This window comes from Hippopotamus amphibius, chromosome X (assembly GCF_030028045.1).
Source record: "Hippopotamus amphibius kiboko isolate mHipAmp2 chromosome X, mHipAmp2.hap2, whole genome shotgun sequence".
In the NCBI taxonomy this organism is placed as follows: Eukaryota; Metazoa; Chordata; class Mammalia; order Artiodactyla; family Hippopotamidae; genus Hippopotamus; species Hippopotamus amphibius.
The window spans coordinates 48,328,497-48,472,675 of NC_080203.1; the positions used below are offsets into that span (position 1 = coordinate 48,328,497).

The window sequence follows — 144,179 nt, forward strand, 5'->3', positions numbered from 1 at the left end:
AGGGTAGTGCCCCCCTCTCCAAGTAATTTTCACCTGGAACCTGTGAATGTGACCTTATTTGGAAACAGGGTTTTTTAGACATAATCAAGTTAAGATGAAGTCATACTGGATTAAGATGGTCTCCGATTCCAACAGCTGATGTGCTTATAAGGAGAAGGAGGTTTGGAGACACAGAGACATAGAGACCAAAGGGAAGAAGAACATGTGATGGCAGAGGTAGAGACTGGAGTGATGCAGCTACAAGACAAAGAACTTGAAGGATTGCCAAAAACCAGCAGAAGGTAGAAGAGAAGCATGGAGTAGATTCTTCCCTAGAGCCTTCAGAGGGAGCATGGTTCTGCCGACACCTTGATTTCAGACTTTTAGCCTCCTGAACTGTGAGAGATAAATTTCTGTTGTTTTAAGCCCTAGCCTGTGGTTAATTTGTTACAGCTTCCCTAGGAAACTTAATAAGCCAGGGTTGCATAGATGGTGAATAGCAGGTCCATGGACGTGGTTAGGCTTTTCTGAACTCTAATGCAGTTTTTCCAGGACACGTCAATACCTCCCTATGAGTTCCTCTTCTCCATCCACTCTCACTATCCTCAGTAAAAATAAGTTAGGGAAACCATTATCTTTGGGATTTATGGCATTTTGTGTTTTAAGGTGTCGTAATTATGGGAAGGTAGGTAACAGATTTGAATTTTAAGAGGACAGCATTATAATAGATGCTGTCCAGAGGCAAAACTTGCTATATTGGGCAATCCATGTTGTGTAGAGAACATGTTCCTCTTCTCTGGTTTCCCCCACCGAGACTTTCTCAGAACAGAGCTGTAATGAGCACTATCTATCTCTGCTGCTAACCTATGATACAATTATGATGGTGATGATAAACACTTATTAAGCACCCACAGTGCGACGTGTTACTTGCTCAAAGCTCATAAAACCCCTGGTCCTCACTGTCATGGTGTTTATCATAGTATTGGCACAGTGTGGGAGTTGGCATTTTGTAGTCAGTTAATGTTTTGCGTTGATCTGCTTGGACAACAGACCGCAATCCTTCACACTTCCAAATTCTTTTGTGAGTTCTTCTGCTGTCTCAGGCCCCCATAAGTACACTGTGCTTGGAGACCATAAAAATTACAGATTCTGGAAAAGTTGGAATTGCCATAATCATCAAAATACTTTGAGCCCACTTTTCTCACCAATTTATTGATCACCATTTTATTGATGAAGAAACTGAGAAGTGGGCAGATTAAGTGACATTCCCAGGAGTAGTGGGCTGAATGGTCCTCTTTCCCTCAAATTCATGTCTACCTGGAACCTGTGAATGTGACCTTATTTGGAAATAGGGTGTTTACAGATGTAATCAAGTTACGATGAGGTCATACCAGATTAGGTATGTTGCTTTGGGTGTTGTTCTGAATTATTGGAGTTTTATAGGTTTCATTGATTCTAGATTTCCTTGTTATGGCTCATGTAATCTAGCAGCAGTTATGTTATGAGGAGCAGCTGGTGATGGTCTCAGAACCACATATCTTAGAGTTGGAAGGGACCTCAAGATAGCACGGTGAGCCACCTGCTTTAGGATGACTAAGCTATCATTGTTTCTATTTTACAGATGAAATAATTGAAGAGAATTTCAGTGACCTGATAAAGATAGCATATTTGGTTAGTAGCAGATAATATCCAACATTTTTGAGTACTTTATATGTGTCAGGCATTGTGCTAAGTATTTTATGTGCACAATCATTTAATTTCCACAGTAATCTTATGAGGTATCTCATTTTAAAGAGGAGAAAACTGAGACACAGAAAGATTAAGTAATTTGACCAGGGAAGTACTGCTGGTAAGTATCAGAATCAGGTATCTGAATATACATGGTGTGGGTACCACTGTGACCCCAGAAAATCTGATTTCAGAGCCTATGCATTTAATCATCATGTTATATTGTTCAATGGTTAGAGTGAGAGTCAGGTCCTCTTGCCTTGGCGGTTTAGTGAAGTGGCTCCCAACCATTGTGCGGGGTCTATGAATCTGTATATACTTCAAGCATTATCTGTAGACTAAAAAAATGTGATCATTGAATGTTTTTAAATTAATATTGATCTTGTTTAGATATACTGTACGTTCATTTAAAAGCATTATTGAATTAAGAATGGCTTCTTGTCATGATTCATTTTATTAAATCAGTGACTACTAAAAGAACAGTCCTGTTTTGGGGGAGTCGGAAATATTTTGATCTGGGAAGGAGTCCTTATATTCATGAAGAAGATTGTAAACCTCGGTACAGTAGAAAGAGAGTTCAATTTGGAGTCAGGTGGACCTGGGTTTGAGCCTTGCTTCTGTTTACCTCCTGACTGAGTGACCCTGGGCAAGTCCTTTAACTATCTTAGCTTCATTTTCCTTATCTGTAAAGTGATATTCTATAAATTATCTCATAATGTTGTTGGGAGTCTCAGCTGCAACAGTGTATGTGAAAGTCTTTTATAAAGGGTAGAGTTCTCTAGGTATATAGGAGATCATTATTATTCCTCTATGATACTCAAGGGATCAAGTTTGGTCCTGGATACGTCCTTATGTTCACTTTTCCTGTGGTCTTTCTGTATACCTTTTAATTTTTTAAACTTTTGTCACTATTGTAATACTAAGCTGGGGAACAGGTCAATTTCCAAGAAAATAATATCCACCCCTGGCATGAGCTAACTCCACTTTTTAGTCATGCCTGGAATAGCATCCTTTGTGAGATGAAAATTTTACGTGGCAGAGAGGAAAAAGAAGATGACATTCCAGCTCTTCTGTGGGTTTGACTTCACGCTTCTTCTTTGAGTAGGTCAAAGTTATTCTGGGATACCCTACATCATTTTTTCTAGGCTGAGAACTAGGATTGGAAGAGTAGAGCCCAGCCAAAGAGAGGGGAAAGACTTTTGTCTCTTTCTCCCATGTCTCTCCTTTCTTAGCTTTATAATCTCTTTTGGGGGCACTATTTATTGAAGCATAATTCCAAAAGAACAGACCAGATCTGTATCTGGCCTTTCTAAAAGCCAGAGTGACATGAAAACATTTTCCGGTCTACTGAGTACAGATGCCATTGTGAAGTGGCCAGCCAAGGGCTGCTGGTGAATCCAAGATTCAGTTACAGCCATGAATCTATTTTAGTATGACTTGGTCACTCCTGTGACTTCCTGTTTCCCCTTTAAGCCTAGTCATTTGTAGCTGCTGAGATGCTCTGAGGCTTAGCATGAAAAGGTTTGCCTCAGTTTCTGGAGCTAGAGCTGTGTTGCCACTACCTGGAGTTGAGGGGGACTTCAACAGCAATTCTCCTTACCTCACTCCCAGCAGCCAGTCATCTATAGACATAATATTCAATCTGCTCTCTTGTCTGGGAAAAAAAATCCTTTTCTCTGGAAGATTCCTGATTTTTCGGAGGTGCTTGCTTATGGAATGGGGTTTGGTTTCTAAACTATTGAATGAAATTTACAAGGTTGGAAGTAACGAATCTTTAAACAAGCTTCTTATACTGTTCACCAGCCACAGCTATCCATTACGATGAATGAAACAGTGCATTAGTAACCTAGGTCTGACCAATGCTAGGGCATGATTAATCTTGTGGCCCAACTGCACTTCAACTCTTTTTGTTAACCTCTTGCCTGAGGACATATAGGTATCAAGAGAGACTGAGTGACTCCTTGTCAATTACACGAGGAGCCCACAGTCAGTGCTTTATAAGAACTGGGAAGTATGGAAAAGCTAGTTGGCTGCCCTATCTTCTTACCATCAACCTATACTGAGAGCCTTGCCACTTATCTCCTTGGTTCCATCTGCACTGCTATTTGGGTGCTACCATAGTCCATCCTCCTGACAGACTTCAGTTGTGAATCTTGGCAGAAGGTAAAGATGAACTTAAGTGTTTGATTTGCTAAATTTTTGTTGTCAAGAAGAGAGGAGGGGTTACCTTTTTACTGATAGGTTAAACCTAGTGCAAGATGGGGAGGTCTTATACAAAGGAGTCATCTTCTGAATTTTGGAGTTGGTCCACATGTCAGGCCTAAATCAACTGCTTGGATAGCACCAAGGGAACTGTCATTTGCTGGATCTGCTCTCAAAGTCAGACTTGCTTTATGTTCACATGGAAGAGGTTGGTTGTTAGTATTGGTCATCTGGCTGCTCTTAGACACATTTAATTTTCGCTATGCCAAGGGAAGACTTAAAGAAAGATGTCATAGGTTTGGAACACACCCTACTTCTGGTGCAGTCATGAGCTCTGACAGAGCTGGAAATTGTGGGAGTACACAGGAGAGTTCCAGGACCCTCTGTCCCCAAGAGTATGCAAAGCATAGCAATACATGGTTTTACAGATATACTATCAGGGTTCCCAGAATTAATAATTTTCATTTCTACCACTAGGTCTTATACTAACCTCTGCCTCCTGGCCTTTTCCTTATACTGTGTAATCTTTTGACAAAATTCTTACTGCTTTTATTGAAACTTTCCTGGTCTAATCGCTAGCAAATATCTTGAAGGATATCAAGTTTGTTCAACAGGTCATCTCTTGGCATTTTGTGAATTCTTATCAATGTAGGCCGCCTTAGTTGGTGTTTAGATCTCATATTAAATGTTACTTTTGCAGAGAGGTCTTTCCACACCCTCTGTTTTAAAGTTAATTTCTCCAACCTTCTCTTTAGTACAGGAAGAAAACATGCTCTAGAGACAGACAGATCCATTCCTTGGCTCTGCCCACCACTAGATATGTTATCCAAGGCAAGTTACTTGGCCTCTCTGCATCTCAGTTTCCTAGTAAAGTAGGCATAATAATAGTACATACTGCATAGGGTTGTCAGTGAGGATTAGCTATGGTACGTAAAGCATTTAGAACAGTGCCTGGCTATCATTATCATCCTCAATATCATTTCAGTCCATGTTTGTGTGTTTGTGTCTTTCATATCACTTATTATAACTTTAAATGGTTGTAGGTGTCAGTTTGTCTTGTTCATTCTCCATTCCCCAGTGCCAAGTAAATTACTGATAATTTAAGGAATATTTTTAAATAACTCAAATATCTCTTTCCTCCAAGATGTTATTATCATAAAATCTATTTATAACAAGAAGACCCCCGGATCTCAATCAATGGAACATTTTATTTCAAGGAACATTTGCTACAAACAAAATGCCAGGGTAACACATCCCAGTCTTCTCTGTCAGCCTCTTCCTTTTTATTACTGCCTTTGCCTTCTCCAGCTATTTACAACTAGATCCACTAATGAGACGCACCTCTAGGTCCAGGCCCAGAGCCCGCTTCAATCATTTGAACCATAACTAAGGCAACATGATTGAGGATTTAGTCTAGGGTTTGGAAATTTTGAAGGTACACACAATGAAATAATTTCAATGTACCGTGCAAACTGTAAAGACCCCTTTATACCCTAGCATGAAGTGTATTAGAGATGTACCCTAGATGTCTGTGTAGCCCCCAAGTCATAGATTCTACTCACTGTACCTTCTGTCACAGCCAGATCTCCTGGAACCAGCTAAAGACTCCACCTGTGCCTTTTAGCTGGAATCATCTGCTGATGGATGTATGTCATCCTCTTCTTCCCTGAAATATTTTTGGACTTCATGAATTTCTTGGACACAATGCCTTAGACATCCATCTGCCATTGCTGATACCAGCCTCCTCTGACTTATAATACCTCTGGTCTCAGTGTTGTCACCCATTCTCAGCCTGGACCCTGAGCTCTCTCTAGTTATACTGCCTTGTTATATGTTGTAATGGAATTTTAAGAATTTTTGTGTAAGAATTAGTGAGTTAACCTAAAATGCGGGTAAACTAGAGGAAGGAAGAAGAAGCCAACCTGATTTATTTCCAAGTGAAACACAAATCATATAAATGATATTTAGTTACTACCACATTCAGAAGCCTTTGATGACTCCACTGGCCTCCAGTATAAGGTTCTAATTCTTCATTCTAGCAATCAAGGCCCTGCACAATAGCCTCTATCTACCTTTATAATCTCAACTCCCATTACTCTGCTATACAAAGCTTCTGTGAGATCCTTGAGGGCAGAGGCTTTCTCTCCTTTACTAGTAGCCTGGCACTCTAAATTGTATCTAGCACATTGTGGTGCTCAGTACATATAACAGCTAAAAATTACTGAGTTCTTTACTCTGTGCTAGGCATGTAAAACATGAAGTACTTTACAGATATCACACCACTTTACAGGCATCGTCTCAAGTAATCCCCCCGACTTTATGAAATAGATAGTACTAATTTGCCCAAGGTCACCCAGCTAGGGAAATGGTAGAACGAGGACTTGAACCCCGATCTCTTTAGCCCCAGAGTTTGTGCCATTAATAACTACACCATATCACTTCAATGGTGTCTGTAGAATAAACGCTTGAGCCAAACTATACTTTTAGTTGTTTGCTTACCACAACGAATTTACTGCAGCTTATGTGCCTTTGCACACACCCGTTCCCTCACCTGAAAGAATTTCCCAGAGCTTCTAGGTCTTTAGCCACTCCTTTGGACTTAGATTATTTCAATGCTGAGTACTGCTGTTTGGATACCTGATAAATACTTCCTTGTATTTGTAGTTCTACTTTTATGATACATATAGCTAGACCCTAAGCCCTTGGAGGGGAGTATTCACATCTTACACTGTTACGTATTGTCAGTCTTAAGCATCAAGTGTAGGAACTTAGATCTATTAAGTAATATTTCTTGTTGGTTATATCTTAAATGGGGGTGAAAAAAATAAATTGAAGTAAGGTTCATGATGAAGTACAGTTGGCAAGAGACCTATATTATATAAGGATGTATCAAAACATGAAAGTCCTTTCATGTGCAAATATTAGTTACTGGAATGAGAAAGTGAAGGAACAGGGAAGAAATAGTTAAGTAGTCATCATCATAACCATCATCCTTACAAGTAAATCTGCTTCAGAGGTTGAATTATCCTGTTATGTCTACCATCTGTCTTAGACCAATCTATGGAAACTTTCAGAAATCAGAAATTAGTTGCTTAGGCTGGACATAATAATTTTGCATTTATGGAGTAATTTACATTTATAAAACTGCTTTACAATAATTACAGTGTTCACAGGAGATCAAACACGACTGAACAGGAAACCTGGGAAGGCCTTCAAAGGCTTCCTGATGACCAGGGACTGCCTATGGTAGGAAATCTTTGGTTAAAGTCTATGCAGATCTCTTTTTCTCAAGAGAGGATCAGATTTCATTGATCTCCATGTTCCAAAGCTGTTCATGAACCCTGCTGTTCTGGATGTGTGACAGCTATTTATTTCTCAGGGAAAAGGGAGCTAAATTAAGCATCTTTATTTTACTCTCCTTGGCTAGAAAAATGTAATGCTATATTGGAACAGGTTAATGGTCCACTAAGTAATATTCAGAGCCCCAAGTTATAAAGGAAGAGAGGCCCATGCATGACTCTTCTCTAATATATAAGAAAATATGTGAAATTCAGAGTTGTGAATTTCTTTCTGACTCTTGTAGGTGATTACATCTGCTGGGGTTTTAATCTGGTGATTTCACAGACTGTGAGATCAAGTATGGTACTCCATTTATATATATATATATATATAGAGAGAGAGAGAGAGAGAGAGAGAGAGATAACTTTCTATTCTCTTTACATTAGGAAGAAAGGTCTGTTGAAGACATCTTCATATACACTGACATTGAACAGAGAAACTCTATCTAAATTTTTTTTCCCCCGGACAACCCTGATTTCTGCTATGGAGCATGCAATTTGATTACCTTGCTGGTGTTCACTTATATTGCATGACTAACAAAATTATTAATAGCTATAAAATTATTCAGGTCCTTAAAGATGCAGTCACTCTGCTTCTTTCAATGGTCTCTCACAGCAGCAAATTCTAAGCTGATAAGAAGTTGCACACCAATTTTAATTTTAAATGTATTTTCCATTAATTTAATTGAGCCCACTCTCGCTCTTCGGCAATGGCACCAAGAATCAGAAGGGCTCTCCTGTCTCTCACACCACACCTCCATGGATGGAAGAAGTCAGACCCAGATGTTCTCACTTCTCATCTTTAGGCTGAGCCTGTCTTTTTCACTTTATGGTTTCTTTCTGAATGACCCTGCTCTTGACCCTGGGCATGCAATCTGAGAGCTGCGTGGGGGTGGAGTGTGGGGAGGATGTTCTGGAGCTCAGCAGATGGATCCCAAGAGCACAATGGCTTACCAGCCCTCCTGTGATTGTTGCCAAAACGCCTTCCTGTTTTCAAAAGTGTCTCGCCCCCTGCTCCTTTGTTTTGCTGTGCTAGAAGACTGCAGTTCTGATTTTGCTAGGGACCAAAATCCGCTGTTTCAAGGAAATGCAGCTGCTTGCTTTGGTGGGTGACTTGAGAGAGGGAAATTTTCTACCCTCCCTCCCCAACCTCCTTGATACCCCACCCCCACATGAACTCCACTGGCTGGCTCATCATCTTGCGAAGCATTGATTTTAGAAGCTGACTATTTGCTTTTGATTGTTTGGCTGGGGCTGCAACGAAGTCATTGATGGATCTCATTTTGAGCTATCATCCTGTCCACTCTTTTCGGTCAGCCTTCTAGAACTGATTGCCTCTTCCCCCAAATGAAACTGCACAGCCAGACAGCAAGGCTTTCTTAAGTTCCACTGTTTCCCAGGGCAGAGAACACACAGCGCTGCCTGGGCCTCAAGCTGGGCCAGCTCCCCTCTAAGACCGTTAGTTCTCTTACCAGCCTGTCATTAGGCGCAAGACTTAATTTGATCACTGCTGCCTAGGCTGGTATCCCTGAGTGGATATTGCCTGGTACTGATGTCATTGCATTTTGCTGAAAGGGACCAGACACACTCAGCCCAGCTGGTTTCTCCTGTGATACAGGACACCCTCTTTTGCTACCCTTCCCAAGTCCCAGCTTTTGGAAGAAAGGTCATTGCTTCTCTCTGGTCATTCTGGCCCCAGCTGCAGGCAACAGACACAAATTAATATGCTTTCCCTCCCCAAGTCCAGTGCACCAATATGCAAACTCTTGGACCTCAAATCGGGATGCTTTCCCAGCTGGCAAGCCATTGTTTTCTTCTCATTCAAAAAAGGTTCATAATTTCTCTGCTGCTAAAATGATTTTTCTGTCACTTCTGCTCTATCTGTCCCCTTTATGGTGCTCTCTCTGCCTCCTTCTGGGATCTCCCTCTTTCAGTTTACTCTCCACTGACCCAGGGCTTGTCAACCTGAACAGATATTATACATTGTGCTGTTAGTAGCATACGTGACATGCCTTTGGTACTTACATTGCTAGCCTAGGTAATGTAACTGCACCTGTCAAACTGGTAGTTCTTCATGTTTATTAGTTTTCTTCCTTTCCTTCTCAAGTTGACATTAAACCAACTAATAAGTTTCCTAGTTCAGTGACAAGTCAGTCAGTGGAGCAGCTGGAACTCACAGGGAGCTACACAAGGCCTCTCTTGAGTTCTGGGAGAAGCTTTGGAGGAACCAAGAGCAAACCTAGGCCTAGCCTGGTCACCTAGGGTGAAAGAGTGTACAACAAGTTGGGGGTCCTCACTGAAATCATCTTTTGCCCAACATATCTAGAAAAGCCCAGGAAGTTGGCTCATCAGATTGACTTTTGTGTTCCTCTTTTCATCAGCTCTTTGGCTATTATTGTCTATTTGAACTTAAAGCAAAGGGGTGCTGTAGCATGGCATTCACACACACCCCATCTCCATCACTGTATATCTCCAAGTCTTGAAAGATCTGATTTGTTTTTTCCAGTCCTGTGGACATCTCCAAAAAGAACCCAGCCTCCTATAAAACCAGGCAACTATATATATATATATATATATATATATATATATATATTTTTTTTTTTTTTTTTTAATTTAGAAAGCTGATCTTCAAGGCCCATCCTGTAAGGCTGATATTTTGGTCAAGTGTCTTTCAGCACCATCAACCATTCCTTTCAATGATATTTCTGCCTCTTTTCCTGCACCACTTGAACCACTCCAGAAATAGCAGAAGAGACTTTGAGAGAAGTCTAGGCTGGGAGTCAAAAGCCAAGCCTGTGTCTGGTATAGGGATCCCTAGGATCCATTTACTAGGTTGCAGTACTACAATGTGGGGGTAGCAGTGCAAAAAAAAAATGGCTTGACCTAAAAGAGCATCCCTAGTCTGTACATTTTCAGTTATCTCCTCTTTTTAGCCTTCAGTTTATATTTCAGTTGGTTTTTGAGGTCTCTTATTTGGTGATTTTTTTTCCAAGTTGTCAAGAAAGCATTTCTTCTGGTGGTAGTGGGGGTGTGGAATGTCACTCTTACCCTCCTCCTTGGGTTGAGAGAAACAGTAGTGGGAAGGCTGGGCATGATTTGATCAGAGTGCCTTTGAAGGGAGAGCTTTCTGTTTTCAAAAGTGCTGGTGTTGGGGAACAATAACAGTTGGTATGAGTTTGCACCTAGGAAAATAGCATTTGGGATCCACTTGGAGAGAATTCACATGAAAAGGTTCAAGCAATAATGCCGCGAGCCCAAATGGTGCTGTCAAAACATCACAGGTAGTCACTGCAGGGTAGTGCAGAAGGTGTTAGAGAGCAGTGTCATTTATTGAAATGTATCTGCTGATATAGCTTTTGCTAATTAAATGGTCCCCACGATGTGTGTTTATGTAGGGACCAGTTATGAGTTTTGTAGCAGCAGGGGTTCATCCCGTGGGAAGTGCCACTCCTAATGAGAAGGGATAAACATGGAAAGGACTTGGGCATAATCTGTTCAGGGATGCTGGCCTCATCAAAATGGGAAGACTTGGAGTGACTAATAGCTTTTCTGTCTCTTTTTCACCACTGTTCCCTACCTCTCTTGTGTTTCTTGGAAAAGGCAAGCATCAGGGTCATGATGAACAATTTCAGCAAGTAAGGAACACTTTCTCTACTCTGTTTTTCCTGCTATAGCTCGCTGCTGTCACTATTATCCTTTGTCACAGGGTGAGAATGAGGGTGAGGCTTGGGAGGAAGAGAGAGGAAAAAGTGCAAGGGACTCAAAGACTTTTCTTGGCCCCCTTCCCTTGTCTTCCTGGCACTTCAGAAGGGTCATAAACAGCATCCAGGATGGTGGAAATGCACCCCACCCCTGCCCAGCAGGCCTACATCCCTGACTACTGCTCTTAAGGCCTTTCCTTGTGATGCCTGGGAGAGTGTGTGTGTGTGTGTGTGTGTGTGTGTGTGTGTGTATGCGCTTAGGAGGGGTTAACTAGAAACTGGGCAGTCACTTTGGGCAGAAGGGACAGAATTTCAGGAAGCTGTCAACATGATATACCTCATCTTAGTTCTAGCAAAATCTATAGTTCATAGAATTACATGCTGCTATTAAATTAATCAACTGAATATAAAACATCACAAGGGCAAGGACCATCTTTAAAAAAAAATTCTCAGTCCCTAACACAATGCTGGGCACACAGCCAACACTTGTTGATTTCACAAGGGAAGTGGTTGAGTTTTGTGTAATGAGGTCATCTTGGCAAATCATTGAACTGCAACTCTGCTTCCACATCTGCAAAGTCTTTTTACCTCCCAGGGATATTGTAAAGATTAAATAAGAAGATGACTTTAATAATGACACTTTGCAGTTTTGTGCTGTTTCCTCCACTTTCATTCTTTTATTCTCTCTACTCTAGGCATTGTAACCTAAGTAAGGAGATTAGATATGCAGGCTGGAAAAGTTTGACTTTGGTGATTTTTTAAATCAAGGTTTTCTTTCTAAGAAAACCTCATCAGGCAGCTGGTCAAATTGGTTGAGTAGAATGGGGTGTCCATGAGAGGCAACAAAAGCAAAGCTAGACAATGGTCCACTTTTCTGCAGCAAGGGCATTGGGGGATGGAGGCGAGAAAGTGAGAATGGAGTTATTTGAAGGCTAATCTCTTTGAAGCTTGAAGCAAACATTTTAAAAACACATCTCAGAAAGCTCCCTTAAGCCTGTCAGTTCTACAGTCCTCATACGCTGGTATTTTAGTTTCTACCATCAATTTTAACCTTTTTGAACAAAACCTTTTTACCTTATTCTTGTCAATGTTGGGACATAAAGAATTATTCTCATATACCAGCTTAATTTAAATGTAAGGATTTCCCCACTTTGGTCTTCTTCCATTGCCATTCAGCATTATTTTAGTGGCATGGCTGAAATTTTAAAGACAAAAAAAATCTCATTACCAATTTGGTTCCGGCCTCCAGTGACCCAAAGAGCTGCCTTGGTCCAGAGAGCTGGCCTGGGCTGCACAGCACTGTAGTTGATGGGGGGGCGGGCGGGGGGGAGCTAGTGTTTCTCAGCAAAGGTTTGGATCAAAAATACTGAGGATGGTCACTAGATGTCCCTCTTGTGTCTCTAAAGAGGCTGAGGAGGTGGGGCTCCCTTCAGGATTGAAGTAAAGGGAAACTAAGACTGAGAGAACTTTCTTTTAGTTTTTATTATCTACACCCAGAACGGTTTTATTCATTTAATTAATAAATTCCTGATCATGAAGGTGTTTTAGGCTACTCACTTAGTCATTAACATTGTTGGAGTACAATGATCAAGTGTGTCTATTAGCAAACATTGGTGAAGTATGATAAAGTGCGTCTATTAGCAAAAAATACATTCCGAGGGCAAACGGAGGCGGCATTAGGATTATCTGTAGAAGTCGATTGCGGGGGATGGAAGAACTATTTTTTGGAGTGGAGGTGTCACTATCACTTTGAGCTTGGGGGTGATGGGAAGGAAGGAAAGCAGAGGCACACGCTCTTGCCTCCCTCCACACCTGGCTTCCATAAAAGCGGTTTAGTAGAGCTGGGAGTACTTAGGGTGATCTACTTGAAAAAGAGGAGCGCATTGAGTGTGAACAGGGAGCAGGACCCAGGAAACCCCGTGTGATCTCTTTAGCGAAGAGCGAGTTTGTCTTTGCAAATGCAGAGCAGGTCTTTACAATGTGATTGCAGTTACAAAGGTAATGACATTGTATTTGAATTCTCCTACTTATCTTTAAAAGACAGCAGAATATAGACATTCTATTAGCACTCCCCAAGGTAAGAGGTCCTCAGCCCTCTTATCTTGTTGTGTGCATCTTTTCAGATGCCACGGCAATGTTAATCATTTTACCTGAGTAATTCTTCCATTTCTCGTTACCTAGGGGATTGTTAATGGCCGAGACTGCTTCTCAGACTCTTTGCTCCCGCTCAATCAAGCCGTGGAGGCGCCAGTTTACTTTTATTGATCAGCGGGTTCCTGACAGCCTTCGCCACAAGGAAGCAGCACCATCCTTTTTTTAACTTAAAGGGGAACGGATCGCCTTAAAGTTTACAGCTAAAAGCTTCTAAGCATAGCATGCAAACATTTTAGCATGCTGCTAATTGTCCTGTTTAAATAGTCCAAGCAATATTTTAGAAAGCTGCCAAACGCCGAATTCATATCCCGTGATCTGATAGCAAACCCATTTCAAATGCCTTTTTAGGCCTTTTTAATTAGACCAAGATGCACTTCATTCCCACTGGCTGACATCAAAGGTAAATAACTGTGATAAATCAAACGGACCCCTTCTCTTTACGGAGCCCGTGAGGTGCGCCCGCGCGTTGCCTGCCATGTCGTCACTCTTCTCCAGCAGGGTCTGCAGAAAACCGGGCGGGGGTTTTCCTCGCGGGGCTCCCTCGAGTCACAACTCTGCTGTTCACCTGCACCACTAAGTGACCAAATTAAATGATACTCATTGCAGATGCTTCGATTTTCTCCTAGATGTTCTGGGCTGAGTTGCATCCTAATATGAAAGAGTGAAACGACCCCCATGCGGAAAGCGGATCAAGCTCTCCGCGTCCTCCACTTGGTCTCAGATGCATGTTCAGGGGGGTCTCAACCTCACTCTCGAAATAATTCCTTTCTGTAGGAGGAAGCTGTCTTCCCCCTGCCAAGGTAAAGGCTGCTAAACTAGCTCCTTTTGGAAGGAGAAATATTTTTTAAAAGCAGCTGGATTGCTCTTGCAAGAAGATGGCAGTTTTGAGAAAACCTATTATGTGTTCAAATGCCTTTTCCCCTTTTCTTGTTTAATGTTTTTTAAAGGGCAAAAGTGAGTCTCCTGTTAAGCACACAGGCTCTGGCCAGTGTCGCTGGGCTAATTATGAGTTTGCTCACCCAAGACTCCCAAATATCCGAGACGACTCACTCAGAAGGGAGGTTTACTCCTCTAAGAATTGTGAATTCAGAAGCCGGTCCCCTCCACCCCTAATCTATGATGAAACAAACACTCCAACTTGTTCAGCGAAGTGCTTTTGATTCTTCCTGCCAGTGACCTTAATTAAGAGACTCAGAACGGAGCGGGGAGGAGTCCCCCTCTGTCCCCAGGGGGCCTTCTGTCCAGAAGGCAAGCCGAGTTTGATATCAGCCCCAGCCACAACGGCCTCCCGCTTCTTAGCACTGGCAGACGTCAGCCACTGTCGCCACTACCGCCCGAGCGAAGCTGGCAGCCCCCTGGGATCGAAGCCCCGCAAGAAGGCTAGGGCGCCCCGCACACCGGCGCCGGCTCCAGCTGCCGGCGACCTACGTGGACTGCGCGCCAGCTCCGCAGCTCCCGCTGGGCTCCGGGCTCTCCCGGCTTGGCGCGGCGCGGCGGCGTCCGTTCCACCCGCTCTTCTCAAACGTACAGTTTATTTATAGGGAGCTAAATTCTCCAACGGGGTGGGGCGTGGGGCAACGAAATGTGTTCAGCCCTCTCGGTGGCTCAGTCCCTGAGCCACAGATCCCATCTGATTAACAAGCAACAGACAAGAGCTAACTGAACCGGGTCAGAATCACTGCTTGGGCCGGGGGTGGAGAAGGGATCGCAGTGCTGCATCTGTCGGGGAAGGAGGTATAGGGGTGACGGTCCGGGAGGATGGCTGTCATGGTTCTTAGCTGAAGTGAAGAGTCACCAACCAAGAGCCAGATGAATGACCACCTCTGGGGCGGTTTCTCCTTCCCATTCTTCCTTCCACTACGCGAGAAGGAGAAGAGAGAAAGAGAAAATGACAGACAAACCCAGGGCGAAGAGACAAAGAGGGAGGGGGGAGGGGCGAACAAGAATATGAATATGAATATTATATTCAAGATATAAAGATATGTGAGGGAGGTAAACACGCCGAGAGGATCAAATCCTCATCTTTCCTGCAATCTCTACAAACACGAGAGGCGCGCAGTTCCTGGGGAGGCTCAGCTGCAGCGCTAGCACGCCCCTCTCCTGGCTCCACCCTGCCTTCTTGCCCGCGTTGGGCCTGCCCGCCTGGCCTCCCCAGACTCCTGCTGCGGCTCCCCGGGCCGGGGTACCACTTAGTCCCGCCAGTGTGTAAATTTCCGGCTGGCCCCGCCCCGCCCCGCCCCGCCCCGCCCCCCTCCCTTGCATTGGCCCCGCCCCAAGCCCCGAGCCCGCTGGGCTGCACGCTGATTGGCCAACGCCTGGCGTAGCCGGGCTCGGCAGCTCGGGCTCTCTCCGGCTCTCTCCAGACTCCGCTGCCAGTAGTTTGCGGCATCGGCAGGAGCAGCAGCGGCAGTAGCGGCGGCGGCGGGCGCAGTGGGTAGACGGACGAGCGGGCAAAGACGGCAGCACGGCTCCAGCGCACCATGCCCCGCTTGCCCGGGGGACACTGGCACCCGCGTCCCTAGCCTGGCACGGGCCCTTGGCGCGCTGCGCTCCGCGGCATTCTGGCTGAGCAGATTCATCGGAGATCGGAAACCTCCCACCCCTGCTCATTCACACTCCCCACTCACACTCCCCACACCACACACTCACTCTTCCTTTCTCTCACACATTCACACACAGCCCGAGACAGAAAGAGCGAGATAGACCTTCCAAGTGCTCCAGCGCCCGGGAGGTAGTGAGCCCAACGCAGCGCGGCCAGCGCCTCTCCAGGAGGATGGAATCAAGACGCTCCCGCAAGTAAACTTTGGTGGAGACAGAACCGTCGACCGTGGCAGCTGCTGAGGCGTACTCCAACGACATGCGACTGAGCTAGGAGGGCTTCCTCCCGCGGCGGCGGCGGCAGCGGCGGCGGCGGCCCTCGGAGCGACACCCCAGCCCAGACGGAGGGAGGAAGAGAAGCCCTTGGTACCGCGGCGGCGGCCCGCCTCTCCAGGCCGGTACTGTTGTCGCTTTCCCTCCCCTCCTCCCCATTCCCCGCCCCCCGGGCCATTGGAAAGACTCGGACTTTTATTTTCTTGGACAAATTGCCATCGGCCCGTTTTCACAAACTTGACGTGGAGGCTCGGGCTGCGCTGGTAACTTTGATTTTCGAGACGCAAACGCCCGCAGTCGAACTGCTCTGTGGGGGTGACTCCGTGCCCACCTCCAATCCTGGACACACGCGCCCCTCAAGCCTTCTGAAGCCAACCACAGTGCAAGGGAGCGCGCTCTCGCCTAGGCAGCCTCTCTCCCCTCCCCCCTTCTTCTGCCGGCCCAGGGACCGCCATCCCGCTCAACCGGATACTCAGGCGGCTGCGGCGCTTGACAGCAACTCAAACTCCCTTCTGCGACCCCCCTTTCTCCCCAACAGGCCTCGAAAAGGCCAGCGTGGCACCCCCGGACCCCGGAGGGTGCGTTCCAGGCGGGTCCTGTCTCCGCAGTGAGCCGGGAGCACTGGGGGGAGGTCTTTGCGCATGCCAGGTGCACAGACAACGCGCTCGCCAGCCCCAGTGCCGGTGCGCCGCGGCGGGCCGGGCAGTGCCTGAGAGGCTGTACCCCCACTGCTCTCCCTGCCTTCTCAAGTGCGATCGGGACTCAGCAGCGCGTCGACCCGGCCGCTCAGACGCCGTCCGACCCGCAGCCCTGCGCCGCTGCGGCCAGTCGCGCCCGGCTAACTTTGAAGGGGGAAAACTGAGTAGCCGGGCTGGAGGGAGGGGGCTCGGGGCCGCGCGGCGCTGCCTCGCCCCCCCGGAGCCCCCGGGCCCCCCGCGAGCCCCCGCCCGGTCCGCCGCAACCTCAGCATTGGAGCTGGCGCGGGTGTCCCCCCCGCGCCGCCGGGCCGCCCTGGGCGGGACTCCTCCCGCGGCCTCCGGGGCCCCGGGGCGCGCGCAACAGGCGGCCCGAGTCGTCGGGAAGCTGGAGCGCCGGCGGCGTCGGTCTCGGAGGGGTGTGGAGAGGCGAGGCCAGGCAGAGCCCCGCGCAGCCATGGAGTCGCTCCTGCTGCCGGTGCTGCTGCTGTTGGCTGTACTGTGGACACAGGCGGCCGCCCTCATTAACCTCAAGTACTCGATAGAAGAGGAGCAGCGCGCCGGGACGGTGATCGCCAACGTGGCCAAGGACGCGCGAGAGGCGGGCTTCGCACTGGACCCGCGGCAGGCCTCTGCCTTTCGTGTGGTGTCCAACTCGGCCCCGCACTTGGTGGACATCAACCCCAGCTCGGGCCTGTTGGTCACCAAGCAGAAGATCGACCGTGACCTGTTGTGCCGCCAGAGCCTCAAGTGCATCATCTCGCTCGAGGTCATGTCCAGCTCAATGGAGATCTGCGTGATTAAGGTGGAGATCAAGGACCTGAATGATAACGCGCCCAGCTTCCCGGTGGCACAGATTGAGCTGGAGATCTCAGAGGCAGCCAGTCCCGGCACGCGCATCCCGCTGGACAGCGCCTATGACCCGGACTCGGGCAGCTTTGGCGTGCAGACGTATGAGCTGACGCCTAACGAGCTATTCGGCCTGGAGATCAAGACGCGCGGCGATGGTTCACGCTTTGCCGAACTCGTGGTGGAAAAGAGTCTGGACCGGGAGACGCAGTCGCACTACAGCTTTCGCATCACTGCGCTCGACGGCGGCGACCCGCCGCACCTGGGCACTGTTGGCCTTAGCATCAAGGTGACCGACTCCAATGACAACAACCCTGTGTTTAGCGAGTCCACCTATTCTGTGACCGTGCCAGAGAACTCACCTCCCAACACGCCCGTCATCCGTCTCAACGCCAGCGACCCAGACGAAGGCACTAATGGCCAGGTGGTCTACTCCTTCTATGGCTACGTCAATGACCGCAATCGAGAGCTCTTCCAGATCGACCCGCACAGCGGCCTGATCACGGTTACCGGTGCCCTAGACTATGAAGAGGGCCACGTGTACGAACTGGATGTGCAGGCCAAGGACCTGGGGCCCAACTCCATCCCGGCACACTGCAAAGTCACCGTGAGCGTTCTGGACACCAATGACAACCCGCCGGTCATCAACCTGCTGTCGGTCAACAGCGAGCTGGTGGAGGTGAGCGAGACCTCCCCCCCGGGCTACGTGATTGCACTGGTGCGGGTGTCTGATCGAGACTCCGGCCTCAATGGGCGCGTGCAGTGCCGTTTGCTGGGCAACGTCCCTTTTAGGCTGCAGGAATACGAAAGCTTCTCCACTATCCTGGTGGATGGACGGCTGGACCGTGAGCAGCACGACCAGTACAACCTCACGATCCAGGCACGCGACGGCGGCGTGCCCATGCTACAGAGTTCCAAGTCCTTTACCGTGCGCATCACCGACGAGAACGACAACCACCCGCACTTCTCTAAGCCCTACTACCAGGTCATTGTGCAGGAGAACAACACGCCCGGTGCCTATCTGCTCTCTGTGTTGGCCCGAGACCCCGACCTGGGTCTCAATGGCAGTGTTTCCTACCAGATCGTGCCGTCGCAGGTGCGGGACATGCCTATCTTCACCTATGTCTCCATCAACCCCAACTCGGGTGACATCTATGCGCTGCGATCGTTCAACCACGAGCAGACCAAGGCATTTGAATTCAAGGTGCTGGCCAAGGACGGCGGCCTGCCCTCGCTGCAGAGCAACACCACAGTTCGGGTCATCATCCTCGACGTCAATGACAATACCCCAGTCATCACCGCCCCACCCCTGATCAATGGCACCGCCGAAGTCTACATACCCCGCAACTCGGGCATAGGCTACCTGGTGACCGTTGTCAAAGCAGACGACTATGATGAGGGCGAGAATGGCCGGGTCACCTATGACATGACGGAGGGCGACCGTGGCTTCTTTGAAATAGACCAGGTCAATGGCGAGGTCAGAACCACTCGCACCTTCAGCGAGAGCTCCAAGGCTTCCTACGAGCTTATTGTGGTGGCCCACGACCACGGCAAGACCTCTCTCTCCGCCTCTGCGCTTATCCTAATCTACCTGTCCCCTGCTCTTGATGCCCAAGAGTCAATGGGCTCGGTGAACTTGTCCTTGATTTTCATTATCGCCCTGGGCTCCATTGCTGGCATCCTCTTTGTCACTATGATCTTCGTGGCGATCAAGTGCAAGAGAGACAACAAAGAGATCCGGACCTACAACTGCAGGTAGAGCCAACTTTCTTTTTTTCCTCCTTTGTCTTGAGTGAATAAGGTGTATCTGTATCTGTGTGAAAATCCCAGTGCTTTTGTTTCGTGTTTAAATGCATGCGCCCTACTTATAGCGCTGCTTTTTTGGAGGGGGGGAAAGTTTGTGTTAGCCCAAGTTGATCAATTCTTTTGATCTGACAATTTGCTGGAAGACAATCATTTAGTGTTCGAATGGATTTTGTCACATAATGATGATGAGTAGGAAAGCAATTATCATTTTAAAATTTGCACAGCTGTCTCCATGAAGTTATGGCAGAAAAAAAATTAATATGAGAGAGAGAGGGGGAGAGAGAGAGAGAGAAAGAGAGATGATTTTTAGCAGAACCTTGAAGTACCACAACTTGATTTTGGGGCTGTAGTGTTTTGGGGATAGGTACTGAAAGGAAAGGGAGTGCTGGCAGCTGCCCTGTCCTGTTGTAGAGAGAAACTCTGAAGAGAGCCTGTGAGTGGGAGTCTAAGGTAGGAAACAGAGTTGGGGGAAGAGAAAACAGGAGTGTGTGGGGAGGCAGGTGATTAGAGTTTTCTAGTGTGTTCTTGGCTTATTTTGTATCCAGTCCCCAAACATCTGGCTATGTGAAGTGAAATTCTACCGGTCATCTATATGTTTTCAAATATCTGGTTGTTGGGTAGAGACCAAACATCCCAGCGAGGGACAAGACTTTTGCATCCAGATGTTTCACTAAAAATAGCAATCTTCTGGAGTTGATAGTTCTTTCCTCTAATGTGAAACTCTGCTGTGGCACTAGGAGCTGGCCTCTACCAGTGGATGTCACTATGGGCTATTGTGATACAGTTTCCCTTGAAATGAGTACAAGATATGTGTGTGGTATGCATGGGAGAGAGAGAGGTGGGGGAGGGAGGAAAGGATGGGGGGAAGGAAAGGTTGGGGGGAGGAAGGGAGGGAGGGGGGAGAGAGAGAGAGCGAGAACAGAAATGTGGAAACTGGAATGACACATAGTAATTTTTTTAAAAAAGGTTTCCTGATAAGCACTTTGGAGGGTCTTGCTGAAGCCCTTCCTTACAATATCCAATTTAGGATAATACACATAATTTTTTTCCAGCAGTGTCTCATCGAAACGGTTGAAAAAAAAGTTGTTTCTTTAGTTTGCTGAAAATGAATGATTGCTGCTATTTCCAACCAAGGTGTGTGTGTGCTTTCAACACACCTACATATCCAGTGTGTCTTTTGTGCCATCTGTGCTTGCATGTTAATCAGTCAAAATGTGTTCCTGTAGGTCCGATTAGTATTTGACACCAACTAAAATGCACACTTCTGTGAATCAGAGCCCCCTGAATATGTAACAGCCATGCAATTATTGTTTCCCTTTTACTATTCTCTGCATTACACAAGTTAGTAGACAAATGCTAACCACACATGAATATCAATCAGGTGCCATAAAAGAGCAGCTGCAATGCCTCATAAATGCTTTAATCCTGTTACTAGTGAAATGGCCGTGACTTTTCTTTCCTTCAGCTCCTAGTCATTTCAGATGGGAGAAATGGAAATTAATATTGCTCTTACCTTTGAAACCTGTGACTGCCAGTGGCAATTTTTATAGGAGAAAAATGAGGGGTCTATAAAATTTTATTTATATGGGGATGATAGAGGGGACTCTTCTTAAGCCATTTCCTCAGCATAAAGTAAATGCATAAGACCCTTTCCTTGATGAAAAAGAAATCAGCTTGAAATAAAGATATTGAAGGCTTTGCCACCTCTTGGTGATGTATGACTTGAAGTGAGAGCTCTTTCTGAGAGCTTGCCAGGGAGATCATTAAACAGGGAGGAGAGCATTTGAATTGAAAAGGAAAAAAAAAAAGCAAATCTCAGTGCTCTCCAACTTCACTTATATGTGTATTTTGTAAAGAGCTCTGTTTCCTGCACTGGTTTGGGATTAATGAAGTACAGTTTAGTTAAATAATTGGTCAATACAGAAAGGGCTGCGCAATGAATGCCTCAGCTGAATAATTGGATGGGGCATTGCCAAACTTACCCATCGTGGGTAAACAAAATGATTAGAACTTCCCATTGATTCTAAAGAGATTAGAAAAGAAAATCAACCCCAGTCCTGGGGTCTTTGGGATTTTATCTGCTCCCAAGCCCCGGTAGCATCAGCTTGCCCTCACTGCAAGTCTGCCTGAGCATAGAGCGAAAGGGTGAGGGGAACGCAACTGCGCAGCTCTAGGAAGATCCCGGGGACAGAGCAAGAATGTGCCTCTGGAGATATGCAATCTCCTGGTCTGCTCAGACTTTTTAGAAGCCTAAAGTTTAAGAGCTTGTCTTTCCGTGTATTAAGCAGAGGTTTCTTGTTCTCAGCCTCTGCAGAGCCTCTTCCTGAAATGCATTCATTTATGAGACTTGTGAGATGATCTGCACTTGCTGCTTGAATTGGGCTCCCTTTTTGTATTCAGACAATTAGCTTTGTCGAGGGAGAATACAGGCACAGTCTTTCCCCTTGTAAAGATCAACCTGTATTATTTATTAACCCTATTGTTTTCCTGATTATTGCTCAGAAATGGAATTTCCAGACAATAAGCTGAATCATTATGTGCAAAGTAATAAATGACTGAGAATCTGGCTACATTTAAATGTATTTCTTTTGACAAGTCTCTTAATGCTTGGTGTCTTTGGTGCACATTGCTGGGTCTGTGTCAGTGTTAATTAAATTGAGCTCTTTATGTTCCAGTTGCAGCACAGCTGCTTGTAGGTACACCTGAATGGAGAAGGATACTGAATGCACTAACCTTTAAATTCCTTTGCAGTAATTGTTTAATCATCACTTGTCTCCTCGGCTGTTTTATAAAAGGACAAAACAGCAAGTGTCTGAATTGCATCTCGGTTTCTCCCATTAGCGAGGAGCAAGACAAAAAGGCTGAGGAGAAAGTGAGCCTAAGGGGAAAGAGGTAAAAAGGCTTTTCCCCTCATTCAAATGGGTTTGGCTATCAGATTTCCTGAGGAGAGGTGGGGGGTGGGGTGGCGAATAGGAGGGAGCAGGGTTAGGGCAGGGGGAAGGAGGGTGTGAAGGAGAGGAGCTGAGGATTTGTCAAAGGATGGGGTCTGATCTGCTCCAGGTCAAAACTGATCAGGTCAGTCATCAAGGAACCTGGTTGGGGGTGTTCGTCACACGGCAATTGCCTGGAGGAACTGGAAAGGGGATTATTTTTAATTTCTTTCTATCTCCTCTTCTGTTAAGTTAGGGCTCGCTTCTTATTTCACCCAGGAGTTCCTTTGGGTTCCAAAGAAGCTCCAGATTTGAGCATTTTCATGCTTTCTCTCCCATAGGCTCAACTTTCCCCATCCCCACACCCTTGTTAAATGGCCATTCACAATGAGAAATTCCAAATCCAAAGTATAGAAACTTTTCTTTGGGGGGGAGGGGTTAGTGGGAGGTTACTATGTTTAATATAAAAACTTTATGGCCCTCAGCTTGTTTTCGCATGTAAAAAGCACAGGGAGAAACCCGATGATGTAATGCACCAGAATAAGAAGCTGGAGTGGGAGATGGGGTGCAACCCTCTGGGGTGCTTAATATTTATTAATCAATGCATGGTTTGGGAGGCCGTTAGCGATACATGCTGCCTTTTCTGTCACATAGAATCGCTGAGTACTCCTATGGGCATCAAAAGAAATCAAGCAAGAAGAAAAAAATCAGTAAGAATGACATCCGCCTGGTACCCCGGGATGTGGAGGAGACAGACAAGATGAATGTTGTCAGTTGCTCCTCCCTGACTTCGTCCCTCAACTATTTCGACTACCACCAGCAGACCCTTCCTCTGGGCTGCCGCCGCTCTGAGAGCACTTTCCTGAATGTGGAGAACCAGAATACCCGCAATACCAGCGCCAACCACATCTACCATCACTCTTTCAACAGCCAGGGCCCCCAGCAACCAGATCTGATCATCAACGGGGTGCCTCTGCCTGAGGTGAGTGCAGCTAAGTGGCTCTATGAGGTCCTCCTAGGCCTCTTTCCCATGCTGCTTGCTGGATCCCATCAGCCTCTGTAGTGGCACATTCCCTGGCAGGGGTGGGGAGAACTTCTCTGCTTAAGGCCATTTCCACAGTCAGGGTTGGTACCAGCGCTTCTTGGGGCAAAGGGTAACCCAACATATTGGTCCTTTATAGGGGTGGATGTTGGGAGTGGAAGTTCAAAGTCTGAGCCTTTGAAATACCTGTATGGTATTCTGGTAATATGGATTGTACCACCTGTTGCAAATATGGTACGCTTGCCAGCCTGTTGTACCCGTACAACAAAGTGGCTGATTAAGAATCAACAAGTAGTCTTAAAGATGGGTGAACCCTAGAATGCTTGGGGGCCAGTTTCCTAGTGTGAGAGTGATTCAGCCTCCTGAAGCCCCCTTTTGCTTTTTCTTTGGTCATATACGTGCTTTGCAGAGACTATAAATGGACTGATTAAAGGGAGGCAAACAAAAAAATAAAAAAGCCACATTGCTATTTCTTAATAGTTCTTATGGTGACATTTGACAAATAAGGAGGTTGAAACTGTCACTAATAATGAAAATTTCAGGAATTAACTATGTATTTAAGTTAGCTCTGTTTCTCTTTACCAGGAATGAATGTTTTCAAGTGGAAGCATTTTTTTAGACACTATGTGGTCTAGTGTTTGCTGGCTATTGAAATATTTCAGGGTAGTAGGGTAGTAATGTGGATGATGGTGGGCTGGTGGCTGGGTGGAAGGCTATAAATAACAGTTCTTAAGTTAATTTCATTTTTCCTTGAATTGCTTAAGTCCCTCTTTGGTTGGAAATTTGATGCACTGGGAGGCATATGCCCTCTTCCATGCCACAAATGAAAGAAATGCTACATACTTGGAGAGTACTTCACAACCATTGTCTCCTTTGATCCTTACAATCAGGTATCTTGATAGGTTGTCCTTTAGTAGATGATGAAATGGAGATCCAGAGATGCTAAGGGACTTGTTCAGACTCACAGAGCAGGGATATCGAGAGAGAGAGAGAGAGAGAGAGAGAGAGAGAGAGAGAGAGAGAGAGAGGAAAGACTAGATTGCAGGGCTCTATAACTCTGGCAAGTGCTGTTTCAGCGACACCTTCCTGCCTCAGAAATAATTCAACCTAACATACCTGGGCTGGGATGCATATAAAATGGCCTCATAATATTTATATTCAATTTCATAGGGTAAAGGGCTTTAGGACCAATTTTATCCACTGCTCCTCCTAGTTCCGGAAAAATATTTCTCATCGGAATTAATGGGGCCAAAAAGCAAAGCTTTTAATAAGAAACTGATGATCTTCTAGCAACAGAAACACCAATATTGTCAGTCTATAAATCTATAAATAAGGATTTATTGAAAATCCAGTATTATGCTAGGTAGGCTCAGTTACAATTATGAATGTCAGTGAATACTACTAGGGACTAGACCATAGACTTTCTGGAGGGCTACTTGTGGACCACCAAGAGTTCAGCAACAAAAAGGGAGAGGTAGTGCTATGTAGTGGAATCAGATAGACCATGATTTTTGAATCTGGGGGACATGTCATGCTGTGGAATCCTCTGAGTCTCTGTTTCCTCATCTATAAAATGGGTACATCTGTCATGCACAGTCAGTCCAAGGAATAATATATTATGTAATATAAGAGGTCTGACACATAGGTGCCCCCTGAATCATAGATCTCTTCACTAGACAGTAATTGGAGACTGACTATTGTAATGGCCTGCATACCTGAGTGTGACTCCCTGGGCATTTATAACCAAAGAGGAATTTAGGCTAGTTCTGTATAGAAAAGACCTGCAAAGTGTTGCAGTTAGAGTATTCATATTGGACTTTTAAACAACGGAGGTAAAAGATGCCAAGGTTGTGGGTTAGGTGCTGACTGCTCTTGGTTGTGGAGATGGACAAAAGAATTGAATCCTGAGGGCTTGGTGACTATTTATGCAATCAATTCAAGGTACTAGAAAAATGTAAGCCCTGGTGTCTATGGGATGCTTTGAGGGGGCAAGAGATATATGACTATGTCTGCATGGTTTACCTAAGATCTTGGTATTCTTTCTGAGATTCTCCTATGGACAGAATGAAACAAACTATTGCTTTAGTTATTTAGAAAAGTCATTGGAAGTCTGAATTCTGATCCTATCTCTGACTCACAAAACCAGAGGCTCTCTTATTTAACAAAGTCATATAGATCTAGTATCTAGGGCTAGTCAGGGCGAAGACAGCATATACTAGGCACAATGAAGTTAAGTGTGTGCTTCTAATATGCAGACCTGGACAGTTCAACTGACAAACCCATTCAGAAAGGGGAGAGACCCACTCACGGCAGAGCACAAATCAGGCCATTTAAACCTGCATCTGTCACAAAGTCTTGCATGGGGAAAATGACACTTCTTTTCTTCCCATACCATGTCCCTTGAACATGGACTAGGTAGAATGCTTATGTATAGTGAAATCTATAGAACAGCAGGGATGATTGATTCATACATTCAACTAATATTTGTTGAGTGTCTATTCTTTGTAAGGTTCTGCTGTAGGCTCTGGTGTTAGAGAAATGAAAAAGATGTTCTCTGATCTCAAAGAATGCACAGTCTAACGGGGGAGATAAGCAAATAGGCGATTTGCAGTATGGAGTGATAAATGCTACTATCAGGTACAATGGGATATTCTCCATACTAGGCTAATAATATCCTAATGTGTTTCCTACCTTTTCTTTTTTATTTTTCCTAATTAATTAATTAATTAATTAATTAATATGTCCAATAAACCAGCAATTATTAAGCAATTATAACACAGAGTGGTAAGTGCTACAATGTGATACATATAAGATTTTGTGGAAATTTCTGTATTAAATCTTATGTTGTGTACATTTTTCTCTATTATTATTTCATTAAACCATTCTTTTATTTGTTCATTAACTCAACCCAGGAGCATTTATTGCACACTTAGAACATGCCAGACACTGTATAACTTGCCGAGGATACAAAAATAAAACACTTGATCCTTGACCCCAGGGAGCTTACAGGGAGACAGACAAGTAAACAGGTCATTTCAATTCAGGAGAACATCTTTCCTGAGCACATGTTACATTCTTACTCGCCAGGCTGGGGCCAAAGGTCGCTACACATTGGGTTCCTTTGCTGGCCTAACTTGTGACAAACTCACTCCCTCATTAGCTGCAGAGTCAGTTACAGAGCTTACTGGCAATGGCATTATAGAGTGAGAACTGCTTCCCTCACAGTGGTCCATCACACTTTGAAGTTTATCACTATGGCATTAAATCAAATCTGTAAGCATTTGTTTGAGTGTCCACTATGTGCTCAACTGTATGGCGGGTACCATGGGGATCCCAAATAAATATAAGATGTAGCATCTGCCCTCAGAGTTCATAGTCTAATTGGGGAGCTAAGATCACTCACATGATTTCCCTGTAAGCAACACAAAAGCATTTCTAACTTCAAGTCATTGTACAGCCTCCTTAGTACTTTCCTGCTCCTTCTTCCCTGGCAGCGCTGCCATCATTTATTTATAGATTTACTGTTGAGCTCTCAAGGTTTGGTGCTGATGTGGGGGTAACTTTTGCGTCCGTGTGCAGGCCTAGCCACATCTGAACATTGTTGGCTCTAGAAACTGAAGGGAACGTGACTTTAAATGTAGTTAGGTAGGAAAAGGCAAAGGGAATGGTGCCCCGAAACATTCAATATTCAAAAACTAAAGTTAAAAAATGTCTCACCAAAGAGACTGGATGTTTGGCCATTTCACCCCTCCTAAAGGCAGGAAGAGGTCCCACTCAGGTCTCTATTACCAGCAGAGGAAATGAGTTGCGTTGGAACACAGCCTTTAGAATTACAGAGAGCATCCTGCCTGGAATTCTTTATCTTCATTTACCTGTCCTCTGATATTGGTCAGGAAATCAGCTGTGTGGATTTTGTGGTTTTGTACACAAATTTGAGGAGGGAACATGGAGGACGCTTTTGCTGTTTACTGAAGACTTTTGTAGAATTAGCAATGTCAAGTATCTTTTAAACATTTTAAATTGAAGGTGAGATTTGCATTCTTTGGCATCCTGGTTTATTTGGTCCATAGGCTTAGTGTATATGTAAGTGAATATGTATGTGTGTGTATGTGTGTGTATGTTATGGTGTATGGGGTGGGGGAGAGTGAAGAGAGGGGAAAGGAGGTTGAAAAATAGAGAATGGAGAAGAGAGAAAGATAGTAGTTTTGTTAGTTTGCTAAGATTTTCCTAAAATTATTCTAGTTTTTTTTAGAGACCTCTGTAGGACAAATAAGTTTCCTTCAAATCTTATGGAATGGAGGCATGCCTCCTGGGTGCCTCTGTATGCTACAAAGTATTACTCCTTTGTATATCAGCATTCCTGCATTACCCTTTTTGTCACCCAGGCCATGGTCATTGTTGGAAGAAGAAAATGAAACTCATTTCTTCTGCTGGTAATGGAGACTTGGGTGGGACCTCTTCCTGCCTTCAGGAGGGGTGAAATGGCCAAACATCCAGTCTCTTTGGTGAGACATTTTTTTAATTTGAGTTTTTTTAATATTGAATGTTTCGGAGCTGACAATTCTAAGAGAGTGATAGTGGGCAAGAGCTTCCAGAATTCTAGTCATAGGGTGCATAGGGATTTAATTTTGGTTTCAAACTCCGTCTTGAGCTCTTTCTATTTTTCCTCCTTTCACTGTAGCATCTTTGATACGAGACATCCTTAGGGTGTGTGCATGGTCTGCTATGGTCACTCATGGAGCAGTTTCATAAGTAGCAGTGTGGTAGCAGTGGATGAGTTTGCAGGACAAGGATGTGTGTGGCAGACCAAATTGAATGCTTCCAATTATCCTACCGAAAGTCTCAATGCGTGTTATCTTAGCACAAATAATGAAACTAAAACATCAGTTAGACTTTGAAGAAAAATAAGAAAGAAATAGCTCAGCATGCTTTGGACCCTAAGAAGAGTTTTAAAGTTAGGGATTTGCAGTGATTTGAGTGAAACTCTGAGCTAAGGAGCTAGAAAAGCAGCCACAAACTTATCAGATGTCAGATTCAGAAGTCACTGGAAAATTAATAGGTATGATGAGGCTGGTTTGGATAGCAAGGTAATGACACAAATCACCATCTCCAATTAAAACAAACCAAAAAACCCTTCAGCAAGCAACTTTATTGTACTTTACTTGTTTTGACAGGGTCTTGGAACCATCTGAGTCTTATCCCTAAGGGTCAGAAGTACCCCTCAAGCTGCAGAAGGAAGCAATGGGAAACAGTGCAGCCCACATCTTTTCAAGGCTCACTCCAGTTTTCTTAAAAAATCAAAGGCTCCACTTTTACTGAGAGACACTCTAGGGCCACCTGTTGCCTATGTTGCATCTTATTGGCCTGTTTCACATCTAGTCCAGGCAGTGCGTTTCCCAGCGGGGATCTGCTTGCAAGATGTGTTCCAGAATAAACTGTTCCTCTGTCGTCTCCACGCAACTGCTGCAGAACTGAGTTAGTTTACATTAGTATTTGCTAATTTATTATTATCATTCCTTATTGGCAATTAACTGGTTACCTTAGAGATCACCTCTCTCCCCATACACCTTCACTAAAGTTGAGCTCAGCCAGAGCGCTTACTAATGATCCCGAGATTTCTCTCCCTAAGGGACTGGAGGCAGGACATTTTCCATAGAGGGCTCTGAGGCTTTGGAATTCCTCTTACCTGAGGACCACTTGTTTTGGGTCCCAGTGGCCCCACCTGGTTTTTCTCTGTCAGATTTATAAGGTGGGAGGAGCTGCAGACATCTCCCTCCCTGTCCTGGCCCTAGTCTTTGCTGTGGCTTGGTATACTGTGCCCTGAGGCTGAAGCTATGGGGTTGGGGGATTGCTTGTTAGGAACTGGAAGACTGAAAGAGGATGAAGTCACCTCCTGGCAAAGCTGGAGTCTTTCAATTATGGTGCTGCAGTGGATCTGAGGCATCTGCTTGGAGTTTGAGATGATGACCTCTCTGCATGTGTATCTCAGCTTCTAGGGCTTAGGGGAGGCCAAGCTTGGCTGGACCATGTGTCTCAGATATGGGTAAATGAAACCATTTGTACAAGAGGCCTGTGTGTGAGAGGCAGGAGGCTGGCTCTGGAGTGGCCATTTTCCCCCACTGAGAGGAGGCTTGATTTCTTGATGTGTGACTGGCTGGCCTTTAATGTGAGGCTCATTTACTTGGAACAATTGAGAGGCTTGAAGTGAAAGTCCCAGAGGATCAGTTGTTTGTAGAGGGAAATGCTCTTCAAGTTACATTTCCTCTTTGGCTGTTGTGTAGTTACGAGTGGTTTTTGTGTGGGCTGCCTGGTGAGGGTCACTCTACTTCCAGTGGGTGTACCCAGGCTGCTAGCCCTCCCTGTGTACCGCCAGGGAACCAGGAGGAAAGTACTGCAGCCTGAAGCTGGAGAACAGCTCTGCCAGCTCTAGGAACTTGGGATCCCATGAGGAAATCTCATTTGCTCCCATTCAGCATCATTCAGGGTTTTGCTTCAGCATATTGGTTAGGATCACACAGTGCCACAGAACTCCTGGAAGAGGGACCAGCATTTCTACTCTATAATCATGAAAACTGAGTTGCAGAGAAGGCAAATGACTCGCCCAGGCACACATCATTTGGGGCCAAACTGGACTCCATTTTACTTGATAGCAGTTCTTCTGTTGCAGTTTCCAAGCACTTTCTGTCTTGTAACAGAAAACTTGATTGGATTCCACAGGAAAACCTGTGGCTATACCTTTGGCCGGTAGTTGTGTTCCTGAAAGGTTGTGCAGCAGGAAAGTGTTTGTTTTGTAAATTAGACCCCATGTTAACCACAGTGGTGGCATTCCATATAGAAACCCTGTGGTGGATTCTTTCATAAAGGAAAGAGCCCTTGTGTAATGTGAATAATCAACTCCTTACCAATTTCCTTTGTAAGTCTGGATTTTTCACCTATCTTGTTTGCTTAAAGTGCAATTCCTCATATTAGCAAGATTTATAAAGCTTTTGAAAGGTGGGCTAATTCATTATTCCCCTGACTTCTCACTGTTTAGCCTTTTTGGTTGAATCTCAAAAAATGTAATTATGTAATATCTAAAATACATGGTGTCCAGAGAAGACAGATAATATTGCTCAGATTTAACAAATGTTAACATTTCATATTTGCTCCAGATTTTAAAAAAATTAAGTAAAAGTTTACAGCTATCCTCTTCCCATCCTCTTCCTCTGCCTCTATCCATTCTTTGTAAGTCTGTTGCTGGAAGAGCAGGGAAGCCCATCAGGAATGTTTTTGGTGCTTTTTGTCTTAGCCTCTTGAGCTCGCTTCTGAAAGAGATGGATCTCATTTTGCGGCCTCAGGTCCTGAAAGCTCCCCAAGTCAATATGGGTTTCCTGGATTGAGTAGAGCCTGGGAATTACTTTGGAAAATGAAAAGGCTCTCTTAAACTTCCTTTAAATTCAGCCTTTGGGGAGGGAGAAAATTACTTTTGGGAAAGAAAATAAAGGAGAGTGAGAGTTAGACAGATTGACAGACAGACAGGTGTCGGGGCAGCTATCTCGAGTTTTGAGCAGACTATTTGGGATTGAAGTGGGCAAGAAGCTTGGTGTGAAGCCTGCATTCTCCTTGAGCTCAGTGTTCATGGACTGGCACCAGGGCTTCTTTATGTCAGATGCTTAAGTACTGCCTTGATGTGCATAGCCTTCAGATGCTCCATTAAGTCTCTGAATGCCAGGGTGGCTAGTTTTCAGCTTCTCCCACCAGGCCCCATCTGGCTGCTGTTCTGTGGCAAGCTGCTCTCCCTCACTGCCACCAGCGCTGGTCTTGGCAGTGTCTGCTTTCTGGATTATTTTTGCTCCTAAATTTGATTTCCAGAGCATGAAGGGCACTTCGTTTCAGATTGTGTAGTTTGCTCTTCTGAACAAAATGGATTTCATGTGTAAGCTGGTGGGAAGATAAGTTCATTCCAAAGGCCAGACTGTCCCTTTAGGGGAGTGTGTGTGTGTGTGTGTGTGTGTGTGTGTGTGTGTGTGTTAGAGAGAGAGAGAGAGAGATTGAGAGAGAGAGAGAGAGAGAGCACGAGCGAGCATATCTACTTGTCTTACCCACTTATTCTGCCTCTGAGGTGATGGAGACTTTATGAGCTGGCCTGATTGTACACGTCTGTGACCTTAGGTTCTCAGAGGCCCCCTCAGCACTCTTTGACACTCTGCTGGTTATCTCCCTGAGGAAATGCTTGTAAGCCTCATCACAGCAGGGTGTGATCCCCCAAATGTGAGGCCAGGGCACCCCAATTCAATATAGCCAGGGACTATTTTTAATTGAGGGACTCTTTTCCAGGGACTATTTTTAATTGAGAGCTCTGAGTAGGAAGCAGCCAAATAATCATTGCTGTGCATACAACCTAGCTTAAGAAAACTTTATAGGGAATCTCAATTCCCTGGAAATTATTTCTGAGGCTCAGTTTCTCTTTTTGACTTTTTTGGGCATAATTCTTTTTGAAGTCTTCCTTTTTAATTCACTTGGCTCAGTGAAATCTGGTTTGGGCTGCCTATGTGTACAGGTACTTTGCTATCAAACCATATCTTTTCTAAGTGAGATATATGGGTTGGGAGACTAGATCAGACTGCATTCATAGGGACTGACTTAACCTTTAAGCAACTATTTTTTTTATAACTAAAAATGCCTGTAATCTAGCATTCATATTTGAAACTTGACATGCTTGAGGGATGCAGGGCTCTGGAAATGCAGGGACAGGCAGAGGCATCTGGATATAAGTAATGTTGAACGACTTGTTGGAAGACCGATTCCCTTCTCTGTGCTGCCAGGCACAGAGGCCAAGGTGAGGACATAGGAATGCTGCACTCAGAAGACTGGCATTGACTCTGATCTTGCCGTCCTGGTCATTTCTTTAATTAGCACATTTCCATTTTCTCAAGTATAGACTTTTGAGTGATGGAGTATGCTAATGGCAACATTTGTTCCTAAGAGCTTAGGGGAGAGAACATGATGGCATTAGTATTAAATAATGGCTTTTTCTTAGTGAGATTTTGCCTGATTTTTTAATTGCAAAACAATTTATGGTAGTTATGGCTCTTTAGAAACAAATCTCAAATGCTACATATGAAACACCAATTTTCTGTGTGGCTTGTGAGCCTGCTAATGGGATGTTTGTCCTTACACCTCTAGGTCATTCTTTCTAAATTTGCCTCTACTGGTAATTCTTTAGAAACGGAAAAAGGTGTGTGCTTTGTTACGGCAAGAAATACAATAAGGAAATGCTTGAAATGAAAAGAAAGTTAAACTGCTTTTGCACAAACTGTATGTTATGTAGTGGCCTGATACAGCAAAATCTTATAAAACTGCTAAAGCTTGGTGTTTGCACATCTGATCACCTAGTGCCCTCAAGAAGTGATCATGGAAGGTGGAGAAAAAATCCGGAATTGCAGAGGTTTTGTGGCTGTGCATGGTGTCATATTTGGAGTCAAATATGTGTGTGACACTTGCAATACCTTGCTTTCCTCACCCTTTGAGCCTAGCAAGTTCCATTGGGACAGTTATCCCTAATGTGTATGTCACCCCTAGTCACTGTATTCCCAAAGAGAATCTAGATATAAATCTGTACTTCTGGGACAGGGGAGGAGGAGATCACTAGCAAAACAGGTGAAACAGAACTAAAAACCTCATGAAAGAGGAGCTTTAGTTTATTGAAATCTATTATTACTAAGGAAACCAGACACCAAGGCATTTTAGAATCCTGAAAAATCCAAGCAGATGCCAAATGGCACCAATCCTGGAACAAACAATATAAGGAGATTGGGTCAGGGGATCTCCAAGTTCTCTTGCAGCTCTGAGTGTAATTTGAATTTTGCAGCATTCATATAACTGACTGCATCAAGGTTTGAATCCGTGTGATGACAACGGCTGCTCCATAGGTGGTATTGAGACTAAGGGATTTAGCTATGACAGGTGACACAATAGATACGGCCCTTTAGCTTTTACATGAGGGCAAGATATTCTGTGTCTAATGTGAGTTGTATGTACCTCAAAACTCAGTAGCCTCCCTATTCAAATGGGTCTCCTTGTCCAATGTGAGTTCTGTCATAAAAGCAGCAATGAGTGCACTAACCTTGCTTCAGTTGGTCTGCACTTGTTCTAGGGATGTGTAGGAGATACACTTCTCTTGCCTGGCCAGCTAGACCTTTCAGAAGAACACAAATTCACTTAAGTATAAATTATGTTGATTATCACGCTACCGAAAAATTCACAGAGCTGTAAGTCACCAAGACCTCCTTTGTAAGTCAGGTATTCTAGAGAACTGTTTTGTATATCATGATAAATTATCTAACCTTTCATACTGTCCAAGGCCAACATTATGGAAATAAGCAGCTTTTTATTCCATTCTAAGGTCAGTCTAACTAAATTATGCAACTTCTAATGCAATTGCTTGAAGCTTCTACTTTGAAAGTTTTCTCATTTTAATACCTTGCAACAGAGATAAATATTTTTTAGCTACTATTCATGCTTAACATTATATTTCCCTGATTGTCAATTCTTTATGTGACATTTGTTGGCCTGAGAGGCAGTTCACCATGGCTTTGCTCATTTTGCTCTTTGCTATAGATAATCAGCAAAGAGCCAGAATTCAGTAAAAACATGTATTTTTGTTGTTGTTGTTATTTTTAATTTCAGGCCATAGGAGGCTCACTGAGCCCTACGGAATCAATATATATGGTGCACTTGGGGTTTTGCTTGAGAGTCAAAAATGAGGTAGATTTTCTTTTAAAACAGATTTGATTCCAGAATTATTAAACTCAATGTATGTTAGAAGCTGGCAGATTGCATTCAGCAGGATTTGGGGCACTATCTGTAACAAAGCAATCTATTTCTTTCAGAGAGTAAACTGCTATTTCAGGGGAAGGAGAGGTCAGTAGGGGAGCTTTTGGGAAGCTCTGTTTTACTTTTAAGCCCCTTAAAGAATATTTTTCATGGGCTCCTTGAAGGCAGGGCCAATTTTGTGTAATTCTTTCTGTACAGTGTCAGGTGTTATTATGTTTTGTTACTCATGAGTTTATACAGTTTCTACAGTGGTTATTGTGCCCTGATCTTAAAGGGTATTCATTTATTCTAGGTAAAGCCTGGCCCTCTATGTGGATTGCTTCCAGACTTTAGTGAATGGACTTACTGTTTAGTTAGTTAGACTTTTTAAAAAAATATTTTGGCTTGAAAATACTCACCCATTCATCCATCCACCAAATATTTGTAGATTATCCTTTATTGACCAGCCTGTACTCAACCCTGAGGGATATAGAGGAAGTATAAGCAGTGCCTACTCTCATAGCTTATATTGTCATTGAGGAGACAAAATGAGAAGTTAAACACATTTTAAAAAAATCAATGGGGAAAGTAAGGATTATTTACTAAGTGGTGCCATGTAATTGATTAACAATTTAAAAAAATTTTATTTCCCACTATATGTCAAAACACATTCCACATGGCTTAAAGAGTTAAAACTTTAAGATGAAAATTCAAATATGCAATTATTAAAAGAAAACAAAAAAATACCCATCTAATCTTGAAATTGAAAAGGACTTCAGAAGCGTAGAAGCAGTGGAAATGAACACAAAGAAAAATACCAGCAGCTCTGGCTACGTAAAATTTAGAAATGTCTGTCTGTCCCAAAATATCAAAAGCTAAGTAAAAAAATAAATCATAAGCCAGGAAAATATTTTCAATTTATATAGCAAAGAACCTATACTTATTATTTCCACAAATATTTATAGAGTGCTTACTGTGTGCTTGTCACTATTCAAAGTGCTGGGGATACAATGTTGAACAAAGCAAAGTCCCTGTCCCCATTGAGTTTATATTTTTATGGGTATAAACAATAAACAAATAAATATATGTTAGGTGGTGATATGGGGAAAAATAAGGAAGGGTAAAGGGCACATGGTCTGCCAGGAATGAAGCTTCTTTAGGAAGGTCAGGGAGACATCTTGGATAAGGGGACATTTAAGCAATGCCCTTAAAATATAAAGAGCTCTTGCAAATCAATAAGACAAATACTACAATATAAAAATTATGCAAAGCACACAGATAGGTAATTCATAAAGGAGCTGTACAAATGACCAGCAGATATGAAAATATTTCAATCTTAATAACCAGATAATAGCAATGGAATGCCATTGTTAACTTTTAATTATGAATACTATATATACTTATTAAAAAGTCAAGCAGTACAGGAGTGTATAAAATATAATTGAAGTCTCCACAACTCTCTTCTCATCCATCCATTACCTCAGGGGAACCACAGACAATAATTTGATGTGCAAGATGTCATTTTTTACTTATCAAATTAGGAAACATTAAAAAGATTATACTCAGCATTGGCAAGAGTGTGGTTGTCATACAGGGAGTATAATTGATAGAATTGAAATTAATAAAATCTTTCTTGGGGTACAACTTGTCAATATTTAAAAGTCCTTAAGTATGTAGTGTTTCTTCTTCTGGAACTTATCCTAAGGAAATAACTTGAGACTTAGAAATTTATGTTAATCTCAGCATAGTTTATAGAAATAAAATATAGGAAATATTCTAAATATCAATATGTGAATGACTGAATATATCATGGTACATATATTGCTAAAATACTATGAAGCCATTAAAATAATATTTTAAAGAACATTTAGTGACACAGGAAAATGCTCATGTTATACATTAATTGAAAAAAATCAGTAAAGAAAACATCATGTATAGATTGATTCCAATTGTTTAAAAATACATTTGCAGAGAAAATACACTGGAAGGTAAATCACCAAAGTGTTAATAGTTATCTCAGGTTCAGGAAATCAGGTGATTTTTACTTTTTTTTACTTGTTAAATACACTTTTTTAATTTCCCAGTTTTTCTACATTGAACATATATTATCTTTGACATCGGAAAGCAATTACTTAAAAAAGTTAACTACTATACTACGCAGTACATATTAACGAACAAAGAGGTGACATAAACACGATTGTGAGTTATTATGAGGAGGGACAGATCAATTATGCTCTTCAATTTTATCTTTCAGTCAGATTATACCTTCTGAATTTTTCTTCTTTTTCCTTTTTAGGAGGGCTCTCTCAGATGATAACTGGTATGAAGGTTTATGTTTAAAAATAACCCTTTTCTTTACAGTTTACCTTTTAAGTGTGAGAAATAACGTTATGAAGAATATTTTTTCTTCCTTCATTCTTCTTGCCCATATGTATACTCTTGCAAAAGTAGATTTATTTCACCAGTGTTAGACATCTGGTTCACAAATTTTATTTTTAGAATAAGAGATTTTGAAATAGTAACATTTAACTTTAATCTGTACAGAGTTTTAATATTATAAAAATGATGTAGGCTTTTTCTAAGGGCCAGTTTTGGCAAAATATATTTTTCACTGCCCTTTTCAGGACCAAATAGGCAATTCGAGGGAGAACTTTTTTATACTCCTCAATATTTGATTCCATGTTTGGGCTTCTTGGCTCTGAGGCATAGGATGGCCCTGACAATTTGGAACAATGAAAAGGAGGGAGTTAATGAGCTGGCGGTCATTGAGATACTCAAAATTTCAAATTCAGCTTTGACTAAACGCAGTGGTTTTTTTTCCCCCCAAAATGGGATAAGTTCAATTCTTTTTAAGAAAGGCACATTTATTTGAATGCCTCCCCATCTAGTAGCCTAATTTTAAGCAGCATAAATACAACAAATCCCAGTATCCATTGGGACACCTTTTAAATGATGGCTGGGTAAACTTCTTACGTTCTAAGTACTGCGCTAAAATGTAAAATGACAATTCAGTGGCCCTGTGTAGATATCAGAACTATTTAGATATTGTAAAGAAAATTCTCATTACAAACAAACAGATGCTTCCCACCCCCTTCCCCCATAGCTAGTAGATGAGAATGTCATCTGTACAATGTCACCCTGATTGTAGATGAAGTGTTTGCCTGCTACGGGAAAACATCTGTGGCCTAATTCTGTAGTCTGTCCCTTGGATAAATGGAGACTATGGACTTCAGTGGGACCGTATTTCTTATATGTGCAGTCATTTAACTAGATGAGTTTCTATTTGAATTATGTTTTTCATGTTATAACATGGAGTATTCAATAGAAATAAATAGCTGTTTCTTTTTTTGTGTGTGTGGTCACAGGAAGAAGGGACTAAAAATTAAGGGCAACTAAAGGAAACACCATTACCTTCCTCCCAGCCCCCCTCTTTTCTGTCATATATCTTTAATGAAAAATCCTCATTTAAAGGAATATTGAGAATGCTTGAAACTTGATTATGAAGCAACTTAAAAAAGGTTCACATTTCCCCTTCATATGGCTTAAAGATGAGATTGTTTGGATTAGAAAAGAATTCCCAGGAAATTAAAGTATTTAATTGATTTTAAGCCAGGATATGAAAGAAGTTAATGTGATAAAGCAGAGTGTTCTGACTGAAAAAATAAAATGTAATACTATGTAAATTCATATCACCACTACAGTGAGTATAAATTTCCAGAAGGTGATAAGAAGATTGAAAGCAAGGAATTTTGTTTACTAAATTCTGATCCTGTTGGCAGTTGCTGATCAGTGGGGTTTGGTACTGGCTCTGAAGAAGGTCCCACTAAACACATGCTGCTGCCTGATATGTGTGTGAAGTTCTGATTCTGAACTTGCCTATGGGCCGTGGATAGGTCTAAAGACCTTGAAGTTCTCCCTACCCTCCACTTTCCAAGGCTGTCGTTGCCTAGGGCCCAAGAACAGAATTGATTAGACTTTGTGGCTGAGAAGTTCTTGTTTACCATTGCCATTATGAGGGAGATTGAGCCACCTACGGAGAGATAGACACAGAAAAGCCCCCTGCAACAAATGGTAATCTCATGAGTTAGTATCTTTAAAGACACATCTGTTAATGTCCTGAGTGAATGTAGTACACTATCTGACTTTCACTTGACAATTATTAAGAAACCTGTTGCTTTCTGGGTCCTAGGGTCTTTTGTTTGTTTTTGTTTTTGGCCACACCACAGGGTTTGCAGGATCTTAGTTCCCAGCTAGGGGTTGAACCCATGTCCCCGCAGTGGAAGCACAGAGTCCTAACCACTGGACCACCAGGGAATTACCCATAGTGTCTTTTTTTATTATTGTTCTTATTGGTTACTTGTTTAAATCATCTCTAGATTACTTATAATACCTCATACAAGTAAATGCTATGTAAATAGATGCAAACATGTGGCAAATTCAAGGTTTGGTTTTTGGAAATTTCTGGAATTTTTTTTCAAATATTTTTCATCTGTGGTTGGTCAAATCTGCATATATATATCACATTTTCCAATACTCTTATAAATTCATTTTTCATTACATTTTAAATTCATTAGGAATTTATTGTGGCATCTGGTTGGAGGTGACTGTAAAAAATTATTTTTCTAGATGTTAGTTGGTTGACTTTGTATCATTTATTGTTTATTTCTCCTCCTTCCCCACTGCTTTTTGGTGCTTGTTAAAAACATCATATATTAAGTTTTTATATATACTAGGAACTTACCTGAGTTGTTCATTTTTTTCCCATTGATCTGTTTGTCTACTTTTGTACTAATACCACACTGATTTAATCACTGACACTTTATGATAGATTTTGATAAGTAGTAGGATTTGTTTCTCCTTATTCTTTATCTTTAAAAAAAAGCTGTTAGTTTTTCTATATTTTTTCAGACAAACTTTGGAATCATGTTAAGTTTAAAATGATTACGTTGGGATTTTGATTGGAAATATGCCAATTGATAAATAAATTTAGGAAGAATTGACCTGTATATAATGTTTAGTATCTTTTTATAGGAACATGATATCTTTCCATTTAGCCACGTTTCATTCTGTTGTCATCTTTGAATTTATATAGTTCTCCTTACATTTCTTGTTAACCTTATTTCCAGCTGTTTTATAGTTTTGTTGTTATTTTGAGTGGGCTCTTTTCCCCATTATAGTTTCTAATTGGAAAGCTGGTAGAGTATGTAGGAGAGCTCTTGACATTTGTAGCTATATTTTGTATCTAGCTTTTTTTTCCCTTTAGACATGGTTTTCACTTGGGTGAAAAGTTCCTTTTTGGGAGACAAAAAAGGCAGGGCTTGGACTTATACATCTAGGCATAGAATAGGCAGGATAGTGGTAAGAGCTTGGATTCTGGATGAGACTATTAGAACTCTAACTATGCTAGTCTTTAGCCAGTGACTTTAAGGGAAGTTACTCTCTGAGCCTCAGCTTCCTCATTTGAAAATGAGAATAATACAACCTACTTCATAGATTCTTGTGAGCACGTAATGTGAGTATTCAAGTACCTGGCACATAGTAAGCCTTCCATGAATATTAAGTAGCTATTATTATTATCATCAGCTCTTTATGCCTAAGAAGACTTCTAATTTGTACCTCTCTATCTGGAAGGAGGCAATCAGATTCTCATGTCCTTACTGTAGAGGGCAACACAATCCAATTTTGAAATTAAGGAAAACTTCCATTTGCCTCTATTTAATTATTAGAAATAAATTCCACCCCAGCACACTTTTTTTTTTTGCTTTTAGTTACATGAAGTCCCTTTTATATGACTATATTTAGTTTTTTCATTAGTGGCTCTTTCAAGGTTTCTCATTGCTCTTTACTATGAGGCTCATCTCTAGTTCAACTGTGAAGTTGGAGGAGATCCTACATGTATCAGATGTGCTGGCAGGAGAGCAAAAAGCCCTTCTCTGATGTTATCTCCTTGTATTTTCTTTCCAGAGTCAGTGGATATCAATTTAGGCCTTAATCTGGCATTTTTCAACCTTTCTCCTGCATGCCTCTGTGCTGGGCATCTCCATTAGCTAGGAAGCTCTGGAGATGGCAATTTCATGGACCACTAGCTTGGGGTTGTGACCTGCACTTCAATAAATACTGCCCCAAGCCTTTCTTCTCCTGTAACCGCTGCTTCCACAGACCTGGGCTCTGTCTCAGGGCCACTGCTTTTTCTTCCGTCTTTCATGCAAGTGACTTACACATGAATTTTAAATAGCCAGTTCATGGTGAGGAACTCTTGAGCTTACGGTTCCCTGGACTGTGCTCTGTGCCAGATGTGCCTTCCTTCCACCCAGGAAACCAGTTCCTAGTTTCTCTTATTGAGGGATATTTTATACTCTTTTCTCAGTTTTGGGGAAGGAATATAGGGGCTTAGGACAGGGGCTCCAATTCCACTTTGGTCACTTGGGGACCATTTTATACTTTTGGAAATTTTAGGGAAATGCCAGAAGGTTGGTGGGGGGAGGTGGGAAGGGAGAACAAAGCTTGATTCTCTATTATAATATTTAACGTGAATGAAAAGTGTGAACCCTGACAAACATGGCTTTACTCTGAGTGAATATATTTAACCTGAATAAAAAGTGTGAACCATGGCAAGCATGGTCTCACTCACTCATTGCTGCCAACAAAACAATCAGTAGCTGGGTGCCACTACTTCCTAATGAGGTTGTACATAGCCTTGATGCACTAGTTTGCTTTTTTAAATGACTAGATATTGTTCCCCATAGAGTCAGCAGTTGAGTACCAATCACTTTCTGTTTAAGTACAGGCTGATCTTTTTTCTTTTTTTTTTCCTTTTTAGCTTACAGAGTTGTAATCTGTGTGCGTACAATTAAAATGATATCCACATACAGCTCAGTTGTTTCCTTCGAATTTGTAGTGGCTTTTGTGCGTAGGGAAGGTTGTTGCTTTGCTGTAAACCACAGACCCAGAGTAAACCTCAGCTGTGCTGTAGCTATTTTGGACGACAAGTTTCTAGTTGCTTGTGTGTAATTGCCCATATTACATCATCCTAACCATTGTGAAATGTGCAAAATACAAAGCTTATCTAATGATTCATTTCAGGTGTATAGTTCTTTTTAATGTAATTTTAGAAGCAGTTCCCAGCACAAAACAGATTCCCCCCTTGCTCTTGCTTTCTTGTTGAGGTGGAAGATAATTTAGTGATTGATAACAATGTAGCAGAGAGAAGTGTATCATATGCATTGTGCTCTATAACCTCCTCAGTCTACCTATAACATTCTATGGGATGTAGTTTCTCTTGGTGCAAGAACCAAGGGGAGAAAAATTTCCTCCACATCAAATAAGTATTAACCCCAAATGAAATTTAATTTCCCTATCGCTGAAAGGCAGAGGAAAAAAAAATCTGCTTTCAAGACCACAAGAAGCTTGGATACAAATCACTCACTGGTTTTACCAGGGTTTCAGTTTGTCAGATTATGCTGTCTTTTGTGATGGGAAATGTATGCCATAGAGAAGACTTTAAATGTTTCTGTTGGTGGATTGCATTAACCCATCTTTCAGTCAGGTAGGTGAAATTCCACTAAGCTAAGACCTTCTGGCATTTTCTTACCAATGTTAAACATTTGCAGACTAGGTAATAGGTCGTGTTTACTCATCGATTAGTAGGAAGGGGGGTTTTAAAATAATAACATTTATCTTTGGCCATGGATTTTATATACTGCATACAAAGTATAGTTTGGTAAAAGGCCTTATGGATAATATTTCAAAGTGGAAAAAAAAAAGATTTCTTAGAACCTAAAGGTCAGAAATAGATCAAATGATTCTAGGCCTTTTTATTGCTGAGTAATGGACTTTGTAAATACTGTATGTGACTATCAGATCAAATGAGAATACATAGAGTTCAATATTAATTGGTTCAGCATCAGCTGATGGCCTGTTTGCAAGGATACAATGAAATTATGTTATCAATATGTTTTATCGATTCCTTGGTTTGCAAAATTAAATAAACATAGCATAAGCACTTGGAGTGGTAAGTTGTAGCAGGGAACAGGATTTTGATTTGAAATTTGAAAACAGAATTAAAGGTGATTGAAGCAGAAAGCAGGCTGTGGCATAAGATTTCTGCCAGCATTTCTCGATGTAACTAAGTATATCTGGGTGTTTGGGAGGAATAAGAACCAAAGAACAAAGATTTTGGGGGAAGTATTCCAAAATGCTTTTAAAGGCTTATGTCAATATTAGAAAATCCTTTTCTTGAATAGTTTAGATTGCTTTGCTATGGATATATTCATTTATTTTATTCTATACATTTTCCCCTCAGTGTTTTCTTAGTGTTCTAGATACTGGTTAAAGAATGGTGACCAAAACTCACATAGTCCCTGACTTTGTGGAGTAGGGAGACAAAAACCCCAGTGTAAAATTTTAGTTCTATGAAAGAAAGATCATGTTATCATGAAAGAAAATGGGAGAACCTGACCTAGTTTGGGGGATTGAGAAGTCGTATTTGAGTTGTCACTTGAAGGGTGAACAAGAGTTGGTGATGCAAAAAGGTGTAGAGATGGGGTGATGGTTGAAAGCTGAGAAAAGGAGTAGCTTGTATGAAGATCCTGAGGTGGGAAAGAGCTTGGTGCAGCCGGAGTGAGAGGGCCAGGGGAATCAGAGCAGGTGGGTGAGTGGGAAAACATCACATGCTGTGGCTGGTGAGGTGTGGATGTGGAATGAAACCCTCAGCTTAATTTCAGGGAGCTGTTCTCCCCCCCCCCCCCACCAAGGTGGTTTGAATCTGACTGCTGACGTCTTGAATCCCACACGTAGCCATTGGTTCAAAAAGTGAAAAGGGGCTGAGGCAGGAGGGTGGTGCACAGAGTCTACTGTGAATTCCTCAGAAAACAAATTCATTTCAGAAAAGCTGCCATGGAAAGGATCGATTTTAAAGAAAGAAGCAGCCTGCAGCCAGCTTCAGATGGATGGTTTGTGGTTCAAGCCCATTCTGCTTGGTGGCATTTTGTGTTCATGCTGCATCCACACACGTCAGTGAGTGGTGTACTGATGAGCTCTGTGAGATGGTGTTTGTGGCACACGCCAGGCTTATCTAGTTACATTTATGACATGGAATCAGTAGTGTCAAGGCATTATTTATGATTTTATCTTCTTTCTAGGCTGCTGTTGATAGAGAAGGCAAGGAATTCCTCCTTTTCATCTTCCCTCTGGATAAATAGACAGCAGGCCCCGGAGAAGAAAGAACTCTTTCTTTCTGTGTCTCTGCTTCTTTTTCTTTCTTCCCTTTCTGTTCCAACTTCTTTTTCCTGTGAAGTTCTGCCTGATAGTCAGCAGAGGGCGCACAAATGCACTAAAATCCAGCCTTTATTCCTCTGGCCACAGTAATTTCATTTTCTTTATCTCTTCATCTTTACATTCCTCAGAGATAAGGATGCATCTTGGCCTTTTCTCTTTGTACTGTTTCCATAAAGGTTAACCATTCCCCACCTCTTTTGTAAAGGTGTGAAAAAGCTACTGTCTAGATTAAAAAAAAAAGGAAGAGAGAGAGAAAACAGGATTGTATTCCTGAGATCTGGGAGCAAACCGTGTGTGTGTGTGTGTGTGTGTGTGTGTGTGTGTGTGTGTGTGTGTGTGAGAGAGAGAGAGAGAGAGAGAGAGAGACTGTGACAGAGCTCAGAGTTGCTGGTACCCTCCGTGACTCATTTGGGAAGGACTCATTTTGCCAATAGCAAGGCAGAAAATCTGGGCTCCTCTTCTTTGCTTTCCCTGGGCTGTTGTCCTCATAGCAGCTGCCCTGCTTCCTGACATGTCCTAATAATGAGGATGATGTGGCCAAGGGGAGATTCATCTTCTTCCCCAATATGACTTCTTCATTGAATTTGCTCTTTGCTGAAGTCCAAAGAGGATTGTCTCCTTTTAACTATGTGCTCTGTTCACTCTGCCCAAGGTCAGAGAATCCAGCTGGAGCCTGTCTGCCTCCAACATCACTAGCCGTAGAAAGCGAGCCACATATGTCTGTGACAGGTCTGTGCGTGATGTGTGAGAGGCAGAGGAGAACTAGTTTAAGCTCCTCCAAAGACGTCTTGGCATGGCAGTGCTGACAAAGGTGGAGACTTGTTTGTGTCAATGACATAATTGGAGAAGACATCCAGAGCCCAGCTGCAGGGAGTGAGGAGGTGTGCAGCTTAGTACCGGCTTCTGACAAAAGCCCACGCACTTCACATTCGTCTGCCCCTAGTGCCAATCTCCTTCTGATGTCTTAACCTGACTTTTGTTCTGCTTTGCTCAAATGATTCTGGTGCCACAAAGAATTGCTTGGTCGGGGGTAGTTATACTGGCTAACACATTGATACAAGTGCAGGGCGCTTTATAACTAACTAGTCTTGTAATAACTCCACACTAGGAATGAACAAGGTTTAGTTTAGCATATTCTGCCATAAAGTATCAGGCAGTTATAGCTTTCTCATAAATAATAGTGATAGCCCCAAAAGGCCATTTTTCATGTAAATTTCCTGACTGTTAGCGAGTTTGGAAAAAAGCTGTGTTGAAGAACAGGTTATTTAAAAAGCCGAATGATTTCCCAATAAAATGCTTTTCAGTTTTTCCCTTTGGGGCTCTGGGCTGCCCCCCTTGTCTCCAAGATCCATGTGGGCAGGTTGTGTGTTAGCTTGCGAGCCCAGTAGAAGTATTCTTCCTTTCTATGCCAGCAAAACACTAATACTCCAAACACAAAAGGCATTTAACAAAGTAACTGTTTCTGATGGAGCCAGTGGCGCTGCCAGCTTGCTCTCTCTTAGATGGCTTCTGTACAATGGGAGCAAGATTGGGAGTCGGGCCCAGGCTACTCCTTGGTTTGTGTGGTGTAAATGAACAACTTAAAAAAAGTGTTTGTATAGTCAGGGTCATTCCTGCCCTTTCTCAATAGATTTGAAATCCTGGGTTGAATACTTATCCGGCTTGGTTTTGTGTCTTTGGAACAAGGGAAACTTCCAGTGACCAGTTTGGTTAATCACTAATGCTTATTCCCTCTTCCCTACTATTCCGTGTTGGGTTTCCTTCTACTCCAGTACATTGGATTTCCAATCACATCAAACCCTATTAGGCTGCCATCCATTCATAGTAGATTAGATTCCCTTACACCTCACTTCCCAGCAGGATTTTCCTCTCTTCAATGTGGAGAGTATTAGGTTCCGTTACATGGGTTGCTGCTTGTTAAGTTGTGTTCGGTGCTGTGTAGTATTGAATCCTCTTTCCCATCAGCAGTCACTGGGTTGTTAATTACACACTTGCAGATTCACTTCTCTTGCACGTTCTCTAATGTACAACTCTCCACGAGCTCTGACCGCACACTTCAGCGCTTCAGGCAGCCCTATTTGCTCACAGGTTCGGTTCAATTCAGCTGTGTGGTATTGAACACCCATGCATCAGAGTCTGCGCTAGAGACTGCAGAGTTTACAAAGTGGGGAATAATCCTTGCCTTCAAGGAGGTAACAGTCTACTGGGTGGGGATAGGACAGAGCAGTGCATAAGATGAAGAACTATGTGCGTGAAGAGTAAGTGTTGGTTTTACCACTTCCTAGTAACAGTTTATATTTGGCATAATTAAAACACCTTAGAAGGCAACTTGTTACTTATAATGCCATTATTGTCACCACTCTGTTCCATAATGAAAAAAAATTATGAAGCACAATTGAGTGAAAAATGGATATTTTACCAGGTTCTACTGCAGGTATTGGCAGAATTACGATAAAACTCTGGGGTCTCTTAACACACTCAATCCTGCTTTCATTTGTGCCTATTGTGATATTAGAACTCATGTGATTCTAAGATATACCCATCAGGCATAGAGTAATCAAAATTCACATGTTACTCTCTAACAGGCCTTGATATTACGTACAGACTAGGGTCTGTGTTTTTTTCTTTTGACAACAAAATATATACAAATTTATTCATCCCTGGAAGGGAGGGAATCAAAAGGAATGGAAAATGGAGTCAGTTATGGTTTTCCGCAAGCAGCAGCAAGGGGACAGGTGTTACCAATTGTGATCTTAATGCTCAAGAGTCTCACCCTGGTGGCAAAGTCACAATCTGTGTCCCACATTAGTGTAAATATTACCTAATTCCTTCTTCATATAGCTCCTCATTCCTTGAACAGTCACCACATGCCAGGCACGGTTCCAGGTGCTTCATTGTAGCATCTTAGTAACTGCTCACCATAAATGAACCTTCTCCACATTTGCTGTTGATAAAAAAATCCAAGTTTACTGGCAACAAAGGCATGTGTTTTGTATTTCTTTCTGCCAACTCAACCAGAGCACTTCATTAATGCCAAATTTCTAATTTGATGTGAGCAGTACTTATAGCACAGTCTGAAGCCTGAAATGACAAATAGCAATCTCAAAAGAAATGTAGTTTAGAAAAAGACCTAGCTAATAAAAACAATTATTTGATATAGGAATGAAATAAAACCCAAAACTTTGGTCTACTTTTTTTTTCTTTGACACCAAAATATTGTGCCATTTAAAAAAAAAAATCCCTGGAAGAGAGGGAACCAAAAAGAAGGCAGAGTGGAAAGAGGTGGCAGGACCAATGTTTTTGCAATTGACTCAATCTTTTCTAACCAGTCAAATTTATAGTGCATCTAAAACCCAGAGTATGATATCTGTATTTCCTATTCTAATTGTGGAGTGTAAAGATGTTTTACTGGTATGGAAAAGTGACAGCGACCTTCAGAACTGTTTTTTCAAAGATGTGTTACTCTTCAAACATGTGGACCATAACATTGTTTCATTAGAATAACAAAACATTGATCTTTCAGCTGAAATGCCCTAGCTCCTTTCTTGACCAAGGTCATCACCAATTGTCAAGGGGCCTTTTCTTTTCTAAGGTTTGTCCTTATTGCATAGGGCTTAACATGCTCATATGGACGCACATTTGATTATCCCTGAACACTGTTCCTAAGCCTTTACTGAGCTCCTACTATGTGTAATGCAGCATCCTCCTACCCTCTCAAACACTCTTACCAGGGTATGTACTTCCATAAGTCAACTATTTCATATTTCATCCCCTTTTGAATCCAGGACTGTGACCATCAGAGAAACAGTCGGTTACGGTGTACCCTGCTATTCCTTGGACAGGACTTAATTCATAGTACAGTTGCCACATTCCCCCTGTTGCTCCTTTTTAGCGATAAAGACTATAGAGTCAGTTACTGCCTCAAATATGGCCACCCCCTTCCACATTAATAGCATAATGGTGAACATTCTGTACATTGCCTGTGACTCACATAATCACCATGCAAAATGCATCATTCATAAATTGTTTAGTGCGACCTTTTGCACAGTAGCACTAATTATTATTATCACAGAAGCCCAGTAAACTAGACTGGTAATTATCAGGGATTTATTTGAATGGACAGCTAAGCTATTCTTGGCAAGTTAGTCAAAGCAGTTGTCATGACAGCCATACAAATATGTCTTATGAATTGGGTTAATTAGGGTAATTAATAACTGTTATTTGGCCCCCTTTTCCCAAGGTATTGCCTATGCATTATCAAAAGGGGAGAGGTAAAATTAAAAAAAAAAAAGTTTGTATCCCTCTTCTAAGAAAGCTACTTTTTAAATCAATGTAAACCACCCAGCTTCCAAAGGTGGCTCCCCTAGAGAAACCCTGATTTTATGGAATCTTCTCCTACTTTTGGAGGTTTCAGAGCCAGCAAGCACAAGCCACACTGAAAAAAATGTAGTTAAAAAGAAGAGCTAAATCATCAGTTCCCTGAGGCTGCTGCTTTCCTTTTAGTCACCCGTGAGAGCCCCCAAGGGACCGTCCCTCTGGCTTCCACTTCTGGCAGAGCCCTGCTTTGTTTTTTGTTTGTTTTTTTTTTCATCTAGAACTTTCCCGCCTTGCTCTCTAGCCTGTTCATTGTATTAGTTTTCTTTTCTTATTTTTCCGTCACAAGGAAGTTGTGAGTTTTCCTCACCTGGGTTTCTGCCCCTCTGAGGTTTTCCAAGTTTTAATTTTGTTGGAGGCCTTTTTTAATTTAATGCCCTGGGGATTATCTAACATTGCCTGGTGGTGGTTTTGCTCTTTTTTCAAAGAAAGGAAAGGGGGCTAGCTCTGAAGAGCTTTCTCTTTCTCTTCCCTGGAAAAGTAAGGGGAAAAGTCTGAGTTTCTTCTCCCTGCATCTCAGCATATTAAGTTGTTTTCCTTATTATAGTGCAAAGAAAAGACAAAGGGACAGGTTAAAAATGAAACCTGTTTTCTCCAATGAGATCATCCTTTCAGAGGATACCATTGTTTACAAAAAGAATTCAAGACTTTTTATAGCGCTTTTGAATAGCAAATCGATTTCCCCCTGTTTCTTCTATAAAGCAAGGAGAAAGGATCCAAGGAGGGAGGGGAACTGAGGACATTAATTGGACACTCTGAATCTATATCAGTTCCTGGGCTTGATCCTTTCTTATATTAACTAACGATTGTCACAACAGCCTTATGAGACTGGAAACAGTATTATCCTATTTCTACAGATGAAGAAACTGAAGTATTTAAAGGTTAAATAATTTTCCTGAGGTCACACATAATCAGGACTTGAACCCAAGTCTGTCTGATCCAGAGTCCTTTCTTCCACACCAGCTGGCCCAGTTTTCCAGAAAAGCGAGAGGCTTCTAGTAGTTCTGGTACAAATTCCAGATGCCTATTCACACTTCAAACTCCGCTTGACTCAAAATACCCATACTTTCTTGCTTCTCTGCCTCTTTGGCAATTGAGACTTCTAGGTCAGGGGCCAGCATTCTGACTGACCCATAAAATTTGAGTTTGGGGACAATTCTAGGAAAAACTTTTACTAGAGGGCATTAGGCTAATACTTTAGAAATGATCACAGCACTTTCTTCCCATGTCACACTGGAATTTTATGATCAGGAAAAGGCAGTTTCCTTCTCTATTTTACATACGGTTGCCCTGTTAGGGAAAAGGCGTTGTGTTGACTGAAGTGGCTTGGTGATGCTTGGAGGCCACACAGGACACAGGGGAAATGAGGCAGGTGGGGTCCTCTAGTAAAACAGGACCATGTTCTGACATCTTAGGAAGCTGAAAACTGACAAAGGGGGGGCTAGTGGAGGCCCATTTCTCTTGTGTGCCCTTACAAAATTTAGAGTATCACACATTTAGTATTTAATTTTTTTTGTATGTGTAGCCATTTGCCTAGTCCGTAAAGAACATTAATTCATTCAACAAAAAGAGTGGTGAACAAAACAGATAAGAATTCCTAACATCATGGAGTTTACATTCTAGTAGGGGGAAAGAAATAATAAACAAAATAAATACGTTAAACATAGGGATTGTGAGTATTGGAGAAATTTTGCAAATTTAAATAGGATGGTTAGGTAAGGCTTCAGTGAAACCTATTTTATTCCTTCTCACTTCACACACACACTCTTCTTCAGCTAGGTCCATAGTTCATTCATTCATTAGTATCTATTCTACCTACTACCTTTTTATGCCTACGTGGGACACACATTTAAGAACGAAATAGGTATTTCTCCTACCCTTATGGAGCTCAGAGTATAGTACAGGAGACAGTAAAAAATGGTTAACAGATAATTACTTGCAATCATGATAAGTGTGATGGAAAGCATGGAGGCCAGGACACAGCTACCGACTCTAGGAGGCTAAAGGCCACAGACAGACCACTGAACATTTGGTACCACTGGATTATAGTAGCAAGGACCATGATGACATGATTACAAGGCAGCAAGTCTCATTTGGTTTTGGTTGTGTCTAGGGATCCATGAATTTGTGATTTCAAATGTGTGATTGCCATAATTGCATATAGATACCTTGAGCCTCCAACCCAGCTAATCACTGGTATTTGATTTTAAACACACACACACACATATATATGACTGTATTCTTCTGGAAAACTAATTAATGACTGTTTGATGTGGTGAATTTGTGGGGCTGCTAGAAAAACTGACTTAAAAGGAGGGAAAGCTTTAATGAAGTAATGGCTGATTTTCAGAGCAGAGTGCCTATTTGTTTTTTCTTCTTTCATTGTGCCTGCAAAGATTCAAAACCCCCTAAAATGAAAGATTGTAGGATAAAATGCATCCTTTTTATTTTTAAACCATGGAGAGCAAAGTATTTTAATGAGGAAATGTATTATTTTATTCTCCTATGAATCAAGAGCTAATAGCCTGGAACTGGTACTTTGGCTCCCTAAAAAGTCCAACAAGACAAGCCAATTACGGACTCTGAAACATTTTTATTTTTAGTTCCTTGTAATAGCGATTCATTCTCTGCTATGGTACATTAACTGGGAAACAAGTTGAAATGAGAGCTTGGGCACCTCTAGAATAATTGACTATATTTACCAAATTCTTAATAGTGCAGAGAGGCTAGTGGGTGGGGAATAGAAGAGCAAAAGAAGAGGTGAGGGGAATGTATGTCCAGGAGAGCATGACTTTTAATAAAGTCATGACTTTCGAATTGACATCTGTGGAATATAGTTTAGCTAACTTTTTTTTCTTTCCATTTATTAAGTAGACAACAATTTGGTTACTTATGCTGATTTCTGCCTTTATGTGCTATGTGGTGTTACCGTTTTTTTTTTTAATGTTCCCTGTATTGTTGGTGCAATTCTTTTTTTAAAATATTTATTTATTTATTTATTTGGCTGCACTGGGTTTTACTGGCGACACGCAGAATCTTCGTTGCTACGTGCAAGATCTTCGTTTGCGGCATGCGGGATCTTTAGTTGTGGCATGCGGGATCTAGTTCCCTGATGAGGGATTGAACCCGGGTCCCCTGCATTGGGAGCATGGAGTCTTAGCCACTGGACCACCAGGGAAGTCCCCAGTTCACTTTTTAAAAATTGAAGCATTGTTGATTTACAATGTTGTGTTAGTTTTAGGTGTACAGCAAAGTCATTCAGTTATACATATACACATACATATATAATATATATATTCTTTTTCAGATTCTTTTCCCTTATAGGTTACAAAATATTGAGTAGAGTTCCCTGTGCTATACAGTAGGTCCTTGTTGGTTATCTAATATTTTATATATAGTAGTGTGTATATGTGAATCCCAAACTTCTAATTTATCCCTCTCCCCCTTCCCCTTTGGTAACCATAAGTTTGTTTTCGATGTCTGTGAGTCTGTTTCTGTTTTGTAAATAAATTGATTTGTATCACATTTGAGATTCCACATATAAGCAATATCATATGATATTTGTCTTTCTCTGTCTGGCTTACTTCACTTAGTATGATCATCTCTAGGTCCATGTGGTGTTGCTTTGGTGAGCAGGAGTAATTAGCTGTTTATAAGTGAAGTGTGCAGCTATGATATTCTCAATACCACCATCTCTGGCAGTCTCCAGTTGTCCTCGTATCTGAGCGCATTGGTAACACTATTAGCTGGGCTGTTCGCTTTCCTTTTCAGGAGAATTTCTTTTGTTCGGGCATTCTGTTACTTTCCCTTTAGGTCTACTCTTCCTTCAGTGGCTCTGCTTGTCTTTCTAAAAGTTCCAGCTCAATGTCAATCTGGTGTGGGACCGGTAATGCCAAAATGGAAGGAGTCTTCAGGATGGATAGAAATGTTATGAGGGAAGCAAGTTGAGGTTAAGTGGATTGCTGAAACAAATAGGATTTTAGGCCTCATTAATGAAGAATAGTTTCCCGATTACGGGAAGGATTAGCCCCTCTGAACTCTGCTGCTCAGATTACATCTGGAGTATTATATTCAATTCTGCATGCCTTATTTTAAGTAGGACACTGACAGACTAGAGTAAGCTCCAAAGAAGGTTAAGAAACTGGTAAAGGGCCTGGAGACCATGTCATTTGTGGAACATTTCTATTGCTTCATTATGATAAAGTCAAAAAGTTAGCTGCATGAAGCCATCATTGTTATTGATCTGCACTGGGAAAATGTGTTGAAATGAAGATACTGAAACCAAAATGTCACAAAAGCATAAAACATTCTTCTTCCTAATGTTTGGATTTTGAGTTAGTTACTTTGAGTAAAAATATATACTGTGTGAACCCAGCACTAGCTAATTGACCAGCACAACAGCTGGTACATACTCAGCCTGGAAGATCAGTTTTCAGGTATAAGGCCAAAACCTGATGGTCATTGGGTGATCATTTCCCTTCCCCTTGTAGAGTGCTATATTTAATCTTCTCATCATTAAAAGACACCACTGGCAGAGGCAAAGTCCTAGAAAAGATGGATTGATGGCTAGTATGGTGTCTTCCATATTCTCGACATCTTTTGCAGCTTTGTAGTGGTGTGCTTTTAGTGGAGTTAGGAAGGAGTTAACATCTTGGAATAATGAATGTTGCTTATTTTCCTCTTAGGGATATTGAGAAGGCGGGCATGTAATGGGAAATTTTGAGATTTTTCTGGTTTATAGGCTCTTTTTCTAAAAAGCACTTCTAATCATCATTGTCGTCATTCTGAATGACAGAAAAAATATTAACTTATGAAAATAAACGTTCAAAAGGCAAATTTTATGAAATGGTTGACCTCCATAGGATCCTCATTATTTTTAGAATGTGTATTTATTAATTTATTAATTGATAAATTAATTCATTGTCTATCTTCCCATGCTGTATTTATTTTTTTAAAGCACAGGGGAGAAAACTTGTGAGGGAGGAGATAAAAGTAATCTTTGTTTGCTCAGAAACATGAGGTGTACATGGTTGGCTTAAGCCCGTAGTAGACAGAAAGGGTCTGGCTTGATAGTCACCCAGGCCCTGGTTTCTAGGAAGAGAAGACACGGAAACATCATTCTCAGAGCAGAGACGGTGTTTGTGAACAAGCCAAGAATTCCCTTGTTTCTTCTTGTGACCTTCCCTCACTTTGAGGTACAGGATGGGATCAGGCCTCCAGGGATGGCACTCAGTTAGCAGCACCTGGAAGGCAGGAAGGTGATCCAAAAACTTTCAGCTTCTTCTGGAAAAAAGGCACAACGTCAGGCAATCAAAAGAGGAAGGGAACAAACATAAAATCCACATCCTTAGATTCCATAAAAGGAGAAAGGAAAGTGCTCACGCTGCTCCCCACCAAATGTGCAAGTTTTATGGTAATCTCTTTTTGTAGGGCTGAGAGCAAGTGGGTCAGCCATGCGAGGAAACTGAAGGTCTCCACCTATAAGCTGCTGTAGGAAAGAGTTCCATCTTCTTTCTTACCTCTGACAAGTGGATTAGGGCAACTTTTAAGAGACTATCCAAGTTACGGTCGACTTGTCTCAGGACTCATCTTTATGCAAAGGCTGCAAAAAAGAATTTGAAAGTCATGAACATCTGACCACTGGAGAAAACCTTCCTGGTTCAAAAATGTCTCTGTGGTTTAATTAGCTACCCTTTCGGACATTGATTTTTCAAGCACTTGTACTGAATGTAACTTGTATTCCAAACTTAGCAGAAGAACCAACCCAAATCCAGTTGGATTTGTGGCTGTAGGGAAGTTGCTTGATTTTATTAAGCATGGCTTGTGTTCTCTCTCTCTCAAACCTGACACTCATACATAGCTTGGAAAATCAAGAATTATAGCTAGAGAGAAGCAAACTCTTCCCCCCAAACAAATGATTTCCCTAGTTCCATCCCCTGCCTTAGATCACATATGTCTGAAGGCAGTTCTGATGGCAGGTGTCACCAAAGGGAACCTTCTCCGTTGCTCTCTCCTCTGTGCTCCCACATGTATATACCCTTGTCATAGCACTTACAACATGGCATTATAATTCTCTCTTTATTTATCTGTCCCCAACACTAGAAATGTGGACTCCTTGAGGGCAGGAATGGAATCCGATTAATCTCCATACCCTTAGCATCTATTATGGGGCCTGGCACATTTTAGTAGTATTTATTGAATTGAATTAAATTATTTCAGGCCTGAGCTGGGTATTGCTTCCATTTGTTCTAAACAGGCAGTCAAGGACAGCCAGGGAGCATGAGGTAACCCTTTTCAATTGTGGGGAGGGCTCTGAATGATCCCTTTTTGCTTTTCCCTCTATCCCCCCTCCCCCATTACTCCCCTCTACCATTTTTCACTGCTGGTTGCTTACAGTTTGTGCAAAGAAAGATCTTAAACATAGTGCAGGATTTTCTGTGACTTTTATGTCTTTTGACCTGGGGCTGATGGCTTTGTCATTTTACTCAGCCTTTATATAGTACAGTCAAATCTGATTCATTGAGACTAACTTGGGGGAAGGCCAGTTGGAATTATAGATAGAAAAGAAATGCAATTTTATTACTTTCAAGTTCATAGAGTAATAAGAAGTAGACTAACAAAGCCCTTGCCAGGAAGTTTTGCCAAGTAGAAGTCTTTGGATCTACTTTAATGAATAAATAAGAATGATGTGCAATTAACATATTTATTGTTTGTAAATTGCTTCTAAAGTGCTTAAAAACAATTTATTCTCTTAAGTAGTTTAAACACTTCCCTTGTAATCTTGTTTACACTACAATTTGCCCAGCAAACCTTTTTCAAAATAGATACAGCAGCCTAGCTCTATCAGAATGATCACCAAATATGAATCAGTGACATCTGAACTACAAAGGTATGACTCCAACACGGTGGAGCAAGTAAGCCTGAGAAGGATGCTTTGAGGAAGTGGGCAGAGCAGATTGCTCCTTTCCTGCTTAGTTGTTAGTCATAGAGGGAGAGCTTCAGTCCTACGTAGAGAAGAGCAAAGCTCCCTCACCAGGAAGCAACACTTGCTATCAGTCTAGCCACTGCCCCCCCCCCCCCACCCCCAGTGGTCTAATGCCAATTTCCACTGAGGCAGTAAAAATGAACAAATTTACCTTTTCAAGAATTTCAGTATGATCAAACAATCCCCAATGGGCAAAACTAATAGAAGATACTGTATTTTGATTGCAGTTTATCTCTAGCAATTATAGATGAGCAATTTAAGTGGCAACAAAGCAAGTCATTTGCTAGAATGAGGCTGTATTTCACTGAGCTTTATCATTCGACTTTCTTTGGATCACTCAGCTAAAGACAGGCTGTTTCCTTGGGTGGATCATACATCCTCTTTCTGCAGTATCCTGAGGAACGATTACTTTTCTTAATGATAGAATATTGACAAGAAATGATTTACAGACATCATTTGCACTAAATTTTACTTTTCCCTGCCTTGAGAAATTCTGTTGACGGAATTTACAGCATTAGGTTTTACACTTTGGGGACTCCTTAGAAGAAATAACAGGAAGGAGAGTGATGAGCCCTGGCCTGGATGCTGAAAGAGATGAGTTCTAAACTTATGTCTGGGTTTCTAATAGCCATCTGTGATGCTTTGAGGGTGGTGGTGAGGTTCCCTGGGCCCATTACCTTGTCTTAAAAATATTGACTCTGTGTGTGTGTGTGTGTGCACGTGCATGTGTGTGTGTGAGAGAGACAGAAAGAGAGAGAGAAAGAGACAGAGACAAAGAGAGAGAGAGACAGTGATAGAAGAGACACATAAAGAGATTAGATACTCTTTAAGATCTTTTTTGAGCTTTAATGCTCTCTGGGTATTTGATTCTGTGATGGTCATGAGACCAAAAGGGAATTTTTCAAAGCCTAGGGCATACCATGGTCAGACTGCACTAATGATTTCAAGAACCTTTGCAAATGAGCACATTTGGCAGAAAAGCAACTGAATGCTCAATCATGATCTGAAGAAATAATTAATATTGCATAAAATGATGTATTTTTTTGTAATTTATGAAAGATAGAACTCAGAAGAGACTATACATTGAAAGCAAGCCCAGTGTTGGTCAGCTGGGTTTCTATTTCTTACTGTCTATAAAGTTAGACTGGGTGAAATGTCCCCTGGTCTGGGAAGCAAGAGCCTTAGGTTCTTGCTCTGATTCTGCCAAAAATTGGCTATTGATCTTAGATTCAAAAACTCTCTGGGCCTCAGTTTTTCCATGTGTTAAAAAGGGAAAATAATACCTTGCCTATATACTTCTTAAGACTGTTGTGGTTATTGGAGAAGAGCATAGGGCAAGGCTGTGTGAAAAACGGTTGCCATACTGAAACAAGGTGCCATTTAAGAAAATAATTTTTTAAATTGGGCCACTGAGACACACGGCCCTACAGGTGTTTCTCACTGTATTAGATTGTAAAAACCTCCTTTAAAGGTGTAGATTGTATCATGTTCAACATGATGTGTGTTATACACTGTCATCTTAATGTTAATAAACATGGCATTCTTATTTTTAAAATTCACAAGTGATTCTTTGGGTGAATGAAAGAGTTGGGTTTACAGGGATGGGGAGACAAGGGTAGTTTTAACTTAAGCCAGTCCTGCCTACAATCTAAATTCTTGAGAAATGTTGAAACAAATACAAGTCTAGGAAGCACAGTAGCCTTTCTTAAAAGAGCTTTGCAAATCCTTACATTTCTTCTATGAAAGAGACAAATGAGTTCTTCTTATCTGATGGTCGGGTCTAACATCAGTTGTTAGCTAATTGACAAACAGTGGGTGAGTACCTGCTCTGTACCAGGAATGGTGACAGGCACTGAAGCTACACACACTAAAGAGGTGATCCTTGCCTTTAAGGAGTTTCCAGTCTCGTGGGGCTGACATATAGGTAATACAATGTTACATGCTGTGACAGAGGTAAGTCTACTCCTTGTAGTTCCTTAGGTCACCAAGGGCATCACATTTCACAAGTGGAGAGTCCTGAGTCACAGGCCAACAGTATCTAAGCCAGCACTGTTCAACAGAACTTTATGGGATGATGGAAATATTCTATATCTATGCTGTCTAATATGCTAGCCACTAGCTGCATTTGCCTATTGAGTACTTGAAAGATGGCTATTGTGATTGAGGAACTAAAAATTTAACTTGAGTTTGGCTACTTTAAATTTAAATAACTATACATGTCTATGCTATTGGACAGCACAGCTCTAAGGAATGGTAGAATGAGCCCATAGTAGGCCTCAGGATGGTTCCTGAGTTGAACTCTCTCATTGCTTGGCACCTTAGAAGGCCCTGGTCAAGCTGCTCTAGCTCTTTAACCATATTTTTCTATCCACACACTACACTAGGTTTTGAATGGCTCCTTGCCAGCTGATAGCTCTGAATTATGCATGCTAATGAGCTTTACTTAACCCTGGAATGAGGTTTTCTTTCTTTCTCTTTCTTACTTTCTTTCTTTCTTTCTTTCTTTCTTTCTTTCTTTCTTTCTTTCTTTCTTTCTTTCTTTCTTTCTTTCTTTCTTTCTTCCTTTCTTCCTTTCTTCCTTTCTTTTTCTTTCTCTCTCTCTCTCTTTCTTCCTTCCTTCCTTTCTTTCTTTCTTTCTTTCTTTCTTTCTTTCTTTCTTTCTTTCTTTCTTCCTTTCTTAAGAGTTTCTGTGACAGTTCAATCATAACAGAGGAAGCAAATGAGGCGAAGGAAAACTAGTTTATAAAGGATTTTAAAGTGGCTCAAATCTTGCCTTTCACATAATTTCAGATGGTATGAGGTCATTTCAACTCTCTTTAAACTGAGTTTTCTTTCTCTCTCCACACACGCGTGTGCACACACACACACACACACTCCAGCTAAGGTGTTGAATCAGCAATTAGAGAACTTGGGTCCATATATATACACATTTATCTCTCATGCCAGAAAGCAAGACTGTTCACTACATTATTTCTTTTTCTTATAGTACAGATCGGGAGAGAATGAGATAAAATATCCTAGTAGGAAACCTCAGAAAAAAAACTATGCATGATGTTCAATGGAAATTTAGTTGGAAATAGAAACGGGTATTCAAGAGAAATCAAGTTTATTACCTGGTAATCAGATGATCTGTCATTTGTCTGGCAGTTCACTTTTAGAAAGCACCTGCATATTTAATATTTTATTTGATCCTAATAACAACTCTGTGAGATAGTTAGGACAGGTGCTATTTCCATTTTATAGATTAGGAAATTGTGGGTCAGAGAGGTTCAGTGATTTCTGCAAGGTCACACAGCTAGTAAGAACTTTCTCTAATTTTACCTTGAAGGCTCTGTATTTGGAGGGTTTCTAGAACTTCCCTTTGAATTGTCTGTGATCTTTTCTAAGCTTATAACAACCTGTAGAAACAATCACCAGGGTGACTTATAGCCCTAACTGAAGTTGTGTCTACCAGGAACAAGCATTTTTTAATATGGAGACACGAAAACACAATCCTCTTTCCCTCACAAAAATTATATGTAATCTGTGTGTATCTCTGTGTGTGTTATGAATGAAGGTAAGAATGCCCACACCTGTTTGTACTGGTTGAACCCCAAACAAAATCGTTCTTTGTTATCAAGTAGATACAAGTATTGGGCAGACCAGGATGAGGAGTGAGTGTGCTAGTTTCTTTGAGAGAAAGGTGTGTATATACATAAAAGTGAATGGAGAAAGAGCTATCTAAGAATATTTGAAAGACTGGCCAGGAGAAAGCTGGGAAAGGAACGTAGAAGTTACTTGTACAGGTTGCAGGGTAGGACTGTCAGGCACGGTACAGTGTTACGTTTCTGATAGCATTAAGTTTTTTCTTTAACAGTTAAGTTCGGAATTGTGCTTGGTTCTTGCTGCTGGGAGTCTGATGGGAGAGGGAGGATGAGGTGTTCCCCCTCATTATTTCTTAATCTTCCTGCAGGAGGAAATTGCTCTGGTTGTGTTCACCGCCCTTGAACCTGTCATGTTTAAGCAGGCTAGGGTATTTTTTTTCTCCCAAATAGTACATCCAGTCAGCCAGTCCTAATTACTTCTATTTCATTGCATTTCCCAGAATCCTAATGAGGTGTGGCCTAGTGGTGAGAGCGCAGGACCTGCAGTAAGAAATCTTGAATTCTAGTTGCAGATGTGACACTGCTCCTCTCTAGCAGAGAGCAAGTCTCTTAACCTGTTTTGTCCTGCTGTTAATGGGGTTAATAATATTTATTTAGCTTATAGTAGCAGGAGGATTAACTAATTAATGTTGGTTAAAAGGGAAAAAAAGAAAAAAGGACAAGTTTTTGTGTATCGTGTTCATTTCCAAATGCTAATTCTTTTAGGGTGATATTGACAGGAGGCACCTGCTCCATTGCACTCATCAAGCACCTCCTGGAAGTCTTGCTGGCTGGATGCAAAGCAACATTCTGTGCCATAAGCTCTGTAGAAAATGTAGCTACCTTCAGGCCCAGTTTCCAACTTGAGTGTCTGTTTTCTGCCCATCTAAGAATATTCCTCTATCTTATGGTTTCTCTGAGGTTAAGTACATTTTTTTCTCTCTCCTGAAATCCTTTTTAAACATTCTGAAATTCTTTGTGATAAAAGGTTCAATACACATGCAACGTGCTTTAGTAACTGTTGTTCTGTTGGTGCATTGCATAACTGCATCACAGATTTCTAATACTCTTAACAATTTCAAACCGCTAATAATATTGGCCACTTTTCAAGGTGTAATTATGGATTTACTGTGCGTGGTTGCCAGCTCTCTTATGTCAGATAGTAGCCTTTAGATTAATCTCAGTTTACCAAATCAGGTCATATTCCAGCCTGCCCTTACCACCCCCACCCCAGCATAAAACGAGAAGTTCTGTTAGGATTTGGGAGGACAGGTAGCGATTTTGAGAGAATGAGTAAACATTTCCATTGCTTCCTTGAATCAATCCTCTTCCTCTTGCTTCTCATTTATGCTTCATGAAGTGATGCTGAAGTGTAAGCTCTGTCTTGCCTCCAACACTGATTTGCTGCGATGCTTAACTCACTAGAAATTGGAGGCTACTCTGGATTTCCTTCAGTGCCTAATAATTTCAACAGAACCAAATGCCCTTTATTTAAACTCCAGTCATAATTAGAGGGTTGCCAATGTTAAGTAACCAATGGAGTCTGATTTTGAGAAACGTTTATTGTGCCTCATTAAATTCGAAATTCATACTTAAAAAGATCAGAAATAAACAATCTGTTTATATTTTGGTGACAGTAAATATAAGTGGATGCTGTGTGTGTACATCCTTGCCTCTACACATCCCAGTGAACTGAGACACCCCTGTGTTTGCCATGGTGATAATCAAAATAGTTACACCAAAAGAGAACTATGGAGGATTTCATTGACCACAAACAAGAAAATGATCTATTGAATTGCATGTAATTAGAAAACATCAATATTAGAAGCTAACACATTCACTGTTTCTGATTGTATATAACTCGGTTGTTTTTTTGTCGTCATGATCACATATTATAGGCTTGAGCAACAAGCCAGTAGAAGGGAAATGAGTTTAGAATGATATGCCAAAGTCTGTTACTCCTTCACTCTTAAAAATAAGCTTGTGGAGGCAACTGGGTTTTAAGCGATGTGTAATATAAATAACGAGATTGGGGCTGGAACTGGATTTGGGGGTATTGTTTTGGCCCACAGGCACAGTGCCACCCTCCACTTTCCCTCCAAATATTTTGAAAGTTTGGCTTGCTCAATAGAAATTGTACTCTGCAGGCAGTCAGGGCTCCGTAGCCGCTAAGTAGTAGAGAATTGAGACCAATAATATAGAATTTAACAGAAATGGACCAGCCCAGAGTGCTAGACCTTCTATAACCCAGAAGGGCTCAAAGATAGGCTGGATTCAGGAGACTTCATACTGTGGATCCCTGGGCCATTGCTTGTGGGAGGTCTTATGTTGGTTTCCTATTGTCAGTTGGACCAGCTTTACCAAATCATAGCTTCTGAAATTAAAGCTACCCTGTAAGCCATCACTAGTTATCTTAGGTCACCTGGTAAAGATGGTTGTAAATGCCTCTAAAGGACACTTGAATTGGTCGCCAAGGTTGCAGGGATGAAAGTGGCTCATTCCTGGATCCTTTGGGTTATGTGACTGGGTCTGCAGTTAGTGTGTGCCAAATTTTTCTTTTGTCTATCTGCTACACTATACTCTCCTGACCCACTCATGGAAAGTAACCAATAAAGTCATTCAGAGAAAAATAGGTATAAAGCAGGCTAATCACTTCCCTGATGTTACCATCTTGTGTTTGCTTTCCATCTCAGTAGTAGGTAATGCCAACAACAGTGTTCCTGGGGATTTTTCTTGTTGTCCTTGTTTTTGCGGCTTCTTCTAGCTGAGTCAGTATTTAATGTGGCTGTAGCATTTAACCTGTATGTTTGTTTTCTTGGCTGTTTAAGTGGGGGAATAACAGTTGGCACCTGCTTGTAAAGTACTTTAATATTTGGGGATGAAAGGCACTCTGAGCCTGCAAAATAGCTTTAATGTGTTGTAGTTACATATTTGGGGATGGAGATTGGACTCTAGGGTTTGTTCCATTGGCACATGTGGTTGATAGCTATTTACTTCTCAGGTTGAATTTTGTTTCTGTGGGATGAGATAGAATGACTCATGTGATTGGGTTAGTCATTTTATTTACTCTTAAACTACTTATATCCACACCGAAGTCTTGTTGATTTTGTATTCCTGTGTAGAATAGGTATTAACTGGTTCCTCAGAGCTTTTTATAAGCAGATATTATTTTAAACTGAACTGTGCCCCGCAAAGGACTTAGAAAAGGGTCCCAGAGCCTTATTCAGAAGTCTTTTCTTAGCTATATAATGGGATGGTGCTTAGCCTGGTCATTCAGTAGGCTCTTTGCCTCTGAATTGCATGGATTCCTGCAGAAAGCTGCTAGGTTTCTCAAGGAGGCCTTTGTGGTAAAATTTGCACTGGGTTGCTCTTCTGAAGCCACAACTTTGACCCAATAAAAGATGAGGGTGGAGAAAAGTGCTTTCCCTAAGCTGCCTTTGTCACCTCTATGTAGTCTGACCACATCAATGGTGCCAGTGAAATTTTAGCAGTGATGATGAAAGGCCACCAGGAGGGGAACTCTTTCAACCTGACTTGGATGTTAACTAAATGGCCTGTGTTTCCCACTGGTAGCCATGTCCTGAAAGCCATTGGAAGCCTAAAGTTCTCTTCCACATGCAGGAAAGTAGCTGTCATGCTGTCAATCTGTGGCTCAGAGGTCTACAGATAAGGCAAAGCCTTATCTTATCACAGAAATTTTACCTATGGTGGTTTGGAAACACTATCATGTGTCACTACTGCCATTCCCAGCGATACGGCAGGACTGATGGATGATGGGCAGGAAGCACCTAACTGTGGCATCTTATCCTTGGCAGTGATATCCAGACTACTGTGTATTTATAAGGTCATAGTTGGGAGTGAGGACAGAGAACAAACTGTAACTACAGAAGACAGTGGGGCAGAATGGATGTTTTCTGAAGAAATAAGACCACCTTGGCCTAATAGAATTGGTCAACTGCTTTAACTGCAATAAGAAGCTTCATTCTAAACCTCTTCCATCTCTTCTCTGGTCTTTCATTGATGGATTCATTACATGAGTGCTTGCCAAATGTCCAGCATTGTGGCAGTGAGACTTCAAATGAAAGCTTCCAGTCTAGTTGGAGGATGAACTGACATGCTACAGTAAAGTAATTATAGAACCTGAGGAAATGCATAACTACATCAGACAGTCTGTACACTAAGTGCTGAGAACATGCTAAGCTACATGGAATGATCAGGGGTATAGATGTATTAGAAATGAGGGAAATAAGATATGAGGGAAGTAGAAGACTTGTGTCGGATGACTGCTCAGCTAAAGATTTAATGTAGATTTAGTGCTAAACGTAACAGAGGACCACTGAACAGGTTCTTTGAAGCCTTGAAAAGAGAAATGCTGTGATGAAAATAGTTCATGAGGAAGATTATCCACATAGTATTTTGCAAAATGGGCTAGAGCAAAAGGCAGATGGAGATGAAGTAGTGGCACAAGGTGATGAAAGCTGTGGAAGTGGAGCCAAAAGGACATGCACAGATGCTATTTCTAAGAACTTTATAAGTTTTATAACTTGTTTGATAGGAGAGGGAGGTGGTTTGTATTTGTGATGTGGGTTTGTATGGGTAACAAATATAAAGGCCAAATCCTCCTATGTGCGTCCCCTACTATCATCAGGCCATTAGGATGCTACTTAGTTCCATAGAGTTGCAGTGTAATTCTCAAAGTTGTATTCCATAGCCTGTGCACAAGTATATGCATGTATCTGCGGGTATGTGCCTCTGTGTGTGTGTGTGTGTGTGTGTGTTTCCTGTTTTTCTGAATGGCTGACATTTTAACCAACCCCAGCAAGAGGTCTATCAATTTGTGACCTCCTTGCCGGTATAGCCTTTACCTTTTTTTTCATCCTCAGGCTTTGGTGCATGTTTTTTGAGTGGACGAATGAATGAATGAATAAATGAATGAATGAACAAGAGCCATTTAGTTTTAGAATCCTAGAATTTAGGGGGCTTGAAGGGAACGTTGGCATTATTTGGGTTATTCTCTTCATTTCCTAGATAGATAAATTAAAGCTTCAAGAGGGATCAAGTGATTTATTCAAGGCCATCAATGAATCAGTGACAAACATGAGGAGGGAATTCAGGTCACCCCACTACACCACATTGCTTACTGTAGTCAAACTGCGTGTGTGTGTATGTGTGCGTGCATGAGAATTAGTGCTGGTGTGTAAGTATGTAGGCATGGCTAGAGGAAGCTTACTTAGCTTGTTTTCCAGTTCAGGGTAAATATGAGCTTTCTAGTGATGGCAACTCTGGGGATGGTGCCTTTTATTCCATCTTCACTAATTCCTCCTCCAGCTTTTGCTGTCTGGATGGATGAGTCTTTGAATATACATTCTAGCTGGAGGCATGTTGGCTTTATTTTTATATAGAATTTACATTTTCATTTTTATGTGTTGAGGATAGTAAGGAGGAAAAAGCTATTTGTCAATTCATTTTCTAAAAACGTCTTTGTGAGGAGATGCCATTGGAACATCTAAAGCAGCAATCGCTTTTAGAAAAAGATTATGTCTTATCATTATTGATCATAGACACAATTATTATTATTAGACATCAGCAGTTAAAAAAAGAAACGGCATTTAAAAATCATTTTGCTGTGCATCTGTTTTGGGGTTCCAGTTTTCCTCTTTGTATTGATAAAATGACTGAGTGAAATATTTTTTAAAAATTAGTTAGCAGATTGCAGTTTGATGGGACTTTTAAAGTGTAATTTAAAATGGCTGTTCATTTTCAAACAAAAACCTTAAGGTTTGATGAATCTCTGTTTTCATTGCAGCATCTGTAACCTTTTTTAACTTTGTAGCATGACCTGGGGATTTGTGCTGCCGGGCAAACGATTCTAGTCCTGGATATCTGTATTTATTGGGCTTCTTTCTCCTTATGGCTGAAGTCTCTGCTGGTGATAAATGTGGTGCTGAGAGAGTCACAGTCACTATTCCAGAGACTAGGGCAACTCAGTGAACTGTGAAAGTAATGCAAAATGACAATTAAAGTAGGGCATTCTAGTACCTTGGGGTCCTGACAAAGTGGAAGTATTTGACTTCTGATGTGCCAGACTCATTAACATAATAACATACCACCCACCCCAAAGTCTCTCTAGAAACCTCCTATATCCAGAAAGGAGCTGAGAATAAAAAGTAGTTAGCAAAGAAGGCTCCTGAGCAGGTAAAAAAACAAACAACAAACCCAAAACAGTATGCAAAAGTCCCTATAGTAAAGATCATGTCATTTCCCTCTTAGAAAAACATCTCAGCTTTCTACCCAGAACTTGTCTCCTTTTCTAGACTATGCTAACAAATGTAATTATATAGTTTCCAAGAGCACAGCAGAGTGGAAATATCGAACTTGAAATGGAAGAGGAGCTGCTTTTGATATACTAATAGCACTGAGAAGTAACAATATTGAGTGTTTTATAGCAAATTGGTGGGAAACATTAAAAATTAAAGGCAAGAACTCAAAAAACAATGCTTTGGAGTTAGTGAGTGTATAGGCAAAACCTGAAGGGTACAGTGATTTATGTTTAGAGAGATACTTCTGAGGAACCAATAAGCAACTGTGTGATAACTTTCAAAAAGAAAGCAGAATGGGTAGGATTTTAAATGAAAGTTTTAGTCCTTAGAGGAGAAAGCACTAAGCTATCTAAAAAACTCTGCTATCCAGAAGTATTTATTCTTTAGGTTTTCAGAAAATTAAGATTTTATTAAACATAAACAAAGTGAGAAGTTTGTTCTCAGTGACTCCTAGGCTAAGGAATTCTAATTAGAGAAAGGATTTGGGAGAAATATACTAAGTGATAGGAAAGTGACTATTATTTACCACTGAGACTGAAAATAAAAGTTTGCTCTAGACCCATTTTTTTTAATGTCAAAATTTAGGTTTTTCAGAAACAAATGTTCTTGTCTCTTTGCTGTGTTCCTGTGTTAACTTGGCTGTCTCATTAGAGATGGGGACATTTCCTAGTGAAATTAATGTGACATTTAGAGAAAATTTCCCCTCTCAAATGTTTCACGTTATTTGCCATTTAGAACACTTAGAGAGGGGATTGGAATAATGTCAAGCAAATTTTGATTAAATAAGGCTAACCAGGAGCCAATATATTCATGCAAAAAAGAAAAGCTCTTTTATTATTTCTTAAAAAGTGTTATTTCTGTTGTCATTCTTTATCCTCTATTGAGATGACCTTGGATGATAATATGACAAAAGAGATGCCATCTTCTAAACAGCTGGGCTTTCCTTAGAAAACACAGCACATCAGGTCAAAGCCTGTGGCGGGTCTTTTGCTCAGGACAGTTCTCCACTCTGGATATCTGTTAGAATTACCTGAGAAGCTTTCAAAAAAACACCGATGGCTGGGCCCCACTCCATGCCAATTACCTCAGAATCTCTTAGAGTGGGACTTTCGCAACAGTGTTAAAAAAAAATTCCCTAGTTGATTCTAATGTGCAGTTAGGGCTGAGAACAGACTTAAGACATGCAAACTATTCATTAAGAGAAGATTATTTCCTTCTTCAGGGTGGTCTGAGTCTCATTCTTTGCTCTACCTGAAGTGTGAAAAAAATTTACTCTTTCAATGCACAGGAGTTGGGTTTGAGCACACACCTTGAATCAGTAGGAGCAAGAACACTTGGTGTTAGTATACCCTGACCCATAAAAGACCATCTGTGGCCAGTTGACTCAGTTGTTTGGGCTGTAGTTCTAATGAGGCCAGAAGAGTGTATCCTATCCAATTAGAATAATTCTGTTGCATAGGTTGTTTCCATAACTCTAACCAAGCTGCATCACAAAGAGACCTGAGACTGAGGCAAAAGACAATGGATGACTCAGCACAGCTCCATCCACTGTGGGAAAATCAGTTCGAGGAACCTGCCCCATGAGTAGTGCTACTGATTGCATGAGGATGCAGCATGGGCCATCTGTCCATGGTTTGTGCTGGTTTGGGGAATGGAATATTTACATTTGAAGGCTAGGGCCCATGAGAATGAGGGGAGGGGGTTACTCTTTCAGAGTAAGAGAAAGGAGAAAGAAAGACAGGAAGGTGATAAGCTTCAATAATATGCTCCTACCTACAGTGGCAGATCACGCCTGGCATATTTGCTCAGGTTAACCCATCTGTATATCACAACAAGGGAAAGAGAATTGTTGAGGTTTCCATAAGCAAGCCTTCTAGACCTGTGTCCTCTTTTAACTCAGTGCCTGTGAGTGGGAATCCTCAAGGTGAGATATATTATTCTATTAGGACCAAGAAGTAGTACAGTCACCAGGGATAAATTTGTATGGTTTTGCTTATTTGCCCAGAGTTTTAGCACCATGCCTAGAGGTCACGTCTCCACAGGGCTCCATATTTGATGCACAGTGCACACAGATTGGACACCCTCACACCCTCATCTGCAAGGCTATGTAAAATGTTGTACTTGAAAACTGGCTTTTTTAACATGACAATATCTTGGGATGTTGCTCGTGCTTTCCCTGCAAAGCCAGTATCTTCTTTTCTTTTACATCTGTGTCTCTATCGATTAACTTTCTTGAAAAAATGATTCAGGAAGTTTGGAGGCTGAGATGGAATATATGCACGTTACTCTTTTATTGCCCAAATAGGGTCAAGTTCCAGATCCTACTCAGGGATCCAGGTTCTGTAGAAAGCAGAGGATAAGGGTTTCCACCATCCCCGCCATGAGTCATGATGAATGCACTTGAAATTCTCCTTTGAATTTATGTTCTATTATGCCTATTTTATAGAGGAGGAAAATGAGACACATAGAAATTAAGTAATTTGCCCAAGGTTGCACAAACTAATAATTAAACTCCTGTGTACTTAATCAATTCCCTGTTTTATGTGAATAGAATGCTTTTTTTTGGGGGGGGCAGTTAGGAGACTTCCACTTATTAAATTATATATTGTACTGAATATCATAGAAGAGCACATTTACCCAACACCATTTTTGCATTTTATATTGGTATAAAAATTAATTCAAGAAGTGCCTGTTGGTTGACTGACTGATAGAAAACCTCTTCCAGCATTGTATTCCCAATGCACCTTCAAGTTTGTTTCCTCCTCCCCTAATTATGTTTGCAACAATTTCAGCCTCCATTTTCTTACAAGCAAATTAGGAATGAACTGACCCTTTTGATTTTCACTCTCCCAATCCATTCCTTCCAATAGCACCAAAACTTACTTGTGGTTTTCATTAAAGGGGATTTTATCTTCTAGATAAATGCAGTGTGAGTGGATATTATACAGCTCATCTTCAAATAAGGGGCATGTAGAGGGCATGGGCATGCCTGAGTAAGTACAGGACAGTGATGGGATTTAGTTTTCTTCTCCATACATTCTTCTTTCTCTCACCTACTCGCCACCCCCATCCCCACCTACTCTAGAAACTTGGGGTCCCTATCCTGACTGTTGGCTGTTTGGTGCTCATGTGGTAGTTAGATCTGCTATCACCTGCCCTGTTTTCCCCTCTACTAAACTCTGAACTCCTTGAAACCTAAAACTGCGTCTAAGAGCCTAGCACAGTTAATGTGTGACACGTAGTCATCGGAAAGGAATCTACTATTTTGTTAGCTCAATAGCTATTGTGTTTCCTTTCCCAGGCACTTTCAGTTGAAGTGATTTCAGAAGGCCCTAAGGAATGGTGAGAATGGTGAGAATTTCTGGTAGACTGGCAGGAGAGTGGATGAGATGTGTTTGGGCATTTTTCAGTTTATACAGTGGTTCAGCGAGAGTAGTACTTTAGTGTTGGAGTAAAGATCCACTTTACTAGGACTTTCAGTCAGCTTCACTGTTGACTTTTCCCTGTGTTCCCCCTTCTAAGGCTGCCCCTCTTCAATCCACCCCCAACCTCTGGATGCTCATCAGCTGTTTTCCCATCTCTTTCATCTGGCAGGTACTCTGCATTTGCTTTTGTAAAACCATTGCTCAGGCAGTCTGCTGTAACCAGATTAGACAGTGGTGTTTTAATGATAGGAGCTGAGACAGGCGTTTGCTTGCAAACTTCATGTTTCACATGAAAGGCTTTGGCACCCCCTGTGGACTGCCCTTCACCCCGTTTTAGGCATAATACTTGTTGGCCTTTATATCTGTGATAAAACGAAGGCCTTCCTGTATAACAAGTACTGAGCAAAATGTCTTAAAGGGAAGTGCAGAGTTTAAATCCACAGTGGGGGATTACCTTGCTTGCATTTCCATATCTATGGAATAAATATTTTAACATGTTAATTATCTACTACTAATAAAAATACCTTTGAACTTCCAGTCAATTTGATGGACACAGAATTGTGTCCACTGGGGAATGGGAAGCAATTAGTTTCTGTAAAGATTTTGGGTCATGCTGTATCTTCTCTAAGTGGTTGCATGGTCAGTAGCCAGGCATATTCTAGGGGATGTTTGTGTCAAGTTCATCTTCTTCTGCCTGGGAGAGCTGCCTCCACAGAGCCTCCAGGGCCCCAAGGAGGTGGCAGGCATTCGTCAGGCTGTTGCCCCACTGTGGCCTTGGTTTCTGATTCATTCATTGCCTCTTGCCCAGTAGAAAATTCCTCCTAAGTAGGACAGTTTGGCTCTTTTCATGAATCATCTCTGTAACCTTTTTAATCTTTTTTTTTCCCCCACTGCAGACTGAAAACTATTCTTTTGACTCCAACTACGTGAATAGCCGAGCCCATTTAATCAAAAGGTATGTTGGTTTGCTTGCCTATTTCTACAACTAAGCTTGATTTAATATAAAAAGCCAAACGATTAAATATTTTTAATGATGCCCTTTTCAGATTTTGAAATGAAAATGCCTATCTGCTTATTGTAGAAAATTAGGAAAATTCAGAAAAGCATTAAAAAAAACTAAATAAAACTCACTGGTAATTCTGCTACCCAAAATCACTGTTGGCATTTATCATGTTTCTTTACATAACTGTATACAGAAATAATTAACAAAGTAAAGTTGGGGTCATATTAAAATACAGTTTTATGTGATGATTTAGAAATCTAACATTAAAATTTTCTCCTATGGAACTTCTAGTGAATTTCAAGATGTCTGTTATTTTGACAACTTTGAAATCATTTTAAGGCTGTTTTAATGATGGATAAACTAATTCTTATCTTTAAAAATCTTTATAGATGAGAGAGGGAAAGAAAAGATATTTGCCTAATTCAATAAATCTTAAAATAGAAGTATTTCAAATGAAGCATTCAAAGTTGAGATTTGTGTGAATGGTTGGTCATAACTCAGTTATCCATGGAGCCACAATGTATGCGAATACAGAGCCAAATACTGTCAAGGAAAATTGCATCTGTGCGGTGGGCACCGTGGTGCCCAAGGCAGATAAGGCAAGGGGTTCAGGGAGTCTTCTAAGTAGAGAACTTATGCAGAAAAACTGGTACTGACCATTCAGATGATGCCTTTATTACTGTTTGATGCAAATATCCTCTTCAGTGGTCCAGTGGTTATTCTGCAGCTAAAATTGAACTCTGTGTGTGATTGTTAAAATAATAAAAATGAAGTAGAGAAGCAAGCAGGGTATGTTAGAGCTGCGGTTGAGAAGATATGAAAATTCTATTATTTTGCTGGCTCTAATCCCATAAATTCATATCACCAGAAGGGTAGGATTTGAGGAATAAACTAGTTTGTTGTAAAACAACTTTAATTCAGATCTAATTTAATTCACGATGCTGCAGTAACCGCTGAAAACATGCTAGATTTATTTGTATCGGTCTGGAATCGCTTGTGACCTTAAGTGACGATCGTTAATTATCTGAAAATGGATAGCCCAGTATTAACAGCCATAGCATTGTTTGGAATTTTCTGAGGGGTTGGGAGGAATCTGTTTTGAATATTTTCTTGGCCCATGGAATACAAACAAAAGGTGAAGAAAAAGTTGTCTGTCTGATTTATTAGGAGGGAAAAAGCCCTCTTTTTGTGCACTTATTAGAGTAACTGCAGCAGAAATTTGCTTTTTTTTTTCCTACTTCTGAATTGTTATTTCAAAGCTCCTTTATTAAAATTTCTGGTAAAAACAGTGACTTACCTTATCCTCACAGATCCCTTGGGCTAGCGCTGGGTACCTGGGAATTCTACGACCAGGTTAAAATCATAGCATGAGCCTGATTTTCATAGCATGGCAGAAAGCTAAGACTCCTGGGGACCCTCGCCGTCTTAGGTCAGACCTGAATATCCAATGCACAAGGCAAACTGATGAGATGAAAACTTATGTTCGAACAGTTATCTTTTGAGACACATGAATTTCCACAGCAGCTTTGGGACTCACTAGAACTTCTGATTTTGTTTAATTACTTTATATGTTTTTGTTTACACGCACATACACACAAAAGGCACTACCTGGACTTAGGCTCTCAGTGGAAAAATCTCCTGATGTTGCCTGAAATCAAAGACAGTAGCTTTTTACCAGGGACAACCTTGATTAAGAGGAAACATCTGAAAGCTCAGGGACACACACATTTTTGCCAGGTTCTGTTTTTGGAACCCTAAGGGCTTTAGAAAACCACAAAGGCCTTGGAATTTATAGGAAAGACACAGGGAATCTTGTGTGCTATGCTTTTTTGGGGGACTAATGATTTTAAATGTAAAATGTTTGGAAAATGTTAAGAGAGTAATGACTAACATCAGGTGATAAAACCACACAAACCATGTTCAAAGAGTTCACAGTGATGTTTGAAAGGCTTTTCACTGTATGTGGTTTCTTGAGGATCCATTTACGTGCAAGGAAAAAGCTCCTGGCCGGGAAATTCCGAATCTGATTATCAGCTTTAATTTTATTATCAAGTCCTTGTTTCTTTAAATGCCAATCCAATTTCAGGCCAACTTTGAAAACTTCTTTTCTTATCCATTTTTTCTTCCTCTATTCACTTTCTGCTCATCCAAAGATGCTTCTTGGACCATTCTTTTTGGCATTCTCCAGCAGTTGTTAACACTGTCTCACACGCAGGCTTCTTTTTCTGTCTTTCATCTGTCTTCCTTGGGTAAACCAATGGAAAACCAGAGGGCAAGGGGGGTCTCCTAGCACAAATCAAGGTTGAGAAGGGCAAAGAGTAGATCCAGAAGGGTGATGGAAGATATATGGCACATTCCCCCATAATCTTCTGCACTGAGTAATCTAGATATATTTCTGTAGTTTTTTTTTTTTTTCAGAACATCACCTGTAGCCTGCACGTATACTTGAGGCTTATGCCAGAGTCTAGATTAACAAGCCAAGACAGTTCTGAATTTTTTCTGGATGAGTTCCTTCCTGCTATGTTTGTTTCCTTGCTGTCATCTCAGAGCAAGGAAAGCCAGCAGTGGTACTTTGCCCCTGCTGCAACACTGTCTTTCCTCATGCCGGTTTTCTGTGCTGCTGTCTGATACCTGCTCCTACAGTGCTTTTTGAGCAATATCAAGCAGTGCATGCGGCTGTAGTGCAAAGAAAATAAAACAGGAAATGAATATGATACTGAAGCAGTGTGGGTAAAAAATGAGCATTGGCTCCTAAACTATGCATAGTGCTATCCTTTTCCACCCAAATTGTCCTGGGGTTTTGCAGTACCTGGTATGGTGCCTTGTCTATAACAAATGCCAGTACGTGTTTATCGAAGGAATGGGTGAAAGAAGTTGGAAAAAAAAAAGCCTCAGCATTTTTCTGTTGAAAACTAGCATTAAATGTTCCTTTAAGCCAGCAATTTCTGGCCTTTTATGTGCTTTAGAATCACCTGGGAGACTTGTTAAATGCAGAGTCTCTAGCTCCACCCCTAGAGAATCTCTAGTGTTCATGGGTTCCCAAGGTGATTGTGATACAGGTGGTCCAGGAACCACTCTGGGATCTTCCTTATGTTTCTTAAATATAGTTATCTTACTGTTTTGACTTTCACTCCTTTCTCATTCTCCGAAGGTATTTCCTGGGTATGTGGTGTGACCTACTAGGAAGATATTATCTGTTTCCTTTCAGAGTTTTCTGTCTTTTGGAAAGATTTCTAATATTTTAAAGGGTAAATATGGGTCAGAATGTTGTTAATGTTCATCCATCAATAATTTTCTGAGTAACTACTATGTGCAGAACCTTGCTCTAAGTTTTTTCTAACAAACTTGTCCCCCTGTTGGCCACCAGAGAAAGTAAAAGAAACATTTGTATTTACAATACCATTGCAAAAAGAACCCTAATTTATTGTACACAAAAGTTGGTTTACAAGTCTTTCATCTCCCAAGAGGTACACAGGTAGTAAAGCAAGTGAAATCAGCATTTTTTATGCCTGGCATATAAATTGTTATTTGTTTTGGGTGAGTGGCCATTTACCAGGCTGTTTTACAATTTGCAGCATCTTGCTTACTGTCTTAAACTGCCTTACAGAAATCCATTCATTAAGCCACTAAATGTCCTTACAGGATGAGAGTAAGTGGTACTTAGTTTGTCTGATGGGCAAACTGATCTTTAAACAAGTTAACTATTCTAAGGTTTGGGGGAGGGGGTTAATACTCCTTGCTTTTTCTTTAGAGAATATATGACTTCTCATTTGCACCTTACCAGTCTCTTTAAATGCCAGTAGCCAGTTCTTCACTATTTTACTATTTCTCTTCTTTCTACCTAAAAAACCAAAAGCTCTGAGGTGGTTTATAATATTTAGATGCATATAAAAATGATGATCAAAATTTTAAAAGACAGATCCAAAAACCAATTAGAAGAAGCTAAATAGAGATCCCTGGCATCTAACTCACTGCAATTAAATATTATATTTTCCTTGAAGCTTTTGAGAAGCCAAGACAAATGGTAAGTATACCAGAGCATGTCATTCTCATTTTGCAATAAAGGAATGATACACATTTGACAGGAGAATTTTTTTCCTGACCCCGAATTTTAGAAGAAATTAACATAGTGGGTAATGCCTGACTATAGTTTACAGAAGATATAGAAACATTCTTTATATATACGTTTCCTATATCAATCCTATAAAAACACTATGAACATAATATTTAATTGTAACTCAATGAAAGCATTGCCATGTATGGGAGTAATGATCATATTAAACAATAACCATTTACTGAGCATTTGTGATGGTACTTCATGTGAAGTATCTCATTGAGTCCTCAAAATGGCCTTGTGAAGGAGGTTTTAGCAAATGCATTTTTTTTACTTTTTTTTTTCTTTTTTTTAATTGGAATATAGTTGATTAACAATGATGTGCTTAGTTCCCCGACAGGGATTGAACTCAGGCTCTTGGCAGTAAAAGCGTGGAGTCCTAACCACTGGACCTCCAGGGAATTCCCGGCAAGTGCATTTTATAGACAAGGAAATCTAGGCACAAAGACATTAGCTATCAGGCCTAGGTTCCCATAAATGAAGTGGCAGATCATGGATTATCACATGTTCTAATGACTCCAAGTTCAGTACTCTTTCCACTATAGTCAGGAAATCTAATGCTACAGGAATAGAGTTTAAAGAACCTAGAGCAGTGATTCTCAAGTGGGAGTCATTTGGCAATGTCTGGAGACATTTTTTCGTTGTAACTTCTGGGAGGGGCACTACTGGCATCTAGTGGGTAGAGGCCAGGGATGTTGCTAAATATCCTACCATGTACAGGACCCCCTCCCCTCCCCGCCACACACACACACACACACACACACACACACACACACACAGCAAAGAATTATGCAGCCCAAAAGGTCCATAGTGCCAAGGTTGAGAACCTTGCTCTAAGGAATGGTTAATTGCATTGTCCTTATTCTATACCCCTCACCATTATATATCTCAAGCAAGTTCTAGCAACTGCTGAAATGCAGTCAATTCAGGGTTGAATTCTGTGGTTTAAAGTAACAATTTTGCATTGTGGATTCAAGAAATTTTCATATGTTTCAGATAACAGAAATGCAGGTTGAAAAATTATTTGTTATAAAAATGTAGAAGCCAGTAATACCATCCAGGCAGGTCATTTCCTTTCCCCTGAGGTGCAGGGATACATGTGGGCAGGACCAGATTTTTTTCTAAAAAACAAACTTTGTTCATGCTGTGGGATTAGCATTTAGAGGAAGCCTCCAAATCTGTGCCATAAAACTAGAGATGGTGACACACTTTAAAGCATGTGTTTCCAATTGGTCTTAATGACCATAAAAGACTCATAGGATGATTGGTTTTTGAATAGAACTGCATCCTGGTGGGTCCACAGGGCTGAGTAGCTGCATGACATAATTTGGAGGAGCTGAGTGAGTTGGCCTATTGAGTGATTTTAGTTTTAATACGGTTGATGCTCAGTTATTCTTTCTGAAAATAATTAGCAAACAGGTCAATGCTTCACCGCCTACTGCCCTTCATTTTCTGATAATTACAGCTTTCCAGTTACTGCCCTTTTGATCTTTTCATATTCAGGGCAGCAAGCATTCTGCATCTAGGTTGGTCATATGTTAAAAATCTGCTGTGATTCCTTTTGACCAAGTGTGGAGAATGACAATGTAGCCATTGTGTCCATGGCATAGCTCTTCATCATATGTACTGAATGTTCTTATCAAAGCCTCAGAGAGCCAGGCCTGTGGATGTTCAAGGTTGAGCAGATCAAGTGAGTTTGCAGTGTCATCTCCACAGGGCTCCCTTTTCAGAGGTACAGTAGGTCTGTTGGGACTTGTCCTAATTCACAAGCGTGCCACTCTCCCTTTTTGAGACAACAACACATTTTCTTGAGTATGCCTTTGCTGCTTCCTCACTGACTAGGGAACGGATTCACCATTCACTAGGTATTTCAGATGCATAATTTATGGTCCATGGTGCAGCACAGCTGCAGGTTCTGTCAGGACATACAAAGTATTAGAAATAGCAGATGGGGCCTCTATGGATATACCTAATGTATTATTCTGTATTTCATGAGAAATAGTGTGAGGTTCTTGGATAGCATGCTTAGTGCATTGAATTGATTTAATAAGTGCAAGAAAAATTTACCCACAAAGTCTTGAGCGGCAAGTTGCCATGTTCTTAGCATAACTACACTCACAGTTTCCTTAGAGCTCACTCTCTGGTTTTCACTTTTGTCTTACTTTCCACGCACCAAGGCTCTCTTCTTCTTAGCGCCTACCTCTCCTCTTTCTCTTTGACGCTGTCCCTCAAACTTTCTCAGTTAAAACTGATCTGAGTTCTCTAATCCTGATAACCCTTTCAATTTGAATTGCATTACCTCAATTTCTGCCACTTTCATTTTCACAGTTGGTTAGTAGACATCTTTGGAGAGGCAGTATACATAGTGGTTAAGGGGTCCAGGATCCGGAACTAAACTGCCTGGATTTGGTCTTAGATCTGCTACATTTTAACCAGCTGTGTGGCCTTGGACAAGTTATCTAAATCCCGTGTGCCTCTTTTTTTTTCCATCTGTGAATGTAAGTATTAATAGCACCTTTTTCTTATAGAGCTGTGATTATTAAAATAGTTAACTCATGTCAAGCACTTAGAACAGTGCCTCATGCACAGTAATCCCTCAGTAAACATTAGCTGTTATTATTTTACTTTGTATAAGAAGAGAAAAAAATCTTCTGAAATGATGATATTTTTTGCAGGTGGTTGTTTCAGAGTTGTAGCTTCTTCCGCCTCGCCCGTGGTGATGCGCTGAAGATAAGTGAATGAAAGTATTAGCTGCATCAGCATCCAGTAGTGGGAACCTCTCTACAATGTTACGTTCCATGATCTTTAAACACAGATTTCTCCTCCTCCTGCCTTGTTGGACAATCCAGTCACTGTTGGCTTTACCACAGAGCTGACATTATCCTGGCTCTGAAAGATTTTTAAAAATCAGATCTATCACAGTTAAAAATGATCATTCTTTCTTCAACCCAGCAGCTCCACCTTCAAGGACTTAGAGGGCAACAGTCTGAAGGATAGCGGCCATGAGGAGAGCGACCAGACTGACAGTGAGCATGATGTCCAGCGGAGCCTGTATTGTGACACTGCTGTCAATGATGTGCTGAACACCAGTGTGACCTCCATGGGATCTCAGATGCCTGACCATGGTAAGGGCTGATCGGCTGTAAGTTGCAACCATAGATTCCAAAGAACCCAGGATGTTTGGAGGCTCACTGTACTACTTTACTGTAATGAGTATATTTTCAAGTTGTATGTTATGCTCATGCCTCAGCAGCACCTACAGGGTTTTGAGATGTCCTGACACCTGACACCTGTCCACCACTTCTTCACCAACCCCCATCCCGGAGTGGATCCCCTATGATCATATAACGTTCAGGCATTTAAGAAGCCAACTATCTATACATACTGCATACATACTCATCAATCATAACTGCACTGCACACATAGGAAATGAGCAGATGCCTTCTCACTAGGAATAAATGCCTCTTTTTGCTTTAGTACCTGAATTCAACTGATCAGTTGAGTTGCAGAGAGCACAGCACTTATGACACCAAAGGGGTGAGTTTAATTTCCATATCAAGCTGGTTAACTTTACCCAGAGAGAGACTCTGTTCTCTGACCACAGACTGCATGCTCTTTACTGAGAAGAGAGAGTACAAAATTTCCCATTTTATCTATGGGGCTCTGATGCCAAATCCCTCTAGCTACCATGCAAATGCATGCCATTGGTCATAGGAGAGACCAGGGTAAGAAAACATGGCTAACTTAATGTAACATTCTGTGCATGTCAAAAATGCCTCAAAGCACATGTCAGGAACGGCATCCTCATGTATGAAGAAGAGTCTGTTTTGGGGAACTCAGCCACACATGCTTTAGCAAGAAGAGCTACTTAAAACTGTGCCAAGCATAAACCAGGGTATAAAAACATTAGCAGAGTTCAGCTAAGGCAGAATGTTCGGATGGACTTGGGCACAAATGTCATTTTCAATCTTTTACTGATGCAAACATGCTAGGCAAACAGCCTGTCTTTTTCAATTAAGAACTATGAATTCAGCTTGGTGTTTAGGCTCAGTGAAGCTTCAGAACGCTTGGCTATGTCTTGAGAGAAGCTAGACGCAAGCTCAGCTGGAAGCCCCAGTGCTAAAAGACTTAAAGATGAGAAAAGAAAATATGGTGATTATGTGCTGGTCTTCAGCTGTTTCATTTCACTGTAAACATCATTAAATGCTTTTGTTTTGGTCTTGTAAATGAATCCAAAGGAAAGAGAATGTATGATCCACAAAACAAAATGTTTTCTGTGGAGAAAAAGTTAGTCACTATAGAGTCTATTAAATTGTTTAATCCATCCCCTCCCGAGCAGATCCAAGTGTCAAACTCTATAATGTATATGTCACTACCAATTGTGCACTGCTGCCTTCCCTTATTGGTGAGTGGTGACAACCGCAGAGATAATATACTTTCTGGGCAACCTTACTAAGACCGAAGATGAGAAAATTATTTATATAACTGAAACAGAGGTTATTTAATTCTCAGAGGATTAGCAGCGTGTCACAGGATACGACTGATATGTATCCTTTACTAGTCTTGTGTCTCAAAGAAATGCTTTTTCATTTATATCAGAAAGGGTTTTAGTTAAATGCTCTCTAAAATGAAATGGCTCCAGGAAAAGAAATAGTCATAATTGATTCTCAGTTTGTGCCTGGCTAGAACAACATCTCTTTTAGTTTATTGTCACATATCTCTAGGAAAACCGTACCTGTGGACTGCAGCTAATTTTTCTGAGGGAGTGTTTTTTACAAAAGTGATGTATCGTGTGTGTGTGTGTAGTGTAATAATGAGATTCTAAAGCAAATGTGTGGCATTATTCCAAGACTCTCCTATATTTAAGATGGGGATTACACACACACACATACACACACACACACACACAATTTTTTGCTGTTCTGTTTTGGCAACACTTTTACATTTTGTTTCTCAATATCCGATTCTCATCTATGTATCTACATTTTTTACATTATTCTAGCATTGGCTAAACCTTGAACCAACCCTTGGGTTTGTTCTTTTTAATTTGGTTGAGTCATTAAAGTTTAGTTACAAAAGGAATTCAGGCCTTGCTTACATCTCTCACTCTATAATATCCCAGTACTACTGAGCTTTCCATAATGGTATGCAATTTTATCCCAGATCAACTTTAGGCTAGCCACATAGGTGCTGTCACCAGTTCACTTGGGTTGAATATTGCTATCTCAAACAATAGCAATGATTCAAAAATTAACGTTTTCTAGCATTTTCTCAAACTTGGATTCATATAATAAATGTTTTTCATTTTATCCTAAGGCACAGTGGTTGAAAGACAATCACTGAGTGATTGCGTTTTGATTGCCCCAACCAAACACATCTGTGAGCTGGGTCAGGGTAGAGATAAGATGGAATGGCAGGAATCTCTGCTTTCTGGATTATTATCAGTCCTGGTATCACTCTCGACAAGCCTAAAACCAGGTCAGTGGGTTGATGAACTGGCTGAGCTGAATTTCCTGGTTGCCAGGTGATTGAATTACATTTATCATCTGCAGTGCCTTTGAATTAATATGTCTCAGCTTGTCCCCAGTACTGTAGGTCTTGTCATGGCTTCCCAGGAAAGAAGGTGACAGAGCATTCTTTATCCTGTACTTCCTACTGGCATATGGCACTTCTTGCAGTGCTGTGTCTCTATAGCTCTCAGAGTGCCTTGAGAACAAGAAAGAGCTATCACTCAGCAGATTTTACCACCTGATTTGGTTCCTGACGTGATTTGGCGCTGAGCTGGGGAGTTGCACTCAAATCTTTTTTTTTTTTTTAAGAACTTTTATTGAGATGCAGTTAACAGACAATAAACTGCATATATTTAGAATGTACACTTTGGTATTTTTCTTCTTATTAGTAATGTATATATGGCAATCCCAGTCTCCCCATTCATTCCCCCCCAACCCTCCCCGTCGCACTCAAATCTTTTAACCAATGGTTTCCCCCCCTGAATTTGAGTTATTTGGTAAAATTACCACCTTCTTGCAGGACAGAAAATTCACCCTATGCTATTTCTGCAGACAATCTCTAAGAAGAATCGCCAAAAAGTAGGGTGGTCAGAGGTGCCAGACGCTCATGGGTTTGTTGCACAATTGCGGATTTCACTGGGCCTGAATTTCTTCCTATCAGCGTTATTTCTGGGTTGAATAGTGCTGGGTTAATAGGCTTTTGTCTCCTTGCTTCTTTGCATGCCTATTTGTGATGACTTGGATATCCCATTATGCATACTCAAATGTGCAGTCCTGATATGAAATTAGGGTTCATGTCTTAGAACCGTATGTATTAGTCCCAAGCCCAACTAATTTGTTTCAAATCACACTCAATCGCTTATCTTATGATTTTAATTATTGATTATAAATTCATCAGCTGAAAAGATGACTCTAATTGCTCTAATATGCACCTAATTTGGAGTTCATGACAACACTGAATTGGTTTCCCTCCCATGCTAATTGATACCAAATGGAAGCAACATACAGAAATTTGCAATAACATCTATCTGATTTTCACATCCAAAAGCACCCAAATGCAATATAATGATTGCTTTATTTCTCGAAGTGTAGGTTCTTCTGCATTTTCCTAAACTTGTTTATTTGCTAGTTTCATCACCTGAATATCATTTAACATGTTTGTTGTGTAAAACATGGGTATGAAGAACTTGATCTGTGCCTAATGTAACCACTGTTGCTAATTACCCATGAAAATGTTCTGTAGGTTGCATACTATGTATATTCTAGTTACAGCCACAGGTGTATTAAGACGTTTACACTTTCAACACTCTACCAACAATGTGTAATTTCATTTCCTCTAGCCTTTTAATGAAATTATGATTCAGTGACTGAACATCCCTCCCTTATCCTCTTACCTATCCCCCTGACTCACCTCTCACCTCCCTAAATTTCCAAACACTCATTTCAATTAGTCTCTTAGCAAAATAGGACATTCTCAATGGAGAATATTTTGTGACATTGCAAAGCAGTGTGCTGCTGGGCTCCAGAAATGGTAGCATGAACCAGATGTTCATAGAGTAATTGAAAATTCCATTTTATCAGAATAGCATTTGCTGTCAAAAAGTTTTATCTTTACTTCAACAAAGAGGTTGATTAGCTCCCCCTGGACCTGAATTAACATCTTTGAGGCTAGATATACTGCTTTGCAATTCATGTGGTTATTTTTCGCCTGGTTTTGTTCATATAGAATCTTTTAAAGATGTCTTTAGCCTCTTGAAAATATACCAGGTAAAATGTTTAATTACTTGAACACAGCAATGTATAGCATACAGTGTTTCTGTATATATGACTTTCAGGTTTTTTTCATCTTGCCTCAGGTGTACAGCATTCTAATACCAGACAGGAACAATCCATGCATAGGTATATATTATTCATTCATTCAGCAATATTTTTTGACTGCCCACTATGTGTCTGGCTCTGGGAATGTGTCGACTACTTCTGTTATTGACTGTAAAATTATCATCTTTTTAGCTTTGCTTATCTGGGTTTTACTGGGGTGACCAAGGTCAGCTCAATGATGAAATGAATAATTCTTTCTGATTTTAGAAATCGTTAAAAGAATAGAGCCTGGGACTAATAAAAACCTTATTAATATTTTGCCAATAGAGCAAAAGAAACAATAAAAGCAGAGTCAAGATCTTATTTTTGATAAGAGTATCATGAAAGATTCTTCCTTGATGTTCTGATTTGAACAGTGTCACAGTGTTAAACATTTTCTTTTTAAATCCATCTGCTCTAATATTCAATTTCCTGCTTGTGTTTTGTTAATGTCACTGTAAGATGGTAGGTTTAATCTCTGACATGCCCAGTTACCTTGCTGGTTAAGAGATACTCAGTGATACTCAATACTCAGTCTCCGTTTCCCTCTGACGTCCAGGACCTTTATCCATTCTCAGTCTCAGTAATGGCTGAGTAGGTGGGAAGAGAAGTGACATGTGGATGCTTTTGTTTATTTCAATTACGTTGCTGCATCAGATAATTGGTCTCCTTCCAAAGCATTATTTACATTTTATTGGCAAGGTGGCCACTAGAATAAAACGTTGTCCTTAACTAATGGAAACATCCATGCTCTTAGTGGTTGTTTGCTAGCATTATTTTGGCCTGGGCCTTTTGGTCAGAGAATTCTTTTAGGACAGCTCTGTTCATCTGCTTTGAAATAAAAGCGCTATTTCTCCTTTTTATATAATGTTTTCCTGATCCACTTGCAACTTTTAGTTGTCTCGTAGTCATTGTCTATTTTAAAATTTATTATTATTAATAATTACCTGTAGTAAGGGATTCATTATTCATCAAGAGAATAAATGCTGAAGGCTTTCTTGACTGGTTGACACAAAGAATTTCTATATTTCTGAGCACTTGGAAAGCATTGGAGGATGGAGGCTATATAAAGGGAGCACACTGAACAATTAAGAATTTCATTCTCTAGGAGTTTATGACCCAATAGCACAAATGGTCCAGTATGGAATAGACTGCATAGGATCAGTGAAGAAATTAATTAAGATTATTTGAGCCGGAAAGCAAAATGCATTTCAAAAGACACTTTGGTGTAATGGGATCCCTTTGGAGAAATAGTGGAAGCCAGGCCCTGACATAATATGCAAGATAAAATTATGCTCTATTTGGGTGAATTGCTAGGTGAATTTTTTCCGATTGCTTCATGACAAAGCAAGTTCTGAAGGTCTTGATAAGTAGGGACACTGCCAATAGGACAGCAGATGAGAAGAAAATCAAATTGTTGTATAGGGCTAGATCAGATGGTTGACTCACATACTTAAAAAGTCCGTTGGAATATCAAAATCATTATCTTCTTTGGGTCTTCAAGCTATTTAACATTATTTCTGTCCTATCATAAGATGGTTAAGGACCATAAATAAACTCCATCAGGATGGGAAAACATGAATCTGAACTTTCCATTTAAATATTTATGAAGTATTTCTTATGTTCATCTTCCCTTTAACCCTTTTATTATGAAATAAATATGAAGAATTGAGTCATAATTTAAAAAGCAATTTCAAGAATACCAAAATCATGTATTATTTCTTTATTGTACTGTAGGCAAAATACTTGTGAGATGGCTTTCCTTTCTTACTGTAGATGCTTTTTGTCATCCAGGGTCAGGTCTTTTCCCCCAGGTAGTTTTGGTCCCTGTCTTTACCAGATGGCTCATTGCCTGTTTGTTCATTTTGGGCCAAGGAAAGCTAATTTGACACATCCACTTTTGAAATGTGGCCTGACAAGAAATTCTTTTCAATTTCTCTTCCTGCAGAGCTTACTCCCAATAAAAATCCAGCCATGGAAAAATCACCAGGCACCAAATTGCAAAAGGTTTGAACTGGCCTTTAGAGGCGTCACAAAAGTTGCTTTTTAGAGCCTTACACACAGCTTAAAGTGGGTAGAAAAAACAGATGCTTTTGCAGTTGGGCAGAATGGAGCCCCCAAGTCAGTTATTCTGCCATGCAGAGAGAATACAAAGCAGTTCCCCATGGCTTGGCCTAAAGAGATTATCAGTGAGATACCAGTCTCTAGAGTTGTTTTGGAGCAAATTCTTTGGGACTAGACATTTGTGTGCAAACGACAAAGGCAGAAGGGTGTTGTGGGACTCTAGGTTTTATGGTGAACACTGGACTTTACCCCAAAACATGCACCCCAAGGATGTACTGTTGTAGTTGGAGGAATAGGTGAGATGGTAGGTAGCAGAGGTGATTTGAAAGGCACTGAATTCAGAAGGGGCAAAGGAGTTTGTCAGAAAATGAACTCTGGGTGAATTCATTCAAAGTTTTGTTTCACTGAGGTGGCCTCATGAGAGACACTTTGTCTTTTGTGGGTTCCTGGTTATCAGAAATAATAATTCTACTCCACTATTCTTCACAACAGAATAGACAACAAACTTGCAAACTGTTAAATCTGAAATAATAGAAAATACCATCTTATCGTTAGTTCTTTTAAATCTTAATAATATCCACTTTCATGGCAAATGAGACCCTGAAGGTTCCTATCTTAGTTGAACAGGAAGATTTTCAATTTAGAAGAAGTTAAAACCTTAAAAACACATTCATCTCCTGCTACTCCAGTTAGCTAAGACTTAGGTTCTTTCTAATTTGTGGTTTAGTATCTAGAGTGTAAGTCATGCAGAAGTGCAACTGTACCTTAAAATAAAAGCATAACTTATTATGTTGCTTCCCTTTTAATAGATATCTGTAAACAAACACTGCTGTAATCACCTGGAGAAACTTGGTAACCTTAGTTGATTACAGCAAGGCAGCTTCCTAGCCATGAGTTTGCAAATTCAAGTGCAGTGTCAGAGGTACTTTTCCAATGTGTGGCCCCTTTCGCCACTTCTAAGCTCATATAGTCGCTCCTTTCTGTCCTGAGCTCGAATAATAATAGGTGTTTGACCACTTGCTTTCTTCCCTCCTCTTTCACCCTGCGGAGTTTCCAACCTGTGTGAACAAGAGAATCTTTCCATTTTAATGCATGGGAAAAGGGGAAAAGAGGAATGGTATAGGTTCCAAGATACTCAGTCTGGTCAAACTGTTCCAAGACATCACCACCTGCTGTTTTTAATCATTAATGAGGCTGTCAGTTGCTCTAATCTGGGAGGTGAACCAAAAGAATGGCTTTGATTTTAATTTAATTTAAAAATCAGCTTATTGGAAAAAAAAATGCCTCCAGCTTGTAAGAGTCAGGTTGTCCACTGTTGATAGACTAAAGTAAGTCAGATGCAGAAGCTGAACCATCATTCATATGCAAACATGAACTATTTTAAACTTGGGCAACTATTATTATTGTCATCACTAGCTAGAAAATTTAGTCCTTTTAATTCAAGGAGCCATTTTATTTCAGAGACATGCTTCATATAAATATCTGTTCCCTTTTTTTTTTCTGGAAGAAAAACTGATGCACCAAGAATTTGAAGACTTTATTCACATCAGAACACAAATCAATGGCAAAGTTCAGAGTGAAGCCCAAAGTGCAAATTCTTTTACTTGACTCACTAGCTGCCTAGACTGATTATCAGCTAAATTCAGGTGGTTCAGCTTCTGCATCTGACTCATTGTTCATCAAACTGTACATTTTAGAAGTTGAGTGATTATCTGTGAGTACCCTATTGTTTGGGTTTTCTTACAGTGGATGATTTTGCTTAGCAGCAAAATGAGAATTCAGAAATATGGTGTCTATGCACAAATTGGATCTTAAAGACCTGGAACCAGACCTTTGTTTGTGCCAACTGTCAACTTAGAAGTTTCCATTATGACTCTCAGAGCTTCACCAAACACTTTCAGATTTATAATTGATGTCAACTGAAGTTGAAGGCAAAGAAAACCTGCCTTATTTGACTGCAGAAAACATTACCTTACTGTTGGGCCCTAGTTAGCTATAGGGTAGGTGTATCGAATCACACTAGCCTTCTGCTAACACCGCAAGTGAGCGCTTCCTGAATTTAGCTGATAATCAATCTAGGCAGCTAATGAGTCTGCAAACAGACTGAGCTGCTGGAGCTGGCACCAGGAAACCACCATTCCAAACTAACCATCTCTTATTAACCTTTTGGTGTTTCCTTTGTGACGCTAATTAGAGACTCATAAAACTATCTGCTTTAGATCTTTGGTTTAAAATGCAATTTTCAAAGAAACACCGTCTACTTTAAGGCTTCCAATAGTATGGTGTTTCCCCTCATGGAAGAAAATGACTGACATGCCATTTAAGTAAGGTTTGCTTGATTAATCTGTAATGTTCCAGTAATTAAAATGCCAGAAAAAGTTGCTTCTGTAGTTGGTATAGTTTATAATGCTCTCCAGATTCTGGTAGTATTGAAGTGGGTGGCAGATGTTTCTACCAACATTATAGGTTGACAGTCTGAAGGTACCCATACTGAGGCTGTAGCCCTGTCTGCCAGACTCCTTGTCTGCCTTCTGCATTGGGCTAAATTCCTCTTGCTTGCCCAAGGGCATTAAAGGTGTGTTTTGCTTCTTTTCTGCAGGATGATGAGCCAAGGAATGAGCATGGTACTGTTGGGAGTGGGGAAGTCTTCTATATTTAAAGAGCTGTTTAAGTCAAAATGACAGGTTTTCAACTGGGGCTACCCAACATTCAAATGATCAAATTTGCATAATGAAGATGAAGGAACAGCATTCCTTTCTGCTATTGTCCCCCATCTCACTCCCTCTTTGATAGTTTCCACATCCAGAAATAAGTGTCATTGAGCAAAGAGCATTGTGAGATGTGTCCAAAGCCTGTTGGACTCATATCTTCATCCTGTGCTTTTGTTTATCCATCTACAGCACCTTTAACTGCCTCATTTCTCTCTTATTTGTCCTAAAGAAAAATTGTCTAAAATGAACAACTTACATGATCCTAGAGGACAGAATGTCTAGATGAGGAATTGGCTGTCTATTAAATAAGTGAGATTTGCAAAGTTAGACATAGTTTTATTTAATTTAGAAAAGTGGTAGTTCTTCCAGAAGCCTAATGTTAATTATCTAGCATCCTTTAGAGATTAGAATACCTATACCAGAAATGCAGACACAGAACCTAATATTCTACCTGCAGCATTACTTAGAACCCCTTTGTTATCTTAATTTTCCTCTTAATATAAAATGCTTAAAGTCCTGAAAAGTCCCCAAAATCATCATGAAAGGGAGTTCATGTTATATCATTTATCCATTACAGCAATCCTGAGAGGGAGGCAAGCATAGAATTTAAAAAAGTTAACAGAGGAGTGACGGCCATTTAAACTGAGACTCAAAGTCAGAATCTTAGATGGTTGAGAAAGGTAAAGAATGTTAGAATGAAGAGTTGAGAGAAATGAAATAAGATACAAATATCTGTGGTTGAAAGTAAGGTTGGCAGGGACAGGAGAGGCATAATCCAGACAGACTATCTAGCTAATCCTCATAAGTAAACTTGAGAATTCTAATTGTCATTAGAGTCTTCCAGGCAGACAGTGTTCCAGCAATTCAGGCTCCAACTAATATAAGGAAGTCCAGCTTCTACCCTGTTCCATTTTCCTCAAGATTGACACCACTAGTCTTCCTGTAAATCTGAAGGCAAGCATAGCATCATAGTGACTAAGAATACAGATTTTAGAATAAGACAGATCTAAGTTCCATGTTTATCTTTGTTTCTTAATAGTTATTAACCTTACTCAAATTACTTATTTTTTGGGACCCTCAATAGTCTCATCTATAAAATAGGAGTAAACATAGAAATTACTTATCAGGGTGGTTATGAGATGATCCAGATAAAGCACCTAGTGTTACTTCCTGGCACATAGTAAGTGCTCAAAAATAGAAAGTGCCATTATTACTACAGAGATTCAGGCAGCATATCTACTTCCCATATCTACTCTCCATGATTTCAGGGACACCTTTCATTTGCTTGCTGCTGTCTGTGATATCTTTAACAGAGGGTCAGGCATTTCACTTTACAATTATAGTTCAGATTTCAAGCACCCCTTGGGAAGAGGGAATGCATTTATTGAAATTCACACTTTGTTGTAAATGACTGCTATTAGATTGTTTCTAAGTTTGGAATTTGGCGTGTGTGTTGGGGGTGGGGTTGATTTCTAGAATATTGAAGACTAAGAGTCTCAGCAGGTGGGGGGAAGCACAGAAAAGGGATGCCAAAGATAACAACCTCATGAGTTTGCCCAGAGCTACCAATGTCCAAATGCATGCTGGATAGTTATTTGATTTAGTCACTGTGAAATATCTGAATGCTGAAAAGCTGCCTTCACTATCAAATCATGTTTCTGAATTAGCCCAGACTTTGGTTTGAGAAATTAAAGGATGTCCGCTAAAGGTTCTTACTGATGCTGAAAACCTGGCCTCTGTGCACTGGTGCTGAATAGAATCTCGGAGACAGAATTTTGGGTGAAGTAGAAAAGAATAGCTTTATTGTTTCGCCAGGCAAAGGGGGACACAGCATGCTCATGCCTCAAAAACTGTGTGTCCCAACCCGGGAAGATTTGGTGAGGAGTTTTATAGCAATGGTTCAGTGGTGGGGTTGCTGATAAGGATCAGGGTGTGTGCAGGGCCTGCACTCTTTTAATCTGGCCTCAGGTGGTTTCCTAATGAGCTTCTTGAGGTTATCAAACTGTGACCTTCTCTGGAATGAAGAATGCTAACATCTCCCATTTGTTGGGGGTTTTAGTTCTGTAGAGAACTCAAAGATATTGTTATGTGTATCCCTTGAGGCGGAACCAGGACCCTGCCCCAAGGCTGCACTATTGTTTCTTGGCTGCTCCTTCCTTGTCTCTGCATCCCTCCCTTCCCTGATTAGCAACTGTTCGAATCTTCCCATTAGAATTCAGGAAAGGTCATGGAGGCTGGAGTCTATTACCTACAAACAAGAAATGGGGGACACAGAGAGGCTTCTGTGTCCAGGAGCCCCACAGGGTCCTGCTTGGTTTCATTGTGGAATTTGGAAGAGAGATCCATGTTAATCTACATTACAAAATGCACATATTCTTGAGCACCTGTGATGAGGCAAGTGAAGTTCTAGTTCTTTTCTGTTGGCATTGACTCTGCTTTGCTTTCCCTCTGCAAAAATATGCATATCCCAACCCCCAGGGCTCTATCCTTCCTGTTCTCCTTCTCTTGCCTCACTGCTCTTAAATGGCTAATGGAACATCATTTTGATTCCTTTTTTGTTGTTGTTTGTTTCTACCTTATGCCCAGACTTTCATTAAAAAATAAATGGGGAGATACATTTTTCATTTCTAGTTTTCCTCTAAAAAAAGTAACCCTGCAAAGGATCCTTTCTATTCTTTTTTTTTTCTTTTCTGCCAATGGACTGAAAAATGCCCAGCTCCTACCTGAAAGGTCATATCTCCTTGTCATATGAATGAGCTCACAGCAGGTCCATGGGGACAATGTCATCTGAACAATGATGGGAATTTATGTGCCTTTGGATTTCTGCCTCTTTTTATAGTGAAAAAAAAATGAATTTGTTAATGATAGAAAAAACTCAACCAAAGCCCCTTATAAAACCCTCTCTATATAAATGCCAGGAGAGAGCCACTTAGATACACAGTTGATAAATGAATTTTCTTTTTTCTTTGTTTCACTCTTGCTTTGCTTAGAGCTGTTTGTCTTATATTAATGTCAGTCAGGTAGCTCATCTTCACTGGTTATAGTGTGTTGAATTTAGCTAGCAGGCTGTGGTTTTGTGGCATAAAATGCTTTGGCTTGTAAGGGACCTTATGACATGTTTGTGTTTGCCAATAAATGGAGATGGAGAGAGAGAGAAAGACAGAGAGAATGAGGACACATACAGAGACTAGCATGGAATTAGGGATATGAAAAAAGGACTTATAACACAGGAACATGCACTGTTTTTAAAAAAGGCAGATTCTGAAAAACAAAACCAAACTTTCCTAGCTTGAATATAACATTCTATGAGCAATGTAACTGGAAGGGCATAATTTTTGCTTTCCTAAAAATCCAAATCCACAGGCTATATGCAAAATGCTAAAAAGATCATTATAGCCCTAAAATGACTTAATGCCATATTGCCCAGGGGAAAGAGAATTGTAGTTTTCACTCTATTATTTATTCATCACAGAGCCCTGGGTAAGTCACTAACCTCTCAAAATCTTAATTCATGTATTTATAGAGGGGCTGATGAGCAATGTTGCAATAATGTTACTAGCATCAATAACCAAAGTGCTATTTCTATGTGTATAATACTTTTTCTTGGTGCAGTATAATTGTGAGTCAGATAGCTATTTTTTTTCTCTGCCCTTCTCCTCCTTGACCTTTTGACCTGGGCACTTTACTATCAGCACAATCTAGTTTAGCAGATGAGCACTGACCTGAGAGTCAGGGGCTTTTGGTTCTTATTATATTCCACAAATTCATAGCTGTGCAACTGTATGCAAGTTACTTCTCCTGTCTAGTCTTTGAGTTTCTCATTTGTAGAACAGAGCTTGTTGGTAGTAGCTACCTTATAGGGTGATTGTAAGGATTAAAGGAGATAATGCATGTAAAATACTTAGAAAAGTGCCTGTTTTATAGTAGACACTCAAAGAATCATGGTGGCAAGATGAGGCTAATGAAGTCATTCTCCCCCTTGGCTTACTTCCCCTCTTCACTTATTCCTGTCTCTTTCTTACTTTAAAATCCTCTTGGGCAAAATTTAAGTCCTTATAGGACTTATAGAAGCCTTTCTTGACTGATTTCTCCTTTACTCGGCACTTCTTCAACAAGTATATACACAGTTTATATCACATTAATTTGCATTTTGCCTATTTTTTTTAAATGTAAAATGAGGGAGTTGGTAATTGTTAGAACCTTTCAACATCCAAGCTCTTTTTATTCTGCATTTTGGGTTTTGGGCACAATCTTTTTAGATTCCTGAGCACACAGCCATTTGCCAATGGATCTGTAATGAGTGCCATACTCAAGTTAACAGATGGTATGGTGTGCTTGCTTTGAGGGGTAATTGCTCTTTCATCTTAATTTCTTCCCTTTGGCGTTCCTTTCTTGGAAACTGCTCAGTGACAATGTCATGAAGCATGGGGTGAAAATCAAAATGAGGTAGCAGGTCACTTGTCTATTTCAGGAAAAATTACAGTTAAAAACTAAGAGCCAGTGAAGTTCTACCAAGGGAGGGGCTTTTCACCCTAGTATTAGAGGCCAAATAAGTCTAAAGGCACAATGAACTTAGATTGTCTGTTCATTCCTCTTTTCCTAAGCAAGTTGGAAATACCTAGTTGATAACTGTCATTTTCCTTAAACAATGTGTAAGACTTCTCCACGGCTACCATGTTGCACCTCTCAGAGTCAATCTATTCTTCTTATAATCTAACATTCTAAGCCAAATCTGGTGTCCTTTCTTCTATGGGGTCAGTTGTAAACCTCTCACTGTACAATAGACTTTCCCTCCCCTTCCTCCTCCTCCCACCGCCCCCCCATTTTCCCTTGATGTTTCTTATTTAGTTCTTTCTGCAACCCTTTCCCTTTTAAGCTCAGCCTAATTCTATCCTCTTTTCTTCTAGAGACAACTTCTTTTTCACCATTATATTTTTATGAAAAATAGAGATATTTTCAATGCCATCGAGTAAGAATTGTTTTGATTGTAGTGGTTCAGTGTTCCTTTATGGCAGAGTTTTATGGCTTCTTTTCATTCGGTAGAATTGCCTTCTTTATTACTTTTCCCCTCCTCCCACACAGCTCATAGCACACTCCTATGAATAGAGAAGACCCTTAGTGAACAAATGTTGATCAGTTCATTGCTCTGAACACTACCAAACAACAGATGCCAGCCACCAATGTTTGATCCCCAGGGCAGTTCTCATCCATGCCATTCTACAGATGCCGGAGGTGAAATGATTTACTCTAAGACAGGGCAAGGATCAGAAGAGAGTTTGTGTTTCCTGGATTTGTTATGTGACTCCAGGGCATTGTTCTGTTTTTTCATTTGAAATCTCAAAGGCTACTGGCCTGGCAGGAAGTTTTCGTTCCTGTTATGAAAGGGCTACCTCCTCCAGTTTAGAAGAGATGTTGCTTAGGGAAATTGCAGCAGAGTATAGCAGTGAAGCCGTAAAGATCAGGGAGTCAGAAGCATTACTATGAGATGGAAGGAAAGAAATGGCATGCCTAACTAGCCCAGGGGGCTTGTTTGATAGTACCTGTGTGTATATACAGTGTATCTGTATAGATATTGGCCTTTCACTTTGTTTCTTACATTTTACTCTTTGAATTGGCCTGCTGTGTAATCTGTGTCACTGGCAAATCCATTGACCACAACACTTCAATTGAACCACAGCTTGAGTCTTCTTGAAGTTTTCCCTCTAACCTTGATGATTTCTTGCTCATGTTGGGGTTTAAAACTTTTTCTTTCAAAAAATGCCTGATGAAATTCAAATCTTTACCCTCATCATTTCCTCTCATCTGGGCTATTTTGGGTCGAATGTTTTCATTAAGATAAATGTGTTAAGTTTTATAAGATGGTTTCATTCTTTCTCACTTATCGGACTGCAAGGTTGTTGAGACCCAATCATTCTAGATTGGTTTGCTCTTTGTGGTACTGTATGGGCATTTTGGTGATAGTCATCTCTCAAAAATGACCTAAAACATATTTTCCACATTGTTCAAACACCCTGTGATCACTCTTCACTTCCCGATATTTGTTAAGGTGTTTCTTATTGTTTTTTTCTTTTTATTGGGGTTTTTGTTGTTTGGGGGGAAAGCCCTGATTCGGGCACCTGGATTCAAGTCCTGGATCTGTTACTAACTCCATTTGTGCTCTTAAGCGACTTACTTCCTCATTTTGGGCCCCGGTTTCCCCATCTGTAAATGAAGAGTTAGGAGTGGAACGATTTGTAGGGGCTCGTTATTGCTGATACTTTATGACGGTTCAATTTTCATTTAGTTTGAAAGGGTTATTGGGGAAGTAGAAGGCACGTTGGCTGGATTTTCCTTTGTATTTCGGAATACCAAGGCATGATGGGAAATATGACTCTTAGTCATGGGGCTTTGGGTTGTAAAAATTCTTCCATTGTGGCAAGTGAAATTAGGGTGAGACATTGGTGAAGATAGCTTGTATTAAACATTCTGAGTTTCTTCCTCCTCTTTGACTTCTGTTTGCATGTGTTTAGCTTAACTCTGCTTTCAAGTGTGTGCATTTTTGTGAAAATGGTCCTCCTTTCCTTTTACACCCAATTCATGTTCTCATCTTCCTTCTCCCTTACTGAATCATCGATTTCTGAATAGTTTGCAATTTTCAACTTAATTAGGTCTTTCCCCTAAGTGAAGAACACAGCTGTTCCCTCTCTGATGCTTTGGCAGCTGCCTCTGCCTTTCCCAAAATGGAATGATCAGCTCTTTCTTTCAATTTCTTAGCTGTTCATTAGTTCAGGACTACTAGCCCATCTCCTGATGATGGAGCTCCCAAATCCAATGACCAGAGTTGTTCCCTTTGGTGCCTTTAAATCTTTGGGGGTCTTAATTCACATGAAATGGGGGATTTAGCAATCTTTCAGAGCTCCATTTGCCTCATTATCTCCAGTGATTCTGTTGTTCGGCCTTTTGAGACGCCGATTCATCTATGAGGAGAACCTAGGCCAATGTCCCTAATGTGGTTTTGATGGAGAAGCAGAAGATAAGAAAGATCCTAAATATACTTTATCCCTGAATTAAATGCCTCTCATTTGTCCATTTCACAGATTCTCCGCTTCAATTCCTAAGAAACCTTCTTGCCCATTGGTCTTTTTGTTTTACTTTTATGTACCTGTATTTTAGAAAGCGATTGCTACTTTTCCCTAGGTGCTATTTTCCCCTTTGATGTTATCTGCCCCTCTGGCCTTTAATTTCATGATGACTCATTTCTATTCTTAATTGTTGGGATTTGCACTTATCATAGCTTGCCCTTACACCTAAGGTATCAAGTCAGCTTCTCCACTCCACTCCATCTTCCTTCTCACATTATGTTCTCCGTTAATCAACCAAAAGTGTTTTGTATAGTTGGTTTAGTACCGTCATTCCAAATGTGTGTGGTGCAGCCTGTTTTTGCTTGCCCGCCCCAAGTGCCTCATTCAATTTGATTCCTCATACTTAGCATATTAGGCATCTTGTCAATATTTCCTTTCTGAGGTCTATTTTTTAAATTTGAATGCATTCTGCATGTGTGGGTTTTTTTTTTTCCTTAAGTAATGAGATCTACTGCAGCAGACAGTCAGAATTAGCTCTGTGCCTAGGAGGAAAAAAAGCACAGAGGGAAAGAGCATTGCTCACATTCTCAGAAGGAGTAGGCAAGGCCGAGCCCTTGGCAAAATTGTGTCTACCGTACCACTATATCTATCTCTCTGCTTCTTCCCCTCTGTTTGGGAGCACTGACATCTAATATTCCCCTTGGGTTTTCTTAGTTTCTGTCACCATTAGTCCTTCTACTCAGGGCCCTGCATTCTCAGGCTTTGTTTCCTACTTCCCACATATAAATTTATCTGTTCCATGTTCCATTTCCTCAAGGTCCTAATTATTCCAAGGGGTCTGCTAAACTCATTGTTCTTCCTTTCCAAATAGCATTTGATATCTTAATGTGATGGTAATACAAGGGAATAATTAATGGTGACATTTGGGCCAGCAAGGCAGCCTGATGAGGGTGATGTCTTTAACATGGGATCTTTCCCAGCATCCCTTCCTTTATATCCCACCAGTAGTTGGCTACATGGTCTAAGGATAAAGCCAGCTCGGACTCCATCTATCCCAAAGAGTCAGAGCTTCCTGACCTAAACATGTATGGAGTTTTTCCTTTGTTCCAGGCACTCTTTAGCTTGGTTTACATGCATTTATACTTTTAACCATCTCAACAACTCCAGGAGGTCAGTGGTATTATTCCTATCTTACAGATGGAAGAAAAAAAACAAGACAGTGAATAATTTTAAGTAATTTCCCAATAGGGCTATTAAGTGGTAGACATGGGACTTGAACCAGGCAGTCTTGCTCCAGAGCCTACAGTCTACATTCTATGCTACACTGTGTCTGGGAGAGAGGGATGGTGTCTTTTTCAAATGCACACTTCACTTAGAGAAGCTGGCTTCAGATGTGATGCAGGGTGGTAAGCTTCCCTTTGGCAAGGAGCAAATTAAGTCTTGAGTTGCTCCAGTAGATCTGACTTACATACACCTCATTCTGACAGGAGAGAAGCTTGCCTTTGGACACAGTGCTGCATCAGAACGGTTTTTCTTTGCTTTTCTTCACCCCCAAAATTAACAATGCTAAAAATTTTCTTCACCAGTCCCTGTGGCTTTAGGTCCTCGGCAGGAATGGTTGTCAATGCCTAGGACCAAACTTACACTCTATCTGTACTCTACTTTTGGAGCCGGTGGAGCTGTGTGGAGGGTTTTCCTTGGTGTTGGCCAGCAGGAACATGACAAACTCAGGGCGGGGCTTCTGTGAAGGGGAGAGCAGACACCCATACTCTCAAGCGCCGGAATGGCTAGAAACCATGCCTCACTAAGGTAGTGCCAAGTCTCTTCACTAGAAGTAGTTTTTCAGTGTAGTCACACAATGAATTGTTTTCTGATGTGAAAGGTTGTGTTTCCTGTTATTACTGCTTTTCCTTCTGAACTGAACTTATATTGGCTGCTGCCTACTTGCTAGCAGACATAAAGCCTCACACCTGTGGGCTGCTGCAGGAAGGGGAGTTTTCTTTCCTGGTAGCTGTTATCCCAATGCTGGGAATTTAATACATTCACTTATTCTTCTTTAGATAAACAGGATTAAATCCAGAATGAAGCAGGGAGCAGTCTTAAGCGGTCTGCACTTTGCATGATTTTCAGGGTCTGTACAGTTCCAGCTGTGTAAATATGATTGAAGAACTTAGGTATTGTCTAATAGAGGAGGATTGCAATTTGGGAGAGGCCCACCGTGGCTGGGCAGGAGCCAGACATTCTTCCACCCACTCTAGTCCACACCCTGTGAGGTTGGCTTGCTTAGCTCCTAGAGTCAGAAGTGAAGATGGGGCAGCTGGTGTTAATTAAACTGTCTTATAGCTTCTTATCAGTAGGGGATGAAAACTAGGCAGAGGTTAGGAAAATCTAAAGCCACATCCTCAAAGATGCTTCACTTATGGTGCTAGGAAACAAAGAAATGGAAGATGTTGGACAAAATAAGGGACCCTCAAAGATTAAATATGACAGTGAAAAGAAAACGTCTAGTGAAATTGTAGCTGCATTTATATTCAGTTTGATTCTCTCCATGTTCACTGGAAGCAAAGGCAGAGGAATATTGCCTTTGGAAAGGACTGATTAATTCTGGTATCTGGACTCAGTTTTATTCCTGAGATTTGTTTAAATGATGACTAGCTCAATAATGCTAAAGACTTTTAATATGTGATCAGTATTATTGTGAAAGGAACTATGGTTTCTTTATAACAAATACAAATATTGTGGATTATTCCATTTTTCTATCCGCACCCTCCACCCATGTTTATGTACAAAGTTGGCTCTGCTCAGTTCAATTGAGTCTGGGATCTAGTAATTGTTCTATCCCTCTAAAGAGGCACGTGGACATGCATATTCCTGAGCCCCAAGGTTTGGGGTTTCTGGAGACATAGCAGGTTTCCATGCCTTGGATTCTCCAGGTTATTCTTTGGGGAGGTCAGTGATAGTTAACACAAAGGCAGTTGGCTTTCCTCTGGATATGAATGTCAGGATATGGTCCTCATCCAGGAAGAAAATAAAGCACTACCCATTAAATGCACTGGGATGCTATTGCATTTAGGAATAACTCAGTTAGATTCTCTCCTGATACAACTGGCTATTGAAAAACTATTTTCCTGAGCAGCTCACTTCAAAGTAGTGTCTCTGAGATGGAATATTCTTTTATAGGATGGAAAGCCTTTGGCTTGAGAAGAATAGCTCATTTAATAGAGCACTGAGTTTGAATCATATGGGAAGTGTTCAGGAATAGGAAGGGAAGGAAAATTCAGTAAATTATCATTTGATGCAATATTGGGATGTCAGGGAAATAAAAACTAGAGAGTTCTAGGCGATAACATCTACACATGCATTCCTTTGTTCACTAGCTGTGGGAGTCTGAAGAGGCAGAAACAGGCCTCCAGACTAGCAGCAGGGCATATGAGAACCCCTACATCTTCCATCATATTTAACCAAGGAGGGGGGCAATCCTGTCAATACTGTGCATGTGGTGCCCTTGGAACTCAAGACTGGGATGCCTATTAGTGTTATGTTGAATGCTGTAACTGTAGCATGTGCAGAGCATCCTGTAACACTTAGCTCCTGGATACTTGTCTGAATCATTAGGTACGAGCATTATGGGTGCCATAATAGCACTGGAATTCCTTCAACTAAAAAGGAAACACATTTGGCTTGTACTTCATCTACAATCACTTACACTTAAGCTATTGATAGTTGATTGGGATCTGTAGACTGCTGGGCTTGTGCCATGGGACTTCTAAGCATATTTGATGGGTGGAGCAGACAGGGAGGCTGTAGGTTTTGTCAAGCTGCAGTCCCCATTAGTCAGGCTGACTGTATCTGACACTAGAGATTCCAGTTCACCAAGATGAAGCTTACTACCTCTCTAGGCCTTGGCTGATGGCCCAATGATATTAACATGAAGGAGAGGAGAGGACCAGTGTTAAATTAGACTGAGTTTCCAGTGAGCAAATAGTTGAGTGGTTTACTGAATACCCTTTTGATTTTTTTGGCAGACATAAAATTCATGGTAACTTTTTTAGAATTTGAGGGAATTGTAAGTTTTAAAATTTTATTTTGCAATAAATGTTAACCATTCACTCTCCTAATAGGGAAATGTGGGCTCTTTTATAGGGTATGCAGACTATGTAGTTGTACAGAAAATATCCCTCTCCAAGTTTTTCTTGTAAGGGATTCTGGTAACATACCCGGCTAAGGAAATTCCAGACACAGCTGTTTCTAATATTCGGAGGGGCCCCCCCAGAACTGTCAGGCTTACTCTGAAGGTTCCTTGGTGGGAAGCAGGAAACGTCCCAGAGAACAGGCCTTTTTTCATATTGGTGGATTTTCTGTCAGAGACTTGGCCACTGCTATTGTTTCTGATTGCCTCCCTGTAGCTTCCCTGGAGGTGTGAGTTTCTAGGCAGAAAGACTTGACGTGCTGAGGAAAGGCTACAAAGCTAAAGGAAGAGAAACGAAGTCTGAGCAGAATGGTAAGACAAGAGGATATTTTGGGCAGGGCAGAGATGAGTTAGATATTATGGAATGGAGACAAGGGAAATGAGATGAGAAAAGAGGAATGAGAATTAATTCATGAGAGCACTTATTATTTATAGGTGGGAATAAAAGGTCCATTGAAGTACAGGGGAACCTTCCTTTATGCAATGCCTGTGAATATGTTGAAATTTTGTGAAGGCAGTTCCATCTTAAATGCTGTGGGGGAGCTGACAACCTGCAGTTTGTGGAATATTTTATCTGGTGCATGATCAATCTACCCTTCCCCTGCCTTGGAGAGTCTTTGGGGAGTGGTCAGAAGAAAGTAAATAGAACAGATGAAAGATTTCCTCTCTGGAGAGTTCAGGAGCTTCTTTAAACAAAGGCGAGATGTCAGCGTCCTCTTTTACTCTCCAAACAAGCTTTCTGAGAACCATCCTGGCAATTCTCTGGCTTCCTCACAGTTCCTAAGTAATTTCTGAAACACTTAGGTACCCTGATTAGTTTTACTTTTGAAAATAAAAGTTGTGTTTAAAAAAAGAATCATCTGAACAGTCTGTGTCTAGTTGGGTGGTGCAGAAGAAGGGCGGGCTCTTGTATCAACCTTTATTCCCTCAGTAAACACAGATGACCAGAAGGGAAGGCTGTTATTAATGGTAATGCAGACCAGAAAAAAGGCTATTATTTTCAGTCTGTTGAACAGTACAAAAATGCTTCTCAAGGACTGTGTTCACATGTTTCTTTTTATTAGCCGTCACACAAGGAATTAGACTCATTTCAAACAGTTTGTTTTCCCACTCTTGTCTCTGTAAAATCATTACTCATGAGTGGTTTCTTTGTTGAAATACTGCTGACCTCCCATATTGGAAAGGATAACAGGGTGTTAAACATATGAACTTTTCAGTTTGCATAAACTCTGGAAGAAGGGGGACAAAGATTCCCCAGGAGAATAAAACCATGCGTCAATGTCTTTGTTACTGTCTTATAAGTATCTCATCCAGGAAGCTATGCCAGCATTACAATTCTGTGTTGTGTGTGTATGTGTGTGTGATTAGTAACAGCAGTGAGCTCGTTGATTGCCAGCAGGAGGTTTTAAAATATAATTCTGCATCTGCCCCGTTCTTTTCTCCTTTCCAACCCTTTTCTACTCACTGTCTCCAATACAGGACCATTAGGATAGTTCAAGGAATTGTGTCATGTCTTAATGTGTGAGCAGATGAGGATCCTTAGCTCTTTAGCTAGTCGCAGTTTGCATTTTGCCAAAGCTGATTATTTTATCTCCAGTTTTAACAACAAGCTAGATTATTTGCTGTTCACTAACTAATAGAAGCAAAGAAAAAAAGATTGCAAAGTGGAATTAAGGGAATAAGAAAGCTCTAGGGCCAAAGAAGGATTTTTCTTTAATTAATAATTTCAATTTACTCTTAGAATATTTTTATACTAAAATCCAATATCTTATATTAAACAAGTTTGCACCCTCCTTCTCTATAACTGCCAAATTGGAATCTCAGAGAATAGAAATCATGCAGGCTTGAATGAAGCATCAAATTCTCTACTCCCAGTGCTGTCTTGTTTTCTGAACATAGAACTAGACTCCTCAGGGCTTCTTTAGCCACAGCATGGCATTCCTTCATTAGCCCCATGTCTCACAGACCCAGTCATGAAAGATTGGCATTTTAACCAACAAGGGGCAAAGGCAATAAAACTGGAGTTCAGAAGATGCAATGTTTTGGAAAAACAGATTATTCCAAGGGTGTTACATGATCTGTACTAAATGGACAGAGCATTTAAATTTACCAGACTGGTTTTTAGTAATCTTTTGATTTGTTCCATTTGATTTGTTGCAGCCTTATTGAGATATGATTGATATATAATGCTCCATTGTTTTAACTTGTGAATGGGGATGAGTATTCAGCTGGGGTGTGTGTGTGTGTGTGTGTACACACACGTGTGTCTGATAGTTTTTCTGTGGCTGTAATTCAGGATTACTATGCATCAGCTCTTATATAGATTTTTCTAGAGCTATGTTAGAATGTCTTAACTCAGGTCATCGCAACCGAAAAGCCTTTTGCTATTTCTGTATTCAGAGTTCAGTCCAACTCAGAAAACGCCTTCACATCTATGGCCCAAAGAGATTCTAAGACTTCCCTGATGCTTCAGATGGAGCAGCAATTCTTTCTAAGTAGAGTTGGACAAGCTGAAGGTCAGGGGGTCATACTGGAACCAACGTGTGCTAAAGGTGTAAAGGAGTTTTTCTTCCTAAAATGTGCAGCAGGACTAGCATCTGGTGCCTTCAAATTATCAAGCTTCCTCAAAGAATATATTAATTGGCCTTGCTTCTGAATTTGTCTAATTGCTTTTGAGGCAACGCCCTGAAAAATACAGCTTGCTTTCTCCTACTAGTATGATTAAGTGGACAATTGGAAAAATAATAATTCCAAGGAAAAGATCAAAAGAATAAAATTGAGCACTGTCCATGAAAGATGGATAATGACAAGTAAACATAGAAGGTGGCGTTTGATCCCTTCAATTTTGGTATTCATTAATCATAGTTATTATTCATAAATTCCAGCACAAATGTTAGGCCTGCACCTCAGTGACATATTTGCATTTTATTTTAAGTTGATTTCTACCTGGTTTTGCAAACAAGGATTTAGTGGTTTTGGTTATTTCTCACTCTCCCTCTGCTGCTATTTTGTCTTTTTCATATACTGGCTTCTATCCCTTTCACACTATATCAATCTCACTCCCCCATCAAGATTCTCTCTCTCTCTCTCTAATGTTTTAGGAAATAAAATTTCTAACATGGAAAAGTGATATTTAAATAGATTCCCCTAAGGCAATCAATTTACTTTTAATTTGTCTGGAACGAAGCTTTTCTTTGTTGCAATGGGGAAGGATTGAAACTGCTGTAAAATTTATTAGCTTCCAGGAAGATATTTGAAATGAATTTTTTTTTAATGATTGTGGTGTTTGCTGTACCCAGAAGCAGTGTCATCGCAATTACAGTATTCCAGATGGTTGCTGAAGTTATGCTGAAATATCAAGATAATGCTAGACTTTTCTATGAGGCTTTTGTTGATAATGAATAGTCCAACCTATGTAGTTAATAGATGTTAATCCCTCTGACACTCTTATTTGCTTCCAGTGACTATTTCCAGTGATTCTTACCTAGCTGATGACACAACACGCACTGTGTTCTTGAATCATTGCAAGAAACAGTGGTTGGTTTACTGAACACTTTATTTTTCAAATGGGAAGGAAGTGATTGGAGAATTACTAACATTGTTTCTTAGCTTCCCCATCCAGCAACAGGAACATTTTGGCAGTCTAGAATCTTTAAAGAATTTAGAAGTTACAGTTGCAACACTTTTCATTGACTCATGTATAGCATTGCCTGTTCCACAAAACTGAATGTCCTGGGACTTGATTGAAGGAAGTGTCAGTTCCTGTTAAAAAGAACACCAGCTGCTGGGTGCCTTTTTTTCCCACCAGCATTAAATTTTCACTCAAAAAGGGAAGATTTTTCTCTTGGTTAACATGCCCTGCCCCTCATGCTTTCTGTACCAGCCTTATTTGTGCCATCCTCACTACATACTGTATCCAATACCCAGAAACTTATGACCAGCATAAAACTGGCCTTTTTTCCCCCAATGATGTTTCAGCAATTTCCTTATTTTCGAGGAAAGAGTGAAACAAAGTTGGTTATAACATTAAGTTCAGTGCTACTTATAAGCATCATCTAAAGGCTCTGTGTTCACAGTGGCATAACTACCTGTAGAATGTGTGAAACGGTCTGTCTGTTTTTCATCTACACAAAGTCAAACAACTGGTTCGAACTCTTTACAGAAGTGAGGAGGTGTTATAGGTGTCTGACAGATGTCGGCTAAGGGATTTAATCCTGTGGACATGGTAGAATGAAACTCTCGAAAATGGTCACTCTTTGCTAAGAGTTGCAGTATCTCAGTGTTCCTCCTTTGGAGGAATAGTTCAGTGGTCTTCTGTGACACCTCATATTTTAGTTGTAAAGCTTTTTCAAATGGTTTCTAAGCACCTCGATGAAGTCCAAAACTTTGTCAGATAATTTGCTCTACCATACAAGCCAAAATACAAAGATTCCAGTCTAGTCAATCTCCACTTATCTCAGTCACTGTCAGCACCTCTTATTTCTCAGTCTCAATTTTCCAGGCAGCCTTCTGCTTCATTTCCTTGCTCCCCATGCATCAGCACAAATGATTTATACTTATACACATCTTGAAATCTCTTCTTTATGGATTGAATTGAATTGAGCCCCAGTACAAAAATGAAAACTCCAGGAACTATTGTGATTGCCCAAATTGCAACTTAGATTGTATGACTGTACATGCCACACTCTCATCTATCATAAATATTAAATTCTCAACCACTTATATTTTAATATGTTTTAACATTGTCTCTTCGACCAGCTCAGCACTGAAGATTCCATTGAAGGTAATTCAATTGCTTTGCATTCTGGAAGGGGCATCTTTTTAATCTATTTTTATGTTGCAGCAGGAATAAGTGAATTTCAGGTGCGTAGACCGTGAATGAGGGGAGAGGCCTATGTGCCATTTGGCATCACAGAGGCCAAATATTAGGTGGCACTTGCTAACTGATGCTGATCTGTCAAATGGTCTAGTACAAGATTGGGGTTCATCAGATTTTTTAGCCATCCTCTTTATCGCAAGCTAAAACTAGACTTCACAGAATTCCTGCTGTTTAACTGGTTAGCTATCCTGAAAATGCCAACCTATGCTGATCAGGGCTGACTTTTCTCTCTGTCTCTTCTCTTTTGGCAACATGAGTTTGCCAGTCTCAGGAACTTTGTTCCCACATCCTATCCCCCATCTTGCCTTTCCTGAGGTATCTCTGCCTCCAGACATTTCTAGTCTTTCTTACCCCCATCAAACTCTCCTCTCCTGGTTTCCTTTACTCAGGGCTTTGCTATATGACCAAAGAAAATCTGATGATCTCAGTTTGGTAGTGGATCCTCTTATTTTAACAGGGACTTTTAGTGCCAGTATCCAGATGAATGAAAAATGTGGGAATTTCTCTCCATGTTACAAGGGCTGTTTTTTGTATAGTTCTTCTTTGGCAACTGTCAAATAATACCACATAGGCATTTTGAATGCCAATCACAGTTCTGGCATCCTACCCCTTCTGCCTGTTGCCTGTCAGGCCATAGTGCTGTGGGTAGGGTTGCTAGCAGGAGGCTAAGGAATAGGAGAACAGAAAGAAAGCATTAGAGAGAAACCAAAATGGCAGAAGATGCTGAAAGAAAAAGAAGAGCGTGAGAAAGAGACAAGGAGCTGTTTGTAGTGTACGCAATTTGTGATTTACTTCTTGTCACACTGGAATGGCTGCAGGATAGCTTGGTGTCATTGGTTCATGAGTCTCTAGAAATGTCTGTCTTTCACTGGTGTGCCCTTGAGTATTTTACAAATGGAGCTTCATCTTTTCTTGCTGAAACTTTGGGTCCTTTAGGAAGTGTGTGTAAACTCCTCTCAGAATTACAGCTGGAGGAGGGGACGGCTTTGGGAAGTAGTGACTGGGGACGGCTTTGGGAAGTCGTGATTTTGCAAAGTCCTAAGCCCTTATTGAATTTTTGCTAGATGCTCAAATAGTATTTAAATACCCAAAAGAAGCTTAGCCCTTAAGATGTCAATCAGATCAAAACTAAGATGGAATATCTGAAGCCTAGATAGTGTTTCCTTTTCACTTTCCTTTCTTCCCTCTCCCTTGCCTCCCTCCCTTTTCCACTGAGCCCATTGCCACTCGGTTTGCCTTGCTAAGTTATAGATAAAGGATGGATGTTCTTTCTCCCGATTCTTTGCAGGCCTTAAAATGCTTTTAAGAATTATTTCCAGGATAATTCTTTCCTTTGGTAATTCCCAGGCATATTTGACTTAAGCACTAGTTTTTCAATGGGTATTTAAATTAGTTTTGCCAGGAAGAGTCAGCATCTGCTGGGTATTTGAACAACAGATTAATTTCATGAAATTGACGCCTCTGCTTATTGTGTTGTTACCTTATCAGAGTACAGGCCCCATTAGCTATTGTTAGAATTAAAAACTCTAAGCTACATGGCAAATGTATTTTCAACTGGATATCGAAGCATAATAGATCTCTTTAAGGTCTGTGTGTAGTGTGCAGGAAACCACTCATAGGCCAGGATGACACTTGACTTTAATGTTTCTCCAGTGTTCATTTACTTTATTGCCTTCAGCAAAGCTATATAGTTTTCTTTGTAGGTTTTCTTAGTGTTTCTCTACTAAATAGAATATAGTAGTTATTTCCACTTTCAGGAGTTGTATTAGTGGAATGGTATCTGGTGTGTCAGCCAAGATTCTTTGTTCTGCTGCTGTCAGTTCTTTTGGTACCTTTTTCATTCAGTTAAATTAAACTGCTTTGTGCTGGGCCCGTTACTAGGTTCTTTGGGCATGGGAGGGAGCAAAACAGATATAATCTTTGTTCATTTAGAGTGTACAAGCTGGCATTGAATATAGATATTAAACAAGTAATTACAAGTACAATGAGTGCTATAAAAGGAGGTGGTATGGGACCTACCTTAATCTAAGGAATCAGGGAAGGATTGATTCCCTGAGGAAGTTACATATAAGCTGAGACTTTAGGGATAATGTATCAGATATAGCAGTGTTCAACTGCTGGTAGTAAAGATCCCCTTCCCTTGCTAAGGGAAATAAATCAGTGAATTAAACAAGAGGGAGGCTTATTTTTCCTCTTATTTAAAAGAAGTTCAGAGGCTTCCCTGGTGGTGCAGTGGCGGATTCTTAAATCCGCCTGCCAATGCAGGGGACATGGCTTCAAGCCCTGGCCCAGGAAGAACCCACATGCTGTGGAGCAGCTAAGCCCATGCGCCACAACTACTGAGCCTGTGCTCTACAGCCCATGAGCCACAACTACTGAGTTCGAGTGCTGCAACTACGGAAGCCTGCATGCCTAGAGCCCGTGCTCCTCAATAAGAGAAGCCACCACAATGAGAAGCCCATGCACTGCAACGAAGAGTAGCTCCCACTCTCCACAACTAGAGAAAGCCTGCACACAGCAATGAAGACCCAATGCAGTCAATAAATAAATAAATAAATAAATAATAAAATAAATCTTTAAAAACATTAAAAAAAATAAAAGAAGTTCAGGTCTAGTGAGGTGAGTCTACAGTATCTTAAATATCCCGAAGTTCTTATATCTTTTTACTCTGCTATTCATAGGCACATGGCTTCCATCCTCAGAGTTGCCTCATGGTAGTAAGATGGATGCTGTGGCTCCATCTATTATGTCTCCATTCCAGACAGGACAAAGCAGGGAGGAATAAGGACAAAGGTCCCCCAGCTAAGTCAGCTCACCTCTTTTAAGATTTCTTGACATCCTGCCTCCATAACACTGACCCACTCTTAGTTACATGGCCACCCCATCTACAAAGAAGACTAGAAATGTAGTTTTTTAGCTGGCACATTGCCAGTCCTAACAGAAGTGGGGTTCTGTTTCTAAATATTAAAAAAGGTTATGAATGTTCGGTAGGCAGTTTGTTATGTCTGCTTCAGATGAGTAAGAGGTAGGTCAATGGGGAACACTTCTCAACAGTTATGTTTTCTTGATTAGGTGCGTGTGATCAATTTTAATAGCATTTAACCACTTCATAATCATTGCCACAATCCCTTCTATTGTACCTCACAAAAATGGCCCCAATTTGGTCTTAGATTATTTTGTTTATGGGGTGATGCTGGGTAAACTAAGTGGGTATATATGCGTACAATCCAGGAAGCTTCTCTGATTTACACATCACTTGCTTCTAGGTTATGTTACTGTTGCTACTTAGAAGTAGCTAACTACTTGAGCTCTCAGGAACTGGAACTCACTTTAACTTTCCCTTTCTGCCTCATTGATTGCACATCACTTCTGAGGAGGTAACACATTGCTCTTGTAATTCTTACCTTGAACTATTTTAGTGTTGGAGTTTTGTCTCTGATCATCGGGATCTTTGAGTTAATGCACCAAACTCTGAATCACAGCAAAGAACTGCCAGCATTATTGAACACATCCATTGTGGCTGAACATCTATACAAACCCAGCAGAGTCTCTCAGCCCTTCTATTCCACCAAGACTTTGAAAGTTTTAGCAAAGCCTGAGATGGTGTTTTCATCATTTTCTTTTCTTACTTTGGTTGGGACCTTGGGTAGGCCCTTTCTAGTGCGTGGAAGCACATTGTTTGCCCACATCTGAAGAGACAGCAGTTTCACGTCCTGAAGAAGGTAGTAATTGCTACAAAAAGTTTTGCTATTATCTGCACAAAATAACATATTTTGTTCTTTTTCTATTCGAATTACTTCCTTATCCATCATGACTTAGGCATTGCTGCCTCTTATGCCTCCTATGTTCTCATAAGACTGATGCTATAAGATTTATTTTTTTTTCTTTTGGCCAGAGGTTTTGGGAGTCTCTCACCGAAGTACCTAATGAAAAATTGTGACCAAAATATAGTTATTACTACCTAGATTGAAGAAGCTTTATTTTTTCTCTATATTTAAAAAAAAAATTTTTTGTCTAAAATAATCTGATCTGTTTTGAACTGAGTTCCATGGCCTCAAGATTTGTGTCCTCTTCCCAACTCATGCACTCTGTATTTCATATGTCTATAAACAGTAAAGCTAGGTTAGATTTTGTTTCGATAGTATTGACACAAATGTCACTGAGTGTTTTTTGATACTAAAATGATAAGCAGCAAGTCATCGCCCTTGGTAAGGATTTGAGGAAATAAAGAGATCAAATCTAAGCCAGGAGTGAGACACTGTGAGTAAATGAGTCTTTCAGATTCAAGTCTTCACTTGCATGGAGTAAGAGCAGTGTACCTAGTATGTACACATAATTAATCCAAGAAAATTTCATATTATTCTAGCTCCTATAGGGCTGAGGTGGGCTTAGTGAGATTGGTGGGTAGGCTTAGACTGATTGCATTCCTGGGGATGCTGAGTGAATTTATCTTTTCCTCTTCTCAGAGAGTGATCTATTCACTTAGGCAGTGGGTAAGCTGAAAGCAAGTACTGTCTTTGCAGAGAAGCTTCTGAGATGACTGCGTTCCTTGCTCTGGTCTTCCTTAATTCATAAGATCTTAGAGGTATCTACCTCTGCGGTCTCTGCACTCTGTGTATGCTGGGGATCCAGGTCTCCTCGTGTTGTTCATTTGAGGCAGCCTACCATAGTGAAGAAGCACTGTATGTGGATTTGGAGTGACACATGGATGGCATTCTCTTACTGAATTGTGTTGAAAAAAGAACTATATCTTCAAATTTCAAGATAGCCACTTGAAACTAAAAACTTAAAAGGAACTTAAAAGAGTTTTATGTTGAGCCTATTGGGAAGATTCTATCAGATTGTAGTTCATCACTGTTCTGCTCTGGGAGTATGAGCAAGTGGCATTTCCTCTTCATAGCTGGTCATATGGCTGTGGTTCCAGGGCTCAAAGGCCAAGGCCTCTATGCCTCTGTACCCTAAATTGTGGACAAAAAGGACAGGGATCCCACAGCCTTCCCGACATTTTTTTTCCTTTCCTTTTCTTTCTTTTTTTCTGACTTTCAGGGAACTCAGATTTGTAGAAATGGAAGTTAGCCATTGAACTGTTCCCCCACTTGCACCTCCTTACTCTCCACCCCCAAACAAACACTCACATATATTCTTTAGAGCTATTACTTGGCGTGCTTTAAGATAGGCCTCAGAGGAAATGTTGAGGAAGAAACATCTTTTGGGGGGAACTCTGAAGGTGTGAATTCTGTCCTACTGGAGGGAGCCTGGGGTCTCCTGAGGAAAGCACTAGATTTGGTTGAAACAATGTGAGTGGGTCAGCTATAGACTCTTCCACTCGTAATGTTTGGGTCTACACAAGGTGTTTCCCAAGTATGTCCCAATGTGTTTCCCATACTTTCATACATTCTGCCTCCCAGAAACATGTGTTTTTAAAATTTTTATTGGAGTATAGTTGCTTTACAATGTTGTGTTAGTTTCTGCTGTACAGCAAAGTGAATCATCCATGCATATACCTATACATATACATATATCCCCTCTTTTTGGATTTCCTTCCCATTTAGGTCACCACAGAGCACGGAGTAGGGTTCCCTGTGCTATACAGTAGGTTCTCATTAGTTATCTATTTTATACATAGTAGTGTATATATGTCAATCCCAATCTCCCAATTCATCCCACCCCCTCTCTTCCCCACTTGGTATCCATACGTTTGTTCTCTACATCTATGTCTCTATTTCTGCTTTGCAAATAAGTTCATCTGTACCATTTTTCTAGATTCTGCATATATGTGTTACTAAACGATATCTGTTTTTCTCTTTCTGACTTACTTCACTCTGTATGACAGTTTCTAGGAACATATGTGTTTTGAATGATAAGTATCAGGGGGCAGCACTGAGAGTTTGCAGGGAAGAGGCAGAGAAAGGGCTTTGACAAACCCTCGTTTTGCAGAGGTGGCCAGGCAACCCTGACATGGAACTGTGCTGGAGATTGCAGAAGCATTGTCTTATGTATGGGGAAGGCTCTTGTCTTCTTGATTATAATGCTCATTTGTTATTTGGTTGCAACTCTGCAAAATTCTGAAAGTTTCATTCTCCAGTACTGAAAGGGGGCTGAAAACGGCCATCTTAAAGATAAGTCAGCAAATTGTGTCCAGGTACACTGAAGGAGGTCTTACCTTTGGTTGGCCTTTCTGTACTTTAGGTTAAAGGCCATTTCCAGAGTTGCGTTGAAATCTGGACTCAGCCTGGATTAGGCCTTGACATTTAGCTGCTTCTAACACTTTTTCTGCAAATGGTGAAGTATACACCCAATTCAACCATTATTTCTTGAGCCCCCTCCCAAGTGCCCCTTTACCAAAATAATTTTCGATGATTGAGGCAAAGTGCCTCTTTGTTCTGTCATTTACTCTTTAAAAAATCAAGAAACAGACTAAAAAATAGAAATACAATTGTGTAAGGGAGGTGTGTTATATATAGACTAATATCAGGCAAGACCCTGAATTGCAGACTTCTTCCTGCAAAAAAAAGAAAGAAAGAAAGAAAGCAAGCAAGCAAGCAATCAAGCAAGCAAGCAGTTACAGCACATATTTCCAACTCTTTTTTTGACATGTATTTTTTTGTCCTTGCAATCTCTTCTTGTTTCCCCACCTCCTCTGATCCTGCCCCAAGGATTTCTATAAATGTTAAGCTGCTCATATTTTGATGCATTGTGCAATGTGATGAAAATTTTCATTAGCTCAACTTCATGCAAGAATGTAACATAAATATAAATTGATCTGGAAAACTAGAGCTGTAAACCAGACATCAAGAGTTTTCCAACAGACAGGCAGAAGTTAACCCCAGGTCCATGCTTTAGTGAAGTTCATGTAGAAAGCCTTTCTGAGAGCCAAATTAAAACTTTAAATGAACGTGACATGAAAAGAGAAAAACATGTCTTGCCAGTAATATGAATTCTATCTGCTGAGATCTTCTATGATAGGGTTAAAGTAATCCATGAAAGAATTATTTTAAGAAATATGACCCTAATGAAACTAAGATAAGAAAGATAAGGAGGGATGGATAGTTGGGTATAATCAAATGAGTGATGTGTACATAATGCCAATTGAAGCTTCTGGGTCAGATGGAAGGAAGGGATCTCAGTATATTCCTTCTGATGGGAAATCAAGTCATGTAAGTCATTTAGTGAGGAGATTGGCTGGTGGGACTGGTGGTCAAAAAGAAGTGACGTGATTGAGTTTTCAAAGAGACCATGTTACCAATCTAAAATTAAGCACTGCATATCATTAACAGGTAGGGTGGGAATGTGGTTGACAGTGCTATTGCTCAGAAACATGGCCAAAACTTCTCAGATATACTGATTGTTGGATTCCCTGTTCTGCTTCCACTCCCTCTTCTGCTGGAACCAGTTTCAAACACAGTTGATTTTTAGCAGGAGTTGTTGATAAAAATGCTGACTCTAAGCACCTTTACAGTCAGGGTAAACTTTTTAAAAATATTTTTTCATCATGATGTGTTTCCCTTTAGGTTTTTAGTTTTGTCAGCAGTGGGAGCAGCAACAAAAATAATAATAAAAAAGGAGGGGAGAGTATTAAGGGGGAGATCTGCAGCTTTTTAAAAATCCAATTCTTCGCACTTGTCCCAAAAGGCAACAAAGGACTATCTAAAAGTATCATTTCCCAAAAGGGCCTGTGGGTACCTAAGAAACCAGAACACTGGGGACTAACAATGATTCCTGGGAAAAGCTGATGAAATTGACATTTTGTTTTCTCCAAACAGATCAGAATGAAGGATTTCATTGCAGGGAAGAATGCCGGATTCTTGGCCACTCTGATAGGTGCTGGATGCCCCGGAACCCCATGCCCACCCGCTCCAAGTCCCCTGAGCATGTGAGGAACATCATCGCGCTGTCCATTGAAGCTACTCCTGCCGATGTTGAAGCTTATGACGACTGCGGCCCCATCAAGCGCACTTTCGCAACCTTTGGAAAGGATGTCAGTGACCACTCAGCTGCGGAGAGGCCCACCCTGAAAGGCAGGAGGACTGTTGATGTCACCATCTGCAGCCCCAAGGTCAACGGCGCTATCCGGGAGGCAGGCAATGGCTGTGAGGCTATTAGCCCCATCACCTCCCCTCTGCACCTCAAGAGCCCTCTGCCTACCAAGCCTTCTGTGTCTTACACCATTGCCCTGGTGCCCCCAGCCCGTGATCTGGAGCAGTATGTCAACAATGGCCCTTCTCGTCCCTCTGAAGCTGAGCCCCGTGGAGCTGATGGTGAGAAAGTCGTGAATGAGGTCCACCCCATTCTGAAGGAAGGTCGAGACAAAGAGTCTCCTGGCGTGAAGCGTCTGAAGGATATCGTTCTTTAAACCAGTCCTGGGGAAGAAGAGAGAGAAACCATGCTGGCTAGCAAAGAAGCAGGAGCTGATCGTTTTAAATGCTCACCAATGGTTGGTTCTTGAGTGGCTGTATTTCAGAGCTTTCCCTAAATGTATAGTTTATAAATGACTATCATTCTGTGACAATCCCTCTTGTTTCAGCAGGCAGCAGGGGTGTTCCATTGGAGCAAATTAGCTTTGGCTTGAGTTGTTCATGGGGCCTTGATGTTGGGGAAACAGAGAAAAATTCAGTTGTGAAAAGTATTATGTATTAAGTGTTTGAATTTATATATTTTTCTATGTCAAAATTATAATAAAAATTACCATTGTTTGTGGATGATTACATTTAAAAAAAGCCAAAAAAAAAAAAAAAAAAAAAGAAGCTCTGGACACCTTTAAAAAGCTCGCCACTGTTTTGTAGTGTAGACAAGTTAATGGTCATTTATTGTGTACTATTCATTGATTCAGTGATGTGAAATTGAGCCCCCAAATGATTGTTTCTGAAGCTCGAGTACTTTCTAATGCCGCTACTTTGCTGTGGACACCCCTGCTTTAAGAACCCCTTTGCTAGCTGTGCTATTATCGTATTTGATATTGCAAATTGCTATGTGTGTGGTGATGGCAAAAGGCTTTTAGAAGTTGGTGTTTTTTTTCTTAAAAAAATAAAATAAAACTACAGACAAAAACAAAGTGCAAACAACTGAGACGGCAAGTGAATGAGTAACACCACACATATAAATTGAGTACTTGGAGAATACTCACTCACAGAGGATACCCACAGAGTGATTGATCACCATGTTGCAGAGTAGTTTTCCTGACTTTCAGTCTTCTGCCCAGATCCGTGATAGATTATTGCAGAAAGTCATTTTTGGATATTCTGCTATCTAATTTGCAGTTGTCAGAAATACTGTGCTGAACGTTTTATGAGATCAATTTTTCTAATTTTCAGGTCCTGAGCAGGAAGGTTGCTCCTGAAGTTATCAGTTTCCAGGCTTAGAAATTCCTTATCTCCAATCATCTAAAACTCAAAAAGACTGAATCTATTTTGAGTTCTAAATTAGCATCTTTTCAGACACACACTTCTTGATTCAGGTTTCCCAATCATGATTAGAATTAGACTGCAAAGCACATCATGGGCTGGAATTGAGAACTCCATGTTGCTCTGTATCTTAGGATTATAAATAGGGATAGAGTAAGCAGTACAAAGTGTACATTTAGGAAAAGACAGGTAACAGATAACAGGTAACAGCATCACTAATCCAATTACCGTGCCTTCTAAATGGAGACACTTGGACACTTGAATTCGCCTTTTTATGACTAATACTTTTTTTAAATTAAAAATGTGAACAGGAAACTATTAAAATAAAAATCATTTAGATTTAGCTAACTCTGCTGTAGGCTAGGAATACACCTTTTTTATTAATGACTTTGTTACACATGCTTTTTTTGTTTAACGTTCCTCAAACTCCCCTGTTTATTAACTGTCTATTAATATTCACTAGCCAACATAGTATTCTTGCAGCCTAAGAGTTCATTATTTAAAAATAAACAAATACGTCACTTTTGCTCTGCCTTGGTCTTAAAAGAGTTGTTTCTAGAGAAACAAGTTTTGTGGTTATGTTCTTGTTTCATTTTTGAAATTCAAGAGCACCCGGGAAAAAAGGCTTAGAGGTTAGAGCACTAAGAATGCAAAAGAGGATTTATTTTCTTAAGTTTAGGTAGATAAGTCCACTCTTTTAAATGTTTTAGTTATTTTTGCCTGAGTTCCTGGCTTTATACATTACTAGGAACATTTTCTTTTGTGGGAGGGAGGGTTTGAGGGAGGGGGGTGGGTTAGGAAGTGGGGATGGGGTTAGTTAGGGGAGAATATTTCTGAAAAAGAAGTTATAATGAAGCTACAAATTCATCCTTATTTCTTATTCAGTGCTGAATACTACCTCATGCAAAATATTGGTGTGGCTGCAAATTTCCCTCTGAAACTGACACAATTAGAAATCAGTTACCATAGCATCTTCGTTTTGGTTCATTGAATTCTCTAGCTTTTTCCCCCTTTGATTCATTTCATTTTAGTACTAGATTTTGAATTAGGTATTTATTTCTGTTTGCAAGTGAATAGACTATTTGATTAACACGTTAAAAATTAATTTTTTTCGATTTAAGTTATGATGGCTGCCTGTAGAATTTAAGACTGTTCCTCACCTGATCCATCCTGATATTATGTTCTTAGCTACCACCTCAAGGTCACTTTCAGGTCAGATTTGACAGTTTTTGTATAGGTATATTTCTCACTATGCTCAATTGGAATGAGGGAGCTGAAAAGATTGTGGCAAGTGGGAACATTCAATGTCATGTGGCTGTTGAGCCAGAGAGGCCACTGGCTGTCATGTCTCTTACCAGCCAAGTTTAAAATGGTTAGTGTAGCAATGACATTGATTCGGCTTTTCTCTTGTGTTTTTTTTTTTTCCTCCATTTCTTTTCCAGAATTCAGTTTCAAGAGATAAACCAATCCTTTTTCCTTCTCAGAATACTTTGTTCACAATGGGCAGTCAGACATTTTTTGGCTTCCAAACCCTTTATTGAGCATGTTCAGAGAAATCCCCTCATTAAGAAAATATGTTCTTTTTCCCTCTACAGTTGTCTGATGTATACATCCTCCCAGAAGCACAAGTGCATCCTAGGAGGGCTTTGTAAGCTGGTTTTATAGACAGGCCGTGCCTGCAAATAGGAATTTTGTGCAAGAATCCTAAATTTCCCTTTTGGCTCATGTTTTTCTTCCCTTCTTTCAACATGTCTGATGAAAAGCCACAAAGGCCAGAGGGCTAAATATTCTCCTTTTTTCCTCTCTAAATATGTTACACATTTAAATATGAGGGAGAAATTTCAGTTCCTAAATCATAGGGAGTTCTATTCCATTTATTCTGATGTCCCTTTTGGGGAGGAGTTGGTGTTGAGGCGTGACTTGCTTTACTAATAACTGCTTTGGGCACGTCCCTGAGCAGATGAACGTATTCATGCAATGTAAAGGGTTTAGTTTGCCTTGATTGATTGCTTTTCCCCAAATATGGGAATATACTACATACAAGGAATAGGAAGAAGGGAGCCATGCTGTGTGGAGTCTCTTTTTTTCTTTTCTCTATACTGACTAATCTATGAACCTGTTCAGAAGGAAACTTACCATCCCTTTGATTCTCTTAAAGCCAGTAGAGTAAAATTATGGCCCACCTTATTGTCCAAATAGGTAATGGGCCAAGGGACCCCACAGTTCCTGAAAGGCAGTGGTTTTCAAAGCGTAGTCCCTGGACCAGCCACACCAACATCACTTGGTGACAAGAAATGGTAATTATCTGCCTCACCCAGACCAACTGAAGCAGAACCTCTGGGGGTGGGACCTAGCAATCCATATGGATCAGATGCCCACTAAAGGTTGAGGACTAGTTAAAGCACAGGTTGATGGGCCCCACACTTAGAGTTTCTGGTTCAGTAGGTCTGGAATGGGGCCTAAGTCTTTGCTGATTTAGACATTCCCAGGTGATGCTGATGCACTTGGTCCAAGGACCACACTTTGAGTATCACTGCTCCAGTGTAAACCTGCCTAATAGAGCTAATTGCACCTAAGGTGCCCATTTAAACCGATTAGTTGATTACCCACTGACCACTAATCAAAAATATTAAAGGAATACAGCTTAGAACTCTGAAAATTAGAACCACCCAGAGTGTCATCCCAATAGTGTTACTTCAGCATACAACTGATTATCTGAAGGCAATTCAGTTGAATTTTTCATATAGCTCTATCGCATTAACAAGCAAAACAAAAGCGGTCCATTTGAAGCAGCAAGGATAAAGGGCAGTTTTGGGAGAGGCAAGGGTGTAGGGATAGCTTGACTGGGCATCTAGGGTGGGAAAAGGATTATTACTGTACATAATAGAAGTTCTGACTGGAATTCCAATTCACTTTATGGGGATCACTTTGATGTTGAATGTTCCCCAAAGCATCCTGACAAGTCTGGTCCACTTGGCTCTTTACCCAGGGTAACAAGACCCTAACTGACTTTGAAAAACTGGCATAAATGAGCTTAAGAAGTCCATTGTATACAGTCCTAGTGTTTGCCTTCTCAGTAAAATTACATTTAAGGATGTCATTTCATGAGTCAAATTGTATCTGCTGACACTGAAGTGTATTGAGATGTTGTTCTTTAGTTTAAGTATGTAACAAAGTAATATTCAAAGGGGATATGTGGGGGTGGGGCTGGGACTGGGTGGCTTTATATTGATAATGAAATATTCCAGAGCAAAACACATTGTCCTAATGAAGTTGTTGCAGCTCTCTTTGTTTTCTTGTGAGGCTGGAATTGGCCTGTGGGTCACATGTTGTGCAAAAGTGAATTAATTTCCAATAGAACTCATATTGCTTTTGTAAAACAAAGAAAATCAACCACCTTGTCTGAAATATATGTTGTAAGGAGCTCTTGGTAAAGAACCCACAAAAACCTGATCTTGATTGGAAAGCACTGTAGGTCATTAGGGAAAACTGATGATGCTGATTGTTGCTCCAGCTGTGTTGGCAATTAAAATTAAAATTTGTTACTAACTGAAAGTTGCTGTCAACCTTAGCAAACAAACCAGCTAACACCATTACGGCACTGGTTAAGTAGTTTTTACTGGCACTGGCTGGCGTTCAGCTGAGGAAGGCTAGGATACAGACTTTAATGACCAAGAGCCAGACTAGCTAGAGCTAGAAATTCAGCAACAAATACCTCCTTGTGCTATTTGAATGCTAAGGTATTAGTTGCAAGAGGCTTACGCCTTCGCTCCTCTAGTGAGGGGAATGAGCCTGATGACACTATTACTGTTTACCTGTCAAACCAGGGTGGAAATTTAGAGGGATGCAAGTACAGTATGTCTCATTAAGCAGTCTCTGTTGCTGACTATATGAAGATGAAATTGTTGTATATGCTGATCTGTATGTTATGTACATTTTCACAGTGATTGAATCATTGTAAAAAGAAAAAGACAAAAAAGAATCACCACTGTCTATTTTATGAAGATGATAAAGCAGCTTTATTAAATTATTACAGTTATGTTTTAGATGGTGTTATCTGCCACATTGTTTCCTTTTATCTGGTGGTTCTCTGTTTTCCCCTTAAATGTGTTTTCTCTGCTTCAAAAATTTAACGCATTTTAGTATTAAAGGCTATTATGGAAAAATGATTGGGTGTTTGGTGAAATGTGTTTCAGTGGGTATTGGTTGGTTGGGAGGTGGGGGTGACTATTAGGCCTAGGAGGGAACCAGTCCTTGGTGGGGTCACTGATGTTCAGATCCAAAGGCTTTCTCTTGCCTTTTTCGTTTCACACAATCACCAACTCTCCAACTAAGAGGAGTTTCTTCCTTTAGCCAGTCTCCAGTCATTTCCTCAGTATCTCTTCTCCTTCCCACTCCAGTCAATACCTTTTTCTGAGGAGGGAGACCCATTCATATCCAGAGTGGTAAACGACTTTCCTGGGTGGTACTTTACACAAGAGCAGTAAAACCATTCTTTAAAATAAACCATTTCAGGCCAACTTCACAGTGGGACTTCTCTGAAGAATTAATTTTAAAAAAGGTGAGAAATAGTAGAGGCTGACAGCAGGGGAAAAGAGAGTTTAAAACAAAGATGACCTGGCTGCCCCTTTGATGCCTTCAGGTTTGAAAGCAAAGCAACAGGAGAGGCTCTGGCTTTGCACATAACAAGGCTGCAGTGAAAACCCTGACAAGCTTTCTTTATTCAAACTATTATTCTCTGAGACTTAGCACTTGTGCTGTAAGTATTCATTCTGGCTGCAACTGGCAGGAAAAAAAATCAGAGTAGAGGAAGAAAGGGAGCATGGCAGACCATTTCCAAGCAGCGCCTTTAATGGTTAAAGGCTAAATTGCTTCAGCGTGACCTACTCTCTCTGGACAATTAAAAAAATGATCTCAAGGAAATCCACTGCTTCCTGGATCTCCATCTTCCTGTTATCTCTAGCGACCTGTATTAAATTGAGATTGCATCTTATTCCCCAGAATTAGCCCTAAAGCTGCAGCAATAGCCAGCTATTTGGTGCTGCAGTTTAGCAGGTATCACATCAGAAAGCAAACACGGACATGCAGGGACACGCAAGTCACGTACACTAATGTAGGTGCAGATATTCACACACACTGACAGATGTTGATAAAGGTGTATTGGAGGGAGGCTGGTCTGTCACTTGCTTGGCGGCCATTAAATCTTAGGAGGTCATTATGAGTGCTTCTGAGTTAGTCCATACCAAGGGGGCAAAGAAAATTTTTTGACCCTCTTCCATCTACCTTTGTTTTTTGGCTCCAAAAGAAATGGAAACTCTTCCTTTAAAACAAGATGCTTCAAAGAATGAGCAAAAGAAAATAAATTCTCAGGTAATGAAGGGCATTCAGATATGCAACATAGGTATATCCGAGGTCATGGACCACTTCTGTGTATCTCTACCTAACGTGGAAGAATGATCAGATTAGAGGCATAACCTCAAAGCTATTCAAATTTATAAAACACAACAGAATAAATCATTAAAATAATCCCCTTCTTCATTTTGGTTAACAGAGTGCTTTTGACTTACCTCAAACATGTCACTGGTTTGGTGTGATAGGAGTCAAGAAACCATGATGGGAATTGATGCCTAAGAGGGTGCTTTCTGATAGGAGGTTACAGCTGCTCCAGGGACAAAGATAGATCTAACCATTTTTATTATTTTGGTTTGCGGGTAGAGATATGCCTGACAGAGGAGCATCTTGGATGCAGTGCCACTGCTTGTAAGGGGATTAGACCCTTAACCCCCAAAACGAAATTCTACAGGAGAGCAGAGAGGTGTTCTTTTAGAGTTTTAGGTCCTTAACCTTCCTTCATGTTGACAAATGACCTAGTTGCACGCCTGGCACTGCATCCCTGTACTGTTTTTGAGGTGGAGAAGGAGGGTAGGCTGGAAAGTGATACAAGATTCTATTACATGCAATTTATGGCTCTCTGGCTGTAACACCCCCCCACACACACACCCGCCACACACACACACACACACACTCTCTTCTCAAGGATCAGTGCATTGCAGGGAGTCCACTGGGCCCTGTTAGGAACACGTGCTGTTTCTGCCCAGAAGTGAGGAGGGAGCTGGGCTAATGGTCCCAACACTTCTCTACTCTCCTTTTCCTTGTGTTTTTGCGTCTTGACTTTCCTCAGGTGCCCAAAGCCTGAATTTCTTTTAGCTGTCTAGGTTTTTCAGTATACCCCCTCTCCCCAGCCAGAGCTCTCTTCTCTCTTGTGTCTCCCTACTTACGTCTTCACTTTAAGTTATCTCTAAAATTTAACTGAATCCCATTTCTTCCAGGGTTTTTATCCGCTAGGGTTTAAGGGAGTCAAACTTTTATTGAGCACCTACTGTGTGCCAGACATTTTGCAAACATCATCATTTTATCCTCATAGTAACTTTATGTGGTCGATGATGCTATCTCCATTTTATACACAAGTAAATTGAGGTTTAGAGAGCTTAGGAGACTTGCCCAAGGCCACACAACTACTAAGTATCAGAGCTATGATTCAAAACCATATCTATCTACTTAGAAATTATTACTCTTCTCAACTACTCTTAAGGGACAAATAATCAACCTGGTAAATTCTTCCTTACTAGAGTATTAACAATGGATGCTAATGTCTTAAGGCATTTATCCATCTGAAAAACATATTGACATTTTAACTGAGATCATTGTGAACTCAATGTCATGGTCCAAAGAAGTGATTGCAGCTGTGGGATTTTTAAGCCAGGGGGCTTTTGATCAGACTCATAGGCAACTCCCTACTCTTTCTATAACCAGTGCCTACCTTTTAAGTTGCATTAGTCATGCACGACACAACTATGGCTCCTTCTAGAGTCTGTACACTCTAGCTAGTCAACAGCCCTTGAAATGAAGGTCTGGTAACCCTATATTCATCTGTCCCTCTGGGTTTCAAGCAATCTGTCAAGGATGTAGTCATGTGTGTTACAGGTCAGCGCAGCTGGAGTTGACCCCAATACATGTTCATAACAGGCCTTAGTGACATTTTTAGATCTAAAATGTTGGTTGAAGGTGAGATAGGTTGAAGGCTAAAACAGGGTGATACTGGGCGTGGGGAGGGGCAGCATACTTGAAAAAGAAATTGAAACCCAGGCTATTGCAAGGAAAGATATCAAGGAGTCAAAAAATTAGATGAGAAAAGTGGCTGAATCAGTTGTGAGCACTTGGCTACCAGAGGCTTAGGAACTGGTTCCCATGCCTGCCTCATAGTTCAAATGGGGTTGAAGAGGTGTTGATAGGCCCCCAAAGGCCTTTAATCTGGTCCTTCTCAGTCAGCAAGGGCCCTGACATGGAGCTAAACTAGGAAGTAAGGTCAGACAAAGAAAAATGGGAAGGGAGGAAAGGAATGATCTAAGTTACATGCATGAAGTTTTTGGTAATGAATATATCAGGTTCCCCAAAAGGAGGCCTTGATATAAAGAACTTAAAGACAAACCAATTTTAAAATGCCTGTTATTGAAATGATCTTGTCCAGTTTGCCTCAGTGGTCCAGAACTTTCTCAGTCTGGGATATAGTTCTTTAAGGTTTTGGATGTCAGAATTGAGTTACAGGGAATGCTAAGCACTGAGATGTTTTGCCAACACTATTCTAGCATTCATTTTTTTCCCTTTTAGTAGAAAAATATGGAGTGTCAGGGACCAAGACAGAGGCATTTTATGTCCCCAAATTAACACATAGGAGCTTTTCCCCAAATATCTGATAAGCTTTCCTCTGACACCACGGTGATCCAGGCCACAGCATCCCTCATCTGGATGACTGAAATAGTCTCCTAATTTGCCTCCTCTCATCCACCATGCCTCTATTTATCACATTCTTCGCACTGTAGCCAGAAAGATCGTGCTAAAACACAATGCTGGTTAAATCACAACTCTGCGTAAAACCTGTCAATTGTTTCTGTTAAGATGAAGTCTAAACTCCTTAAAATGGACTATAAAAGTGCTTTTCAATTTGGGGGCATTGCTCCCCATAGTAAGAAATGCATTTTGCATGATGACTCAGTATCACACACACACATAACTAAAACGAACATTTCAGAAACACTTATCCTTGTTACCTGCAATGCACTCTGAGATTTTCTATTCAACTCTGTGTGCCAATGGTCAGCAAACCTCTTCTGTAAAGGACCAGATGGTATATATTTTAGGCTTTGTAGGCTGGATGATCTCTGTTGCAACTAGTAAATTTTACCTTTGTAGTGGTGTGTACAAGTACTTTTGTTTGCAATTCCCAGGACTTTGTTCAGAGAAAGATGCCCCAGTTTTCACATGCAGAGCAACTCACCCCCAGTCCTGAGTAGTAAGTGCTCTAACTAGAGACATTTCACTATCATACAATGCCTTACTTATAGGCCCAGATTTTGAGAACCCCCACACCAATGTCCCCCTTATATGTCACACTTCTTATTTTCTATATTTCTTCCCCTCGTAGTACAACTGAAATATTTATCTAATATCGGTTAGCAGACAATGAGCTAGGAAATAATTTTCATGATGACTAAGGAGAGTAAAAAAAAAAAAACAATCAATCAAAACAAATTCTATCTCTTTCTCTCTTTTTCTTTCTCAATGTATATAATGGTCACCTGTATTTATGCAAATAAGTACGTACATATACGTGACAAATAAAACACAATTTAACATAAATTTAATCTCCAACCCAGCTTCACAAAATGAATCTTTTCAAAGAACACAACTCAGAGGAGGAAAGAGATACCCTTGTTTCATAGCACATTAGCTTGAATTTTCAGATGATATTACCTACACTCTTTACAAATTTTGAGAATGTTGAAGCTTGAATCTTATAGTTAGATATATAGTTTTTTCTTACATTTTCTTTCTTGATTCTTCTCATTTTAGTGCTTACCATTGTGTCTGAGAAATTGAGCTAGTTATTTTCCTCTTCAGCCTGTCTCTGTCTTTCTTTTCTTCAAGAATTAATCCATCTCTGCACGTCACAAGAAATCTAGCTGTGTCTACCCTCATTCTCTCTGAGCTTCATGTACCATAACTCTACTTCTACAACCCTGGGCCCATTGCACATAGCACAAGCTTTGGGGGGCTTCAGAAAGCATTACTTCTGAGTACCTGCTGAGTACCAGACTTTTTGAAGAGTGGCTTGGCAGTGGGATTGGGGAAAATAAGGGGAAGACTCTTGATATAATTTAGGGATGAGGCACGAGGACCTGAATTAGGACAGGGGCAGTGGTACTAGAAAGAAACTTGGCAGATCTTATTACGTGATTGGTGGTTAAAGGGCAAGAAAGTGAGAAAAGAGTTGGTAAATGGGAGAATTTATAATGGTCTGATTCGAGGAAGATGATCGTAAAATGCTACTTCTTACCATATCCTTCTACCTACAGTCCCACCAACACCAACATACACACACAGAGACATATATATGTACTTATTGTGATTTCTGGTTCATTCATTTAGTCAACAAATACTAATTGAGCACTTACCATATGATAGGTAGTTTGTTAGGTGCTAGGGATATACTAATGAACAACATAGACAAAAATCTTTGCCCTCTTGGAGTTTACATTCTGTGAGGAATACAGACAATACATAAGATAAATGAGTACAATATATGTTATGTCAGATTGTGGTAAATGCTAAGGAGAGGAAGATGATCAATCAGGGAAATAAGATAGTCTTGGGTGTTACTGAAACTTTCTTTAGGGCAGACAGAACAGGCCTCACTGAGAAGGCAATTTTTGAACAAAGACCTAAAGAAACCAAATTAGTAGCCACTGGTCCAGAGATAGGAGGCATCTTCAGGTTTGAGCAGAGAGGTAATCTGGCTCAGAAATTTAACAGTATCAGTCTGACCGATGGAATGTAGAGGGTCAAAGTCAGAGGCAGAGGGACCAATTAGGAGGCTATTACAATAATCCAGGCCAGAGAAAATGGTAGCTTGAATCAGGGTGATGGTGTGGAGAGGGTGAGAAGTGATCCAATCTGGATACATTCTTCACTGCCTCTTTGTAACCAGAAATGAGGATATCAATATCAATAAATAATAAAGACTGGAGAGAGGCAACAACAATTGTAAAATACTGGGGAGGCATGAGGTCCTGTAGGTGAGACAGCATAAGCAACAGGGAGGGGAGGAAAGATAATTGTGAGAAATAAAAATAGGGCCATGTGGGAGAGAAAACGCAGGCAATTAGAATGTGTTTGAAATCAGTTTTCAATATCAGGTGTTTCTGATTATATACATTGCACAATAACCATGCCTTTTGCAGTGTCTATCACCTTGTAAGGTAATGTGATTTGCAGCATTTTGAAATAATGAACTTGTTCTTTTTTATATGTACAGATTAGGGAGATACTTGTTCTTCTCTAAGCTAAATGAGGCAAAAGGAAATTCTAATTGGCCCTGGGAAAGGTAATTAATGGGTCAGACAGCCCCATCCATTTTTTTTTATTTGAGCAGTATTCCGTGCATGAATGGACTATAGGCAGAATCCCCTCTCTTGTCTGCTCTCCAATCATCAAATGTTTGATGCCACTTCTGGAGTTCAGGTCAATCTAGACAACTTAGAATCCCTTCCTGTTGGTAGAAGGCTGGAAACAGAGAAAGAAGTACCTGAAAATTGTTTGGGCCTTGAATTTTTCCAAATTTATTATGAAAAATTTCAAACATACATAGTAGTTGAGAGAATAGTATAATGAAAGTGGTATCCCCATCATACAGCTTTAATAACTGTCAATACACTTGGGCTTTGTATTTCATAGAGAATTAAGGGGAATGGGAACCCTGGGTAGACTATGCCTTTTGGAATTCTGATGTTTTTATTTCCCTGCGATCAGAAGACTCAGAGTATAGTCTGGTCCAGAAATAGGGACATCTCCAGGTTTTGAAGATTGAAGAACATCCAGGGGCAGAGATAAGGGAAACAACTTTTAGAATTAGGAAAAGTAGAAAGCCCTGAGCTACTGGTGGAGTGTAACCCTCTAGAGGTTATGAGGTTAGCATCTGATGGTTAACTTTTCTCTCCCCAAAGTTTTCAGCTCTGTTTACTTATTCTACTTGGGGTGTTTCCTCTTTTTATTTTGATGAAACATCAGCTCACTGTTATATTTCAGCATTAAAAATCCATAGGAAAGGAAAAAGATGGCGGCGAGGTAGAGAGACGTGGAGTGCATCCCTCTCCACAGATGCATTGGGAATGCACGGAAGGACGCAGTCATTCCCACAGAGAACCAGCTGAACACCAGCAGACGGCCTCGGACACCAGAAAGGGCTGCGGGGAGCCCGACATAGCCGGTAGGGAGGCATCTACGAGGGCTCAAAGAGGGTGAAGCGGCGGAGCTGTGGCAGACGGGAGGGAGTGAGAAACATACGGAGGGTCCGCAGCGCAGCTCAGCGTTCCCGGACCGAGACATCGATCCGCGGCTGAACGGAGGGTCCAGGAGCGGGAGCGTGGGAACCGGAGAGCTGGTTCAGGGTGAGAAACATTGTTGCCGGTAGGGTGACGGACCGAGAGGACAGGAGGGAGGAGGTCCGCGGAGAGGAGTGCCGGTCCCTGAGAGCTGCCCGGCCATGATGGCAGCTGGAGGCTGCAGGCTCCCGGGCGGGGGGGAGGAGCCGCGCGCATAGCCTCTCCCTCTCTTTCGGTGCCTCTGCAACAGGCAGCGGAGAGACGCCCTGTGGGCCACCTAAGGCACTCAGGGATAACAAGCACCCTCAGGCGCTCGGGCGGGGCTAGATTAAAACTCCTTGCAACGCCAGCAGCAGGGAGGCTGCCGAGAGAAAAAAAAAAACCAGCATCAAAAAGAAAAAACCCCGAGAGAGGCCCAACTCTAAGACTTTCTGTGTACGCCTGAGCCACCAGTGCCCTCTGCAACAGGCACCTCCAAGCCTGAAACAACAGTGTGCCACTGCTCGCTCACTCCCAGGAGAAGGAGCCACTATTGTACCCTCTCCCTCCCCACACACCGAGGCTTACAGACGAACAATAAAGGAACCTCTGCTGGTCACAGAATAACGCAAAAAAAAAAAAAAAAAAAAAACCCAAGGCAAGGAGAAGGACACTTACAGCTGAGATGCTAAGGAAACAGAAATAGTAGCATCAATACCTATTGAACTGGTCCATTCTGGGATCAGTTCTGGATTTTTTTTTTTCTTTCTCTCTCTTTTTTTTTGATTTATTAAATACGATCTTAGCCCTAAGGGATCTACAAGTTTTACAACATAATTTTTTAAGGATATTTTTTATTCTTTTTTTTTTTTTTTTGCCTTTTTATATACTTCTATATCTAGCTAAGTTTTTGGTAGTACGGACAAAATATCTTTCATACTTTCCTTTCATCCCTATCTTTTATACACTTCTATTCCTTTCTTTTTCTTTGCATATTTCCAACCACATTACGCTCTTCTGTTCCCCTTTCTTCCAGCCATTTTAAGTGTATTTTATCTTAACATACTTATAAGCAACACTATCGGTCTGCTCAGACTCCTTGCTCTATTCTCCAGATGATGCACTGCCTTGGTATTAATATTAGGCTTTTGTCTTTATCTTAGTTCTTAGTACAGTTGTCTAATTACATTCTGAGAATCTCCATTCTCTCTGGTGGTACTCCGGCTCTTTTCTATATTTGATCCTAGCTTACAAAATCTCCCTGGATTGATGTTTGTATGTGTAGGGTGTTATTTGTTGTTTGTTTGCTTTTGCTTTTGTCTCTGATTTATTCTGTTTCAGTTGTCAATTTCTGCTGGGTTTCTCTTTGAATATCTGATAGCACACTGGGGTTCTGTCAGGTCTTTCTAGAGCCTTATGTCCTAACGGATTCAATAATTGTGTGTCTTATACATGTATGTGTTTCCTAGACTGAATATTCGTCTAATCCAATACTTGGACATTAGTCTGAGGCTTGGACAGTCTTCTATAAACACCTCTATCACCAGGACAAGCAACCCCAAAAGCTTGGACAACCATGAGGAAACAAAGAAACCCCATGCAGGCAAAGGAGCAGGAAAAAAACCCACAAGACCAAATAAATGAGGAGGAAATAGGAAAAATGCCTGAAAAAGAATTTAGAGTAATGATAGTAAAAATGATACAAAATCTCGATAACAAAATAGAGAAAGTACAAGAAACAGTTCATAAGAACTCAGAAAAACAAACAGCAATGGATAACAAAATAACTGAAATTAAAAATACTCTAGATGCTATAAGCAGCAGAATGACTGAGGCAGAAGAACGAATAAGTGAGTTGGAAGACAGAATGGGGGAAATAAACACCACAGAGCAGGAAAAAGAAAAAAAAATAAAAAGACTAGAAGACAGCCTCAGAGACCTCAGTGATAACCTTAAACGTACCAACATTCGAATTATAGGCATCCCAGAAGAAGAAGAAAACAAGAAAGGGTCTGAGAAAATATTTGAAGAGGTTATAGTGGAAAACTTCCCCAACATGGGAAAGGAAATAATTCACCAAGTCCAAGAAGCACACAGAGTCCCATACAGAATAAACCCAAGGAGAAATACACCAAGACACCTATTAATCAAACTAACGACAATTAAACACAAAGGAAAAATATTAAAAGCAGCAAGAGAAAAGCAACAAACAACATATAAGGGAAAACCCATCAGGATAACAGCTGACCTTTCTACAGAAACTCTGCAGGCCAGAAGGGAATGGCAGGATATACTGAAAGTCCTGAAAGAGAGAAACCTACAGCCAAGAATACTCTACCCAGCAGCAAGAATCTCATTCAGATTTGAGGGAGAAATCAAAAGCTTTCCAGACAAGCAAAAGTGAAGAGAATTCAGCACCACCAAACCAGCCTTACAACAAGTGCTAAAGGAACTTCTCTAAGTAGGAAACACAAGAAAAGGAAAACACCTACAAATACAAACCCAAAACAATTAAGAAAATGGTAATTGGAACACACATGTCAATAATCACTTTAAATGTCAATGGATTAAATGCTCCCACCAAAAGACACAGATTGGCTGAATGGATACAAAAACAAGACCCTTCTATATGCTGCCTACAAGAAACCCACTTCAGACCAAGGGATATATATAGACTGAAAGTGAAGGGATGGAAAAAGATATTCCATGCAAATGGAAGTCAAAAGAAAGCTGGAGTAGCAATACTCATATCAGACAAATTAGACTTGAAAGTAAAGACTATTAAAAGAGACAAGGAAGGGCACTCCATAATGATCAAGGGATCCATCCAAGAAGAACATATCACAATGGTAAATATCTATGCCCCCAATATAGGAGCACCTCAATACATAAGGCAAATGCTAACAGGTATAAAAGGGGACATCGACAGTAACACAATAATAGTGGGAGACTTGAACACCCCACTTACATCAATGGACAGATCATCCAAACAGAAAATAAATAAAGACACACAAGCTTTAAATGCCACATTAGACCATCTCGACTTAATTGATATTTATAGGACATTCCATCCAAAAATGGCAGACTACACTTTCTTCTCAAGTACACACGGAACATTTTCCAGGATAGATCACATCTTGGGTCACAAATCAAACCTCAGCAAATTCAAGAAAATTGAAATCATATCAAGCATCTTCTCAGATCACAACGCCATGAGACTAGATATCAATTACAGGAAAAAAACTGCAAAAAATACAAACACATGGAGGCTAAACAATTCACTCTTAAACAACCAAGGAATCACTACAGAAATCAAAGAGGAAATCAAAAAATATCTAGAAACAAATGACAACGAAAACACAACAACCCAAAACCTATGGGACGCAGCAAAAGCAGTTCTAAGAGGGAAGTTTATAGCAATACAGTCCTACCTTAAGAAACAAGAAAATGATCGAATAAACAACCTAACCTTACACCTCAAACAACTAGAGAAAGAAGAACAAAGAAACCCCAAAGTGAGCAGAAGGAAAGAAATCATAAAGATCAGAGCAGAAATAAATGAAAAAGAAAGGAAAGAAACCATAAGAAAAATAAATGAAACTAAAAGCTGGTTCTTTGAGAAGATTAACAAAATTGATAAACCATTAGCCAGACTCATCAAGAAAAAAAGGGAGAAGATGCAAATCAACAGAATTAGAAATGAAAAAGGAGAAGTCACAACGGACACCTCAGAAATACAAAACATCATGAGAGACTACTACAAGCAACTATATGCCAATCAATTGGATAACCTGGAAGAAATGGATACATTCTTAGAAAAATACAATCTTCCAAGACTGAACCAGGAAGAAATAGAAACCATGAACAGACCAATCACAAGTACAGAAATTGAGGCAGTGATTAAAAATCTCCCAACACACAAAAGCCCAGGACCAGATGGATTCACGGGCGAATTCTATCAAACATTTCGAGAAGAGTTAACACCTATCCTTCTCAAACTCTTCCAAAATATTGCAGAAGGCGGAGCACTCCCAAACTCATTCTACGAGGCTACCATCACCCTGATACCAAAACCAGGCAAAGATGTCACAAAAAAAGAAAACTACAGACCAATATCACTGATGAATATAGATGCAAAAATCCTCAACAAAATACTAGCTAACAGACTGCAACAGCACATTAAAAAAATCATACACCACGATCAAGTGGGGTTTATCCCTGGGATGCAAGGATTCTTCAATATACGCAAATCAATCAACGTGATACATCATATCAACAAATTGAAGGATAAAAACCATATGATCATTTCAATAGATGCAGAAAAAGCTTTTGACAAAGTTAAACATCCATTTATGATAAAAGCTCTCCAGAAAATGGGCATAGAAGGAAATTACCTCAACATCATAAAAGCCATATATGACAAACCAAAAGCCAACATTGTTCTCAATGGAGAAAAACTGGAAGAATTCCTTCTAAGAACAGGAACAAGACAAGGGTGTCCACTCTCACCACTGTTATTCAACATAGTTTTGGAAGTGTTAGCCACAGCAATCAGAGAAGAAAAAGAAATTAAAGGAATCCAAATTGGAAAAGAAGAAGTAAAATTGTCCCTCTTTGCAGATGACATGATATTATATATAGAAAACCCTAAAGACTCTACCAGAAAACTGCTAGCACTCATTGATGAGTTTAGTAAAGTAGCAGGATACAAAATTAATGCACAGAAATCTCTTGCATTCCTATACACTAACAACGGAAGAGCAGAAAGAGAAATTAAGGAAACTCTCCCATTCACCATTGCAACCAAAAGAATAAAATACCTAGGAATAAACCTGCCTAAGGAGGCAAAAGATCTGTATGCAGAAAACTTTAAGACATTGATGAAAGAAATCAAAGATGACACAAACAGATGGAGGGACATACCATGTTCCTGGATTGGAAGAATCAACATCGTGAAAATGACTGTACTACCCAAAGCAATTTACAGATTCAATGCAATCCCGATCAAAATACCAATGGCATTTTTCACAGAACTAGAGCAAGAAATCTTACGATTTGTATGGAAACGCAAAAGACCCCGAATAGCCAAAGCAATCTTGAGAAGGAAAAATGGAGTTGGTGGAATCAGGCTTCCTGACTTCAAACTATACTACAAGGCCATAGTGATCAAGACAGTATGGTACTGGCACAAAAATAGAAAGGAAGATCAATGGAATAGAATAGAGAACTCAGAAGTAAGCCCAAACACATATGGGCACCTTATCTTTGACAAAGGAGGCACGAGTATACAATGGAAAAAAGACAGCCTCTTCAATAAGTGGTGCTGGGAAAATTGGACAGCAACATGTCAAAGAATGAAATTAGAACACTTCCTAACACCATACACAAAAATAAACTCCAAATGGATTAAAGACCTACATGTAAGGCCAGACACTATCAAACTCCTAGAGGAAAACATAGGCAGAACACTCTTTGACATACATCAAAGCAAGATCCTTTTTGACCCACCTCCTAGAATCATGGAAATAAAATCAAGAATAAACGAATGGGACCTCATGAAACTTAAAAGCTTTTGCACAGCAAAAGAAACCATAAACAAGACTAAAAGGCAACCCTCAGAATGGGAAAAAATAATTGCCTATGAAACAACGGACAAAGGATTAACCTCCAAAATATACAAGCAGCTCATGCAGCTTCATACCAAAAAAGCAAATAACCCAATCCACAAATGGGCAGAAGACCTAAATAGACATTTCTCCAAAGAAGACATACAGATGGCCAACAAACACATGAAAAGATGCTCCACATCACTCATCATCAGAGAAATGCAAGTCAAAGCCACAATGAGGTATCACCTCACACCAATCAGAATGGCCATCATCACAAAGTCTGGAAACCACAAATGTTGGAGAGGGTGTGGAGAAAAGGGAACTCTCCTGCACTGTTGGTGGGACTGTAAGTTGGTACAGCCACTATGGAAAACAATTTGGAGGTTCCTTAAAAAACTACAAATAGATCTACCATATGATCCAGTAATCCCACTCCTGGGCATATACCCAGAGAAAACCATAATCCCAAAAGAAACTTGTACCATAATGTTTATTGCAGCACTCTTTACAATAGCCAGGACATGGAAGCAACCGAAATGCCCATCAACAAATGAATGGATACAGAAGATGTGGCATATATATACAATGGAATATTACTCAGCTATAAAAAGGGATGAGATGGAGCTATATGTAATGAGGTGGATAGAACTACAATCTGTCATACATAGTGAAGTAAGTCAGAAAGAGAAGGACAAATATTGTATGCTAACTCACATATACGGAATCTAAAAATGGTACTGATGAACTCAGTGACAAGAACAAGGAAGCAGATACAGAGAATGGACTGGAGAACTCGAGGTATGGGAGGGGGCGGGGGGTGAAGGGGAAACTGAGAAGAAGCGAGAGAGTAGCACAGACATATATATACTACCAACTGTAAAATAGTCAGTGGGAAGTTGTTGTATAACAAAGGGAGTCCAACTCGAGGATGGAAGATGCCTTAGAGGACTGGGACAGGGAGGGTGGGGGGGACTCGAAGGGGGGGGCATCAAGGAAGGGAGGGAATATGGGGATATGTGTATAAAAACAGTTGATTGAACCTGGTGTACCCCCCCCAAAAAAAAAAATCCATAGGAAAAGTAATTTACTTTGCCAATAGTTGTTTTTCACTCACCATTTTTTTTTGCCGCACATTGACTTTTTAAAGTTCAAGCCCTTTGTTTCTTGAAAGATGTGAGGTCTTTACAGTTTACTGTAGTGTTTTCTCATAGAATAAATGTCAAGCTTAACTTTGCACCATCTTCACTTTTCTTATCCCTGAAACTTGATTGCACTGGAGAAAAAATGGTGTGTGTATGTACGTGTGTGTGTGTGTGTGTGTGTGTGCGTGCATGTGAGTGTATGTGTATGGAGAAGGGTGCTCAGAAGTTTCTGGGATGGGGTAAGTGAGAAGGGGGCGCACCTACAAATGTTTACATTCTTTTGATCAGTAATTGTTGCCAACAAGGGATCCAACTGATAACACTGTTATAGTTTTGCTCAGAAAATAGCTAGTTTGACACAAAGAACTCACTAGTGAGGTTCTATCAGGGGGTGTCATGCTCATTGGCCACAGACTGGCCCTGGGGGGTGGGAGGAGCAGTATGGAGGACTGGGCTGGGCTCCAGAAACATGACCTGGGTGCTGCTTGAGTTGAACATATGGTAGTTTTTCACTTACTTATTTTCAGATGACAGGTCAAATGTTTGGCTTGGATCAATCCCTTCTGAGGTCTCCAAAGGCAGCTGAAGATGTTTTAAATCCCTCCCAACACTTTGTCAGGCAGCTGCATCTGGCTTTGATAAACCAAAGAGTAATGTGATTAGAACAGCAGCCTCAGTCAGAAGGCAATGAGCACAAGAAGACCTTCCTTCCTAGGACACCTTAAGAATGAGGATCCCACAGCTGGAAACCTCAAGGAAAAAAATTCACATTCTTGGGTTGCCACTTAGTGGTGGTGGCACTTCTCAGTGAGGCCTTCCCTGGCTGTCCTAACTAAAGTATCAGTAACATCCTAGGCATTTACTATCCCCTTTCCCTGCTTGATTTTTCTTATAAGTTATCACAATCTGACACACTATACAGATGCTGCGTAGCGATGTCTTATAGGTAAGAAAGTATTGCAGGGGCTACAGGCTCTCATTTTTTTTTTTATCTGACAATCAAAAGGAGGTGAAATCCAAAGACATCTCAGAAAAATACTTCTGATATACAAATTGGCCCTATTTGACCTCTTAAGACACAGCTGGCCTTATAGGGAGCAGCTTCCCACATGGGACCTCAGAGGGAGTGCACATTATGGAATGACAGAGCTTGAATAATATTAACCACCATTTGTTGAGTATTTAGTATGTGCAAGTCACCATCAAAGTGAAATATATATATTCTCATTTAGTCCACTTACATGATAGCAAGACAGTTCCTATTATCATCATTCCAATTTTTCAGATGAGGAAACTGAGGCTTGGAGAGGCTTTACTTGATTCAGGTTCAAACAGCTATCAGGTACCACAAATGAGATTCAGATACAAGTAACCTTATCTGAAAACCTGTGATTTTAACCAGCACGTTACATTTTATTTCCTAGCTGAAAGGTACCTTAGTGATCATTCAGCTTCCTAATTTTACAGATGAGGAAAATGAACCTCAGAGAAGGGAAATAATGAGGCAATAAGATCCATAGCTCTACAAGGGCAGGGATCATAAGTATTTTGCATACCACTGTAGGCCCCACTACTAATCACAGGATCAAGCCTATAGTAGGTGCTCAATAAAATAATATTGACTGAATATATAGAATAAATCAGCAAAATGGGAGGCTTGAATTATGGATCTGAGATCTCTTACATGTCTGACATTGTTTTTCATTTGCTCCTCAGATTTTTTTTTAATTACTAAAGGTATTTACACATTTATGTATATGATGTAGGTGAGGGAGGCCATGGGCATGAAAGGTCAAACTTCAATAACTTCACAGTTTCTCATAAGGGAGGGCTGGCCCAGACTAGAGGGACAACATTCATTCATTGACTCTGCTAATACTTCTTGAGGGCTTAACCTGTGCAAAGCACGGTACTAGTCTCCAATGGTAGAGATGTAAATAACAGCTAACCTTTATATACCTGTACAGGGTCTGTTCGAGGTGGTTTTTGTCTAAACTTTTAACATATTTGTATTGAGCATATTGTGTGGCCAGGTATACTCTGGGCACTGGAGTTACATGGTTGAACAAAACAGACAAAAATTAATGTCCTCATGGAACTTATACTCAATCCTTCTGTCACATTTATGAGCTTAATTCTACCTTTAAGCCCATTTTATAGATGAGGAAGCCAAGATGCAGAGAGATTAATAACCTGTTCAAGATCTCATTGGCAAGAAGTGGCAGAGACAGGCTTACACCCACGTAGTGTGGTTCTTAAGACTCTTTTCAACTATTGCATTCTATTGCCTTTCAAAGAAGAATAACAGTTTTTGCACTCAAGGGACTCATGAACTATTTGGGGAGACAGGCAAGAAAATTATGAACCATAAAACAACAAAAACAGCGGAGCTGACACTTATCGAGTGCTTACTCTGTTCTGGTCTTTGTGTTAAAAGATTGACATATTTTCTTTCATTTCATCATTCTAACAACCCTAAAGGATAGATTAAATTATGAACCCCATTTTACAGATGAAACAATTGTAGGGGTCCACATTCCCTCCTTAAGTACAGTAATGCATTGCTCTCCAAATAAGTATTTAAAGTATATTTCCCAAATACACGAACACAGTCCATCTTGCAGAATAACAAAGTTGTAACCTTACCACCCCCAACCTTTGTTTTTGCTTACTCTCAAATAGCTAATATACAGTTTTTGATCTTTGATGGTTTATTCATGCTATAGGACCTATGTGCTTCTCTGTGAGGGTCTCTGAAAGGCCACCTAAGTTAGCTGCTCAATATCTTAGATATTGCTGGCCTGATGTCTCTAGAAGGTCTGCTAAGTTTGTGCTGGTGCTAAAGACTGCTTTCATAATAGTATTTTGTAGGGCCTTTCTAAACTGGTATTCTGTCCTGGTGGAAGAAGAAGCATGGTATAGTGGCTAAATCTGTCATCTTTAGACTTATGCAGCCTAGAATTCAAATCCAGTCTACTGCCTCTTTTAGGCTTGGCAAGTTACTTAATCTTTCTGTACCTTAGTTTCCTGGCACTAGAAGCAAATTCTTCTAGAGGCTCTAAGAGGAGGGAAAAGTCTATATTGAAGAAGGATTAAGAGAACTACTTATTTTTTCAGTGCCCTCTGTGTGTGTGTGTGTGTGTGTGTGTGTGTGTTTTCTGCACGCCTGTGAGTGTCAAAGTATAGACTCTGTGTAAAGCATAGACCCGGTCCCCAATCTCTCCAGCCCAATTAACTACAATATGATAAAGTATCTTTGCCATTCATTCAGCCATCCTGTACTCTTTTCCCTTTAGGAAGTGCTATATAATAGAATCACTCATAAAACTGTATTTCATGCCTATCATAATAATGAGTTCACTCTTGATCACATTTGTTAAAGTGAATATCAAATAATGATTTGCCACTATTGTCAAATGTTAGCCAACTTTATATCCACCTCTAGTTATCATGTAACAGTTGAGCATTAATATTTATTGCTAGATGTTAGCAATTTTACAGAGCTTTGCTTAAAATGTTTGGTGCCTCACAATCTGTTGGCACAAAAAATGTAACAAAGCAAATGACAGGAGAGCAGATTATAATGGAGTCTGATGGTTCATCTTTAAAAAGGAAACCTATTTCCAGAGAGAACATCTGCTCTTAATGCGGAGTGCGTGGGCCATAGCTGGGGCTGCTATACTTTTAGCAGATGGAAGTGGTGTGGACTGGCAATTCACAGAGCATCGGAGACTGAAGTTTGTCACCTCACCAGATTGCTTCCTGGATAGTTCCTTGTCTAGCAGCTTTGAACCTGCAAATGCCAAATGAGTACACATTGTCTTCTGAGTAAAAAGACCTTCTCATGTGTCAATTTCAACATTACTCTTTTGTTGAGAGACCCAAGGCTCAGATAGTTACATGTTTCCTTGTTCCATACACATGGAAAGATCACAGTCCATTTGTCTGTGGATACATTCATAAGAATTGAATGATAGAATCATGGCTATCACATATGGAAAGAACCTATCAGGTCAATTAACTCACTTCCTCCTAACCATGGCAGCGTTGTTCCCTCAACAATCAGTCTGGCCTTTGTCCAATTTCACTTTAAAGGAAAAGCATTTGCAAAATTCCCTTTCACATAAGACCATTAGCCTGCTGATTGTAATATGCTTTTTTTCTTTCCTCTCTCCACCTTTTTTTTGGTCGATAGTTCTCTTAAGATAATGAAATCCATACTGTGTTAAATTGCTTAAAGATCTAAAAGTAAAACCTTATTATAATATGACAGGGTTGTGCTAAAAGAATATTGTGTGTTAGTAACTTTCCATTATGTTAACTTCCTATTGTGCCCAGAAGTGGAAAAAGCTGAGCCTTTTAACAATACAACTAGTTTCTTTAACAGCTTCACTTGAAGTCATGTATTCTGAGGGTTAAATTTAATACAATATATTCATTCTCAGGGTTAAATTTAACACAACATATTCATATTTTGAAAATAACAGTCAAAATGTGATTTGGGGCTCTTAAACTTTGTGCCAAAGTGTCATTCTTATCTCTAACAGGAAAGAATAATATATTTAATATACTTAGCTTTGTACCTATGGTTGATGGGCTAATGGACACTAGAAATATGTAGAGGTATAGACTCAGATAAGAGAGGCTAGTGATTCATGTTCCTTTATCAAATGATGGTTCATTCAGAGTTATGAATAAGCCATGATAAATACAGTGCTATGATTTGTGGCTGAACATCAATATGAGTGGTGAAAAAAATAAGCAATAACCAGAAGAGATCCAAAATTTACTGTAAGTAAAAGACATTTCATCACCCTCCATTTCATGTCTCTGGAAAGAAGACATTTTTAACTCTTTCATTTTAAGCAATAAAAATTAAAACACGGGGATTGACAATAATACTACACATAAACCTTAAATATATGTAAACGCTCCCGGAGGTACAGAGCATTTTATATTATTCAAGCCACAAAACCTTAATTGACCATCTACTTTGTGGAAAGCACTGCTAGGTGCTATGGGAAGGAAGAATGGGTTTATAATGAACTTATCCACATATAAAATGACAGCCCTCAGAGCTCTGTCCAATATGCTTTCTTCTTCACATCCTCTTTGTATTTTATATTTTTGACAATTCATTAACATGTGGTAGTCTGCAAGGCAGACTAAAGAGACTACTTCACAGCAACATGATTTCAACCTCAAGAGCAACATGATGTTGCATGTATTTATGAAGCCCAAAGGACATGCTTCAAGGCAATAACACTTCTGTGACTCTGACTCATCCTATATGGAAGACATCAGAAGTGCAATGTATATAAGTTTTCAGATGCATAATAACCAGAGTTATCAGGTCTGAGTTTGAGTATAAGAAGGGATGCTATGGTGTTTTCTGTATTCTGTCAGGTGTCTATGGTCTTATAACCTAGGGCTCTAATCATTTTGGTGATAGAGTCTTTTTCTCCCACTTGGTACATGATATTTTAGTAATGTGTAGATGGCAAAAATTATTTAGACATAAAGTTTGGAATATCAAAGCATTTTGGCATTGTATTTGTACGTATGTGTATTAAAAATTTCTGAATAGAAAGCATCAGTTTTATTCAAAGGGTTCTTTTTACTCATTTTTGACATTTCTGATTCTAAGCAAAACAAAAGATCCAATCTGCCTTGCATTGGGCCTGCTTTGAAACTGGCTCTGGGCTTTTCCCTCTCTTGTGTAGAATGTTTGTGTGTGTGTGTGTGTGTGTGTGTATGTGTTTGTGAGTGAAGCATCTGGGAATCAATTAATAAAGGCTGGGCAAAAACTCAGTGGGTAAGAGCAACTTATAGGAGGGTAAATCCTAGCTTTCTTGTTAGAGGTTAAGAATGGTGGTGTTCAGTCAGAATGGCCATCATTAAAAAATCTACAAATTGTAAATGCTGGAGAGGGTGTGGAGAAAAGGGAACCCTCTTACATTGCTGGTGGGAATGTAAATTGGTGCAGCCACTATGGAAAACAGTATGGAGGTTCCTCAACAAACTAAAAATAGAGTTGCCATATGATCCAACAATCCCACTCCCGGGCATACACCCAGACAAAACTCTAAATTGAAAAGACACATGCATCCAAATGTTCATTGCAGCACTATTTACAATAGCCAGGGCATGGAAGCAACCTAAGTGTCCATTAACAGATGAGTGGATAAAGAAGATGTGGTACATACGCATAATGGAATACTACTCAGCTATAAAAAAGAATGAAATAATGCCATTTGCAGCAACATGGATGGACCTTCATACTAAGTGAAGTAAGTCAGACAGAGAAAGACAAATACCATATGATATCACTTATATGTGAAATCTAAAATATGACACAAATGAACCTGTCTATGAAGCAGAAACAGAATCACAGACATAGAGAACAGACTGGTGGTTGCCAAGGGGGAGGGGGTGGGGGAGGGAAGGATTAGGAGTTTGGGATTAGCAGATGCAAACTGGTATATATAGGATGGATAAACAACAAGGTCCTACTGTATAGCACAGGGAACTATATTCAATATCCTGTGATGAACCATAATGGAAAAGAATATGAAAAAGAATATATATATATATATATATATATAACTGGGTTGCTTTGATGTACAGCAGAAATTAAATACAACATTGTAGATCAGCTATACTTCAATATAATAAAAAAAAAGAATCTTAGTGCTCATCAGTAAAGGACATAGCCAACCTTATCAGGTATTTCTTGTGAACCAGGGTTTGTTTTAATCACTTTACATGAATTCTCTCACTTTAACTCTGTGATTTAGGTAATATTATTACCTCCATTTTGCATCTGAGGCAACTGAGGCCCAGGGAGACTAAATAACTCACCTACCAAATCACAGTCTTCAGTGGCAAAGCTGGGTGTCATACTCAAGCAATCTGCCTTTAGAGCCTAAGAGAGTAACCACTTCACTAACCTGTCCCACCCTTGCAACAGACCTGACAGTGATGTGGCTTGGTCATCAGTATTTTAAAAAAGACTCCCCGGAGGATTCTGATGAGCTTCCAGGGTTTAGTATCTCTGTCTGAGAGCAAGCTGACCTCACTTTGAAAAGGAGCCAGTGCCCAGGTCTGAGGGAAAAAGCGAGACAGACAGCAGAGCCGCTCATGAGCCATCGGATGATAAATACCCACCATATGGTCAAAATGATTCCCACTGCTTCCCAGTGAGGGAAGCAGACACTTTGCGTATGAAATGCACTGTTTATTTTCTTGTGCAGTGGTTTCAGTTCAAATTAAATGTTTCACATCAGACAAGGAACTAATAACAAATGATCTCCTCCCTCAGTGGTGCAGTAACAAATATGTAGTAATTTGAAAGCTGGAAAGAAAATTATTACTCCCAAAGATGCAATAAATATACGATATGTTTAGAGAGTCCTTTGATGAAATGAACACTGAAGGTGCTGCTAGCAGTACTTCTGCTTAAGAAAAAAAATCCTAGTAAAAAAAAGAAGCATTTAAAAATGCTGTCTGATCTGTCAACATTTTGTTAACATGTAATACCTTAAGGACACAACTTAGAAGTAGAATCTTCAGTGAAGCAAAAACTCATTCCTTCTTCACATCACAGGAGAGGAAACTAGCAAGTAGAACAACCAGGCATAAAATTTTGCAGTTTAAAGGTAACTTAGTAAGATAGGCTGCTTCTGTCCCCTTTCTTATTTTGGTCTCTAAAAAGGGCAATGGCCAAACACTATGATTCTCTTCAGGGAGGCACCCTGATGCCTGCCCCCAAGATCAATTTTCATTCTGCTCTCTTAGCACTCAACAGTGTTCTGGAAGATCTGCTATTTTTCCTCTCACAGCCAGGCTCCCTGTATCAAGGACTCGAAGGAAATCAGTCTCAATCCCCTGTAATCAATTGCTTCTGGCCCTGATCTAAAACATGAGAAGAGGCAAGAAAGAAGTCCAAGGCCAGGACTAGCTGCTGCTGTTAGTGTGTAGCCCCTAGGGAGAGGCCAGGGTCAGGTCTCTGCAAAAGGGACTTGTCTGCTTGATGCTTGCTGTAGCCAGCCTTACACTTCTTGGAGCATAGAAGGCAGGATACCACAGTGGAAGGCAGCAGCACCCCATATTGAAATTTGGGTTTCACCTTACATTAAAAAATTTGAAATATGTATAGATTCTCAAGAAGCAGCAAAATATATACTGGGAGGTCCCATGCACTATTCAGCTCAATGTCATCTTGCATAACTATACTCCTATAACAAAACCATGAAATTGACATTGGTACAATCTACAGAGCTCTTTCAGATTTCACCAGTTATAGATGTACTCATTTGTGTGTGCTAGTGTGTGTGTGTCTGTATAGTTTTATACAATTTCATCACATTTACATATGTAGCTGTCTTGATTATTGTAGCTATGTAGTAGGTCTTATAGCAGTGAGTGATTTCTCCCTCACTTTTTTTTTTAAGAAAAAAAAATTTTCCCTTTATTTTTTCCATCCTTTTTCTCTTGCCATTCTCATTCCATTCAAAAGTGCACTCATCAGCAAATTGGCTAGTCTGAATGGAGCTAGTACCTTCTGAGAGTGGACAGAGGAACCACTTTACACTGGGGGATTGCCAGGTGCACAACTTAGATTTTCCTTGGGGAGGAGAATGAGGCAATTGAAGTATATATTTGGTTGGCTTTACTACTAACTCTTTAGAAGTGTACTCCCAAACATCTCAGCCCACAGGCATCATCAAGAAGAGTTGTCTGATTACTGCCTCTGTGTTTTTTTATTTGTTTGTTTTTTCTATTACGGGGAAGCTGAAGACCACAGGGGTTAAACCATTGGCTTAATTAAAAAACAAATCAGAGCAAAACAAAACAAAACAAAAAACCCTGTAACTTTCTAATTGGGTCAAATGACAGTTTGAGGAAAAATTGCTTCCTGGTGATGTGATATGATTTTAGGAGTGCACCAAGCTGTCCCCAACCTGTAATGTTTCTCTCCAATAGCTGACTACTGATACATCACTTCATCCCTTTGGCATAAGCTTTTAAGTCCCTATAACATGCAGGCATCTTCAGGAGGGCTGATGCTTTCAACACTTTTTGATACTTTACATCTTAGTATGAGTCTGTGCATTTCATCCTTTTTTGAGAATGGATTTGTATGGGGGAAAGCCAATGAACGTACTGGGCACTAGAATCTTGAGAGAGCTAGAGAAAGGCCCAGAATGGAGATGTCAAGGTTTCTGAGGAGAAACTTTATTCTGATTATAGTGCTTTCTAAAGCTGACTTCTCCTTAGACTCTCAGCTTTCTGAACCAACTGCACAATTCTCCTCCTCCTTTAGTTAGATGATTATCATTATCAAAACCAAAACCAGTAAAAAGGTGCAAATTTCCAGTTATAAGATAAATAAATACTTGGGATGTAATGTACAGCATGATAAATATAATTAACACTGCTATATGTTATATATGGAAGTTGTTAAGAGAGTAAATCCTAAGAGTTCTCATCACAAGAAAAAATATTTTTTTCTTTAATTTTGTATGTATGAGATGATGAATGCTAACTAAACTTGTGCTAATCATTTTTATGATGTATGAGTCAAATCATTATGCTGTATACCTTAAACCTATACAGTACTGTATGTTAATTATATCTCAATAAAACTGAAAGAAAATAAAGTTATGATATTACCAAAAAAAAACCCCACAAAAAACAAAAGCAAAAAAACAAAAACCTAGCTCTGTCTTTGTTCTCTCTATGCTGTGTGTATCATTTGGTTATTCTCAGATTGTTTGAGGAAGTTTGAAATAGGACACTTGGAAGGCTGCCATATATGTGAAAGGAAAGACCTCATTTAATACACCCAAACCAATTGAATTCTATTTAACTCAATTTGATTATATGTGGTTCAGTTCCATTCAATTCAATTCAACATTTATTGCATGTTAAGCAAATGCCAGGCACTGAGCTCTGGTGCTGAATGCGTGGGTTAAGCCAATAGAGAATCATTCCCGTGATATGGTACTAACACCCAAGCCAGTCACTCCACTCTCACTAGGACAGAAAGTCATCTTAAAAAAAAATGAAGATAAAACGCAGCTAGATTATCAACTGAGGATAAAAAAGAGATTTCTGAATGGAACTCACATCTCTTTGAGTCAGACTGCAACATGCTCCCTGGAGGGTGAGTCCATAATTTCCTGGCTTTGCCTTGTCTGACATGTCAGCAGTAGATCAGAGGGCTGCTGAGAGGAGTGGGCTGGGACATGATAGTCAGACCAAGATAGTATGATAATGGTACATTCAGCCCCAGATCAAACATCTATTATTGAGATTTATTCCTGAAAATGTTTGTAGGTTGATGCCTCCATTACAAGCCTCACACTCTTGATTTCAGTGAGCTGCATCACAGAACGCCTGTTATGTTTTAAAAGAGATGCAAGCTTGTGCCGACTTTATGTCAAGCTCAGTAAGTGCAAATGGGTTTGAATCTTAAAACACCTTCAGTGACTCCTCCTGTCATGTTGATCTATTGTGTTGCCTGGCTAACACAACAGTAGCCTTGCTTCAGAAAATGATGCGAGCTAGTTCTTGGATCCAATTAAACTTTGAAAGCTGAGAAAGGAATCTGGATCAAGCATAAGGGAACTTCTACATCATATACCTAACAGCTTTAAATTTTTTCTTGGGCTGGTTCTCAGAAGTCAAACACCCTCAAGCGCAGAGACTTTTGAGGCAAAGTTATCTCCTTCAGGCAGGAAAGTCATGTAGCCACTGTGACAATCCTGGCTAGTAGGCATCTAAAACTTCGTAGGGAACTGCAAAATATTTCTCACGGTATGCAGGCAGAACTAAGTGGAGGGGATTTCCAGGACCCTTTCCTGGTTCTCGAAATATAGGCAGTCACCTAAGAGAAGCACTCATGGTGGAGCTGCACATCTTCCCCTCCTGGCAAACTCTTTTGACATAGAGTAGTGAGCCAGTAAGTTCAGCCTAAATCACACTTTGGGACATGCCACTGACAACTGTGTGGGTGTGAGGGAGGTGGGGTGAGAGGCAGGTGTGAGAAATATGTCAGATATTGATGCACAAAGACTTATAGCATGTACTATACTCGTAAATCGAGAGGCCTTTTAGTGGTAAGGAAAGTGAAAAGCAGGCATGATGGCTGATTTAACTGCCTATTAAGCAAGGTCTTCTAAGTTGAGGTTTCCAAAGCAGGAACTTCTTGCTTGTTCTTTAATAAGCCACTTACAGGTTATGTTTATGAAACCCAGAGGCAGTGGGAAAGTACCTCGCTTCTTTCCCACCTCAGATGTAGCTCAGTCAGTGACTGGAATGTTTGTGGCGGACAGACTGAGAGGCAGAAAATATGGCGGGAAGGAGAACTTCTAGTCAACTATTTGCACAATCAAATCAGATTATTTAGAAGCCATCTTGGACTTTTGAGTCTTTTCTAAGTTATCGTTTTTTGCCTCCTCCTGTCTTCTGGGGATTGCTTCCAGGGTAGGAATAAGGGAAGTGTGAATCAGTAATATCTGTAATATTTCGGCATCACTAATCAAAAGGTTTAGGGGGAACACACAGAAAAAAATGTTTGGTTTCACTGATAATCAAAGAAATGCAAATTAGAACACTAAGACTCCCCCCCTCCCACCATCAAAATAGTAAAGGAGGGAAGATGAAAATACTAGAGCCAAGGAAGGTATGGTGTAATAGGCACACTCAAATGGTGCTAGTGGGAGTAGAAATTAGTACAACTCTTTTGGAAAACAATTTGACAGAGTTTATATTTTTGATGCAATAATTTAACTTCTGGGAATCTATATACCCTAAGTAAATAATATTAAATAGGTGAAGTTTTAAGTACAGATATGCTCGTTGTGACATTTTTTTTTTTTTTTTGCCAAATATAGGATACAACCAAAATGTATGAGAGTGTGGGAATATGTTTAAGTACATTATGGCATATCCACATGATGTGCTATTAGACAGTCATTTAAAAATGTGCTTACAAGGAGCTTTTAATAATATGGGAAAATAGTTATGTTCTAATGTTAACTGGAGAAAAAACACAAGGCTTTATTTAGAGAGTGAACACAACTACATTTTAAAATATGCATATAAATGCACAATAAAAAGATGGAAGGAAATGCAACTGAATAGTAAGAATGGTTGAGTTTGGATGGTGGTGTGCTATAATTGATTTTTTCCTGATTTTTTTTTTTTTTGCATTTTTTTTCAAATTTTGTACACTGAGCATGCTCTACTGTTATATTGGGAAATTTTTATTCAAAAAACATTCAGTGGGGGTTGGGGTGGGAATTTAAAATATTGACAAAAACGAATTTGAGAGGTTATCCAAGGGTACTATTTAGCTGTGTTCTTCCTGTTTCTGTTTAGCTCAGAGAGTTGAGTAGTTATATTTGTCTCAGGCTATGTGATCCTGCACTGTTCATTTTACACATTCTTCTGACTCTGTAAGTGGCTTTGTCTTAGGTGTTATATGCGAGAAAAAAAATACTGTTAGCTGTCCTTTATTGGATGCTGGACATTAGGCTGAGTTCTTGACACTTATAGTTTCATTTAATCTTCACAAAAACTCACTGATGTAGGTTACTTTATTTTTATACTCATTTTACAGACATGAAAACTAAGACAGAGAGCTTAGGTAACAATCTAAAACATAGAGCTAGTCAACAGAAGACTAAGAATTCAAACCCATGTCTGTCTTTATTATTATATTTGACACAGTTCTTACTTTCAGAAAGTGCGTGAATAGTAAGAACTATGAAAAATATTTCAGGTTGGACACTTTTGCCTGAAGTTACAGAAAGCTCTACTGAAAGTGGTTTAAGCCATTAAGCCACTATATGGTTACTTACCATCAAGCCTGGAAGTGGGTGATTTCAGGGGTGTTTCTGAACAAGATGATCCATGGGCACTGGGTAGTCATCCCCGGGATTCTTTTGGCCCCTTCTCAGAGTTTCAAGATGGCTGCAGAAGTATTAAAGATCATGTCCTCACATGCAAGTGTTCTAGGTAGGGAGAAGTGGAAGGGGCTCTAATTTTTTTTTGCAGAGTTTTCTTTTTATTATGGAGAAAAATCTTTCACAAAACCTCTACATGTGACGACCTAGAGGGGTGGGATAGGGAGGGTGGGAGGGAGGTTCAAGAGGGAGGGGATATGGGGATATATGTATACATACAGCTGATTCACTTTGTTGTACAGCAGAAACTAACACAACACTGTAAAGCAATTATTCTCCAATAAAGATGTGTAAAAAGAGTATGCAAAAGAATACACGTGTGTATAACTGAAGTTACTTCGCTGTACATCAGAAATTAACACGACATTGTAAATCAACTATAACTCAATAAAATACATTTTAAAAGGAAAAAAGAATTCTACATATGTCTCTGTTGGGAGATAATTCTCCAGCAGCCATTTGTATTTCAGCATGTCTTGTGAGCAGAGACAATGACTACCTTTGTTCTGGAATATTTTTTCAAGGATGTTTGTGTAGTAAATAGCTTGGAAGATAGAGATAATGTTTTCTTTCAGGGCAATGGGCAGGCCTGCTTACTGCCCATTATAAATGATTTGTACTTCCTGAACTCAGGGTTCTTCTCCCGTAACCTAACCCATTGAGTCTGCAGTCATAGTGCAGCTCTCTTTTTATCATCTTGTGGAAATTAGGGATTGGAGAATAAGCTCAAGAAAATAGCTGATACTCTGATCACTAATGCTGTTGTGAGTGATACAGTCCTTGTCTCTGGCTCAGGAGTTGTGTGTCTTCTGCCAGCATCCTTAACACTGGCAGCTTAACTTGTTAGCTTGTAAATAGGGTAAAATCTCAGATCCTTCCCTGTTCTTGACAGTCTCATTGGTCAGATTTTTTCCACACGGGCACCCTTAGCTGAGAAAGAAGCAAAGCTAGAGATTATATGGCAAAGGAAAATGGAATAATCATGTTTGACTTAGGTAAATTAGAATTCATTCCCTGGGGCTGGGCACATTGCTCCTCCAACCTGGGTTTCTTTTGGCAAGAAAGTAGAGGAAATAGTTGTTGAGTAGGCAACAGTGTTTGCCACTAAAAAATGACCATCATAAAGAGAGAATGTGACATGTATTTCGGGGCAGTATAAACTGAGGACTCTGTAGCTTCAAAGAAAAGAAGATATTTTGCTTGAGAGCTTGGGTTTAGAGAAGGGCTTCATAAAGGAGGTAATGCTTTATATGTGCTATGAAAGATAGAATTTTGACAGACTGTGATGAGGATGGCTAGGCTGGTAAGAAGATGTTCCAGGCAAAGCAGTAGCATGAGTCAAGGTATACTATGAAGAAAACACGTGGCATATTCAAGGGGCAGTAGAGATGAGTTCATTTTTATCCTAAAGTCCAATCTTCTAAGTAGCTCAGAGACTAAAAATGGAATACTGGGGTTTATAATGAGCTCTGTGAATTTGAAAAAGTCCTTTAGTCATTGCACCTCATCTTGCCATATGCAAGATGAAACTGGGTGTTTAATCTGCAGGGTTATGGCACATAATAATATGAAGAGTGGTTTTGGAGTTACATGGAGGTAAAGTGACCAAAAAGATATTATTACTATAATTTATACAATTAAAAGAGCAAATCATTAGAGAACTGCCATTAAATAGCCTATCCTATGGTAATCCCCCTCCTATAGTGAGCAGACAGATACATACTAGGAATCTGAGGCCCGATTTGAGACCTAATTTACTCCCTCTCCTGATTCAGTTTCCTCATCTATAGAATAAGGGCTTTGGAGTAGGGTCTCTCAGGTCTGACATTTTATATGTTTCTAGATCAAGATAATTAACCCTCGATCATATACAAAGAATCTATTCCTGATCACGCCCACTTCTCCTACTTAGCACACATACATATCACATGCTGGCAGGATGATGCATAGATATGCTAAGACATGAACTTTGATCCCACTAAATATTTTCATTTCAAACTCATCTTGAAGCTTTGCCTCCCTTGTGGAGTTAATTTGTAGTTTACCCCTTGTATATGTCAAATCACTCTGGAGTGAATGAGGTCAAGATGGGACTAGAAACTGAAAGGCCCTCAATTTTAGAACTGGCATTTCAGTTAACATCTGCTGGGTTAGTT

General features: G+C 40.5%; 1 protein-coding gene across 3 annotated transcripts; it reads left to right on the plus strand.

Annotated features, from left to right (window-relative positions):
* Positions 1-17,125: 17,125 nt before the first annotated feature.
* On the plus strand, positions 17,126-109,833 carry PCDH19 (protocadherin 19). Of its 3 annotated transcripts, XM_057718639.1 has the most exons (6): positions 17,126-19,272; positions 22,075-22,215; positions 22,908-23,235; positions 68,989-69,047; positions 76,162-76,334; positions 109,244-109,833. In XM_057718639.1, exons 1-6 carry the CDS (start codon positions 17,126-17,128, stop codon positions 109,831-109,833), a joined length of 3,438 nt encoding a protein of 1,145 aa, XP_057574622.1. The 3 variants fall into 3 exon arrangements, with proteins under 3 accessions (XP_057574622.1, XP_057574623.1, XP_057574624.1); XM_057718640.1 differs by lacking the exon at positions 22,075-22,215; XM_057718641.1 differs by lacking the exon at positions 22,075-22,215 and having other exon boundaries at positions 76,165-76,334.
* The last annotated feature ends 34,346 nt before the right edge of the window (positions 109,834-144,179 follow it).

Excerpts from the sequence above, each read along its gene's own strand:
- PCDH19 (XM_057718639.1), top strand. The coding sequence starts at position 17,126 with ATGGAGTCGCTCCTGCTGCCGGTGCTGCTGCTGTTGGCTGTACTGTGG. Across the intron at positions 23,236-68,988 it reads ACGGGGTGCCTCTGCCTGAG|ACTGAAAACTATTCTTTTGA; the intron begins GTGAGTGCAGCT and ends CCCCCACTGCAG. Across the intron at positions 76,335-109,243 it reads ATCTCAGATGCCTGACCATG|ATCAGAATGAAGGATTTCAT; the intron begins GTAAGGGCTGAT and ends TTCTCCAAACAG.